The following is a 144,179-nucleotide window of genomic DNA, read 5'->3' on the forward strand; positions in this document are numbered from 1 at the left end:
ACCATCCTGAAAAGATATCTGCACGGCGCAAAAATTGGCAGTGACCCTAAATAATGAATAATATGAGATCATTCGCATGAGTGTTAAAAGGAATCCGTTAGACATCCGTTAGACGATAAGTCAGTCTCATCTGAAAGCCGTAAATTCAATTAAATACCTCGGAATTATAATTAAGAAACCACTTAGGTGGGAAAAACACATACAAAATATTGCAAGGAAGGCGAACCAGTGACTGCGTTTCATTGGCAGAACAGCTAGAGGATGCGACGGATCTACTAAGGAGACTGCCTACACTACTCTTATGCGTCCTCTTTTGGAGTAGTACTGCCCAGTGTGGGATCCTTACTAGATAGGACTGACGGAGTACACCGAAAAAGTTCAAAGAAGGACAGCACGCTTTGTACTTTCAAAAATATGGGAGAGAGTGTCAGGGACATGATGCAGGATTTCCTGTGGACTATTAAAGGTTTTTCTCGTTGCGGCGGGATCATTTCACGAAGTTTCAATCACCAAGTTTCTCCTGCGAAAATATCTTGTTGACGGCGACCTGCATAGCGAGAAATGATGATCATAATAAAATAAGGGAAATCAGAGCTCACACGTAAAGACATAGTTGTTTGTTTTTTCCGCGCGCTGTTCGAAAGTGAAATAAAAGAGAATTATTGTGAAGGTTGTTCGATGAAACCTTTGCCAGGCACTTAAGTTTGATTTGCAGATGTAGATGTAGGCGTAATTTATGATCACCAATTATGATGTTAAGTAAAAGGGAAGGGAAGAAGATTGGGTTTAATGTCCCGTCGACATCGAGTCATTAGTGACGGAGCACAGGTTCGCATTGTGTCAAGGATGCAGAAGGAAATCGGCTGTGCCCTTTCAAAGGAACCATCCCGTTATCTGCTTGCAGCAGTTTAGGGAAATCACGGAAAACCTAAAGCTGGATGGTCTTAGATTAGTTAGGTTTAAGTAGTTCTAGGGTACAGATGACCTCAGAAGTTAAGTCCCATAGTGCTCAGAGCCATTTGAACCATTTTGAACCTCTAACGATTTTAAAAATTCTGATAGAATATTATCTATCATTTCTGACGTACTCGATTTTATGTCTATCAAAACTCTTCTAAATACCGATTCGAATACTGGATCTCCTATATCTTCCCTGTTGACTCCTGTTTCTTCTTCTGTGACGTCATCAGATAAGTCTTCCCCCTCATAGACATCCTCAATGTCCTCTTTCCAGCTATCGGCTCTCTCCTCTGCGTTTAACGGCGGAATTCCAGTTGCAGTCGTAATGGTACCACCCTTGCTTTTTAATTTAACCAAAGGTGGTTTTGTCTTTTCAATATGCTGAGTCAGTCCTTCCGGCAGTCATTTCTTTGCCGATTTCTTCACATTTTTCATGTAGTCATTTCGCCTTAGTACTTCCTGTTTGTTTCGTTCCTAAGTGACTTGTATTTGTGTATTCCTAAATTTCCGTGAACATTATTCTACTTCCTTCTTTCGTTCGTCAAGTGAACTATTTCTTCTGTTACCCATGGTTTCTTCGCATTTACTATCCTTGTACCTACGTTTCTCTCTCCAGCTTCTGTGACTGCCATTTTTAGAGATGGATGTCTTCGAATTATCTCCCGACGTATTTTAGTCGGTGGATCCTCAACAAGTCTTCCTTTAGGTAAGATAATACGTATTTTTGTGAAGCTACCTTGAGTCGCACCTGAGAGATTTCATATTTTCTGGCGAATCTTGACTGTTGACTAAAAGTAGCAAATTATCAGTATATGCAACAACTCCTAACAATTCCTGAGCGCTTTGTAATCTAACGAGTAGTGGTTCTAACTTAACGCGGCAGAATTCGGGATCGCAGACAGAGCCGTAAAGGTATTCTTTCAGAATACAATTAATAACTGATAGTGTGGGAATTGTCAGTGTCACATATTGCTGTCACATATTGCTGTAATCCAATATCCAGCAGTAGCACATTCTTCGACAGCCCGTTTTCCTTAGTCTTTTAAATAGCGAAGGGTATTTTAAGTTGTCAAACGTGTCAGGTAAGTCTATCACTATATCTACTATCATTTTGTGTCTGCAGCTTGTACTAAGTTTTTCGCCTCATTAATTGCATCCTCAGTACATTTACCCTTCTTGCAATCCATATTGAGCGTTCTTTAGCCTAATACTATTATAATCCTGTGGAATTTTAATATATTGATCAGCACTTACCCACTACATTTACTTGGTAAATGAGCCTGTGTGATTTGAGACCTATGGAATTTTATCTTCTCCTCTATCTATAATGTCTTTCGCCATTTTCCAACATTTTGGAAATTGCTCCTGGGTACTGCCTTCATTACTTAATTTTCTCATGTAAGGAACTATATACGGACTTAACGATTCTACTACCTCCGCCTCGTACGCCACCCGGACCAGGTATCCATTTCACTTTCATATCGCAAATGATTTCAGCGACCTTAAAGTCAGTACACGGGCATATGGCGGCTGCATTATCATAAGGCTCTTCCAATTCCTCTCTCAGCTATTATTTTTTTCCGAGTCCTCCTTTCCGTGGTCATCTGAAAGCTGTAAGAAGAACTTGAAGTAGAACCTGAGCGGATTCTCTTCAGTTTCTTGTCATACTGCCTTCAGTCCGAGCTGTGGGTAGAAAAATGAGCGACGTCTTCAGTTTCTTGTCGTACTGCCTTCAGTGTGAACTGTGGGTAGAACAATGGGAGACCTTATTTTCTCAGTTACAATGTTATACGGCGTTCCACAGGGATCTACTGCCAGGTTGTCAAGAACAAATCTCTCCCAGCTACTTTGTCCGACAGACCTTACTTCCGATTTGTACCTCTCTTTTTGTTGCATATATTGCATTCAAAGTTTCCGTTAAATACTCTTTTCATTTGATTTGATTCGTTTGTTGTAACTTTGCTGTTGTTTAGGTTTGGGTGACTTTGTGTATTTCGTACTGCGAGAGAAACCAAATATATCTGCCTGCGAGAATACAACACAAATTTCGTCCTATTTTATAATATTTAAAAAAATTACAAACCGTATAAATCCTGATCTTTACTATTAATCTCTTTAACTAAACAAAGTGTTCCCTGTGCGTTAATGATCTGCGTAATAATGCTGTTCATGAATTGCTCTCTGTGCGTTGATAATTTTCGTAGCAAACTGATCCTGCAACGAAAATATCTTGCGTCGTAATGTAATTGTTTGGAAATGTGGTGCTTGACGCTGAAAATTTCTGACTACAGTTGCTGAGAGCTTAGTGCAATGCTCCAGACAACACGTAGACTATTTTTATACAGATCATTGAGCGACACACTCCTTTAAATAAAAATAACTTGAATCGAGGATGTGGACAACGTTACAAGTGAAACATTCCTCTAACATCCTGTTTTTAAACTATCTGGTATTTTATCACTTGCATAAAATTCATGTTACAACACTCATTAACATGGACAAGGACAACATTGATGTCAAACTCTTACTCTCACACATGTTAGACAAATAATTGAAAAACATAAAAAAATAACTTATGGTGAAAATTACACAATGTTTAATGAAAAATCTAAAGATCCCTGATTCCAAACTTACCGCGACTGCAGTACCACTAAATAAAAAATATTACCTTCATTCCTCTTCATACGATTTTCTAATATGATTACATCTCATTTCATTCTAAAACACTAATCGAATCTTTCTCCTCTGTTTCACAATATTCAAACAGAAATCATTTTACTTAAGCACAGGTGCACTTTACGTCTACATCGTCACGAATCCTCTGCTCGGGGTCTGTCTCACTGTCTCCACTAACGATGGAACTCCTGCGCTCCTCGCTGCCAAACACCAATGACAAAACAAATATATCTTCCAGCGACACAGCAACTCTGACCAAAGACTGCACTCAAATAATCAGCAAATTCAAAATTCTCGCCCAGCGTTTGAGACATCCGAAGTGTGCACAAATTTCAGGAATCCAAATACCAGACTCCCAATAAAACTGTTTCTGGATGTCCAAAATCTCTGTCACACGAAGTTCTTTGACGTATTCTTCTTGCTTCCCGAACATGTCTTCTAAGCTCAGTAAGTTCTGAGCTCCAAGATGTTAGTTGTGCTAATCGACTTCAGTGACACAACCTCTTCTGCTGCTTTCTGAGTCGTATTCGATAACTTGATGGCTTTTTCGTCAACATTGTGTCCCGGCTCCGTTAAGTTTGGGGAAACGTACTCTGTGCGCACATGCTCCCACTTTGCTTTTCTAAAATTTCTTACCATCTTAATGAATGAATTCTGTGTTGTTCCCTGAGCCTCCTTAATGAGGCAGTACTTTATAAAATTATGACAGCTAGCTGTCTCTCTTGAGGTGACTTCACTGTGTCCTACCTACAAGCTAATACGCTGGCAATTGTAATGTTTACACTGGAGCACGCTCCCACCCTGTTTTGGTACGTAGAAGGGTTACCTGCAAGATTATCCACATACAGTTGTAACACAAAGACACTTCTTCCATTTCGTACTACACATATCTCTAAGATTCTTCACATTCGTGAATAACACGACATTCAACATGTTTCCAGAATGCGATTTTCACTCTGCAGTGGAGTGTGTGCAGATATGAAACTTCCTGGCAGATTAAAACTGTTTGATGGACCGAGACTCGAACTCGGGACCTTTGCCAATCGCGGGCAAGTGCTCTACCAACTGAGCTACCCAAGCACGACTCACGCCGCGTCCTCACAGCTTTACTTCTGCCAGTACTTCGCCTCCTATCTTCCAAACTTTACAGAAGCTCTCCTGCGAAACTTGCAGAACTAGCACTCCTGAAAGAAACGATATTGCGGATACATGGCTTGGCCACAGCCTGGGGGATGTTTCCAGAATGAGATTTTCACTCTGCAGCTGTGTGTGCTTTGAAATGAAACTTCCTGGCACATTAAAACTGTGTGCCATGTCTCCGGTGTGCAAGGTTCACAGGAGAGCTTCGGTAAAGTTTGGACGGTAGGAGGCGAGGTACCGGCAGAAGTAAAGCTGTGAGGACGGGTTGTGAGTCGTGCTTGGGTAGCTCAGTTGGTAGGGCACTTGCCCGTGAGAGGCAAAGTTCCCGAGTTCGAGTCTCGGTCTGGCACATAGTTTTAATCTGCCAGGAAGTTGCATATCAGCGCAAACTCTGTTGCAGAGTGAAAATCTCATTCTGGAAACATCCGCCAGGCTGTGGCTAAGCCATGTCTCCGCAATATCCTTTCTTTCAGGAGTGCTAGTTCTGCAAGATTCGCAGAAGAGCTTCTGTAAAGGTTGGAAGCTAGGAAGCGAGGTACTTGCAGAAGTAAAGCTGTGAGGTCAGGGTTTGAGCCTTGCTTGGGTAGCTCAGTTGGTAGAGCACTTGCCCGCGAAAGACAAAGGTCCCGAGTTCGAGTCTCGGTCCGGCACACAGTTTTAATCTGCCAGGAAGTTTTATTTAACATGTCGTCAGTCTTTTTCTTCTATGCCGTATCCATATCCAGCTGCACTTCATCTAAATTCTATGTCAGTATTTCATATCACTTCTGTTGAAGAAAACTTTCTTCTCTTGCATTGCTTTTACCATGTAATGTGATGTTGTTTCCTAGAGAGCAGCAGTTGTACTGTGTTACTCTTTTCATATAGCTGTCACATATTTGTAATGCTGCAGGGAGCGATGTGTCATTGATGTTGCTAAATCGCTTGGTATTTTTATTTTGTTCACAACAACCGGTTTCGACAGAATTTACTGTCATGATTGGGTGTTTGAGTGTTCTTAGTAACATGTATACATTCTTCCTGTGATGTTCTTGGGCTACGAGTGCACTTTCTATTTGTTTTCCTCCATTCCTGGGCACACAATTGGTGCAATGGCTATTTCATATGTTCTTTTTTATGTGGCTGATAAAACAACGTGGCATCTTTTCCTAGGAGTGGAGAGCTCTCTTATTGTATTGGTGGCATGCATACTTATTTACAAGAATGTACAAAGATCCGATGATGAGAGCAAGATTCTGTCGAAATCGATCATTGTCAAATAAAATAAAAATACATAGCGATCTTGGATGCAGAAGATTTCCTGTTACTCTTTTCGTTTTTGTCTGCCTCAAATTCTTCTATGATTGCACTATATTGCTATTCAACACAAAGTTTCCATGATCAGCTGAGAAAAATGTACCACTGATAAAACTCTCTTCTGTTGGAGAACATTTTTTTTCTTTTCATGATGTTCGTTTCAGACAGCATAATTTCAAATGCCTGTTTAAGAGTTTCTCCTATAATCAGTATGCATGCGACGGGATGCATTCGAAAACACCACGCATAAAAACGGGCTGTCCGGTGCTCACACTTCGGGTTCTATTGGTGATAAAAAGATAGGGTCAAGTGTTTTGAATAGCCCTTGGGTTAGGGACCACTTGTATACCCAACAGAAGGATCGTCTTAACGTCACTACCCTACAGTTCATTGTCAACGTATGAATCTTACAATCTTCCTCCTGCTTAGGCAAACGGAGCAAATCGGTTTTTCATTTGATGTGGTGCACGGTGGGCATGATGGGACGTATGGAGGCACCATTAGTTCAAGGGTGGTTCCTCAGATATCCCAAGAAAAGAGTATTTTTACTATATTTTCCCCGTCACCAGTGGACCAAAACCCGGCCCATTATTCCAAGACGGCAATGCATAGTAAATGACTCAGTTTTTAACTATATCAAGATCCCACCTCGAACAACCTCGATACTTATCTTTATCCGTTTCCGAGATATAGAGGTTCAAAATTGCCCTACTCGTAGGCATAAAATACGCACGTAAAATTCGGCGTGAGACAAAAATGTAGTTCATAAAGTGACACAGCACGGAGAAATGTGCAGTGAAGTGTCTCCGTTATCATCTGAGAAGCCCTCGGTGTAGTACAAAAACATATGCAAAATTTTTTTGTAGGTAAAATCTGGTCAGAAGTGTCAAATTAGTTTTGTATTATTTCGATTTCACTTAAGTAAGCTATTTAAATTTTACTGGTCTATAAATTTCTTTTCAGACGAGTTACACGCCCGAATGCAGCAGGGAAAAGAAGGGAACCAACGGAAAAATACTCCTCTCGGAGCATAAAAAAATGCGATTATGTTTCTGTTTCTTTAAATTAAAGAACTGTGGGTGAAGACTGAGGTACCAACTGCCTCATTCTACCTCGCTCAGCACCTATAAAAATTTTCCCACATATTTTGGCATTGGAACATGTTTGCGCTCACGAGTGGACCAAAACCCAGACGAAGACAGTGGCAGTGGGAAAGAAACGGAAAAGTAATAAATACAGGATGGCAGTAGATAGTGGCTGGGTATAGAATGAGCAAAGGAGACAATGGAAGAGCGAGAGAAAGAGAGGGGGACAGTGGAAGTGGAATACAGTTTCAGTGCAGTTTATCTGACAGTAACAGAATATTGCTAGGAGAACAGTGAAGAAAACAGTGCAAGTGCGAGAGGAATAAAGAGAAGGAGAATGTGGAAGTGGGTGAGAGTCAGTGATAATGCCGGACAGAGTCTATGACAATGACAGGAGGGTGACAGTGAGAAGAGACAGCAGCAGTGGGCAGGAAGTAATGAGTAGAGAGAGCGGGAGGGATACAATGAAAGTGAGATGATGGAGTATTAGTAGGACAGACCGAAGGAGACTCTGGCTGTGAGACAGGGGACAATGACAATGATCATGAGTTGGGCTGAACTGGTGAGTGAGAATGGGCAAGTGGGAGTGGATGCGTATGAGAGACCTACAACGATAGACTAGTGGGTGTGAGTGAATTATAGTTAGGGGAGCTTGTGGGAGTTTCAGGTGAGTTGCATGCTAAAAAAGAACGAATGTGTCCGGGTGTCAAAATTTGTGGGAAAATTTTTAAAGGTGGTGAGGGAGAGAGAATAAGGCAGCTGGAACACAGCTTTTCAGTCACAGTCTTTTAACTTAAATAAACAAGAACATATTCGCATTTTTCGATCTCCGATAGGAGCGTTATAGTGTAAGTAAATACGATTGAATTCGTCAACGATTTGTGCTCACATGACGAGACATTGCTCTTCGTACACTTTCGAGTGAAAATGTAATGATTATCTGCTTAAACGCGTGTTAGTCCACCTTTGGAAACAATACAGTAGCGATTCGGCGTAGCATTGAATTTGACAAGTTGAGACTATTTTAGGTAACATTCCATGTTTTTCCAAAAACTCTTCCTGAATACCAAAATATATTTGAGGTGAATTTTGGTAAAGTTGTGGACCAGAATCAATGACAAACAAATAATCTGAAACAGCAGGAGCTCTCTTTATCAAGGTTTCATTATCTTTACCAGATTATATTCGTATATATAAATTTTTAAGATATTAAGGCCATCTTCTTTAGGATGAATTTCAGTTTGGTCATGTTTAGATTTGGCATTTGACTTTACAAATATTGTTGCCATATCAAAGCATACATTCCACATTTTAATAACAACACGTGAAATAATTATTTTAGAATATGATTTAGCTGCATTATCAATTTCATTATTACGAGCTGGCCACAACCCTTGTGGAGTAGCGACTGATATATCCCACTTTGTATAGTTCTCTCCACCACCTGCCAGCCACGTGTAACTATAAGCGTTCATACTCTTCTGTATATACATATGTCTTAAACCCATAGGTCTATATATGGTCAGTTTATTACGACGATTCCTAATTGCGTACCGCGAGCGGTATCTGCGACCATATTTCATTAACGTCCTCCACATTCGTCGGACAAACAATACGCGTCGGCGACGAGGGTGGCAACGGCGAAGTACACGGCGCCTCCTCACCACCCGATGACGACACGGAATTCCCATAAATTACGGCCCGATGGTTTGTGGGCGCGTAGCTGGCAACCGATAGCATCCCTAGATGTGTTCCATCGGGTTCAGATCGGGAGAATTTGGTCGCCAAGAGATCAACACGGGTTGGCCATCACACTCGTATAACGACTGTAGCACGAGTCTGACCTTGTCAGTCCGCGGCTCGTGGTCGTGCGGTAGCGTTCACGCTTCCCGCACCCGGGTTCCCGGGTTCGATTCCCGGCGGGGTCAGGGATTTTCTCTGACTCGTGATCACTGGGTGTTGTGTGATGTCCTTCGGTTAGTTAGGTTTAAGTAGTTCTAAGTTCTAGGGGACTGATGATCATAGATGTTAAGTCCCATAGTGCTCAGAGCCATTTGAACCATTTTTTTGACCTTGTCACATGGACAGTTATCTTTCCGTACGATCCTCTCACCACCGTCGAAGACATCAAGCCGGAAACAAGTGGATGCTCGCAATAATGTTCACACTGACCACATCTGTCATAGCGTGTTCTGTTACTACCACAGATCTCATCAAAGTCCAACACAGTATACACTGACGTGACAAAACTCATGGGGTACCTCCTGATATAGTCTCGGACCTGCTTGTGCCCTGATTGTGCAGAAACTCTTTGTGGTATGGACTCAACAAGTCGTTGGGAGTGCCCTGCTAGAAATACTGAGCCATGCTGCCTCTATTGCAATCCATAATATGGAAAATGTTTCCAGTCCAGGATTTTGTGCACGAACTGACCGCTCTATTATGCCCCACAAATTTTCGATGGGATTCATGGTTGGCGATCTGGGTGGCCAAATAATTCACTCAAATTGTCCGTAATTTTCTTCAAACCAAACGTAAAGAATTTCTATCCAGTGACATGGTGCATCGATTTTTGGGAACATGAACTACGCCAATGGCGGTAATGGTATCTAAGTAGCCGAAAATGACCATTTCCAGTCAATCATTGGTTTTGTTGGACCAGTTCCATGTAAACACCGCCCTCACCATTATGGGACCACCGCCAACTTGTACAGTACCTTGTTATCAACTTGGGTCCAGGTCATCGTGGAGAGCTTGCGCCACACTCGAAGCCTACCATCAGCTCTTACTAACCGAAATCGGGACTCGTCTGAGCAGGCGACGGTTTTCCAATCGTCTAGGGTCCAACCCATATGGTCAGGAGACTAGGAGAGGCGTTGCAAGCGGTGTCGTGCTGTTAGCAAAGGCAAATTTCGGCGCACAGTTCTAACGGATATGTTCTTCGTACGTCCCACATTGATTTATGAGGTTATTTCACGCGCTGTTGCTTGTCCGTTTGTACTGTCCACTCTGCGAAAACGCCGCTGCTCTTCGCCGTTAAGTGAAGGCCGCTGGTGACTGTAATACCTGAAATTTAGTGTTCTCGATACGATCTTGACACTGTGGCTCTCGGAATATTGAATTACCCAACGATTTCCGAAATGGAATGTCCCATACGTCACTCTCCAACCACCATTCCGCGTTCAAAGACCGTTAATTCCCGTCGTGCGGCAGTTACCTCGTCGGACACCTTTCCCTATGCATCACCTGACTAAGCGGCAGCTCTGCCACTGCATTATCTTTTTACACCTTGTGGACGCGATACTACCACGACGTTTATGTGTGCATATCTCTGTACCTTGACTTTTGCTGCCTGGGTGTACTACTGCCTTCTCCAGCAAGCATCCGTGGCGCGGTGAACGTTCTCAGCAGCTGTCCGCTTGGGTGGTGGCGTATTCGGACACGACCATCGACCTGTTGTAGTAACAAAAGTGATTCTATCGACCAGGCGGCTCGTTTCTGTTGATCTCGATGAACCGGTAGCGAGTGAAATCGCAGCTACGTCGTCGGCTCAACATGAGATCACGTATGTGTCTTCTGCTGTGTTCAAAGTTTTCTCTCATTGATGTTCTCCGAAACACTTGTGCCTGCAACAACACTGTATTCTGTCATCATGTTTGCTGGCGATCTGTGCCTATCCCGCATTACAAAGCATGCAAGCCTCCGAATTCCATGATCAGTGACGATGCCTGGACGTACAACATCTGCGTGGTTTCACCGTCCTATATCTCCTTCCCGTAGGTGCTCGTGACATTAGCACCCGAACGAGGCGGAGAGATTTTTGGGGAGCAGAACGGATATCTGATGACAACACATTATATTTCTAAAAGGTTTTTTTCAGTGGGCTGCTTGAATTCGTCCTAGCCGACTGCCTCCTGCAACCCCGCCCTCGCTCCCTTCCCCTTTTGACCACAATCAACTTTGGCTGTTGCAACATTATCATAACTGAAACGTTTTCAAATGTTCTATGGTTACATTCAGACTGTAATTTTTTAAATTGTAGAAACAGTTACATAAAAAATGATTTTATCGTTGCTTTTGTAACACTAATTACCTCGAAATTGGAATACTTATTTTTTTCGGTAAGTACACTGGTTCAGGGGTAACGCCTATGACTAGTAATAATAACGTCCTCGTTCCAGGGTTCGAAACCAGCCACCACTTAACTTTTGATTCATAATCAGCACTGACGGCCGAACACTTTCGGCGTAAGAAGTCAGCCTCATTCTGCCAACGGCCTTGTCAAAGACGGCCGAGTAGTGGACACACGTTCAGGGCACTCTTTTGCCCTTGGAGCGCGAAACTGAACCTATAGGCGGAAGAATCAGCAATAATCAACGGCATGAGGGTGCAGAAGTCAATGGAAATCGCTGCATTAAAGACACGTAATGTGTATCCATAGGACATGCGGCCTGTGACTGAAAAAGTGTCATGATGATTTCTCCATTGGCAAAAAATTCCGGAACAGTCCACCATTCGGATCTCCGGGAGGGGACTGCCAAGGGGAAGGAGCCCATGAGAAATAGATTGAATAACCAACGAAAGGATAACGTTCTACGAGTCGGGGCGTGGAATGTCTGGAGCTTAAACGAGGTAGGGAAGCTAGAAACTTGAAAGGGGAAATGCAAAGGCTCATGCTAGATATAGTAGGAGTCAGTGACGTGAAAATGGAAAGAAGATAAGGAGTACTGGTCAGATTTACATCTACATATATACTCCGCTAGCCACCAATCGGTGTGTGGCGGAGGACACTATTCGCGCCAAAGTCATATTTCTCCCTCTCTCTTCCACTCACGGATCGCGCGAAGGAAAAACGACAGTCTGAACGCTTCAGTACAACCTCTAATTTCCCTTATCTTTGAATGGTGATCATTGCGCGATTTCAAAGTTGGTGGTAATAATATATGCTCTGCATCCTCGGCGAAGTTCAGATTTTGGAATTAAGTTAGCGCGTCGTCTATTTGCAAGTGTCTCCCGCTTCAAACTTTCTGTGAGATTCGTAACGCTCTCGCGATGGCTATATGTACCAGTCAATAATATTGCCGCTCTTCTTTGGACCTTCTCAACCTCTTGAATCAGACCCAACTGGTAAGGATCCCAAACAGACAAATAATACTCTAAGACTGGACTAACGTATTGTAAGCTATTTCCTTTGTTGAAGGACTACATCGCTTGAGGATTCTACCAATAAACCGCAATCTAGATTTCTCCTTACCCGTTACTTGTGTAATCTGATCATTCCATTTGAGATCATTTCAAATAGTCACACCCAGATACTTGACTGATGTTACCGCTTCCAAAGACCATTTATTTTGTACTCATACATCAATGGGGATTTTCACGTTGTTATACGCAGTAGATTACACTTACTAGTATTGAGAGACAACTGCCAGTCACTACACCACGCATTTATTTTCTGCAAATCCTCATTGATTTGTTCACAACATTTGTGTGATACTACTTTCCTGTAGACGACAGCATCATCGGCAAACAGTCTAAGGCCGCTGTCAATACCATCAACCAGATCGTTTATGTAAATCGTAAAAAGCAGAGGACCTACTACGCTGCCCAGAGGCACACCTGAAGTTTCTGTTGAAGATACCCCGTTCAGGACGACATATTGCTCGCTCTCTCTTAGAAAACTTTCTATCCAACCGCATATGTCATTGGATAGACCGTAAGCGCGCACTTTTTGTAGCAAGCGACAGTGCGGAACTGAGTCGAACGCCTTTCGAAAGTCGAGACATATGGCATCAACCTGGGAGCCGGCATCTAGAGCCTGTTGTATATCGCGCACAAAGAGAGCCAGCTGTGTCTCGCATGACCGCTGTCTCCTAAAACCATGCTGGTTTCTGCAGATGAGATTCTCAGAGTCTAGAAAGGTCATTATGTCCGAACACAAAATATGTTCCATGATTCTACAACAAATCGATGTCAGTGAAATTGGCCGGTAATTATGTGCATCCGACTTTCTACCCTTTTTATAGATTGCTGTGACCTGGGCCTTCTTCCAGTCACGTGGAACTTTCTGCCGTTCCAATGATCTGTGATAGATGACGGATAAGAATGGTGCTATATTTGTAGCATAGTCAACATAGCCAACATAAAATGAGTATAGGGCGATATCAACAGCAGCAGAAAGAGGTATAACGGGAGTAGGATTCGTTATGAACAGGAAGCTAGGGCAGAGAGTGTGTTACTGTGAACAGTTCAGTGATAGGGGTGTTCTTATCAGTATCGACAGCAAACCAGCATCGACAACGGTAGTTCAGGTATGGTTCAAATGGCTCTGAGCACTATGAGACTTAACGGCTGAGGTCATCATTCCCCTAAAACGTAGAACTACTTAAACCTAACTAACCCAAGGACATAACACACATCCATGCCCGAGGCAGGATTCGAACCTGCGACCAGAGCGGTCGCGCGGTTCCAGACTGTAGCGACTAGTACCGCTCGGCCACTCCGGCCGGCAATTCAGGTATACATACCGACGTCGCAAGCTGAAGATGAAGACATAGAGAAAGTGTAGGCGGATATTTTAAGGTTGATACAGTACGTGAACGAAGATGAAAATCTAATACTCATTGGGAACTGGAATGCTGTTGTATGGGAGGGAGTGGAAGAAAAGTTTGCAGAAAAATATGGGCTTGGGACAAGGAATGAGAGAAGAGAAAGACCAGTTGAGTTCTGTAATGAATTTCAGCTCGCAATAGCAAATACTCTGTTCGAAAATCACAAGAGGAGGAGATACACTTGGAAAAGGCCAGGTGATACGGAAAGATTTCAGTTAGATTACATCGTGGTCAGGCAGAGATTCCGAAATCAGATACTGGATTACAAGGCGTACCCAGGAGTAGATATAGACACAGATCAGAATGTAGTAGTGATGAAGAGTTGGCTGACGTTTAAGAGACTAGGCAGGAAGAATCAGTACGAAAAGAAGTGGGATATGGAAGTACTAAAGAATGACGAGATATGTTTGAAGCTCTCTAAGGCTATCGATACAGCAATAAGGAATAGCTCACTAGGCAGTACAGCTAAAGAGGAATGGACATCTCTGAAAATGGTACTCTCAGAAATTGGAAAGAAAAACATAGGTACAAAGAAGGTCATTGCGAACAAACCACGGGTAACAGTAGAAAAACATCAGTTGATCGATAAAAGAAGGAAATACATAAATGTGCAGTGAAACTCAAGGATACAGAAACACAAGCCACTGAGGAAGGAAATAAATAGGAAGTGCAGGGAAGCTAAGACGAAATGGCTGCCTGAAGAATGTGAAGAAATCGAAAAAGAAATGATTGTCGGAAGGACTGACTCAGAATTTAGGAAAGTCGAAACACCCTTCGGTTAAATTAAAATCAAGGGTGATAACAGTAAGAGCGCAACGGGAATTCCATTGTTAAATGCAAAGGAGAGAGCGGACAGGTGGAAAGAGTACACTGAAGGCCTCTTCTAGGGTGCATATTTGTCTGATTTAGTGTCGATTTAGAAGAGATAGGGAATCCAGTAACAGAATCAGAAATTAAGAGAACTTTGGAGAACTTAAGATCAAATGAGGCAGAAAGGATAGATAACATTCCATCAGACTTTCTGAAATCATTGGGGGAAGTGGTAACAGAAAGGCTATTGATGATGGTGTGAAGAATGGATGAGTCTGGCGACATACCATCTGACTTTCGGAGAAATAGTGCGAGAATTATCGCACAACTTGCTCAGCAGCTCATTATTTCAAACTGCTGACAAGACCAACATACAGATGAATGGAAGAGAAAATTGAGTATGTGTTAGATGATGATCAGTTTGGCTTTAGGAAAGGCAGAGGCACCAGTGAGGCAATTCTGGCGTTGCCGTTAGTAATGGAAGCAAGACTGAAGAAAAATCAAGACACGTTCATAGGATCCGTCGACCCAGGAAAATCTTTCGACGATGTAAAATGGTGCAAGACGTTCGAAATTATATGGAAAATAGGGGTAAGCTATATGGAGAGACGGGTCATATACAATATGTACAACAGCCAAGAGGTAATAATAAGACTCCACGACCGAGAACGAAGTGCTCGTATGAAAAATGGTGTACGACAGAGATGTAGTCTTTGGCCCAACTGTTCAATCTGTACATCGAAGAAGCAATAATGTAAAAGAAAGAAAGGTTCAAAAGTGGAATGAAATTCAAGTTGAAAGCATATCAATGATACGAATCGCTTATGACATTGCTATCCTGACTGAAAGATAAGACTGTTTGCATGATCTGCTGCATGGAATGAATAGTCTACTGTGTACAGAATGTGCACTGAGGGTAAATCGAAGAAGAAAGTAGTGAGAAGTAGCAGAATTGAGAACAGTGAGAAACTTAACATCAGTATTGATGGCCACGAAGTAGATGAAGTTAAGGAATTCTATTACCTAGGCAGCAAAATGACCAATGACGGACGGAGCAAGGAGAACATCAAAAGCAAACTGTCACTGGCAAAAAGGGCATTCCTGGTCAAGAGAAGTCTACTAGCATCAAACATAGGCCTTAATTTGAGGAAGAAATTTCAGAGAGTGTACGTCTGGAGCACACCATGGTAATGAAATATGGACTATGGGAAAACCGGAAGAGAAGAAATCGAAGTATTTCAGATGTGGTGCTACAGACGAAAGTTGAAAATTAGGTGCACTGGTAAGGTAAGGAATGAGGAGGTTCTGCACAGAATAGGAGAGGAATGGAATATATGGAAAACACTGACAAGGAGAAGGGATAAGATGACAGGATATCAGTTGACACATCAGGGAATAACTTCCATAGTATTTGAGGGAGCTGTAGACGGCAAAAACTGGAGGAAGATAGAGATTGGAAAACACCCAGCAAATAACTGAGGGCGTAGGTTGCAAGTGCGACTCTGAAATGAAGATTAATTCGCGGCGGGTCGCATCGATCAGTCAGAAGACTGATTACTCAAAAAAAATTATTCCTCCGAAAGGAGTATTTAATTTTAATGTTGGTTCGCGTAAGGTTTTTACAATATGCGTAGTTCAGCGATATTTACGTTGGAAGGCACCTAGCGATCGTCATTTTGTACTACGTCTCTGCGCGTGAAGGTGGAATGGAGATATATCATGTTTTCAAGTTTTACTGCAATAAAGATGTTCTTATTTGTAATGAAGACATTACAAATAAGTATTCTTGGAACTGTGAGGCTAACCGTCACAACTCTAACGTATTTGTAAATAAACACCATACACGCAATAACGTATGTTGAACGTCACAGGGGGGTTTATTAGCATCAGTGACAGTATAACCGTATTATCATGGATATATGCAGTCTCGTTTGGAACGTCACATAAATTACAAATCTAGTTGCAATCAATGAGTCAATCAGGATTGAGATCCCAACAGTGTAGCGTGTAGTATTTGTGTGTTCCGTTTTGTTTTATAAATAAATTTGGTTGCCTTAGTTACAAGTTGACTGTGGAAATAATAATTTAAAAATAAATTGTTGATGGTTCAATGAAACTGAAGAATATGAATGAAATGAAAGTCACTTAATTTGAAACTGAATTGAGTAATTTGGGAAGGTCTGATGTGCTGAAGGAATTTTTGCTTGGTTTCAGATAAGTTTGAAATTTAAATAAAAGACTGTAGTAGGAGAAAGATAGATCTCGTAAAAAGAGGTTTGAACCATTTAGTGTTATATTCACGCCACTGTTAAGATTATTCTGCACTTGTGACAGTGAATCTTAAATTAGGCGACTGAACTTTATTTTGTCGGCAAAGAGGCAATATTTTTAGAATTTCATTCGTTTGGTAATGAAGTCACGTTAACATATTGCCAGATAAAGTTGTATTGAAGGAAGAAATAAATGAGTGCTATCTCTGGTAAATAATTACGTGAGACTCGAAAGTAAATATTATTCTTTCTAGTCATTCTAATTACTATACAAATTTTCAGCTACACTACGTCGACGTGGAGTTGGAGAGACGCCGGGGAGATTGGCGAACGAACCCGCAAATAAACACGGCGACTTTCAGAGGACTCAAGGGTAAAGCTTCTGTAAAGTTTGGAAAGTAGGAGACGAGGTGCTGGCGGTAGTAAAGCTGTGAGGACGGGGCGTGAGTCGTGCTTGGGTAGCTCAGTTGGTAGAGCACTTGCCCGCGAAAGGCAAAGGTCCCGAGTTCGAGTCTCGGTCCGGCACACAGTCATAATGTGCCAGGAAGTTTCTTAACAAGAAATCTGCCGCAGCTCTTTACCAACATATTACTACACGACAAAACACACACACAAGGCGAGTTTAGTTTCGATGGGAATTCCAATACACCATTTGAAAACCAAGAGTATATGTTAATCTGACCTGTAAAACCTTGAAATACAATAAATGTAACAATATGAAAGACAAATACCGTCTGAACAGGCCTTAAAGGCCCGGCGGTACCGACCGGCCACCGTGTCATCCTCAGCCCTTAGTTGCTTCCGGATGCGGAGTGGCATGTGGTCAGCACACGGCTCTCGCGGCCGTTGTCAGTTTCCGTGGCCAGTGCCGCTACTGCCCAGTCAAGTAGCTCTGCAATCGGCCTCACAAGGGCTGAGTGCACAGCGCTTGCCAACAGCACCCGGCAAACCCATACGGTGATCCATTCAAGTGTCAGCCAAGCCCGTTACTACTTAACTTCGGTGATCTGACGGGATAAAATAACTGTATAGTTAAACAAAAGTCGATTTACTTTGTGAAGAGAAAGGACGATTTATATGACACACGAACTGTTAATGCGAGGAGAGTCAACACGGGGGCTTGCATTTACTCGTCGATGGTCCCGTGATGGACGACGACGTCCTCGGTGTAGGAGTTGGGCACGCGCAAGTTGTGGATATGCGGGATGCGGCGGTCGAAGGGGAAGGCGGCGGGTCGGCCGTCGGCGAGCGCGACGAACCAATCGCCGGCGATTGGCGCCTGCGGGCCCGCGACCCCGGTGGCGGGCGCGCCCCGGGGCAGCGGGCTGGCGATGACGTAGACTCGCAGCGGCAGGCCGCCGGGAGAGCCGCGCGGCAGCAGCAGACCGTCCGGGAAGTCGAGGCGGAACTGGCTGGCCGGCGAGTAGTCGCCGCGCCCCTGAAGCGCCAGGTGCACCACCTCCTCCAGGCGCGCCATATACAGCGAGCCGTACTCCGCACTCACAAAGTCGCTGGAGCTGCGAGTGATGAAATCCTTCTCGCCAGCAACCACTGAAACGGTATCAAACAACAATTACAGTGGTCAAAATAAATGTTGCTAACTGCAACAAGCCGACCTCAGGGAAGATCAGTTTGGATTGTTGGAACATCGGAGGCAATACTGACACTACGACTTGCGTGAATATCAAGAGCTTTGATGGAAACCCAGTTCTAAGCAAAGAAGGGAAAGCAGAAAGGTGGAAGGAGTATATAGAGGGTCTATACAAGGGTGATGTTCTTGAGGACAATATTATAGAAATGGAAGAGCATCTAGATGAAGATGAAATAGGAGATATGATACTGCGTGAAGTGTTTGACACAGCACTGAGAGACCTAAGTCGAAAGAAGGCCCCAGTAGTAGATAACATTACATTAGAACTACTGACAGCCTTGGGAGAGCTGGGCCTAACAAAACTCTACCATCTGGTGAGTAAGATGTATGAGACTGGCGAAATACCCTCAGACTTCAAGAAGAATATAATAATTCCAATCCCAAAGAAAGCAGGTGCTGTCAGATGTGAAAATTACCGAACTTTCACTTTAATAAGCCGCGGCTGCAAAATACTAACACGAATTCTTTACAGCCGAATGGAAAAACTGGTAGAAGTCGACCTCGGGGAAAACCAGTTTGGATTCCGTAGAAATGTTGGAACACGTGAGGCAATACTGAACCTACGTCATATCTTAGAAAATAGATTAAGGAAAGGCAAACTTACGTTTCTAGCATTTGTAGACTTAGAGAAAGCTTTTGACAAAGTTGACTGGAAACTCTCTTTCAAATTCTGAAGGTGGCAGGGGTAAAATACAGGGAGCGAAAGGCTATTTACAATTCGTACAGAAACCAGATGGAAGTTATAAGAGTCGAGGGGCATGAGAGGGAAACGGTGTTTTGGAAGGGAGTGAGACAGTGTTCTAGTCTCTCCCCGATGTTATTCAATCTGTATATTGAGCAAGCAGTAAATGAAACAAAAGAAAAATTCGGAGTAGGAATTAAAATCCATGGAGAAGAAATAAAAACTTTGAGGTTCGCCGATGACATTGTAATACTGTCAGAGACAGCAAAGGACCTGGAAGAGCAGTTGAACGGAATAGACAGTGCCTTGAAAGGAGGATATAAGATGAACATCAACAAAAGTAAAACGAGGGTAATGGAATGTAGTCGAAATAAGTCGGGCGATGCTGAGGGAATTGGATTAGGGAGTGAGATACTTAGAGTAGAAAAGCGGTTTTGCTATTTGGGGAGAAAAATAAGTGATGATGGTTGAAGTAGAGAGGACATAAAATGTAGACTGGCAATGGCAAGGAAAGCGTTTCTGAAGAAGAGAAATTTGTTAACATCGAGTATAGATTTAAGTGTCAGGAAGTCTATTCTGAAAGTATTTGTATGAAGTGTAGCCATGTATGGAAGTGAAACATGGACGGTAAACAGTTTAGACAAGAAGAGAATGGAAGCTTTCCAAATGTGATGCTACAGAAGAATGCTGAACATTAAATGGGTAGAGCACATGAGGAGGGGAGAAGGGGAGTTTGTGGCACAACTTGACTAGAAGAAGGGATCGGTTGGTAGGACATGTTCTGAGGCATCAAGGGATCACCAATTTAGTATTGGAGGGCAGCGTGGAGGGTAAAAATCATAGAGGGAGACCAAGAGATGAATAAAATAAACAGATTCAGAAGGATGTAGAATGCAGTAGGTACTGGGAGATGAAGAACCTTGCACAGGATAGAGTAGCATGGAGAGCTGCATCAAACCAGTCTCTCGACTGAAGACCACAACAACAGCAACTGCTATATTGTCAATACTGGACATAATAGGATGCAAAGTGATTTTGTTCGAACAGGTACCGTCAGCAGAATCTGTTTCCCATTTTGTTCAAGTACTTAGGAAGCATGATTTCGAAGGACATCAACATTAAGCAGAAAATACTCAGCAGGACACAGAAAGCATCCAATTTTTACAATCAAATAAGAAATCCTCTCTGGGACGATAAAATTCCACTAAAAGCAAAAAGCGACCATGTACCACACCTATTTCGTACCAATCCTAACATATGGTTTAGAAATATGCACTCTACTAAAGAAAAGACCTCCGCAGAATGCAGGCAACAGAAACGAGATTCATTAGAACTATGAACGAAACAAAGGACAAAATCAGGATTGAGGTGAATAGAAAAGTGCCTGGTATTGAGGTTCCTGTTGCCAGTGACATAAAGAAACGAAGACTTCAGTGATACAGGCAAATAATGAGAATTAACAGCGAAAGACCTTCCAAAATGTATTTCATCCTGAACCTCGTATGGAGAAGACCATGGGGAGGACCAAAAAAACGCTGGGTAGAGACTTTAAGATCAGATGTAGAGGAGAAAGGGCACAAATGGGGAGTTGTGCTGGCACAGAAGATGTATGTAGACGGAGAATTCTTATACATTACATCAAAGAAATTGGAGTTGGATAACGATGATGATGAGGTACAGTCAGTACAAAACGAAAATGATGCAAATAAGTACATTTCTGCTTGATAAACACAAAAAATAACGCCTTAGCATGGATCCCACTGCAAACACTACACTTTCTTGTCGCTGTCGCTTTGCAAAACTGGTTATTTATCAAACTATTGGCCTTCTCCCTGATTGGAATATTTTAGAATGCTGTCAGGCGTACTCCTTACCAAATTGTCCCATTCGTCCACAGCGGCCTCCCCTGTAAGGTCTCTGACGGGACACTGCTATTGAAAACCACCCGCTTTTGCATGGCCTAGGCATTCTCAAGGCAGTTGAAATCTTGATAATATGTAAGCCATTCCATCTGAACAATTCGATGCTCCACTAGACTGAGACGATGGGGCACTCATTGTCATCCACCAGAGCTTATACCACTCCAATATGTCCACTAAATGGAGTCCAAACGCGTGCAAGGATGTCGTCCCGATACCACACACAGGCATCCCTACATGTATTGGCACAAGGGGTGACCAACGGCCATACCTGATATCACCACGAAACGTGACTGAGCCACCTCGATAAGAGTGACAGTCAGCGACACAGTTACGCTGTAAATGTTGTCTTCATTTCTTCTTCACATGATTTTGAGTATCGTCAGAGTGGAGATAGGTAAAGGCCTCATCAGAAAAGTGTGTTGTGCCACACTGCTGCATACAAAGAGCACAGCAGTGTTTCGTGCCGATGCTACACAAGCCCCTCTCCAAACTCAATCAGACGGGGAGCCTCGACAACTCTTCTTGCACGTACTCTATGGAATCATAGCATTGTGTTGAGGATTTCTGCTTGCTCTTATACGCAGATATCGGTCCTGCGCACCTGTCGTTTTAATTCCGCAGCCACTTCTATGGCCGCTAGACACTTGTTTCTGATTCTAGAGACATCACTTTGACTAACAGCGACATTCGCTACGACATCCAATTGTCTCATTCCCTGCTCCGTGTGAGTGACTGACGAAGCATATGATTGGAGGCTCTGGTCGTACGTTATTGTTGTCCGAACTATCCTGAAGCAACACAACTCACGTAATGACACACAGCAGAAGTACTGCGACGTTTACAGGTGACAAAATTGCCGTAAACAGCACATACTGCCCCCTTATCTTAGAAACATGGACTGTTTCGGCTAGAATGTAACACATATTTTGATCATTGTATTTCTTCCAAACTGGCACTACCATTTTCAATATATTCCAACTCATTCCAACATGGAGACGTCCCTAGCGGAGCGACTGACTTTCAGAAATTGTCTATACGGCGATGCAGGTTAAGAGCCCATGTAACACACGCTTCATCCATTCATACTGGTGAGTCCCTGTTTGCGTGTAACTGACGAAACGAAAATTCGGAATTTTGTGTGAGACTCAACACTCCTAAAAAGGTTTTATTAAATTCTGTGGTTGCATGGTGTAGCGGATTGGTTGAGAGTCTTCACGAACATGAGGTTCCGGTCTCGAATCTTATCGAGAGAAGTAATACTTTTTTTAATTTTTAAATCTTTATCAAAATGACTTTGATCATCATTTTCATTCAATTAATTGATTTAAATGTAATTTCTTAATTTCATTCCATTGTCACATAATTTTAATCATAATTTCAACTTCTGCATTTGCTCACACTTTTCTTCTTGTCATTCTTTCTGCACTTGATATCTTTGTTCATGTGTTTATAATTAATTTTTTGTATTAATTTCGTTTTCACTTCTTTTGTATTATCATCCTGGTTTTTCGTCCACATTATTCCGTTCATTATATCTAATTCTCATTTTGCTTCAATTTCTTTTTGCTTATAAACCCGTCTTTCATTTAAATTTTCATCTGCTTTATTTTGTCCATAGTGCGCCGGCTGGAGTGGCCGTGCGGTTCTAAGCGCTACAGTCTGGAGCCGAGCGACCGCTACGGTCGCAGGTTCGAATCCTGCCTCGGGAACTGATGTGTGTGATGTCCTTAGGTTAGTTAGGTTCAATTAGTTCTAAGTTCTAGGTGACTGATGACATAAGAAGTTAAGTCGCATAGTGCTCAGAGCCATTTGAACCATTTTTTTGTCCATAGTGCAATAGGTGTTTAGGTTATGTTTTGTAACAATTACAGTGCAAACAAAATGCACATCTGGTAACAAAAGTACATTTTTCATACCATTGCACAAATAGAAATAGATTACTTCGTCTTTCTGTTTTTCAACAGGTAATCGGAATTTTCAAATAATTCACAAAAATTCCGACTGGAAAAAGAGTGATGTAAAGAAAACATGAACCAAACGAAAAAGTTCATACAGTAATTAAAATGATGTGGCAAAGGTTTGGAAATAAAAAATTACATTTAAACCAATTAATTAAACAAAAATTATGAGCGAAGTAATTTCAATAAAGATTTCAAAATAAAAAACACTCTACTCCAGACGTGATTCAAACCCACAACCTCCTGCATGAGAAGCTATTATCGTATCCATTATACCACACAATCAGACTAGGTGGTGCAACTTTTTTAACGCTGCTGATTATCACACAGCGGTGGCCGAGCGGTTCTAGGCGCTTCAGTCTGGAGCCGCTTGATTGCTACGGTCACAAGTTCGAATCCTGCCTCGAGCATTGATGTGTGTGATGTCCTTAGGTTAGTTAGGTTTAAGTAGTTCTAAGTTATAGGGGACTGATAACTTCCGATGTTAAGTCCCATAGTGCTCAGAGCCATTTTGATTATCACACAAAATTCCGATTTTTTTTTTCTTCGTCAGTTACTCGCAAACGAGGGCCCACCAGTGTGAATGGCTGCAGTGTCTGATACCCGGGATCTTAATGTACAACAACGCACAGATAGTTTCAAGAAGGCGATCGCTTCGCTGGGTACGTTTCCTTGTAAGTACTGTAACGGAACTGAAATGATGGTGGGCTGACAGTAATTTGGAGCCCGCGCGTCGGAAACGGGCGCGCTTGTGTGAGACTGCCAGGGAGTGCACCCTGATGCCATCTGTTGGCGAAACTGGGAATTAGCGCTGCCTGTCAGACAACGCACTAAGCTCTCGGAGTCAAATGTATTCTTTTTCTTGGTAATTATAAGTTATTACTGTATAATTTAATGTTGTAAAGCGCTAGTAGTAAATTATTATGACTGGTATGGACTCCAGGGTAGTAAATATAAATATTCTTAAATACTAAATGATTTCGGTAAACGCCCCCACTCTTGGTGATACGAGCGTAGCTAGGGGTAGCTGGAGACACAGGGACTGAACAATGAAATGGCCTGGGGAGTGTTGACGTGATCGGACGTGCGTAACTGTGCTCACGCAAAAGTGATTGTGCAACAGCGAAGAGGCGAATATCGTCGCCGTTTTTGGAGTAAAACGCGACGAATGGTTGTTGAAGCCGCCTCTATGCCACTGGGGCTGATTGTAAGAGTTCCTGTGCCCAGATTTTATGGCGGACGTGCAGTAGCTTATACGAGTGCTACAGCTCGTAGTTCCAGCCGCCATTAAGGGCATGAGGCGTGAAGAGCTGCGTTAGCCACATGCATCTCACCACCAGCACAAACACGTCTACCCAAGGCAAGACTGCTTGCAATTGTTAAGTCGAACTTTGTATACATGTAAAAGGAGAATACCAGTTTTCTTTTATGCAAGTGCAGAGGACAGAATATAGTAATGAGTAAAATTACGACGCATGTTGTTCATTGTAAAGTGTAGTAACCTCAAACATAGTATAGTGAAATCAGACTGAGGCCACCATCGCCTCTTTCATTTACAATTCTTTTGGTTGTAGAATACTTTAGCGTATAAGAATGTTGAAAGGAGCAATGGTCACACCAGAATGAGTCACCTATTTACGGTTACTTAAATTTTTCTGAGCAACCTTTCAAGTAAAGTCACTTAACTAATTCTGTATCAATGGTCCAAAGAGTAATATCCAAAATCATTAAATAAGTTGAAGGATAGAATTTTGTTAACCGAAGTTGCATAACCTGTCTTGGTAGTAATTACCAAGCCAACTCACAGAAATTGAGAGAGTATTTGCTCTGTAGAATCATCTAGAATGATCAGAAATAGTAATATTCAGAATTAAGTTTAAATTCAACTCAAGCCATTTCACTTTGAAACGAGCCCAAAAATTGATTTATTCTTTTGCTCCTTCAGAGCTGGCGACCGTAGTTATAAGTATTTTCAGGAGGATTCGACGGTAAGTCTGCTGCTCTCGTCGTGCTGATAGGATTATCCACTGCTGCTAGCAGTGGTGATTGGATACATAAGCTCACTACCAAGTTAAGTGGGTCAGGTAGGCAGTGTTACCGTGTGAACTGTAGGGCACTGTAGGCCGTGGATCGAACCCATTCAATCATCACAGCTCTTAGGGAAATAGTCCGATTAGGAGTGTACTAATCATTAGGTAAATACTGGCGAGTAACGGTCAAAAATGTATACGCAAGTGAATTTAGCAAGGTCCACATAGCACCTAGTTAATGTGATGCAATGGCGAGGGTAGGAGTGGAGTAAAAGTGAGCTGAGCTTGTGGCAGCTGTGCTGGATTCAAATATTAACTACGTGAATTCACTACTGCCTCTTACCATTGGGACTGAGCTATTTACAGTTAAAATACGTAGCAGTAAGCGCAAAGGCGTGACAGCTACAAGTCCGTATTGGTTTTATACATACGGAATTGGGAAGTGAGTCATTCCGTCAGTGGAGGGGGTTAAAACAACCGAGTCAGTGGAGAACATACCCCATTTACTGATGGAAAGATTCAGCGGTTCGGTCGCAGTACACTATCTGGTAAAAAGTATTCGGACACATATTAGTAGATATTAATATGGTGTGGTGCTCCCTTCGCCTTTATGACGACTTCCTCTGGGGACAGACTCAGTGAGGTGTCTGAATGGAGGAATGCAACATGTTCTTCCTCAGGATCCGATACCAGAAGAAATAGTGATGTTGGAGGCTGGAGAGTGGAGCCAAGTCGACATTCTCATCCCAAAGATGTTCCACTGACTCAAAGACTCTTCTTTATGACAGAGTGCAATGTCATTCTGGTACAAACAGTCGTCGTCTCCGGATTGTCCTTCTATTGTGCACGTTACACGAGACTGTAAAATGTGTTCATATCTTCCTCTACTTATAAATCTTTATTTGTGGGACATCTGCAAATGTTCTGCAACATGTTCATGGTAAACAAATCAGCTACAACTGTAAAATACTTCATTGATCGAAGTCTTGCATGACAGAAGTCGCTGTAATCTAGCACGGTTTCGAAGTCTTAGCCCCATCATCAAGTGTATCTGAAATGTCGCAGCTGTAGCACGTCATATCATGCCCTAACAACTAATAGGCAAACATATACTGTAGATGGACCGTCAAATTGTGACTGCGAAGAACTCCAACTTTCCCAGGAGGGGATTGAAAGTTGGAGTTCTTTGCAGCTACAATATGGGATGTTATTTGACGGTCCACCTTCGGTAGGTTTTTGTTAGTTGTTAGGACATGGACTTGACGTCCTACTAGTGGCAGATTTCAGATACACATGATGATGAGGCTAAGACGCCGAAACCGTGCTAGTGACTTTCATCGAGCAAGACTTTGTCGAGTAAAGTATTTTACAATTGCAGAGATTTGTTTACCACTTCCACATGTAGCATTTTATTGAGCGCATTAAGGCGACCACGTCCTAATCTCAAAACACACCCCCATACCATAACATTACCTCCTCCGTACTTTACTGTTGGAACCATACATGATGGCAGGTCAAGTTCACCATGCATTTGCCAAACTCGGACCCTTCCATCACAATACTGCAGTTTATAGTGCCATTCATCATTCCAGGTCATTCGTTTCCAATCAGGCACTGGCCAGAGCTGTTGCTCAACACAAGTGTAAGTGCTCAGCATTGGAGCAGCTCGACAACTGTACCCCACTCAAAACTCGCTCTGCACAGTCGTTAAGGCAGCTGGACTGCAGGTAGCCATTTAGAACCCACAAGTCATTCCTCTACTTTATTTCATGCGATTTTTTTTTACGACCACCCTTTGCAACACTCGACGGTCCCCGTCGGTCAGTATATCAGGCCTGCGTGGTCTTTGTTTAGCTGAGGTTGTTCCTTTGTGTTTCTACATCAAAATCTCATCACCAACAGTCGAATTGGACAACTTTATAAGGCTGTAATGTGCGTGATGGATTTGTCACTCTTGTGACATCCAGTAACTAGCCCACGTTGGAAGTTACTGAACTATTCTGACCGACCATGTCTGCTGTTACTGCTTCTCCGTTGACAACAAGACAATCTCGCCTCCTTTCACACTCAAAGGCCCACCTCCCGTGACATGTAGTGGTCAATTGCTCCTTACATACGGGTGTCCGGATGCACCATACATGGCGTATACATTGATCCGTTGTGTGGAAACGCAGGTTAGCGTTTTATTTTTATTCAGACGATCCTTTAATATATGTTTGTTTATTACGTCACCACACGCTCGCGCATTATGGCCTTACAGAACAAAAAATTTCTCTATAAAAATCAAGAAGGATTCCGCAAGCATAAATAATGTGAGACTCACCATGCTCTGTTCGTCCATGATATCCAGAGCGCCGTATACAAAATGCATTCCGGTTGATGTGATGTCGTATACCTTAATTTTTGGACAGCCTACGAAATATTTCCGCTTTGTCGTCTAGTGAAGAAAATAGGATCTACTCGATTATCAGACTACATTTGTGATTGGATGCAGGATATCCTTGCAGATAAAATTCAACAAGGCGTTTCTGACTTATCAAATCGACAAATGTAAAAGTAATTTTTGGATAACGCGAAGGGAATATTGTATGACCGCTATAATCCATATTAATGATCTAGTGGATAACGTCGAAGCTTGCGTGAGCCTATTTGTAAACAATGCTGTTCTATAGAGCGGGATTTCCCAAAGTGTGTTCCACGGAATATTGGTGCTCCACAAAAAGTGAATAAGTGCTCCTCGAAAAACTATTAATAATATGCCATTTCGCGACATTTTCACGATACTAACTATTTTTTTCAATGTTATGATTTCTGTGTTGTCAGTTATGATTAAAAATTGAAATAATCATTGAATAAAACATTTTCCACGATTTTTAAAAAAATTATTAACCTTCAAAATAAATAAGGTGTTCCATCGAGATTCTTAGTTTTCCGTCAGGAGAAAAGTTTTGCAACCCATGGTCTAGAGGAAGGCTGCAACACCAGGAAATGGCAGACAAACGCAGGAAGGCCTGCGGAAGAGCAACACTGGTTCATGGACAGACAGTTTACCTTTATCATAGGCATATGTATCACACTAGTTCGACCGATTTTTTAGTCTTGGACCCTTACGAAGCAGAATTAATAGAGAACGACGAAGATCTGCGCGTTTGGTCACCGGATCGTTTCGTATATGAGAGAGGGTTACGGAGATGTTCAACAAACTAGAGTGGCAAACACTACAAAGGTGTTGTGCATCACAGAGACGTTCACTATCTAAATCCTGAGAGAGTATGTTCTGGGAAGAGTCAGACAACATATCATTTTCTCCCACATACGTATTGCGAAACTATCAGAACGAGAAATTTAATGCAAAACAGAGCTTTACCGCAAATTCCATTGAGATGGAAAATTGGAGAGCGGAGAGCGGGTGCGACGGGAAGTTAGATCTGCGAATGTTTATACATGTATTTAAGAAATATACACGGTCCAATCACATTAATGTAACAACCACCTATATTCCACGTCAGTGTGGAATAACCACCGACAGAGATCAGGTGACATGTTCGGAAATTCCCGTTACAAGCTTCTAGAACTTGTAGTGAGAAGTGAGTAGATAATATTTTGAATTGGAGCCCACACCCAAAAAAGTGTTATAACCATTTGAAAATACGTTTGTAATACGACCGCTTTTACAGGTAATTGATTAGGCGTGGCCCAGTAACCCACATTCATTAATAGACGAAGAAATTGCTCATTGATCGTGTTCTTGTGGGCGAGTTCTTTCAACGTGATGTCGAACGGCTTCTTCCACTTCGTGTGTGTGCCAACTCCTTGGAACACCACAATCATGCCTGCTTACGGTGAAGGTAGTCTTTCTCGAAGCCGTTGCATAATTGTGGCGAAAAGCGTATGCAATGGAGTCGGATGTTGACGAGATCAATCTTATGACCAGCTCTTCCATTACCGTGAGCTTCGCCATTCAGGACAGCCTTTTCGGTGTATTCTGTACTCCACCATGTTGTACTAGCACTCACAGACACGTGAATGAGACTCGAACCACGTCAGAGAGATAGAACAGACCTCAAATGGCATCAGCCGATCCCACGTGACCACCCCCACCACAAAACTACCCTTCTGCATGCCTACCTAGCAAATATGTTTTCAAACGGCTGTAGCATGGCAACAGCACGTTCCCGGACTTGGGTTTCTATTCATAATATTAACGACTCACTCCACTCTTCAAGTCCTAGAAGTTTGTAACGGGAATTTCAGTACCCCCTGTATAAAGCTTGCTGGAGGCCAAAATCGGTGCAGTCGTTGTCAGAATGGAAACAGAGCGATTTGTCTCACGTCCTGCAGGGCACGATCGTTTGCTTTCGCGCCATAAATGGAAGCATCTCCAAAGGCTACGTTTGTAAATTGTTTGCTTGTCGTCCTGGTCAAAGTATGCCGAGGCATCTGTGGTGCGCCACGGGCCATAGATGACAGGGTTGAACAGTGGCTGAGGAGACGCGTACGGGCGAACAGAGGTGCAACTGCTGAGCAACTAACTGAGCAGACGAACCACGGGGCTACCAGCGGCGTCTCCTCGACGAGCGCTTAGTCAGCATTGCTGTGAGTGACTCTCCGCAGCAGGGCCTGGTTCATCCACCATGCTAATTGGCGTTCATCGGCGACGAAGGCTGGTATTTGCACGCCAGCACGGCAATTCGACGTCCACTGAACTGTGACAGGTGCTCTTTTCAGATGACTCACTTTTTTAGTTTGGCGAGAGTCCACGTTAGTCACTTCGATGCGCAAGAGAGATTCATGCCGGTTCACAGATTTCAATGTTGCGTTGAGATTATATCTATATATCTCAAAACGATCTTACTTCCTTGTATAGGACTGGTTGATCCCGTATTTAATTCTGGCCAATTAAAAAAGGTTCTTTCACTCACTATGTTGCACGTCCTCAATTTCCTTCGAAGAATTAGATAAGATGGTACGCGTCATAAAACATTCGTAGCCAATTTACTGACGGCACCACTATCATCTACTGAATGCAGCTTTCAGCCGTATATATCGTTCCTTCCGAAGATTTAGCGGAAAACAGACATGGTTCACATTTAAAAATGTTTCTCTTTCGGTAATTAATTTTCATGCATACCACGCCTGTAATTACAGTGCCTGAAAAATCGGTCCAGAATGTTGATCATGAATTACGCTGTGAATCGCTGTCGCATCCGCACGGTTGCGCAATGCCCACTGGGTTTCCGGATGCGGTCTGCAATTCGGAAGCCTCATGATAACGCGATGAATGTATTTCTGTGCATACATCTAACTTGGATACGGACAACAAGAGAAGTGGGGGGAAAACTTTTTTCTGTTTAGTATGTTTCAAATATGGTAACAATTGGTCAACAAATCATTTACTCTTTTTTTTTTCGCAGTTAGTTAAGCCTTAGAGTGGTGTGCTGCATAACGCATAAGTTGCAGGGACAACTGTCAAATTCTGTTTGTGTATATTTAAAAAAAATTAATATCCTAGGATATGGATCAGCCTACTAATCCGTACCTTGAGAAGTTGCCCTTTTTTATCTTCCTGAACTGCAAAACACTGTACAGCCTAGTGCAGATTAAAAAGACTGAAGTTCTTCTTATCTCATTCTATGGTCCGATAGCATTAACCATTGTGCTCAAGAAAATAATTAAAGGGGACTTTTGGATTGTATGTATGTACGTATTAAACAGTGGACCTAGAAACGACGGAAAGGGTTCGTCCCGCCGTAGCCGTCAGTGGTTCACAACCCCAGAACAGGCCACTGCAGTCCACCCATCCCTCCTCCGCCCCACACCGAACCCAGGATTATTGTGCGTTTCGGCCCCCAGTGGAGCCCCCCAGGAACGTCTCATACCAGGTGAGTGTAGCCCCAACTGTTTGCGTGGTACAATAATTATGGTGTACGCGAAGTGGATACGGTGTTTGCGCAGCAATCGCCGACGCATTGTAACTGAGGCGGAATAAAGGGAACCAGTCCACATTCGCCGAGGTAAATGGAAAACCGCCTTAAAAACTGTCCACAGGCTGGCCGGCACACCGGACCTCGATACTAGTCCACCGGGCGAATACGTGCCGGGGGCCGTCACGCCTTCCTGCTCGGGAAACAGCGCATTAGACCACGCGGCTAACCGACTTTTGGTTTACAATGAAAATCTGTCAAATAACCCTCTCATGTCGATAAGATCATTGCACTACGATGGAACAAAGCAAAACTACTACCGAGAGAATATTTTAAGACATTCCGATCACTAAAGGAGGACCGAACGCCACAGAAATTATTTAGCAGTGGTATTAACTGTTATGTGAAGCTAGCCTGCAGACGTGGATCAGATATTTTTCCTTGTTTTCACAGCGTCTTATTGACGAAATCGATGGTCAAGAAGACCTGCAGCTGCCGGTAGTTTACATGTTCATATAATTTGCAGCTTGTATTCCACAGGGCCTACAAGATTTAGGTCTAAGACATGGCCAACCCATTCGGCTACTTTTTGACAGGTCGCTTATGTACAATCTAAGATGAAAGGCTCTAAGATATTTTGGCTCAATACGCCACCGCCGCCCCCGTTTTTGAGAGTACCACTCCTAAAGTTTATGATGCTCAAGCGCCTCACAATTAACGGCATCGATCGGTAATTAAAAACTGGGCACGTTTCTTCATCACAGAACGCATGTTTTCTTACAACTCGAAGAAAGAAACATTTTCGACAGCCTGTTATCTACCCAAAAGGCAAACACTGTCCAACGAAAGCGCCGCTGGCGTAGTGACCAAGGCATATGACTGGAGAGCGGAGAACCTGTGTACAACTTTCAAATACACTCCTGGAAATTGAAATAAGAACACCGTGAATTCATTGTCCCAGGAAGGGGAAACTTTATTGACACATTCCTGGGGTCAGATACATCACATGATCACACTGACAGAACCACAGGCACATAGACACAGGCAACAGAGCATGCACAATGTCGGCACTAGTACAGTGTATATCCACCTCTCGCAGCAATGCAGGCTGTTTTTCTCCCATGGAGACGATCGTAGAGATGCTGGATGTAGTCCTGTGGAACGGCTTGCCATGCCATTTCCACCTGGCGCCTCAGTTGGACCAGCGTTCGTGCTCGACGTGCAGACCGAGTGAGACGACGCTTGATCCAGTCCCAAATATGCTCAATGGGGGACAGATTCGGAGATCTTGCTGGCCAGGGTAGTTGACTTACACCTTCTAGAGCACGTTGGGTGGCACGGGATACATGCGGCCGTGCATTGTCCTGTTGGAACAGCAAGTTCCCTTGCCGGTCTAGGAATGGTAGAACGATGGGTTCGATGACGGTTTGGATGTACCGTGCACTATTCAGTGTCCCCTCGACGATCACCAGTGGTGTACGGCCAGTGTAGGAGATCGCTCCCCACACCATGATGCCGGGTGTTGGCCCTGTGTGCCTCGGTCGTATGCAGTCCTGATTGTGGCGCTCACCTGCACGGCGCCAAACACGCATAAGACCATCATTGGCACCAAGGCAGAAGCGACTCTCATCGCTGAAGACGACACGTCTCCATTCGTCCCTCCATTCATGCCTGTCGCGACACCACTGGAGGCGGGCTGCACGATGTTGGGGCGTGAGCGGAAGACGGCCTAACGGTGTGCGGGACCGTAGCCCAGCTTCATGGAGACGGTTGCGAATGGTCCTCGCCGATACCCCAGGAGCAACAGTGTCCCTAATTTGCTGGGAAGTGGCGGTGCGGTCCCCTACGGCACTGCGTAGGGTCCTACGGTCTTGGCGTGCATCCGTGCGTCGCTGCGGTCCGGTCCCAGGTCGACGGGCACGTGCACCTTCCGCCGACCACTGGCGACAACATCGATGTACTGTGGAGACCTCACGCCCCACGTGTTGAGCAATTCGGCGGTACGTCCACCCGGCCTCCCGCATGCCCACTATACGCCCTCGCTCAAAGTCCGTCAACTGCACATACGGTTCACGTCCACGCTGTCGCGGCATGCTACCAGTGTTAAAGACTGCGATGGAGCTCCGTATGCCACGGCAAACTGGCTGACACTGACGGCGACGGTGCACAAATGCTGCGCAGCTAGCGCCATTCGACGGCCAACACCGCGGTTCCTGGTGTGTCCGCTGTGCCGTGCGTGTGATTATTGCTTGTACAGCCCTCTCGCAGTGTCCGGAGCAAGTATGGTGGGTCTGACACACCGGTGTCAATGTGTTCTTTTTTCCATTTCCAGGAGTGTATATTCTACAGTTTTTAATTTCTTTTTTCCGTTTCGAAGTTCGTAGCAGTAGGAGGATTAATAAGGAAAGTAAATCAGTAAGGGATAATAACAAAATAAGCAAATCAATTTCTCGAACTGTTTTGATTAGTAAAGGATTAAAAATCAAATACTGGCCGCTTTACGATGGCTCGTCCACTCACTCTGTTACATATTCTCAGTTTCCTTCGAATAACTAGATATTTGGTACTTTATATACAAAAATTCGAAGCAGGTTTACTGCCAACAGCAAGAGCATCTAATGAAGACAATCTTTGCGCAACTACATCGTTCCTTCCGAAGATTCGTCGGAAAACAGACTTGTCTTACATTTAAAAATATTTCCCTTTCGGCAATTAATTTTCATGCAAACCACGCATACGGTAATATTACCTGAAAAACCAGTACGGAAAGCTGATCACGAATTATACTACTAATCGTTATGGCACCCGTGCGACTGTGCAACTGCTGCTGGGCTTCCAGAAGCGGACTGCAATTTTTCAGCCTCGAAATAAATTTTTTAACTTCGTGATAAAAGTAAGTATCACATGGATTGTGGTATTACTTCTACCGAGCAAATTAGTGGACCCCCATCATCTATAAACATGATGTCATACATCACGGTATTAGCTTGTACATCTCAGGAATCAAATATCATATAAAACTTATTATCAGAACGTATTATTTTAAAATGGTCTCAAGATATATGGTGTAGAATGAATTCTTCAGTTTCCCGTATTTGAAGCAAGTGACTTAAACATTTTTTAATGAGTTAGTTAAACGACTGATCTCTTCTATATCCCTAGAACCAAATTAAGTTCGTTTCTGATAAGCAGAGTAAACATATAGGCAACAATTTTGCTGCTGCTGCAATGAAACATTGCGCCGTGTACGAACATATATTTTATGTACACTACCAACTGCAGCAAGGATTCGTATTTCTCTCATATGTGATAATGTGTGACGGATGCTCGTCTTTACAGCGGTCTTACTCGAAAATTTTTTCATACAACGAGACGTAAAATTTTAATTCTTTACTAAACAAAGTAACTTGAGAAATTTATTTGCGTCCCTTGTTGTCATTGCCGGCCGAAGTGGCCGTGCTGTTCTAGGCGCTGCAGTCTGGAACTGCGAGACCGCTAAGGTCGCAGGTTCGAATCCTGCCTCGGGCATGGATGTGTGTGATGTCCTTAGGATAGTTAGGTTTAATTAGTTCTAAGTTCTAGGGGACTAATGACCTCAGAAGTTGAGTCCCATAGTGCTCAGAGCCATTTGAACCATTTTGAACCTTGTTGTTATTCCTTATTGACTCACTTACCTTACTAACCTTTGTATTTCTACCAGTGTCAGAGAAGGAAAAAAATACTAATGAAATGGAAAGCCTGTAGAATGCTCTGGGGATCGAACACAAGTTCTTTGCTTCCCAGTCATATGCATTTTTTTTAAACAGTTGCATCTATTGTGCCTCGGTTGTTACGTCAGCTGCGCTTTCGTTGAACAGCTTTCACCTTATGGGTACAAAAGGGGCAGTTGAAAAAGTTTTTTTACTCGATTTCTAGGAGAATAGGAATTTTTGGACCCCATATATGATGATGAAAAATGTTCAGTGTTCAATAATTATCTGTCGATCCCGTCCATTTTGAGTTGATCGTGCATCATTCACTTTATAGGTAGTTTGCTCAAAAACCAAGCCAAAATATCTCAGAGTCTTTCATTTTAGGCTGTACACAAGCGACCTGCCAAATATGAGGCTAATTGGTTGGTTGTGTCTGAGGCCATCCCCAATTGTTCGCATGCATGCTCATATACATTAATAACACTACTGCTTTGTACGTTACCGAGCTCACATTACTGTCAGCATTATATTGTTCGTTCTAAAGAATTAAACAGGCAGAGGTCACGTTTCACTTTGGTGTGATTCTGCAGTGCTAGTGCAGCTAATAAAGAAAATGGGAGATAACGGTCGGCGCGTCAGTACACCTTGGCAAAGTTTAGTCACGTATGACACATGACTTTAAGTTTGCTGACTCCAAGGAAACCAGCGAACATACGCTAAAGCCCTTATCACACGGTGCAACTGTCACCATAAATTTGCTTCACGGTAAGAACGGATCTTGGCTAGCAGGTATCAGCGATGAAAGGCCCGTCCGCCATTGCTGCCACGTGGAGTAAGGTCTATTCCACGTTTTTCGCTGACAAAATACTGTTTCGGGTGCAAATGTTTCTTGTAATAATGTCGAGGTTTTTCAATGTGTAAGAACGACTTTTCTCTATATACGTTTGATGAAACTAGGCTTTATTTAGTCTTCTGCTCTGGTATTGATCGTAGTTAAAGTGCCTTATGAAGTTATGTCCCAAAGGAGCGCCTCTAGCGTAAATTCGCGTTCAGTGGGTTCCTGTTTTGTGGGTTCTGACGTCACATTCCTTTAGGACTCATGACTAGCCAGTGAAAGTGGCATTCCGAGAGTCTTACAGGGGAAACAGAACCACAACTATCATCAGGAAACGTGCCACGCTCCTTGCAGGCCCATCGTCTGGTAGAGGTTGAATGGCCTGGTGCAGGTTTTCCATTTGGATGATACGTTGTTGGGTTCTGTGGACTTAAATTCCGTAGTAGTCAGGGGACTATAGGTCTACCGAGACAGCCTGCAGTGAAGCCAGATTTCTGGTAAACATTCCTCCTCCACCCACCCCTACCCAACCTCAGAATCTACTATGTAGGAATCAACATGGATTCCGGAAACAGCGATCGTGTGAGACCCAACTCGCTCTATTTGTTCATGAGACCCAGAAAATATTAGATACAGGCTCCCAGGTAGATGCTATTTTTCTTGACTTCCGGAAGGCGTTCGATACAGTTCCGCACTGTCGCCTGATAAACAAAGTAAGAGCCTACGGAATATCAGACCAGCTGTGTGGCTGGATTGAAGAGTTTTTAGCAAACAGAACGCAGCATGTTGTTATCAACGGAGAGACGTCTACAGACGTTAAAGTAACCTCTGGCGTGCCACAGGGGAGTGTTATGGGACCATTGCTTTTCACAATATATATAAATGACCTAGTAGATAGTGTCGGAAGTTCCATGCGGCTTTTCGCGGATGATGCTGAAGTATACAGAGAAGTTGCAGCATTAGAAAATTGTAGCGAAATGCAGGAAGATCTGCAGCGGATAGGCACTTGGTGCAGGGAGTGGCAACTGACCCTTAACATAGACAAATGTAATGTATTGAGAATACATAGAAAGAAGGATCCTTTATTGTATGATTATATGATAGCGGAACAAACACTGGTAGCAGTTACTTCTGTAAAATATCTGGGAGTATGCGTGCGGAACGATTTGAAGTGGAATGATCATATAAAATTAATTGTTGGTAAGGCGGGTACCAGGTTGAGATTCATTGGGAGAGTCCTTAGAAAATGTAGTCCATCAACAAAGGGGGTCGCTTACAAAACATTCGTTCGACCTATACTTGAGTATTGCTCATCAGTGTGGGATCCGTACCAGATCGGGTTGACGGAGGAGATAGAGAAGATCCAAAGAAGAGCGGCGCGTTTCGTCACAGAGTTATTTGGTAACAGTGATAGCGTTACGGAGATGTTTAACAAACTCAAGTGGCAGACTCTGCAAGAGAGGCGCTCTGCATCGCGGTGTAGCTTGCTCGCCAGGTTTCGAGAGGGTGCGTTTCTGGATGAGGTATCGAATATATTGCTTCCCCCTACTTATACCTCCCGAGGAGATCACGAATGTAAAATTAGAGAGATTAGAGCGCGCACAGAGGCTTTCAGACAGTCGTTCTTCCCGCGAACCATACGCGACTGGAACAGGAAAGGGAGGTAATGACAGTGGCACGTAAAGTGCCCTCCGCCACACATCGTCGGGTGGCTTGCGGAGTATAAATGTAGATGTAGATGTAGATGTGAACCTGAGGTCTGACACAGGAATTCCCCTTGGCCAGCGGTTGGACAGACTGCATGGTTGCCAGATCACTTGCTTCGTTATAGAATGCAAGATGGCGGACCTAAACCACTTTCCCAGGTGGAAAATCCAAGATGGGCACTTGTCCTATTACGTTCTGACATCAGAATTTAAGATGATACAAGGTGGCGACCTCGGGCCTGACTGTGGAATTAACTGAAGATAAATGTCTACATCTGCATGTACAGTCATACTCTGCAAGTGACCATACTATGCATGCCAGAGAATACTCTGTACCACTACTAGTCATTTCTTTCCTGGTCCCACTTGCAAATAGAGGAAGGCAAAGATGAGAGTCTGTATGGCTGCATATGAGCCCTAAATTCTTGTATATTATCTTACACAAAATGTGTGTTGGCAGCAGAAGACTCGTTCTGCAGTCAGCTTCAGATGCTGGTTCTCTAAATTTTCTCAGTAGTGTTCCTCGAAAAGAACATTGTCTTCCCTCTGGGGTTTCCTGTCTGCATTCCATAAGCATCTCTGTAATACCTCTGTGCTGTTCAAACCTGCCGGTAACAAATCTATAACATTGCCTCTGATTTGCTTCGGTGCCTTCCTTTAATCTGACCTGGTGCGGATTCCAAACCCTAGAACAGTACTCAGGAATAGGTCACTCTAGCGTCCTACATAAGGTCTCCACTTTAGATGTACCATACTTTCCCAGAATTATCCATGACGTCAGCTATTCGTCTTTACTACACAATCCTCACACACTCATTCCATTTCATATAGCTTAGCAGTGTTATGGCCCAACATTGAAATGATGTGATCATGTCAAGCAGGACACTCCTAATGCTGTTTTCTAACCCTATCAAGACAGTACGTATTAATCTATTAGATATTACAGAGAATCACATCAGAAAAACTTTTTTTTTTCAATTTATTGCCTTTAGAGCCGTATCCATTCAGCCTTCTTAATAGTAATGTCAGTTATGACAATGCAAAAGTAATGATAACACAACACCTAGTCCCTGAGCACAGAAAATCTCTAATCCTCTCAGGAATCGAAACCAGTCCCCTTTGCCCAGCAATCCGCCACACTGACCATGCAGCTACCGAGATGAAACCGTAAAGAATTTTGAGCTGCAGCTTTCACCTAAAACAGTTCCACCACTTTATTTAGCACTGCACACTCAATAGGTTCTTAAGGGTACCACACACACAGACGCACACACACATAATGCAACTGGATTGTTAAGTACAAAGAGATTTAGAAAGCCCGATCAACTGTCACATCATAATTGTACGACCAAAAGTGCCACCATCTTGGATGTTTAGAGTACCTAAGAAGCTTTGGCAGCTGTAGTTAACAGTATTCTGTGTTACCTACATACCTACGTACAATGGGCATCACATTTGTTAGGTTGTGATCCTGTCAGAGCAATAGTGATGGTGCGAGTGCGAGATGTAAGACCTGATCATCATAAAGCTGTATTTAACATAGCTGAAGCAAAAATACTCGTCCACCATGCATTAACAAACATTGTAACATACTCCACCTCCACCTGAAATCACGAGTGTGGAAGGCCTGCTATGACAGCTATCATTGTGTTGGTGGAGGTTTTTCTAGCTGGAGATCAAGAAAGAGAAGTGCTCTTGCAAACAATTTTTAGACTAGCTGGGCAGGAATCTGAGATCGCTGTTGAATACTAAAGGAACCCAACCACATTGGCATAATAACGATTAAGAAACAGATATCCTTCGATGAAATCTTTATTAATTTTTGCATATACGTTTACACACAGAAAACAATTCTTTCTCCATTTTTGATTGGTGTAATTTTAATAACATGTGGCTTAATTTTTAAATTTCTAATTTAAATCTAAATCTGGATCGTTTATTTCTATGAATAAAAAGAAAGTATGTTGTCGAATTCTAATGTAAATATAAGTTTTTTGCTGTAAACTTTCTCTTGCATTCCTTTAACAATTATTTCTATTCCTTCTTGCAATTCTTCTGTCCAATAGCATTTGGGAGTTTTAATTTTCCTTTTATTTCCTGCATTGCACTGTTGTTGAAGTATTTCATATCTTCTTAGGTGTACGTTGTTCAGCTCTTCTGTTCCACGCTCTTGTGGAATTCCCGTTAACAACTTCACGTTTACGGTTCAAATGGCTCTGAGCACTATGCGACTTAACTTCAGCGGTCATCAGTCGCCGAGAACTTAGAACTAATTAAACCTACCTAACCTAAGGACATCACACACATCCATGCCCGAGGCAGAATTCGAACCTGCGACCGTAGCGGTCACGCGGTTCCAGACTGAAGCGCCTTTAACCGCACGGCCACATCGGCCGGCCCACTTTTACGGCTTCTGCACATGAATTACCATTAAAATGTAGTTATTCCGTAAGTTTTAAAACCTGCAAATAGCTTTTCTGATGATAGATTCACAACGTCTATCATATTCCACGTAATCACATTTTCCAAACAGATCCAACTGGGAACTGAGGTATAGAAACAGATTTTTCCTGTATCCTTTAACATGCTAAACGTCCTTGAATCCATTACTTTCAGCGTCTACCACAATATATGGTCGGTCACTTCTGGTGCTATTTACAACAAATGCCATTATCTTGTATTTGCCAGTTGTATCCAGATTTTTCTGTATAACGAGTTTAAAGTAATCATTAAGTTTTGTTTTGTAACTTTCGTTTACACTTCTGAAATAGCTTGTCCCTCTTCCAGTAGCAGACTAGATTCTTCCTTTATGAGATTATTTTAGCCAAAAGTTTCAGTTTGCAATTTTTTACTTCAGCGTCTTTTATTTCTAGTTTTCTTTTGTGCACACAAAACATATTAACATTGCTTCAAGTAGCAATTCCTATAATAAGAAGTAGTGCAAGTCTATTTAACAGGTTGGTTCTTTTCCTTAAGACATGTGGAATATCACTTGAGGGGTCCAGTCCTAATTTCACAATACCTATGTCTACTGCTATTGTGGAGAACTATATTCTGGACTGAGAGAAATATATTTCTCCAGATTTTACGCAACACTTACCTATGATACTTATATCGTATTTGTTGGAGCCTGTGTTAACAATTTACTTATAATTTACAGGCAAATAATTAATACTACAGGCAGACAGAACGTAGTTCATAATGTTTCCTTGGACTTGGCTATCTAGATGGTTTATTTGTGCAATAGTCAAATTCTATGCATTCACTGTTGAACACTATGCGTCAACTATTCTGTGCGCTATCACATAGCTTACACAACATAGAAGCAATGCCTTTTCCTTAGTAGTCTCCTTGGATGCAAAAGTTGTGGTTTGATGCTACGTAATCACAAATCTCCATGAAATATCCCAGCAAAATTTGCGTTATATGCAGAACTGTAAGGTAACAGTTGTCTTCACGAAGCTGCTGGAATATCCCAGACAGCTCTTCCAGTGGTACAGCCAGTTTAGCATCAGAACATTGCACCTATATGGTCTAGCCACAGGACTTTTAAATTTCCGAGAAATGGGTCCCTGTGCTTCCTCCTCGATTCTTTCCAGTTCTCGTCTTGCTGCCATGTTATCATTCCAGTCTAAGTTTCGCCTTGATGCTGTGTCTAGGAGTAATGAACTTGAAGAGATAACCATCTAGGTAACAGTTAAATGTAGCATATACTTCCGTTTTTAACATTACAGACTCTCCCTTCTCTAATTCTTCTTGGCAGTCGGTTGAGCACAGGTTTTAAGCACCATAATGCTATCACAAAATGGTTCTGTAGATGGCGTAATCGTATATAAATTTTTCCTGCTAAAGAGCGTCCTATTTTCGACGTAATTCATGCTTCCAGTATCAGTAGTAAGACTTTACAGAGCCTCCGATAACATCCTTAAACCAAAGCATTTGTTAAATTGTCTTATCTTGCTCAAGTATTAAACTGAGGGATGTTCACACTTTGAATTACCCTGAACTGCTGATCAACTGCAGCTATCAAAGTTTATTACGTACTGTAAATATATAAGATGGCGACAACTTCCGATCACATGATCTAACGTCACTTCTGGTTAAAACTCCTAAATATAGAAGGATGCTCCACACAATTAAAATAACCGTTACTTAGTGTGTTTCTAGGCAAAATGTATGGAAAAGCTATATGCTTTTAAAAATATCTCTTTTTGTCGTTTTAACGAAATTTCGCTCACATATGATTTCTATGTCATTCATTTGGCCTAGATGTCAAAAATTTTTCACACGTCTTCGATACATCTATGCAACTGACTATGATTCCATGTCACCTATTCCAATGGCACGTAGGCACAATAGGCAAAATGTGATGCAGTTATTTTGTGAGCTGACTCAGATTTTTTTCTGCATGCTGCACTTTCTTATTTTACGAATCCAAATGTTTAGTCGCCATTTAAGGCTTCTTATACGAGTATACTCTACAACTCCAGGATTGTAGCACTTCCTGTCGTAAACTTTGACATTACATATACAAACACAGCATGTGCCCTATGTGTTTGGTGGTGAAAAAACATGATACTATGTGACAAGGCGAACCACAATCATAAACAGTGTCATAAACACATGGGGCTTTGTAGTGGGTGTTGCTTCCTCATGCATAGATACAGAGTTTTCCCATGTCTTGCTTATGTAGCGTTAATACTAAACACAGTATCTCTGCAAGCCTCTAATAGAGGTGTGGCAATTTTCTCTTAGTTATTAGCGATTTGTCCTCATTCATAGCCTGTTAGATCCTATATAACGGCTTATTAACATCATAGTAACAGTATCAGGTGCAGTGACATCGACAGGACCAAGACAGCACCTAAAATGCAATCAGAAATTACGCCCCATAGAAAAGGTGTCATTAATGTTATTTATTACTATATCAAATCTACCCAATTTGCATACTGTACTTTTACCTTTGACCCCTGTGAGAGATATGCGATTCAGTCAGTATTATTGGTCGGACGTTATTTTTCAAATACTAGTTCTCGAAATTTACCGCACACAGTTTCATGCAAATGATTTTGTCTTTCTTCCATATGATCTCATTTGAGTTTCCCAAACATTTTTGTACAGTTTCGTATGGGGGTGTATCAACTGTTTAGGTACCTAGTAACTCACCTTTGAATTCAGTTTTTATGGCACATGTTGTCATTTAGAAATCAGTGATGCCTACTTCTGTTACCTCGACCAACCTGACAAATTTTCATCTCCAGAGTTCCCGTAGCCTCACTCAACTTAAGCTCTCCATTTCTACTCCGCTTTCCTCTTCATGATCCCATTCCATCCACCTTTCTATCCGAAACTCTCCATAACGTCCCCTAAAATCGTCTTTCAGACAGCCGACAGACTCACCATCATCATCCAGCATAACATCAGCGCCACAACAATTACCATCAAAACCATTACCAAATTGAGATAATCCGTTGTAATAATTTCTACGATTTTTAAAGGCTATAATGGTTGAATATCGTTCAAATGCTGCAGCCATTGCACGTCTCCTGGAGGATTACGAGGTGCATTCAAGTTCTAAGGCTTCTGATGTTTTTTATAATTAACTACTCACCAGAAATCGATGAAACTGGCGTTGCTTCTTGACGTAATCGCCCTGCAGACGTACACATTTTTCACAACGCTGACGCCATGATTCCATGGCAGCGGCGAAGGCTTCTTTAGGAGTCTGTTTTGACCACTGGAAAATCGCTGAGGCAATAGCAGCACAGCTGGTGAATGTGCGGCCACAGAGAGTGCCTTTCATTGTTGGAAAAAGCCAAAAGTCACTAGGAGCCAGGTCAGGTGATTAGGGAGCATGAGGAATCACTTCAAAGTTGTTATCACGAAGAAACTGTTGCATAACGTTAGCTCGATGTGCGGGTGCGTTGTCTTGGTGAAACAGCACACGCGCAGCCCTTCCCGGACGTTTTTGTTGCAGTGCAGGAAGGAATTTGTTCTTCAAAACATTTTCGTAGGATGCACCTGCTACCGTAGTGCCCTTTGGAACGCAATGGGTAAGGATTACGCCCTCGCTGTCCCAGAACATGGACACCATCATTTTTTCAGCACTGGCGGTTACCCGAAATTTTTTTGGTGGCGGTGAATCTGTGTGCTTCCATTGAGCTGACTGGCGCTTTGTTTCTGGATTGAAAAATGGCATCCACGTCTCATCCATTGTCACAACCGACGAAAAGAAAGTCCCATTCGTGCTGTCGTTGCGCGTCAACATTGCTTGGCAACATGCCACACGGGCAGCCATGTGGTCATCCGTCAGCATTTGTGGCACCCACTTGGATGACACTTTTCGCATTTTCAGGTCGTCATGCAGGATTTTGTGCACAGAATCCACAGAAATGCCAACTCTGGAGGCGATCTGTTCCACAGTCATTCGGCGATCCCCCAAAACAATTCTCTCACTTTCTTGATCATGTCGTCAGACCGGCTTGTGCGAGCCCGAGGTTGTTTCGGTTTGTTGTCACACGATGTTCTGCCTTCATTAAACTGTTGCACCCACGAACGCACTTTCGACACATCCATAACCCCATCACCACATGTCTCCTTTAACTGTCGATGAATTTAATTGGTTTCACACCACGCAAATTCAGAAAACGAATGATTGTACGCTGTTCAAGTAAGGAAAACGTCGCCATTTTAAGTATTTAAAACAGTTCTCACTCTCGCCGCTGGCGGTAAAATTCCATCTGCCGTACGGTGCTGCCATGTCTGGGACGTATTGACAATGAACGCGGCCTCATTTTAAAACAATGCGCATGTTTCTATCTCTTTCCAGTCCGGAGAAAAAAAAATCGGAGGCCTTAGAACTTGAATGCACCTCGTAAAGTAATAACAAAGAAAAAGAAGAGCTGTAAGCTGACTGAACTTCTCCTATTTAGGAGCGCTTCCTTCTTCTAAAAAACTATATATTCGAAAGAAAAGTAAGGAGCGATCGGTCGCGAAATGGAAACCACAGTGAAAAGTGAAAAGCGAAACTGTTTTCTTTGCACATTTAGCTACACTTTCCAGGTACTTCTCTACATATAGTCGCTGCTCCGACTTAGACATTTGCCGGAGCGTTATACCAATTTTTCAACACCATCGTCATAGAAGGCAGCAGCCTGTGCTTTCCGATAGTTCCTACGCTGGTCTATAGCGCGTAGCCTGCGCCCAAGTGTTATTTTCGTATCGAGCGTTTCAAGTGAACAGAGATGATGCTTAGGACGAGCCGGTAACGATTGTGTTGTGTGTGATCGAACACTTCCTATCGAAAAGGCTGCAGGAGCGTCTTCACTGCCCCTGCAGAGTGCGGCTGAGAATTACCATGAAGAAGAGAGTGCGTGGCAGTTGTGTTAGGTGGGCTGCATTCGTTAACGCCAAGCTTCTCAGCGGGCCCTCCTACTTCGCGGGAGACATCGTTGTTCTAGACACTGTATCGTTCCCTGGCAAACTCACGCTATTAATGAACAAGAGTTTATTTGTACCATATACGCCGCTCTGAGCAAGTTGTATATACCGTAATTATTGAACAAAAAATATTATTGAATTTTGTGTAAAAGACATTTGTTATTATCGTAATATTTTTTGTAGTAATATTCACTCTGTATTTAGGATAGTAATTTTTCTATATTTGTTATATGATTGTGAAATGTGTCAGGTTCTGCGATAACAGAGATGTGAAATTTAGCCAGAGGAGAATAATATTGTCAAATTACATAGAAATGTTAATAGTCAGCAGTAGTATAAAAGAACCATGTACAGCGTATTCTTTGGTCTTCTCTGTGTAGAGCTGAATGCGAGAGGAAGCTGTGTCGAAGCGATTTATGAATGGGTAGACTTCTTTTGTCTCTGTCTAGATTTAGCCGCCATTAGGGGAGGCGTTACAAATTAATGTGAGTTGAATTATTGTTGGATCTAAATATATCAGAATTTATCAAAAGTGTGTATTATTAATGTAAATTAGCTTGCCCAGGTCATCTATAAAATTTCTTTAAAGAATTTTCAGCATTTTTAGCGGTGTTGCTGGGCTGTGCCGCGACCGATCGATTTGCAGCGGCGGCACATTTAAAAAATTGTTCCGCTAAAGGAAAAATCAACCAAACCCGTAAATCGGGAACAGATAAAAATTAACAGTGAATTAAGAAAATGTTCTTCTTTTACAGTGATCCTGAGACTGATGAATTTTTAAACTAATTATACGTTTGTGCATTCGTAGACGGGTAGTTAATGTTAGTTAACATTGAAATTTAACAATTTTGGTTCTTTCAATTAACTTAAATGTATAGCGAAGTAGGTTTGATCAGTGATAATTAAATGTCGGCTTGGCAATAATTAACCATTTTCTGCTAATAGAGATAATCTTGTGTTCCATAGCTAACGCCGGGATAGAATTCAGTAAATAATTAAAAAAAACCCACTGCATTTAGAAAATGTGTGCCAAGGCCGAATTATGTAAAGGATTTAATTCTCAACTAAATATTCTTAATCAGTTAATATGAGTTCACGTAATTCTTAAATGTACGTAATTCTTTTGAAAATGAAATTTTTTTATTACCACACGTAAATAAGGGAGAGGTTCTACAAGAAAGTTCGCACTTACAGAAGAAAGTTGAAGAGAGGCAAATTAAGTAACTGAAAATAATTATTATTATTCGTCTTTAACGAAAATAACAAAGCGATTTCGTTAAAACACCTTTACTCACTCACAGTGCGCTCACAACTGAAAAGAGCGTCTTGATGCGATCGACGGCCATACTAGAGACACTGCTCAGAACGTCTGTGAAAAGCCTCTGCCCCTGAAAATTTCGTCTACACTTTTGATAATCGACATTTTCATTCAGTTCGCCGAAATACGTCATGCACTTTGGCTAACAATGAGCGCCTCTATTGAACAATTGTTTCCCAAGAAGAGAATCATATAATCGTAATGCATCCGGGAATCTACAATGAAGTATTTTGCATGCGGTTATTTCTTTATTTCTTATTCTCCACAAAGAGTTGTGGACGAAGATCGCAGTAATAAAAAATTGCTAGTCGTAGTGTTCACTTACATTCGTAGACGAAGCGATCGATTTCTACGAAGTACTGCCTAGCCTCATCCAGTGTCATCTCGGTGCCGTATGAGTCATAGCGTGGTCCATAGAAGATACGGAAGATTGTCTTGGTCGGCTTCTCACTGAACACCTTGATGCGGTACGTGAACGGCTTGTGGTTGAGGCGTTGCTTGCGGGCGAAGATCTTGATCTTCTCGATTTCTTCAGTGCTCGATACTTTCAACGAGTTGTCCACCTCAAAATCCAAGCCATCAAAGTACGTCACCAGGCGGTCGACTTCGAGAGACTCGATTTTGAGTCCAGGGAACTCCAGCTGTAATGTAACAGAGTGGATTTTGTCTCAGCTTGCTAATGTACGTAGAATAGAGGAATAAATGGCAAAATATCTGTAAAACTATACACATCTGTATCTAACTGGTAGGTTATCCTTTTTTGCCTGCAAAGAAAAAACGTCATTGAACGGAATTCTCGTTCCATTGTTTCGCTACATAGAAGTACGTACATATTGGCGCTAAGAGTAGGTGGAATTGACGTGTCTGTGGTTTTACTACAACGGTATAATTACTTTTAAGCAGGCCTGCAGAAGTAGTTAACTGCTGATTCTTTTTAACTGTAGACAAATACAAAATTTTTTATTTATATGTGTTCTTTTAATCGGTTTCTTTTTCGATAAGCTTGGACTTTCTGGAAGGGCTTGCTTGGATGTTTGCACTAATAGATGACCAAATTAAAAGGAGCTTCATATTAACTAAAGATGTTTTTATAGAGAACCTTATATATCTGGTTTTCTTTCTCTATCATCAGTTATGGTACTTTTTCCGCACTGGTACTGTAATGTAATAAAATAAAATATGAGCCGTACTTATACAAAAAAGAAACACACATTAATGCAATGGCCCAGCATAAAAAGGAATAACTAATGTAGGAATATTATTAACAGGGTAATACGTTGTTTAATTTAGCCCAAAGTGCATAAGCACTCAGTAAACTAGCTCAGTTCTCAGGGTAGTTACGTAATCGTCGATACATCGTGGTTTCGCCTCGATTCCCCAATATATGATAAGAAGAGTAGCCTCTACAAGTGAAATCCTGTAATGGAACTGGAATCCTGTGACCAGTCCTTTTCTGCCTGGGATTTTATCTCGTTATATAGAGAAAATCTGTAAATAAAATTGTTAAATTATTAGTAGCTGCGTCCGGTCTCATGGGATCTGAAATAAAGTTAATTGTCTTAACTGGCGGCACGTCTCGTAGATGAGCTAAAAGAAAAACGTTAAAGATTTTTCTAAGATGGCGCCTAACAATGAAAAGTATCAGATTTACAATAGATTGACCACATACACAAATTCTTTTGACAAAATAACCAGTATATTTTTCGGGTTTTAAGTACAACTTACATTATCAGCTGGTACAGCAAGATGAGCTTAATATAAGAACGTCCTCTTAGGTCCGAATCCAAGTATATAAGATAAGTGAATGACAAAGGAAAGATAGCTCATGCATAGAAGCGTCCAAGAGTCCATGGAATGATATGTCCATTGCAGTTCTATGTCTTCTTCTTTGGCGTACGTGTCGATTATTTACAAAATTTATCATAATATTTAGTTTACATTTTTTTAAAGCCCAGTCCACCCAGGAGAAACAGCACAGTCGCAATTCCTGCGAAAACAATGATGCCCCATTCCTCTGTGACGGTAAATCTGTGTATTTAATACAATGTGCACAACATTTAGATTTCATATTCTGCGTATGAGACTAAAACAAAAAAACTGCAGTATTCATGTAGACATGGGTGAAATACCGCTGACATTTACAGATCCTAAGACATGCTCTGCTTCGTTTCCATACCCAACTCTTCTGAGCCACCAGGCGGTTCGGTAGCACACGCCCGTAATCAGGAGGCTGGTTACATGTTAATAACACAATATGATGTGTAGTACATACTTCTTTCAAGTGGTAAATTTTTGATTGACAAACCATTTATTCATTTTCTGTTGCACAACAATAACTGCAGAACGACAGTTTCGAATCATAGTGGATTTCTTCGCAAGTTTTTCATCAACTGAATGTTTGTTTTATCAATAACAAAAATACTCTGTAATTACGTCGAACGTAAATCTATGCATTACACCAATCCCCTGAAGGTATCTTGCAAATGCATCCACGTGGGGAGAAAGTGTAGAAAAGTACATCAGCAATATGAAACTAAGATAGCAAGATAGTGTACACATAGGCGCAAAGGAAGAACTATTGTGCTATTTGGAGCCTTGGATCACAGATGACGTTGCTACATTGAAACCAACATCTCTGTTACCTGGAGGGGATATTCAGTCTGCAGGTGTAATGTAGAATTAACATCAACTTTTAAACTTAGTATTTTTAGTAACGGTTTTTTATTAGAATTTTGGAGTGTTCCAAAGCGTTTGGTTGCACCGAAAATTATGTGAGAGGAAGTATTCTTTTAGTACACAGATAAGGTAGTTTCAAATAGACAGTGTCCCATTTATCTTGATCGCCCACAATAAACGTGTAGTTTCATTCCATCTAAAGCAACATTTAGCCGATATCTACTTTAATTTGAGAGAAACTCTATAAGAAACTCAATGATTAAAATTGTTTATTACGAGCTGCTGTTATTAGAGCATTAATAGTCAGGATACTGAAGGCATAATTTCTTTAACAGACTGTGGTATATATATATATATATATATATATATATCAGAAGACGTTGATAGTAAATTTGTGTTAATGTATGATCAGAATCAATGTAGAAAATTTGACCAAACAAGCACAAAAGGACTTCTGTTTGCCTGTAGTAGGGGAGAACAAAGTACTCTACAGAATAAAACTGACCCTTGTCCGTTGAGTTGCCTACATCCAGGCGCCGGGGCAAACGGATCGTATCACTTCGCCCCATCCCTCTCCTAAAGCACATCGTCTTCCTAAATCAACCACTCCCCTCTCCTCTGTTTCTTTACTTCTCCACCTCTAAGCTCCTTGCCTTCATTTCACCTTTTCTAAGCATCATTTTGTAAATACGCCAATCAAGGGGCATATAAGGCAATACGCATATTTAGCCCAATCACAGCTAATATTCTACTGTCCAATGACATTTCTGAACTTCATCTTAATACACACTTCCTGTTTCCAAAGAGGCCAGGCAAAGAGATTCCTACACCGAGCATCGGTTGGCTATAACACAATTCTTATTCACTACTCACCTTGTATGCCACACTATTCAGTGATGTTAGCAGTTGCACAATGCCTGTATGGTGCCAGTACATCCACACCACCGTCAGATTGAGTCCGTTTACCGTACTTTGCGCCCTAAAACGGCGAAACATTATACTGTGAGCTCTTTGAAAGGATACTATTGCGTTGTGTTTGATTCTTTTTTCCGTCATAGCTATTGTGAGCAGTGTGCACCTACAAATATGTGTGAGTTGCGAACAGATGGTATGAAATCCTCTTGTGGGCTTCATTTCGTTTTTTGAGAAAAAAGATTTGAAATTATCATCCCTATAGATAAATTAATAAAGTATTCTAGTTACACTAAATTTTTAAGGCCAAAAGTAAAACACTTCCTTCACTTACAGTATATTACAGTTTTGTGCTGTTAAGCCACTGTATTCGAAGTTCAAAGAGCTGAATTTGGATGAAGGGAGGGGTCAACACGTATTATTGCAATTAATGTTCAAGGAATGGTGGGTACAAAAAAACGAACTATCATCCCATTGCGTATTTATAAGTTTTTCAGTAATAGTTCACTCCACGAAATACTTTTTTAGGAGGGTAAGTTGCTAAAGCGTTATGTTCTACACGAAAATAATATGGTTGACATTATTGACTGGCTAATATAGCTTTTTATTAGTTTCAAGGTTAGGCGTAGTTGAGCTCACACTTCCTTGGCGGTTCAACAACGAACCGCCATCACATACCGTTTATAAAAATTTTCAGTTTTGTTCACTTCATAAAACATAATTTTAAACGAGAAGATTATAGTGCATAACGTTTTACACTAGAAAAATGTAACTGACGTTATTGACTGGGTAACATAACGATACATTAATTTCGATTTTAGGCCTAATTGAGGCTATGTTTCGCTGGAGAAGATTATATGATAAACGTAACTGAACAGCAAGTGTAGGATGTAAACAATTATTAGTACTATTATTACTGCATATCAAGCATTTCCATCACAGGCTTATACCAATACAAGGAGTCCTTCATCCAACTGAACAGGATAAAACTCAACTTGAAAGTCAACAAAAAGTGTAATCATTGTCCTTTGGATACACATTACATTATATAAAGCTAAGTAATGGAAAACAATGCTATGCTAGAAGCAAATAATCTTGCTTTCGTAATGAAATTAGGCAAAAGCATGCAAAATAAACATGAGCCAAACAAAAAACTCTACACTATCAAGACTTGCAGATATCAATTTACCTGAACAGTTCTGCAGTCATATGGCACACACAGCTGCGATTTTTTCAACTACCTCTATCAGGATGTAACAGCAGTGCTGTGCAGTTGCAATGGATAGGTTTTTTTTCTGAAAGTAGTCTTCGTGGTACGGTATCTGACATCTTAATCGTCATACTGCGATTACAGTGGGTCTTTTACGTAATACGAACACAGAAATGGAAATACAATCGTTTTAATTGGTCAGCTTATAAACAAACTTTTGGGTGTCGCAGACGCGAATTGTTTCAGACCACTGCGTCGACTAAGTTACAAACTTTTTTGGGTGTACCCTCCCTCAATGGTCCGATCGATTAATTATTCTTGCCAAGTTCAGGTCCATTACGGTTTGTTGGGGCCTTACGTCACCAGTACGGCTAGCAACGTACTTTGCAAATAATTTCAATGGGACCATTGGCGGAGGGTACACAGAAAACAGATTTGGAATCCAGTAGATGCAGTAGCGCGAAACAGTCGCGTCCACGACGTGCAAGAGGCTTCTATAAAAGATGATCAATGAAAAAGATTGTATTTCCATTCTGTGTTCATAGTATGTAATTGCAAATTTTTTACAGAAGACCCACTGTAATCGCTGTATGGGGATTGGTTCAAATGGTTCAAGTGGCTCTGAGCACTATGGGACTTAACTTCTAAGGTCATCAGTCCCCTAGAACTTAAAACTGCTTAAACCTAACTAATCTACGGATATCACACCCATCCATGCCCGAGGCAGGAATCGAACCTGTGACCGTAGTGGTCGCGGGGTTCCAGACTGTAGCGCCTAGAACCGCTCGGCCACTCCGGCCGGCTATATGGGGATTAAGGTGCCAGATACCGTACCACGCAGACCACTTGTAGCACATAAAAACAAATAAGCCTCGACCCAGAATCGAACCCTCGACTTACTGCATGATAACCCAAAACGCTGTCCACTGCTCCAAGTGCACAGTAATGCCTTTTTCTCTTGACAGAGATAGTTACCGTACATGCGATTACAGTGTTGCCAGATTTTCAGTCTTTAACGTCCGTTTACTACCCGAAATATACGCAGGACGAAATTTTCTGACAGACGTTTTTGGACTGCCAGTATGTGAGGAATCGCGCTGCGAATTCAGAGTACATGATTTGTTCTTCACCCTGTATATACAGTATGTGTTAACTTTTAACTGGCTGACACATCCTAATCCTAAACGGCTAGAAGTAGGCAAAAGTCGAGTGGCATAAACCGATAGCCATTCGATTTGGTTGCGACCAACATTTGCTAGCTGACAGCACTGTGTGAGACAGCCAAAGTTGTCTGCTATGCTACTTTGTTGCACTTTACTTAAGGAATTTGTACTAGACATGTCAACACATACGACGATTTCAGATTCATTTAGAAACAGCATTTGAGCGATTTTTTACTTCCGTGTGTGTCTTCTGCTTTCAATGAAGTATGAAACGCATTTCATGACGTCAACACTGCAGGCATCAGGCATGGTTTGTTGCTCTGTAGAACTTGTCTCCTCACGGATGTCAGAGAGTGGGCAGGTCTTTCTTCCTCCGCTCCTCGCTCTCACCCCCCACCCCACCCCCTTTCTGATGTCTGCCAACTTACAGTTAACACACAGCAGACTAATTTTCCAACAGTCATTTTACTCAAAAACAATGAATCTCACTGATTATAGCTGAGTGAAGTGGAAACGTAACTGCTAGAGAAAGATCCTAAACATAACATTTGCAAGAACAAATTAAAAATGCATGAAAAATAAAACATATTGTAACACAAGAAGAAAAATGCAAAACAATGATATCAATACAGAACTAATCAGGGTACTGATCATAAAAAAAACAAGTAAATAGCTTCATCAGATAAAAGAAAACTCATAAAAACAAACATGAAGATAGCAAAGACGTACTAAGAAAGCAATAGTTACAAAAGCAGACAAAAGTAACACTGTAGTCTTAATGGGTATACAGGTATAGACAAAATACAGAAGATATATTATTTAAAAAATAATGCTGAAGAATTATAACCTGCCCCTTTAGATTCCAAATCAAACTCATTATTAGGTACTGTGTGTGGCAAATATTAAATGCTTCCATTCTTCCAGCTGCAACACGAGACAGAGAAATAATTACTGTAAGCTGTGACATTCTAGCAGAGGGTTCACAATTATCAAACGCTGCTAGTTTGCTGTACAACAAATGCAACAGGAACTCAGACTCACTCTTAAGATTTTGTTGTTGAATTTCGTTGTGGTCGGTTTCTGTTGCATTAGAGAAGGAAGAAGAAAACGGTCGTGAAGCATAGACCTCTTCAGTGAGTTTTGGAGCTATGGCTATAGCTGTATTAAACTTCAGGAAAGAAGTGCCATGACACATTTATAGCGAGACAGGGGTGAGGTGAACACTCTCTTATTTCTGAAGAAGTGGTTGAAACAGAGAGAGAAAGTGGTAAATCGCTTGAGAGGTGAGAGATATGACACGTTGTAGTTATGGACTTGAAATTACCTATTATCTTAAGAAAAATTTGAATTTTTAACTCAAAGTCACATATTACGTAAGGATTTATGTGAAGGAAAATTACAAGGAAAGATCAAGTGAATTTAGGAGGATAATGCTGTGTAAGAAAGTCAATAATCAGAGTTGCCAAAGGTATCTGCAGTGTTGCGAGTTTCAACCACTGAAGAAACAGCCACAATTTCTGTTATGGTCTTCAAACGTCTCACAATCGCGCTGCTATCCGAACCCTGCACCAGCTGCCCGTCAGCTCTTCTGGGCGACCAGATGTTGACCTAATGGTAGGTTTAATCATACCAGCAAAATACACCACTGAGCTCTGCTCCAGTTCTATTTGATAATGTTTCTGAAAGTGTATAATTCTGAGCAAACATTCTAAACAGGTATTGCAAACTGCTCTTTATTTTAGATCATTGCAAGTTTATATATTTCGTGCATAGTTCTGTGAAGGTAAGGATAGCTTAAACATTTGTGTACCACCATAAAGCATCGAAGAGCAGCCAGAATCTCCGCTCTCAGTTGTTTCTTTGAGCTTTTGCATAGATGCGCATCATGTGATGTCAAGCTAGTGCTTCGTAAATGAGATGCAGATTGCAAGCATTTTCCAAAATACTATTATATCGATGCTTAAGACCATGGGGGACAAGCTAACAGTAGAAAGTAATCCATAAACTGTCGAATGTAGTATACGGTTATTCAGCCAGGAACTTTCGAGCTGCCATATTGCATCAGAATATATAAGTCGCCTCATCTTAGTAGGAGCAGATTCTTTTCTTTTTTTGCGAATATTTGTCTTACTATCTGTGTAGATAATAGTCAGTAAATTTTATAACAACGAAAGTAGGATTGCAGTGAACTAATTAGTTAACTAATACTGAACTACAGAACCTGTTGAGCTACTGTCATTTCAGTGGATAATGGGCGGTAATATTATCTGCAGAATTAATTATTACAATAATGACCTTTGTTGCCATTTTATATCATCATATGTCCCTGTTTGACTCTAGTGAGACACATATTTTGTTTATTAGACTGATCGTGTTGACAGGTATTTCCCTTCAAGTGTTATCAGTTGTTGGTTCCATTCTCTGCTTGTTCTTGAGCGAAATGTGAGGTTGTGTTGCAAGACAGGTGTTCATATTCGCATATCAGTGCATAGTGACTACGACCTTGTGGAGCAGGAGGAAATAGGCAGAGCTTAATCACAGTTGTTGCTGATAAGAAACGGCGCCATCACCACGCTTCCCTTATTTCACTTTTTTTAAGTACCTGCATCTGTGTTGCAGAATGGATACCCATTTACACTCGATGCTAATAAGCTATTCCAGTACACTGAGAGCCTCGGCAATTCTGTTCCTGTATAAGGGGGATTTTAAAATAGACTGGGGAGGCAGTTAAAATTTGAATCGAGGAGGTAGGCATGCCATGGTAATCTGTGCGGGTGTGTTAACCGCTGTGCCACGATGCTTTAGTAAGGACCCAGTATGTCAACGCACATTTAGCGTCACGCATTCCGCACATCGCCCAGATATTACCTATACCGATGATGTTAGCTCGCCGTATACTGGCGGCTTTTGGGTCCTTCTTGAGTTCAGGAATGCTTTTCAAGATCAAATATGAGACTCTCACCCTTCCCCCGGATCGGCGAGGGCTTAGCCTTTATCAAGTTCATGACAGAGCGGTCGCCCTATTTGTGAGCACATTAGTCAAACTACGGCACCGCAGTCCGGACAGTCTGCCGAGTTTGTTAACAAAAGAACTAGCACCGCCCTCCCTGTTGCAGCCTGTGCCAATACACCATGTCCCCTCGTCGCTCTTCTACATCGGTGTCTTCTACCTCGAATTGAGTTACGTTCGACTTGCCTTACCAGCGACTCAACTGGCGACGGCAAAGACGATTCATCGGGTCGTGCCACGTGGACGACCCGATAACGTCGTGGAGAGGAAGCAGCCGATCGTCAACTGGCGAGCAGTGAGGAAGACAATCCACCACGTAACACTGGACACTGCCGTCACGGCGATGTGGTAGATCACCGTCAACGGTAAGCAGGTGACCAGATCAAGGCTACATGCGATCCATACTGTGGTGTCACCGCCAGACACCACACTTGCTAGGTGGTAGCCTTTAAACCGGCCCCGGTCCGTTAGTATATGTCGGACCCGCGTGTCGCCACTATCAGTGATTGCAGACCGAGCGCCCCCACCACGGCAGGTCTAGAGAGACTTCCTAGCACTCGCCCCAGTTGTACAACCGACTTTGCTAGCGATGGTTCACTGCCTACATACGCTCTCATTTGCAGAGACGATAGTTTAGCATAGCCTTCAGCTACGTCATTTGCTACGACCTAGCAAGGCGCCATATTCAGTAATTAGAATGAATTCTGAACAGTCAATGTTGTGAATCATGTACCGTTGAGAGCGACGTTCATCACTAATGGATTAAAGTTAAGTATAAAACTAATTACTTCCGCTTTCTGGATTCTAATTCCTTGTCATGTTCCAGACCTCACGTCAGTATAGTCCTTCCCTCCTCACGCCAGCCTGCTTGAGCTAAAACGCGTGCATTTCGGATTCCACTAGTAACACGGTGTTGGCTCTTCTGCCAACACAACACATATATGTAGGCTCATCCACGTGCACGAGCTGTGGCGTTCAAGACAATGATGAACACCGTTTTAGCTGTGGCGAATCTACGGCAGTGTGGCACTTAGTGAGGCAAATGTCAGTGACGCCGAATCATATCAGAATCTGTTCCAGAAATTTTTCGTATTGCTCAAGTAGCTGAAACTTACAACACTGTATTTATTTTCACCTATTCGGTCATTGACTTACTTCTTCGAGTGGCATAGAAAATCCTGCAAAATCCGCTTGATACTTTCTTGTCATTTCGATTAAATATTATGAACAATTCATGCATAAGGTAAGAGAACGAGTTAAATATTTATAGTTTTCACCTGTTAGAAGCTAATTTTACACGTAAAGTTCCAAACAAGCGAGCCTGCACTAGTGGTCTAGGGGTAGGGTCTTTGATTAGTAATCAAAACACCCTGAGTCACAGGCTCAAACTCTGTCACTGCTTAAACTTTGAGTAAAAGTCATCAGCACTGGCGGCACACTCTTGCGTTAGTGTGGAAATTGCCTCTAAAAGGTGGAAGAATCGGCAATGATCAACGGCATTAAATGCAGGAGACATTTAAAAATGTTCAAATGTGTGTGAAATCCTATGGGACTTAACAGCTAAGGTCATCAGTCCCTAAGCTTACACACTACTTAACCTAAATTATCCTAAGGACAAACACACACACAGCCATGCCCGAGGGAGGACTCGAACCTCCACCGGGAGGAGCCAATCGAAACCACTGCATTAAAAACACGTAATATGTATCCACGGGATGTGTGGTATGTAACTGTAAAACTGGCCTGATGATTTCTCCGTTGGCAAAAGGTTCCGGATTAGTTCCCCATTCCGATCTCCGGGAGAAGGCTGCCAAGGGAGAGGTGACCGTGAGGAAAACACGGATAACATTTTACCAGCCAGAGCATGGAATATTAGAGCTTTGAATATACGCAGTATGAAAAATATAAAATCTGAAAAGGAAAATACAAAGGTTTAATCTAGACGTAGTGGGGGTCAGTGAAGTCAAACGGGAAGAAGATAAGAGTTTCTGGTCAGACGAGTATAAGGTAACGTCAACAGCAACAGAAAATGTTATGACAGAAGTGGGACTCGTTACGAATTGGAAAGTAGGACAGAGAGAGCTACTCTGAACACTTCAGCGATATGGCTGTTCTCATCAGATTCGAAAGCAAATCAACGACGACTACGATTGTTCAGGATAAATGTCAATGTCCAAAGCAGAAAATGAAGTGATAGAGAAAGTATATGAGGACACTGAACGAGTAATTCAGTATGTAAAGGGAAATGAAAATCTAATTCTCATCGACGATTGCAACGCGGTCGTAGGGGAAGGAATATAAGAAAGGGTTACGAGAGAGTATGGGCATGGCAATTGGAAAGAGACAGGAGAAAGCCTATTTATGTTCTGCAATAAGTTTCAGATGGTAATAGAGAACACTCTATTCAAGAATCACAAGAGAAGGAGGTGTACCCGAAAAAGGCCGAGAGGCACGGGAAGATTTCAGCTCTTTACATTATGGTCAGAGATTTCGAAATCAGACATTGGATTGTAATCTTTATACGGGTGCAATTATAAACTCAGATCACAATTTAGTAATGATGAAGAGTACGCTGAAGTATAAGCGAATCGTCCTGAAAAATCATCGTGGAAGTAGGACATTTAAAAGTCAGTGTAGAAGCAGCATACTGAACTACTGACGAATAATGAGATGCGTTTCCAGTTCGCTAAGGATTTGGATACTATGATAAGGAATACCAGAGTAGGCAGTTCAGATGAAGAGGACTGGACGCCTCTAAAACGGACAATAAAAAGATGTTGAATAGACAAACTTAGGCACAAGGAAGGTAACTACAAAGAAACGTTAGGTAGCAGAAGAAATACTTAAATTGTTAAGGAATAAAAAAAGGCAGGAATACAGCAATATAAGTTGCGGAGGAATGAAACCAATAGGAAGTGGAAGCAGCCAAAGCGGGGGTTACATGAAAAATGTGAAGATATTGAAAAAGAAATGATTGTCGGAAGCACCGACTAGGCAAATAGATAAGATATGACAACCTTCAGTGAAATTAGAAGGAAGGGTGGTAACATTAAGAATGAATAGTGTCGTGGGAATTTGACTGTTGAATGCAGAAGAGAGAGCGGACCTGCGGAAAGAGTACATTGACTGCCTATTGACATGATAGAAGAAGCAATTGGAGTCGATGTGGAGGACATAGGAGCCAGAATTTAAAAGAGCTAATAAGGCAGAAAGGATAGGCAACATCCCATAGGTATTTCTAAAATCATCGCGGGAAATGGCAACAAAAAGGCTATTCACGTTGATGTGTGGAATGTTTGAGACGGGAGACGTACCATCAGACTTTCGGTAAATGTCATCCACACAGTTCCAGAGATACTAAGAACTGATAAGTGCGAGAAGTACCGCACAGTCAGCTTAGCAACTCTCGCCTCAGAGCTGCTGACAAGACTAATATGCAGAAGAATGGAAAAGAAAATTGAGGTTATGTTAGACGACGATGAGTTTGGCTTTAGGAAACGTAAAGGCACGAGAGAGGCGGTCCTGATGTTGCGCTTGGTAATGAAAGCAAGACTGAAGAAAAATCAAGAGACGCTCACAGGATACGTCGACGTAGAAAAAAATGGCGCAAGATATTCGAAATTCTTAGAAGAATATGATTAAGCTACAGTAAAGGACGGGTAATACTCAAAAGCACGCCCAGCTAGCCGCGCGGTCTAACTCTCTGCTTCCCGAGCGGGAAGGCGTGCCGGTACCCGACACGAATCCTCCCGGCGGATTGATGTCGAGGTCCGGTGTGACGGCCAGCCTGTGGATGGTTTTTAAGGTGGTTTCCCATTTACCTTGGGGAATGAAGGCTAGTTCCCCTTATTACGCCTCAGCACAAACACTGCTGCACAAACACTGTCTCCACGTACGCTTACACCATAATTAGTCTACCACGCAAACATTTGGGGGGTGGGGGGAGGGGGGGGGGCACTGGGTTCCGAACCGCTCACTAACCCTGGGTTCGGTGTGGGGCGGCGGCGGGGTGGGTTGACTGCTGTTTCCTGTTGCGGGGTTTCGAACCATTGGGTGCTACGGCGGAATGAAGCCTCTCCGTCGTTTATAGGTCCCCGGTTTAAATACACAATGCAATATGCAGTATGTACAAAAAGAAGAGGGGACAATAACAATGAGAGACCAAGAACGAAACCTTCGGTTAAAAAGGGTGTGAGATATAGTTGGTTGCAGTCTTTCGCCGCTTCTGTTCAGTCTACACATCGAAGAAGATATGATGGAAACAAAAGAAAGGTTTGAGAGCGAGCTTAATATTCAGTGAGAAAGTATATCACTGATAAAATTCGGTGATGGCATTGGTATCCTCTGTGAAAAAAAATAATCACAGCCTAATGAGTACAGAATATGAATTGAGAGTAAAAGACAAAAGCAATGAGAACAGTGACTAACTTAACATCAAAACTGGTGATCACGAAGTAGACGAAGTTAAGTAATTCAGCTACGTTGGAAGTAAAATAACTCCAAAGCAAAGAGGACATAAAAAACAGACTAGCACAACCAAAGAGGGCACTCCTGGAAACAGAGATATGCTGCTATCAAACATAGGCCTTAATTTGACGAAAAAATTTGAGTATGTTACGTTAGAAGCACAGCATTATGTGGTAGTGAATCATGGACAGTGGGAAAATCAGAACAGAAGAGAAGCGAAGGGTTTGAAATATAGTGCTGCAGAAGAGTACTGGAAATGAGATGCACTCATAAGATGATGAATGAGAAGGTTCTTTGCGGAATGGTAAGAAGAAGGGCAGGATGATAGGTCACATGTTAGGAGGGTAAAAACGGTAAAAGCTGTAGGGGAAGATTGAGAGTGGGAGCATGATGATGTAGGTTGCAATAACTACTCTGAGAAACTCTGAGATGAAATGGTTAACGCAGGAGAGGAATTAGTGGCGAGCTGCATCAAACCAACCAGAAGACTGTTGGCTAAAATCCAAACCAAGCGAGCTATTTGCCTCTCTTTCTCTCTCTAACTTAGCCACCGATAAGGAAACGAGACAATTTTCACCTCACCACCGTCTCATTCATATGACATTCTCTGTCGCTATTGTTGGTGTGGGAATAATGGAAGCATTAGAAATTCACCACAGAATACAGCTAGTTACAATAAGTTTTATTTGGAATGTAATGATATGAGTAGTCAATAGTTCTGTATTATTATTTTTATAAAATGTGTCTTTATTTTTATTTGTAAATTTCTGTATATCTATGAGCATTACAGTTTTCCTATTGTCTGCTTTTGTAGCTGTTGCTCATTTTTCTGTAGTTTTTTTCTTTGTTGAGTTAATTGTTAGTGCGTCTTTGCTATCTTCTTGTTTGTTTCTACGAGTTTTCTTGCTTTCGTTGAAGCCATTTACTTGTTTTCTTATCAGTTCCCTGATTAGTCCTATATTTGTATCAGTGTGCTTGCTTTTTTCCTTGTTATGCTATAATATGTTCTGTTTCGGACAGTAATCTGCGCATTTGTTAATTTTCCTTTCTAAATGTTATATTTAAGATCTTTCTCTAAAATTTTAAGTTCCCATTCCACTCAACTGTATATCAGTGAGAGTATTTATTTTTAAGTAAAATGTTTTGGAAACCTTGGCTATGTGTGTGTGTTTTCTCCTGCAGTTCTTTTCTCATCGCCATATTTAATATCTTTTATGTGTTTTCTGCTTTTCTGTTAGCATTTTCTTAGCTGTCCGTTTTGCTTTATCTGTCTTGTGTCATAGACCTGTAGGATTGGTCAGGTAAGTTGGTATCTGAAAGTGCTCATTCTATAGATATTTGTTTAGTGCAAATTTATTTTGCGTAGTTTTGCGTAATTTCATTATTTATCCGGCATTCTGTGTCCCTAACAGAGCTTAGATTTCTATTTTAGAATCATTCCTTAACTTTGTATAAATGTAAATTGGAATTAAGCTATAATGTTTACACTGTACGTTGAATTTTAAGTTGTTTTTGGTTCTGCAGAGTTAGGTAATGAGCTTCGTGTATGTGTTGTAGGTCCCCGATAGAAACGCTTGAGATGCAGTAATAATACTGTTAGTTTTTGCAGTCACCTTAGCTCATCATACCATCAACTAAGTGTAAAATCGAAACAAGTCAAAAATTATATTAGCCAGTTAGTAACGTCAGCTAGATTTTTATGTTGCAGAACACTATGCGTTATGATCTTGTACCGTAAAATGGTGTTTGATGACGTTGTTTCACTATCGCAAATCTACACAGTCTCACTCAGGTGATCATAGTTCATTTTTGTACCACAAGCGGAAAATAGCCTGAGCTAGGTCTTAATTGAACACTCGAAGTGCAGACTGTAAGAAAATAGCAGTGTTACTTCATGCACTATAGAAATGTAAAAAAGTGTTTCCTTTCCAGCTTAGAAAGAAGCTCTTTGAGTTACTAATACTCCCCATGCTTAAACTATAGTGATACTACTCTACAAGGATTTTGTACAGCTTTGCTCTCCACTTATCGACAGAGTTCTTTAATTAATTTCTGCTCTTTCCAAACAGCCACTATCAATGTCATTTCAATTTTCACCTTTCTCTACCTCTTCCGATCCTGACAATACTGAACATGGGTTCAAATGTGCTAAGCCAATGTGTCTCAGTCTTAATTCCCCTTACCATTGTTATTTCTATTAGTGTCGTCTGTTGTTATTATTATTATTACTATTATTATTAATACTGTTGTTAATGCTGTTATTATTCTTTCGAATGTTTTTCTAACATCGTTGGTATCTGTTGTTCCTGCTCAGGTGTAACAGAGGCTTTTAAGGCCTTAAGTTAGTCAGGCTAAATAAGAAATAAATAAATAAACAAAACAGATAAATAACATCGGAACTAATATAAAGCTATTCGCCAGTCAGCAACATCAATTATATTAGTCTAGAGTAGAACATTACATAGTAATTCCCTGATGCACATATGTGCTACCCGCAGTTTCCTTTTTGTGACCACGTGGGACTTAAAATGATTATAGTAAATGTGCTTCTAGAGTGTTTTCTGATATTTTCAAACACTTAACATGTCCCTCAGAGATGCTATCAATTGTTCAGGTAATTATCTTCTTACCTATTCTTATCTAAGCTCCCAACTCGTCTACAGAGTTAAGACTATAGCGTCACAGGCAAATACATGGGTTGATGGCTTAGAACTCTAAAGCAGTGCTGTTAATAAATAAGCGTACGAGTGGGTGGAGATCTCTTCTGATTAGCACGCTGCAAGGTGATCCGCATGTGCTCAATAACGTTCACATCTGGCCAACGGAATTATTTAAACTCAGAAGAGTGTTTCTGGAGCCACTCTGTGTCAATTCTGGATGTATGGGGTATCACACTGTCCTGCTGGAATTGCTTAAGTCCGTCGGAATGCACAATGGACATGAATCGGACAGGATGCTTACGTACACGTCACCTATCAGGGATCCCATGTCACTCCTACTGCACAATCCCCATATCATTACAAGGACTCCACCAGCTTGAACAATCCTGGCTAACATACAGGGTCCGTGGATTCTTGAAGTTGTCTCCATATCTATCCGCTCGATACAATTTGAAACGACACTCGTCCGACCAGGCAATATGTTTCCAGTCATCAACAGTCCAATGACGGTGTTGTCGGACCCAGGCGAGGCGTAAAGCTTCGTGTCGTGCAGTCATCAGGGGTACACCAGTGGGCCTTCAGCTACGAATGCCCAGATCGATGATGTTTCGTTGAATGGTTCGCACTCCGGCACTATTCAATGGCCCAGCATTGAAATTTGCAGCAATTTGCGGAAGGGTTGCACTTCCGTCACGATGAACGAGTCTCTCCAGTCGTTGATCCCGTTCTTACAGGATCTTTTTCCGACCGATCCCGTTCTTACAGGATCTTTTTCCGGCCGCAGCGATGCAGGAGATTTGATGTTTTACCCGATTCCCGATATTCACGGTACACTCGTGAAATGGTCGTACGGGGAAATCCCCACTTCATCGCTAGCTCGGAGATGCTGTTTCCCATGGTTCGTGCGCCGAATATAACACCACATACAAACTCAAATCTTGATAAGCTGGTACTGTAGCAGCAGCAATCGATCTAACAACTGCTCCAGACACTTGTTGTCTTATATGGGTATTGCTGACCGCAGCGCCGTATTTTGCCTGTTTACATATCTCTGTATGTGAATACGCATGCTTGTAACAGTTACTTTGGCGCTTCAGTGCATATACTTACTGTTCATTACGGTGCAATTAGCACACACGTCCTTTTATAATAATAACTGTGCACGCTGTTTAATATCTCAACAGTTTAATAACCTTTCATCACCAGCACACTTTAAACACTTCTGCAATGAAGCAAACAGAACCGATGTAGTTTTCTCCATTGTGCCAGAATTACTTTCTAACATTCGTCACACTTAGATCAACGTTTATCTCAAAATAAATCAAAACACACAAAAAAGACTATTCGAAGTACCGTACATACCATTGTTCCCCCCCCCCCCCCCCCCCCGTTTTCGCTCCGAAACTTATCTGGTACGCAGAGAAGAAACATCGCTCTCGTAATTAATGTGTACCATACAGCAAAATGCACCGAGCGAGGTGGCGCAGTGGTTAGCACACTGGACTCGCATTCGGGAGGACGACGGTTCAATCCCGCGTCTGGCCATCCTGATTTAGGTTTTCCGTGATTTCCCTAGATCACTCTAGGCAAATGGCGGGATGGTTCCTTTCAAAGGGCACGGCCGACTTCCTTCCCCATCCTTTCCTAATCCGAGCTTGAGCTCCGTCTCTAATGACCTCGTTGTCGACGGGACGTTAAACACCAATATCCTCCTCCTCTCTATCACAGCATAATGCAGTAGTACCAAGTGGGCACCTGGAGATATCAGTGAGGTGCCAAAATGCGTCATTCCGAACTAATGTTGGCAAAGTATGGGGCGGAAGAACAAAACATATGCAGGTGTTTTTTAATTTCGTAAACAAATGTTCAAATGTGCGTGAAGTCCTAAGGGACAAACTGCTGAGGTCATCGGTCCCTAGACTTACACACTATTTAAACTAACTTATGCTAAGAACAACACACACACCCATGCCCGAGGGAGGACTCGAACCTCCGGCGCGAGGGGCCGCGCAATCCGTGACATTGCGCCTCAAACCGCGCAGCCACTGCGCGTGGCTTTCGTAAACAGACCTCAAACAATTCTGTTGCACTTTGAGCAAAATTATGCTGCACAAACATGCTCAATTTTGAGAAATAATCGCTGTACTGTGGATATTAACTCATTTGTTATGGCAGTGCATTTTGCAGTCTACAAAATGACAAATTTGGATCTTATTACTTTCGTGAATAACGCAACGAGCGAATAAGGTACTATGGAAAAAGACTTACTTCCTTCCTCGTGTAGGGTTCAAGATAGTTCTGGTACTGCTCAAAGATATTCAAGATTCGCTTCACGATCTGGAAGAACACTGGATCTCGCAGCATGGTCTCATATTTTCCCAACAAGCTGGCGGCGAGCTGCAGCAGAAAACAGGTAGGATTATTTGCTGCATGTTGTTACGAACTGAACGTACGTTAGACCACGGCTCACCCACTGACTCCGTATCGCTGCGTAGGGTCGTACCTGCCAATGAGCGGCAGGAGGTCCTTGTACAAGGCGCCGTAATACCTGGGGTGGATGGAGTCCGCGTTGGCCTGTATCAGCTTCCCCAGAACGTTGGTTGCTTCACTTTGCTTGTACCTCTTCCGACCGCCCGTTGCCTGCACATAATATGTCAGCTGGAGCCAGAGATAGAGCAACTTAATACAGTTCCACTCCTTAATTTATTTTTATTTTATTTTATTTATTTTTTTTTTTAATCGTGCAAAGTATATATGTACCTTGAACATATGTCGTTGCTAAATTCTTATCTACACTCTATTTCACTAAACTGTATTATTCACGATATAGTTTACAGGCTGATAATGTAAAAAGTCCATATAGAAATATTTTACTTAAATGAATACTCATAATTTACCCTCCCAAAAAAAAATCTCACTTTTTCCCAAAACCGTGTACTTCTACAAAAGTTCAAAACTGTCGTATTTCAGGTTCTTAGAGTCTTAAAATGAATACCTTTCAAATTTCTGCTGTTACGGTTCTGCACCCACGATTTTTCATTAAAAAACATTATGACTTTCTTATAAAAACGGTAGATTATTAGTTTGGTTCCAAAAAATTCTTGACAGGCTATAGAAATCCTCGTACACAATAAAACTTTCACATCATAAAATAGTATCGTTTTATCTTTATTGGTTGTATAGCTTAAAGTTGATCAACTTCATTGTCCAATTTTTTTATTTTTGCCATCTTTTTTGTTAGTTTTGTTCTGCATTTTAACGTTTTGCACACAACTCTACAAACAGGTGACATGCCACAGTCTTTCAGTGTCCGTCAGTCAAAACATGTAGACCCATTCCGGTATCCAGCCTGTGCTAATATTATAGTTATGTTACTAGTTAGTCTGTAGGCAGTGTTCAGTATGTCCAGTTCCATGTTAGTAGTGCAGCCAAGTTACGGTATTTGCCATGTGTGTAGCTTACCTACCTGCGTTGCTATATCGATATTAACAAAATTACAAGCATCGCATATTCAGTAAAAATAAATGAAGATCAACTTAAAAGTCAACTCTACAGTGTTCTGGCGAATTATTATTACTATTATTATTATTATTAATTATTCAACTCACCTGATAAGGGAAGAAAGATGGTGGAGACACAAATCTATGAGAGTAAAGTGACGTTAGAAACAGGTTAGTAAAGTTGCAAGCTGTTGCAGAAATATGAACAATAAAAACAAGTTTGTATACTTACAGATATGACATAACCTGTATCTACCATTTCGGATAGCCTGTACTCAGAATAGCGGATCCTTTGCAGAGCAAAAGCATCAGCATCCTGCCGGTTTTGATCTTTGGGACGTAAATGGAGTTCGACGCCATTCAGTAGCTTGAGCTGAGGATTGTAACCAGTCTGCAAAGCAAATTAATCCATCGTAAAACTAAGTGCTCATTCTCGCGTGAATCAGTTTCTCGCTGAAAGCTATAAACTACACACGAGTATGAAATACACACTGGCAACAACGTTCAATATTATGTGCTGCACTTCTGAAACTTCCATGTCGGTGATCATGCTCATGAACTTTACTCATACTTTTACCTGTATTTCTATTTTCTCTAAGTTCTTACGTTCTTCATAAATTTAATATACCTCCCTTGAGATTTAGCAGTTTTCTTCCTTCAGTTGCGTTCATCTCTTCAGTCTTCTTCAAAATTTGCATTATTCCAAATAATTTTAGAGCTTTAATAACATGCAAGGAGTTTCGTTTTAAATATGACATATCTTATCCTTCAGTACAATATATTTTTTCTTTCGTTGTGAGTTACATTGTTTCCTTCATGGTATGTACAGGGTAATTTAGTTTAAGTTACACTTTCAAACCGCTGTAGAAATAACGCCACTGGTCAGAATGACGTCAAATTGCAACGGAATGTTATCGGAGAAGGGGAAAACGTATGGCGGAAGAAAAATAAAAAGTTAAAAATGTAGCAATTGATTGCGCTATAAGCATCATATTTTAATAGTGGTCGACTACAAATGACAAATGAATCATACAACAATGCCTTAGGTGTCCGTTTGACGTTAATCAAACTGTACTACTCAGTATGTATGGGTGTACAGGTGTGATACTGTAAGTCACGTAAGTCCATCCACCACGGCAAGGTCATATCACTCCAGATGGGAAAAATCGGTTTTTTAATTGTCCTGAGGCCAACAAGCATCAATCAAAATCAAATCGGATTATTAATATCGGTGTGACAGGCTCTAAACATGTTCAATATGCTATCCAGCGTTTTCTGAAACAAGTTGAAATCGAGAAACAGTATGTTCCACAACTGATCGAAGTGTTCCTGGGGGTCACGTTCAGAATGTGTTGCGCAATGAGTGCCGTCAATGCAGCTAAGTTTACAATCGGAACACTGAACACAACCATCTTCCAGATAGTCCCACAGCCAGAAGCCAAACGGATTAAGATAAGGTGATCGGGACTGCCAGCTTGTAGGAAAATGGCGGATCATAATTCTAGCATTTCCAAAATGGCGCTACAGCAGCTGCTTAATTTGATATGCAATGAACGGAGGTGCGCCATCTTGCATAAAAATGATCCCATCCACACATCCACGCTCTTGGTGAGCTGGAATGACGTGATTGCGCAAAAGACACTCATAACGCTTACCAGTGACTTACAGGTAACAAGACCGGAAGAACCTGTCTCTTCGGAAAAAAATATGACCCTATGATAAATGATGGCGTAACCCCGAATCACACAGTGACCTTTTCAGAATGAAGTGGTGCTGGTTGATATGCATGTGGATTTTCTGTTGCTCAAATTCGACAATTCAGTGTATTGACATATCCTGTCAGATAGAAGTGGGATTCGTCTGTCCACAACATCTTCCAAGGCCAATCATTGTCCACTTCCACAAGAGCAAGAAATTCTAAAGCAAAGGTCTCTCTCGCTGGCATGTCAACAGAAAGCAAACTCGTGCACATGGGTAATTTTGAATGGATAGCAAAGAAGGTTGTTTCATAGCATTTTACGCACCGTGCTCACGGTAATGTCCGATGTTCGGGCAATTCTCCGTGAACTATACGATTGTACACCACTACTCGTCTCTTCCTGCATTGCTGTGGTCCCTGCTTCCACTGACATCGAATCAATTCTTTCCTCCCTCCATCAGGTTGCACACCAAAAGAACCTGTCTTTCCGAATTTCCGAATCTTTTTCTCCAGATCCACGGCAGTCATCGGACCAATGCCTTTTTTTAAACCCTTCAGTGTCCGGAACTTCCGCAGAGCGACGTGTGCACAGTCATCATTCTTGTAATACACCCTTGCAAGCAGACGTGATCCTGCATTGACATAGTCATGGATAACGTCGCAGACGCGAAAGGAGGAAAAGCCGTGTACCCGGCGTGTTTATATACACTTAAATGGGTCGTGCGCCTGACAGGTGTTTTCTTTTACATATTCTGACACATACAACACCATGTGTTGATCAATTTTCACTTCTTTTTCTTCTGCCATGTCTGTACGTTTCTCCCACCTTCGATAATGTTGTTGTTCTTGTCGTCTTCAGTCCTGAGGCTGGTTTGATCCAGCTCTCCATGCTACTCTATCCTGTGCAAGCTTCTTCATCTCCCAGTACTTACTGCAACCTACATCCTTCTGAATCTGCTTAGTGTATTCATCTCTTGGTCTCCATCTACGATTTTTACCCTCCACGCTGCCCTCCAATGCTAAATTTGTGATCCCTCGATGCCTCAGAACACGTGCTACCAACCGGTCCCTTCTTCTTGTCAAGCTGTGCCACAAACTCCTCTTCTCCCAATCCTATTCAATACCTCCTCATTAGTTACGTGATCTACCCATCTAATCTTCAGCATTCTTCTGTAGCACCACATTTCAAAATCTTCTATTCTCTTCTTGTCCAAACTACACTCCTGGAAATGGAAAAAAGAACACATTGACACCGGTGTGTCAGACCCACCATACTTGCTCCGGACACTGCGAGAGGGCTGTACAAGCAATGATCACACGCACGGCACAGCGGACACACCAGGAACCGCGGTGTTGGCCGTCGAATGGCGCTAGCTGCTCAGCATTTGTGCACCGCCGCCGTCAGTGTCAGCCAGTTTGCCGTGGCATACGGAGCTCCATCGCAGTCTTTAACACTGGTAGCATGCCGCGACAGCGTGGACGTGAACCGTATATGCAGTTGACGGACTTTGAGCGAGGGCGTATAGTGGGCATGCGGGAGGCCGGGTGGACGTACCGCCGAATTGCTCAACACGTGGGGCGTGAGGTCTCCACAGTACATCGATGCTGTCGCCAGTGGTCGGCGGAAGGTGCACGTGCCCGTCGACCTGGGACCGGACCGCAGCGACGCACGGATGCACGCCAAGACCGTAGGATCCTACGCAGTGCCGTAGGGGACCGCACCGCCACTTCCCAGCAAATTAGGGACACTGTTGCTCCTGGGGTATCGGCGAGGACCATTCGCAACCGTCTCCATGAAGCTGGGCTACGGTCCCGCACACCTTTAGGCCGTCTTCCGCTCACGCCCCAACATCGTGCAGACCGCCTCCAGTGGTGTCGCGACAGGCGTGAATGGAGGGACGAATGGAGACGTGTCGTCTTCAGCGATGAGAGTCGCTTCTGCCTTGGTGCCAATGATGGTCGTATGCGTTGAGAGGCACCCACATGCCTAGCTCATACTGTGGCATCAAGCAGTCAGGCCTGCAAGATGAGTGGTCTGCCAAGCGAGTGGATTCATTCTTAGTTATCGAGTAATATTAGCTCTAGTGCTCTCACTTAAGTTACAAGTTATCCTCCTATATGATTACTACGCAACGGAAACGCATATCTGACTATCAGTGATTTACAGAACTCTGACTGTACACTACGCACTGGCAGTACCACATTTTCTTTTTGTCTTTTATTTGACGGCTTTTATTAACACGTGGCCATCCCACTGAATATGAATGGCGCACACATTATAAATTCGGGACATTATGACAACATACAATTTGAAGGAATAGTTTACCAATCTCTTTCTTTTCACTAACTGATTTATTCTGATAAATTCCCTAACCTAAACACACAAATTCTATAACCTACAAGAATAACATATGAGAAATTCCGCCCAGTGGGCATGGCTTTACATTAGTGAATCTCTATATTATGGTCTCGTAATTTATTTAACGCTACAGTGCACTTTCTGGATAGGATGGTGGATCTTTTATTATACCTCACACTTCGACTCTCACAATCATCATCACGAAACTTTCCTCCAGACCGAGCGGTACAGAAGGAACAAGCATAACCCACTAATCTTTTGAAACTACTTCGCTACACACCCATGGAAACCACACATACCCAAATTACATGACATACACTACACAACAATATGAAATACTACACAGAGAATGGTTACAACATTATCACTTTCAGCTTTCCCACTTCAATTAATATTGATCCCAGTTTCACACGACACTGCCCCACTTTGTAATTCTACTTTCCTACTGTGAACTCTGGAGATAAATGCACGTCTTCCTGTGCAATGCAAGCCATGTGGCGTTGCTGGATAGACGGCCGACTCACCTTACTTCTCTCTCAGAGTTTGAATCTAGCGTCACACGCAATGTAGTATTAATGTATTCATCACACACGCGAACTGATGCCATGGACGAGTACTTCTCTTTATCCTTTGTCTCATACACAGATTGAGACTCACACAGTACTCACCACGTGGAAGTACTCGTCTCTAATTTCAAGTCCTGCACACGCCATTTCTTAAATATTTCAACTTATGGTACACACGCTATTTCTTAAATATTTCAACTTATTGTACACACGCTAGTAATTCAGCTTAGCTTAAGCACACGGAAGTATTTCAACTTATTGCTACACGTGGTTTCTTTGTGACCGTTGGTCACTTCCGAAGATTACTACAATCCCATTAATATTACCTGCCTGACATTTAATTCTCCCCACAAAAGTTCCTGAAATAGAGAAATTATTATTTCAAACTACTCTTAAATCTTCCACATGCATACCATGCCTCCATTCTTTCGTCATTACGTAGCACAACTAAAACAGGTATTAACAGCACAGGATCCAGCGGCAGAGTGCCTAAAACATGGCCGTTCTCGAGGTCCTCTCCACCTCTGCTGAAGTGGGGGAGCACCTTACTACCTTATTGGTCAGTCACATTTCAGGCGCTCAAAGCTCTGGCAAATTTCATGTCTTTGGTCCCACCAAAGGTGGCCAAAGGATCGACTCAAAGATGATCATCTATTCACATTCACTATCTGTGGTTAGCAGACGACCATACATTCATTCATTTCAAAAGATCTCACCAAACTGGATGTAGGGATTTATTTTGTGGGAGTGCACATATGATAAATTAAATAAATAAATTGTCATTCTTTCCCACACTGGTATCCGGCTTCGCTGTATTAATTGAAACTGAGTTATTGTACAAAAAAAATGTTGTTCTGACAAAAATACTGAAGTATGTTGTACCTATATTCAATGTCGGGCGGTACTGTACCCTTTCAGCGTGTTTGGCGCCGTGCAGGTAAGCGCCACAATCAGGACTGCATACGACCGAGGCACACAGGGCCAACACCCGGCATCATGGTGTGGGGAGCGATCTCCTACACTGGCCGTACACCACTGGTGATCGTCGAGGGGACACTGAATAGTGCACGGTACATCCAAACCGTCATCGAACCCATCGTTCTACCATTCCTAGACCGGCAAGGGAACTTGCTGTTCCAACAGGACAATGCACGTCCGCATGTATCCCGCGTGCCACCCAACGTGCTCTAGAAGGTGTAAGTCAACTACCCTGGCCAGCAAGATCTCCGGATCTGTCCCCCATTGAGCATGTTTGGGACTGGATGAAGCGTCGTCTCACGCGGTCTGCACGTCCAGCACGAACGCTGGTCCAACTGAGGCGCCAGGTGGAAATGGCATGGCAAGCCGTTCCACAGGTCTACATCCAGCATCTCTACGATCGTCTCCATGGGAGAATAGCAGCCTGCATTGCTGCGAAAGGTGGATATACACTGTACTAGTGCCGACATTGTGCATGCTCTGTTGCCTGTGTCTATGTGCCTGTGGTTCTGTCAGTGTGATCATGTGATGTATCTGACCCCAGGAATGTGTCAATAAAGTTTCCCCTTCCTGGGACAATGAATTCACGGTTTTCTTATTTCAATTTCCAGGAGTGTATTTATCATCCAAGTTTCACTTCCATACATGGCTACACTCCATACAAATACTTTCAGAAACGACGTCCTGATACTTAAATCTATACTCGATGTCTACAAATTACTCTTCTTCAGAAATGCTTTCCTTGCCATTGCCAGTCTACGTTTTATATCCTCTCTACTTCGACCATCATCACTTATATTGCTCCCCAAATAGCAAAACTCCTTTACTACTTTAAGTGTCTCATTTCCTAATCTAATTCCCTCAGCATCACCCGACTTAATTCGACTACATTCCATTATCCTCGTTTTCCTTTTGTTGATGTTCATCTTATATCCTCCTTTCAAGACACTGTCTATCCGGTTCAACTGCTCTTCCAGATCCTTTGCTGTCTCTGACAGAATTACAATATCAGCGGCGAACCTCAACATTTTTATTTCTTCTCCATGGACTTAAATACCTACTCCGAATTTTTCTTTTGTTTCCTTTAATGCTTGCTCAATATACAGATTGAATAACATCGGGGACAGGCTACAACCCTGTCTCACTCCCTTCCCAACCGCTGCTTCCCTTTCATGCCCCTCGACTCTTATAACTGCCATATGGTTTCTGTACAAATTGTAAATAGCCTTTCGCTCCCTGTATTTTACCCCTGCCACCTTTAGAATTTGAAAGAGAGTATTCCAGTCAACATTGTCAAAAGCTTTCTCTAAGTCCACAAATGCTAGAAATGTAGGTTTGCCTTTCCTTAATCTATTTTCAAAGATAAGTATTGCCTCACGTGTTCCAACATTTCTGCGGGATCCAAACTGATCTTTCCAGAGGTCGGCTTCTACTAGTTTTTCCATTCGTCTGTAAATAATTGGCGTTAGTATTTTGCAGCTGTGACTTATTAAACTGATAGTTCGGTAATTATCACATCTGTCAACACCTGCTTTCTTTGGGATTGGAATTATTATATTCTTCTTGAAGTCTGAGGGTATTTCGCCTGTCTCATACATCTTGGTCACCAGATGGTAGAGTTTTGTCAGGACTGGCTCTCCCAAGGCCGTCAGTAATTCCAATGGAATGTTGTCTACTCCCGGGGCCTTGTTTCGACTCAGGTATTTCAGTGCTCTGTCATACTCTTCACGCAATATCGTATCTCCTATTTCATCTTCATCTACATCCTCTTCCATTTCCATAATATTGTCCTCAAGTACATCGCCCTTGTATTGACCCTCTATATACTCCTTCCACCTTTCTGCTTTCCCTTCTTTGCTTAGAACTGGGTTTCCATCTGAGCTCTTGATATTCATACAAGTGGCTCTCTTTTCTCCAAAGATGTCTTTAATTTTCCTGTATACAGTATCTGTCTTAACCCCCAGTGAGATAAGCCTCTACATCCTTACATTTGTCCTCTAGCCATCCCTGCTTAGCCATTTTGCACTTCCTGTCGATCTCATTTTTGGGATGTTTGTATTCTCTTTTGACTGCTTCATTTACTGCATTTTTATATTTTCTCCTTTCATCAATTAAATTCAATATTTCTTCTGTTACCCAAGGATTTCTACTAGCCCTTGGCTTTTTACCTACCTGATCCTCTGCTGCCTTCACTGCCTTCAGAGCTACCTATTCTTCTTCTACTGTATTTCTTTCACCCATTCCTGTCAATTGTTCCCTTATGCTCTTCCTGAAACTCTGTACAACCTCTGGTTTAGTCAGTTCATACAGGTCCCATCTCCTTAAATTCCCACCTTTTTGCATTTTCTTTAGTTTTAATCTACAGTTCATAACCAATAGATTGTGGTCAGAGTCCACATCTTCCCCTGGAAATGTCTTACAATTTAAAACCTGGTCCCTAAATCTCTGTCTTACCATTATATAATCTATCTGATACATTCTGGTATCTCCAGGATTCTTCCATGTATACAACCTTCTTTTACGGCTCTTGAACCAAGTGTTAGCTATTATTAAGTTATGCTCTGTGCAGAATTCTACCAGACGGCTTCCTCTTTCATTTCTTACCCCCAATCCATATTCACCCACTATGTTTCCTTCTCTCCCTTTTCCTATTGTCGAATCCAAGTCACCCATGACTATTAAATTTTCGTCTCCCTTCACTACCTGAATAATTTCTTTTATCTCATCATACATTTCATCAATTTCTTCATCATCTGCAGAGCTAGTTGGCATATAAACTTGCACTACTGTAGTAGGAATGGGCTTCGTGTCTATCTTGACCACAATAATGCGTTCACTATGCTGTTGGTAGTAGCTTACCCGTACTCCTATTTTTTATTCATTATTAAACCTACTCCTGCATTACCCCTATTTGATTTTGTATTTATAACCCATATTCAACTGAGCAAAAGTCCTGTTCCTTCTGCCACCGAACTTCACTAATTCCCACTATATCTAACTTCAACCTATCCATTTCCCTTTTTAAATTTTCTAACCTACCTGCCCGATTAAGGGATCTGACATTTCACGCTCCGACCCGTAGAACGCCAGTTTTCTTTCTCCTGATAACGACGTCCTCTCGAGTAGTCCCCGCCCGGAGATCCGAATGGGGGACTATTTTACCTCCAGAATATTTTACCCAAGAGGAAGCCATCATCATATAACCATACAGTAAAGCTGCATGCCCTCGGTAAAAATTACGGCTGTAGTTTCCCCTTACTTTCAGCCGTTCGCAGTACCAGCACAGCAAGGCCGTTTTGGTTAGTGTTGCAAGGCCAGATCAGTCAATCATCCAGACTATTGCCCCTGCAACTACTGAAAAGGCTGCTGCCCCTCTTCAGGAACCACACGTTTGTCTGGCCCCTCAACAGATACCCCTCCGTTGTGGTTGCACTTACGGTACGGCCATCTGTATCGCTGAGGCACGCAAGCCTCCCCACCAATGGCAAGGTCCCTGGTTCATGGAGGTGGCCTTTTCCATTGCAATTTGACGTCATTCTAACCAGTGGTGTTGTTTCTGTACCGTTCTGAAAGTTTAACTTTAATCATAATCATCCTGCATTTCTCTAATTACTTCTACTTATTTTTAATCATTTCTACAAACTTTTGATTGTAGTAGGTCGTCTTTATATAGCTGGATCCTTATAATCTCCATATGCGTATTTCATATAACAGACTTCATATGGTTCATGTTTTTATATTTCATCATATATGATGATTTAGAATTTACTTAACATGTATCAGTTAGCTGTGGTAAACTATCAAAACTGATGTAAACGGTAAAGGACATTTTTATTTTGCATTGACAATTTTAAAAATTAACTTTTTCTCCTCATGTTGTAGTCCTATTATGGCAGGTTTATTTACTAATGGATCTGGAGTGTGTTTCAATTTTTCTTTTGATTTAAAATGCACATAACACAAATCACAGAATAATTTTGGTTCCTTATATTTTGTAATTAGTATAGATAATACTCCAGACAGATCTTCACTTCAGAAACAGTGAGCATTATCGCAGTAGTGATGTTTAGCTACATTCTTAAAGCGTAAGAGATTTTTACGTTTAACTTTTATTTCTAAGTTTTAGCAGGTAAACATTATACTTTTCATGTAAAAAACTTACTTTTATTGATATATCCATCCTTCTCTCAGTTTCCAAAATATCAATTTTAATAGGGTATTCTAATGTATTTATCTCTTTGTCAATACCTAGTGCAACTTTATTATATTTTGTAATGTTATCTACATAATTATTTGCAGGAAATAACACTGATTCCACAGCACACAGAAATCCTTTTGCTTTCTATTTTTTACTTTTATACAAGTCTTATTTTTAATAAATCCGGTAATATAAAATGCCATATTATCGATGAGCTGTACCTGTTAATCGAAAACTGTGAAAAAAATTGTGAACCTAATGCTCTGTCTGAAGTCTACCTGAACATATACCTTGAAATTCTGTTAATATTGAGCCAGCCGAAGTGGCCGTGCAGTTAAAGGCGCTGCAGTCTGGAACCGCAAGACTGCTACGGTCGCAGGTTCGAATCCTGCCTCGGGCATGGATGTTTGTGATGTCCTTAGGTTAGTTAGGTTTAACTAGTTCTAAGTTCTAGGGGACTAATGACCTCAGCAGTTGAGTCCCATAGTGCTCAGAGCCATTTGAACCATTTCTGTTAATATTGTTCACATTTCCTTTTTACAACTGTCATAACGCTTTTAGTTTTCTCTTTCGTTAGTAATGGTATGATAATGTATATTACAGTTGAAATCTCGTTTCGCAGGACAGAGCGGAGCAGGTTGTAGAAAGGGACCAAGGTCAATTACTCTTAGTTATACAAGAACACAGACACAACTTTATTGCTCGAACCAAATGCACAGTTTCCTCTTTAAAACAACAAAGATTAATTCACGGCTGAGGGCCCAAGTAACTTCTCCAGACTAAGTTTAAATGATTGCTTTTAGAACACCAGGATTTAGAGTAACGGCTGAAGGCCTTACTTAAGTAAAATTACAATGTCTTCTCGGCTAAAGGCCGAAATAATATTTCAGATCATCTAAGGAAATTCTTTAAAGCCCAAGCATTTACAAATTCCGGCTAAAGGCCATATTAAGAAAAACTCAAGTTAATTTTTCGGCTGAAAGCACAATTAAAAAAATTTTCTTGTTGGCTCAAGGCCCAAACAATTACTCAACCATAATTGAAGACAACCTTCAGATAAACATTTACAGAACACAGGTGAAGGCCATTTTAAGAATTCAAGATAGTTAAAGAGAAACCTTACAGACAAGGATTTATATAATAAAGCCACAGATTCTGAAAGAAACCGGCTGAAGGCATAAATACAGAGCAACAAGAATTTTGAATGAAACACGACTGAAAGCCTGATCTTAAAGTTGCTATAAAATTCGGCTGAAGGCCATATACTAAACATAAAACAGACAGTATTAATATACGGCTGAAGGCCTGGCACAGTACCTGCGACCAAATAAAATGACTGTCACAAACAACAAACAGTGGTGCTCAGAAGTGTTCTACGGGTTGTCAGACAATACGCCGTGCCGAACAGTATCGCCGCAAAACTACGCTAACGACCAGGGCAGGTAACCGGAACGTTAACGGCCACAAGACAGAAGATACCGCTGGTGCACTTCACTAATAAATTACAATCATTTCAAAGGTTAAACATCATACAGGGAGACAGCTACAAAATTTTGCCAGCTGCAACACACCACTACGTTGCTGCTTGCAGGGACAGCCCACAGTGCAGCAACCAGCAATCAACGAAGAGTTGTCACAACGGTTGGGCTTTCGTGACAGGTATTCACTGATTAGTCAACTCCAGTATGCAGGAGCAGAGGACGACGAGCTTAGCAGTTCTCGCAGCTAGTGCCACACAACTCCGACTGCGCGTGCACGCCGCCAGCAGCCCCAGCCTGATCACACTGTGGGGCGGCGGTTAACTTGTGATAATTAAAAATTGCTGTGTAAATGTTTGCAATACAAATGTTTGAATGTTGAATCAGTTTCAGGCTTTTAGAATGTTGTTAATGCTGTCTTTCGCCGTTCTCAACACTGGCTCTCTATTTACTTTTTAGCACCCAGAAAGTGATTTAACAAAACGTGAAGCCTGTAATTAGAGTTCCTAGTGCCCACTTCATCTGAGAACACCATTATAGCTGCAGCTTATAGCTCTGAGGAATTAGGAGATTGTCCGGGATTTCTAATCAAACACGATTTTCCAAAATAGTTGAGCATATTCTGAAATTCACTGATAAAAACACAAGTATCCCTACAACCTAACTAACAGAGCAGTTCAGAGTCTAATGCGCTGATGCAACTATAAATGTCCGAATTAAATGTTAAATAGAATGCTCGCCAAGATTTGATGAGAATATTTCATCAAACGCCACGCTAAATAACTGGTAGAATGTCTGTCCCGCGCCGGCATGTGAAAATACGACAATACGCAAACTGAAGGTAGATAACGAAAATCATCCCAGATTAACCCTTCACTTGAAATGATTTCATGGTTCCGCGTATCTGTAGTAACTTAATACGGCACCCGAGGCTGTTTGTAGCCGTGATACCGAAGCGACGCGACTCCCGACACAGCTGACGTGCTATTCAGCGTCTGGAGAGAACTGGGGCCTTCCTTCCTCGCGCAGCGCTCTTATATATATAGCCGCGGTGCGGACGGCTAAGGGAACGCCTGCTCAAATCGGCTCTCCCGACTAGCTGCTGGGCTAGTAACGCACCACTTCAAGTTACATAATAATTTATAGCTTCTTTTGCTGATGGCCGATGAAGCTCTTAATTTAAACGTGCATTCAGCACGCAGGTAAGTATTGATAATAAAATTTTGACGTGGCTAAGTTAAATATTTTGGGCGAGAGAATTAATTAAATTACACTGCACGCCGTAGATGAGCTCTGAACTGGCCCTTTTTAGATCCGCTATCGCTATAATTTTATAGGTATTCAAAAGAAACTTTTCACATCTTCACAGTCATAGCGGACCTCCAACCTATTTAAATCTAAACATCCTAGCCTTATTTATTAGCCTACTTAATCTATCTTGCTTCCTTCAGTTTTGAGACGAAAACCAGAAAATCATGAATTTCCACTAAAGTCTCGATTTGTGAAATCCAAAGTACTGTTTTTATTAAATCATTATGAAAGATGAATCTGAATATAAATTTTGAAGTCTCTAGCTCTTTTCGGTTGCGCCAATGATTTTTTTAGAAAAACGTCCAAATTTCGAAAATGGCTGAAGTTATCGAGCTGATATTTAACACACATTAATTTAGTATTATTCCTGACATGCTAGAAAAGTTTTAGGTCATTTGCTTGATTTTTAAGGTATTGCGCAACATTTATGACGTCAGAGCTAGTTACAGCAGACTGGCTGGCACACAATGGAAACTGATGTGAATATACTACAGCGTGAGTAGGCTGCTTCCCTACAACACGCCGTAGAGACTTCCTCGGTGCTCTGCCGCAACCAACGAACTGCCACACACTCCATGATACGGAAAGATAACTGCCACACCAAAGAAGCTACAGCAGTACTAGTATCGGTAAACGCTGCTGCTGCCACTGACGGAGGCAAGTGAGCAACTCATTCAGATAGTAACTGAAGGAGGAATAAGACGCCACGGAATGGTGACAAAATGCCCAAAAGAAAAAAAAAGGCATTAACGCGATCCGACCACGGCTCAGTAGTGAATACCTAGCATTCGATTATTATTCGGTAACCAAAAGTTAGAATATTGGTATACATTAAGTCTCAATAAACTGTAAATCTAAATAACTATACATTCTACAAAAATAAACACTGTCCGAACAGGCGTTGAATTCCCAATAGTACCGACCGGCCGACATGTCATCATCGGCCCGTAGGTGTCACCGAATGCAGATACGGAGGGACATATGGTCAGCACATCTCTCTCCCAGCTTCTCTCTCCCAGCTTCTCAATCAAGTAACTCCTCAAGTGGTCTCACAAGGGCTGAGTGCACCCCAGCTGCCAACACACCCGGCAGACCCAGAGAATGACTCATCCAAGTGCTACCCAATACCAACAGTGCTTAATTTGGGTTACATTGTCTCTTTGCAGTTTATAGCTATACTTGTATTTTCTGTTGCTATTTCAGCAAATGCTCTAAGCGAAATGAGGTTCATAAGAGAAAAATTACCCATCATCATTTTCTCCAAAATATATAGAAGACAAAATTAAATTTTCAGTAAATTCTCACCTTGAAATATTGCTTACAAGATCTCTGTTTCTTATAGAAATTTCAAACAAATCCTTCTACTTTTCTTTAAATCTCAGTCAAACTCATAATTTTATTGTGTATTAGTTTATTCTTCTTTCATTTCTATACCCTTCATTAACACACATATTGCATTTATGTGTTTATCTCTTGTTCATCTAGATTTCATGAATGGTGAAGGCAGTGTTATTTATAATATCTTTACAACACTCATGTTCTTTAATAATATTGTTTTTTAGCAGGAAATTCTGGTGATCGAAACTGGTAGCAAGCAAATATATTGTAAGACAGCACAATGTGTATTAAGCATTTATCCAAGCAGAATCGATACTGTTGACAGTTGCTTCAAAAAAATTTTAATAAAACGTTAACATTGTGCAGTAAACAAGTTGATTCGGTAGACAAATGAAGACTGCTAAATGATCGAAAATGTGCCTCACTGATGATTTCTTGGCATTTATTCCTGGTGAATGGGTATGGTAAGAAGGGAGACAAATGTTGAAACATAACTCTGCAATAATAAAATTTGCCGACTACGTTGCGACACATATATATCCCCCTAAGTCATGTTTCCGCCAACTATCTCAGCTGAACACTCTCGCATCTGTAACTGTACCATGAACCAGTTGTGAAAATTGCCATTCTAAACTGAACGGTTCTTTATTCTGACATCCTTCTGTGGAGTTTCAGCATGAGGTGCAAGCAGACACATGCGTGAAAATTAGGAGTGTGAACTGTGCCAAGCGACCAAAAAAACCTGTTGAGAACGAAGTATTTTTACTGGAGCAAATGGGAGACTTGAGGAAATAAGTCACTGAAAATTTAGGTTTTGTTAAAAGATTTGGCTTCAGGTTTTTGCCCCAAGAACTGGAGAAGAAGAAACTGGACGACTTATCTTTGACGATTTCATATTTGTCAATGATGTGTTTGTCGACTGATGTTTTAGTTGTAATTTCTGTGGTGAATATGGGAGACACTGAGCCAACTTCCTCGTGGTGTTTGCCGAGTAACGTTAACTGTCTATCTAATCCTCTGTCCACAGCTCACGTGTGCTCAGTTTACCTTTGTCCACAGTTCAAAACCGAGCGAGGTGGCGCAGTGGTTAGCACACTGGACTCGCATTCGGGAGGACGACGGTTCAATCCCGTCTCCGGCCATCCTGATTTAGGTTTTCCGTGATTTCCCTAAATCGCTTCAGGCAAATGCCGGGATGGCTCCTTTGAAAGGGCACGGCCGATTTCCTTCCCCATCCTTTCCTCACCCGAGCTTGCGATCCGTCTCTAATGACCTCGTTGTCGACGGGACGTTAAACACTAATATCCTCCTCCTCCACAGTTCAAAAAAATGATTAAAATGGCTCTGAGCACTATCGGTCTTAACATCTGTCATCAGTCCCCTAGAACTTAGAACTACTTAAACCTAACTAACCTAAGGACATCACACACATCCATGCCCGAGGTCTGTCGGTTCCAGACTGAAGCGCCTAGAACCGCTCGGCCATTTCGGCCGGCTTGTCCACAAAAAAAATGGTTCAAATGGCTCTGAGCACTATGCGACTTAACTTCTGAGGTCATCAGTCGCCTAGAACTTAGAACTAATTAAACCTAACTAACCTAAGGACATCACACACATCCATGTCCGACGCAGGATTCGAACCTGCGACCGTAGCGGCCACGCGGTTCCAGACTGAAGCACCTAGAACCGCACGGCCACACCGGCCGGCTGCTTGTCCACAGTTCACAAACTTAAGAGAGGGCTGTTCGCAGTCCACAAGTTGCGGACTTAACTAACGCAGTATCGGATAGGAAAGCGTGACCAGTTATACCGTACATCACCATTTTCTATAGAATAGTGGCCAAACTGAGATACTTTCCTGGAGGTCTGGTACCAGGAGGGGATCTTGCGCGCCATGCCCAGTCCACTGCATGTTCACTGTCGGCCCCAGTGTGTTTTCCTCCCGAAGTAAATTTTATTGTGACTAGTCACAAAAGTGTTGCATCCTTGATTAAAATGCTTCGTTAGAGATATAGCAACGGTTATGTGTTGTCTGTGAAGCGTTATTTGCTTTTCTGCCTTCTGTCAACTTAAGGCACATCTGTTCGATGGTTTCACCATCCGGACCTTTGCACTAGACACACTCAGTAGACCTACACTGCATATAAGGAGGCCTTGACCTGAACATTCCATAGTCGCTAGAGCTGGGCTAGTGGCAGACCGATGGCAGCTGTGTGTGAAACGATAACAGTCGTCTGCTTCGCCCTCTGACTCGTGAATGGAGCACGAAAGAAAATTTAACCCAGTGAAAAACATTGTGTCATTGCAGTCCTGTCTGGCTAACATTGTGATTTCCGTTATAATGATTATAGCTCTCCTGCCAGAATGATAAAAAGTTTTAAATGTTAGATTATGAATGGTTTTGCGGGGATTAAGCGCACAAGTTACTGTAACCGAAGGGTCTGACATTGTTTACTCCCAGTGTGTTTAAGAAGTGTTTCTATGTACACATATACAGACACACTAAGTTATGCTCTTTTCTGATTGTGGTTTTGATGCTGGCAATAATTACTGTAAGTGCGTGGAGTACTTAATGTAATGTTGAACCCTGTTGTGGCTACAGCTTTGTTCAAGCTGGCAATAATGAAAATAGTTATACTTTACATCATCACCTTTTGTGGATTTATAAACTGTTATTCAGTACACTGATTGTACGTTTTTATGTTTTTAATGTGTATCGTTTATCTGTTCCCATGTATTAGGAGAGCTTTTCAGATGATTTAGTTGCCAAGTATGGGCAGTCTAACCCCCTAAAAAATTATGAAATTGCATCATCTTACCAAACAGTGCGCATATGAAGATTGCCTTGACTGAGGCTAGCTGCCTATTGCAAATTAGGTGCATTAAAGAAAGTTTTATAAATTCTTGTAGTGGTTGTAGAGCACATGACTATAATCCTTATGTACTTGTGTTAAGCCTTACAGCAATAAACATGTACAAATTTTTTTGTTTTCTATATAAAGCAACAGGGACCTTGAGTTCATTAAAATATTTTTTTTGGGGGGTGGGGGGGGGGCGAGGGGCTATGTGGGTCGTTACTGGCAGTTTTCACTCCCAGCCCCTCGCTCTCTACATTTCCAGTGAGTTGGAATCTTTGTTTGGCCGACAGTGGATCACAATAATGCTCTGCTAGCAGTGGAAATTTACACAAGTTTATTGCTGTCAAGTTTAACAGAAGTACACAAGCAATAGAATTAACCACTCCAGAGGCAGTAAAATAGTGAATAAAACGTGCATTAATGCTCCCCAGCTGCCCTCCGTTACTGGCAATCTTTATCTGCAAACAGCTTGGCAAGTTCATGCAATTTTATAGTTTTCTCATGCCATTAAACTGCCCATATATGGCAACTAGATCATTTGAAAAATTGTCACAAAATATGCAAACAGGTGAAACAAACACAGTAAAAAACTACAAAAACGTACAATCAAAATTCTGAATAACTGTATGTAAATCCATGAAAGCTGATAATATTAAATAGAAGAACTACTAGAATCCAGCTTAAAAAATTATAGTCGTAAAAGGATCTAGTTTTAGATTAAGTTCCATAAAACAGGAACTTAGAGTAATTAATTCCAAACGTAAGAAATACTATCACAACAGAACATAACATTGTGCACATATATATGTACACAGAAAGACATCTGAAACACGCTGGCAGTCAACAATGACAGACCCTTAGGTTACAATAACTGGTGCACATAAGCCCGACAAAGCCAGTAATAATTCAGTACATAATTTTTTTCTGAGATTCTAGCAGGGGATCTATATCCACTACAATCGAAAACACAGCTGTAGCCAGACACGACTGGGATGACACAATGTTTCCCATCAGATAAAGTTTTTCTGGTACCGCGTGCCGCGGAATTTGAATCCGCGACAGACATCATGGACGTCGAAGACCCATTGAGGTCTCAGCACCATCGCGCCATAAGCTGTGGCGGCGCGCGCCTCCTGGCCCGCTTTTAGTGTGAGGGCGCCACAGGGGAACACGTGGTTCCAGCGGCCAATAGCGGCGCCCCCGATAGCGTACTTAAGCGCCGGCCTCTCGCTCAGCCAGTCAGTCTAATCTCGCTTACGTCGGTTTACACCTCGCTTTGCGCTAGACTGCTTACTCCCTCGTTCGTGTAAGAGTGGCCGTGTTTGTTTCCTTGTGACTTTGTTGTTCAGTCTGGTTGTATCTGTTGTGTCCTTAGTTGGTCTTGCCCCAGGCTGCCTCCGTTGCTCAACCCCTCAACCACTTGTGTCGCAAAGTGGTACCTTTTGTTTGGACTCCTGCCTGTGACCAGGCTTTTCTCCGTTTAAAGGCAATGCTGAAGTCCGCCCCTTGCCTTATTCCCTTCTCTTCGGACCGCCCCTTAGTTGTGGCAGCTGATGTGTCGGCATATGGCATTGGGGCCGTCCTCGCGCACCGGAATGCTGATGGCTCCGAACAGCCCATCGCTTATGCCTCTAAGACGTTGACTGCAGCACAACGGAACTCTCCCAGATTGAATAGGACGCCCTGGCGATCGTGTTCGCCTTCCAAAAATTTCACACCTATCTCTTTGGGGCAATGTTCACCCTCCTGACGGACCATAAACCCTTGGTTACACTTTTCGGACCCCACTCCCACCTTCCCGAGTGGACGGCTCAACGTCTCCAGCACTGGGCATTGTTTTTACGTAATTACGCTCATACCATCCAGTATAAGCCCACCGCCCACCATACTAATGCGGACGCTTTGTCACATCTCCCAGCAGGCCCCGATCCTGCCTTTGACCAACAGGAGGTCCTCTGCTTTCACATTGATTCCGCCCGCCAGGATGTGCTGGACGTTCACCTTACGGCTGCTGACGTTGCTGCGGTTACCCACCGCGACCCTGGCTTGCGGCAGGTTCTCAACTACATGGTCCACGAGTGGCCGTCCTATGTTACATGTGGGATGCAGTACAATTTCAGCCCCTGGCGCCACCTGTCCCACAGGCTCTCCGTGGTCGATGATGTCCTTCTGTTGGCCACGGAGGCAGATGCCCACCGGGTGGTCATCCCTCCGGCATTGCGGCTTTGGGTCCTCGGTTTGTTACACCGCAGGCACAGGGGTATGTCCCGTATGAAAGTTTCGGCTCGCCGGCATGTGTATTGGCTCGGCATCGATGGTGATATTGAGTGCCTGGTCCGTGGGTATACGGTCTGTGCGCGTCACCAGGCAAGTCCCCCTCAGTCTTTTGCACCCTGGCCTGTGCCTCGCCGGCCCTGGGATCGCACCCACATCAATTTTGCGGGCCCGTTTTTGGGATCCATGTGACTACTCATCGTTGATGCCTACTCCAAATAGCCATATGTTGTCCGAATGGCATCCACCACCACGGAGGCTACACTCACGGCCCTGGTCCAGGTTCTAGCCAATGAGGGCCTGCCTCACACGATGGTCTCCGATAATAGTACCCAATTCACAGCATCCTCCTTTCACTTCTGTCAGGCCAACGGTATCAAGCATATCTGTAGCCCCCCTTTCCACCCTTCGTCCAATGGCGTTGAGGAGAGGGTTGTCCGCACTTTTAAACACCAGTTGACTAAGGCGGTCGACACATCTTCAACCACGTCGGTCCTCACCGTTTTTGAGTACCTATCGCACTACGCCAATTGACGGACGCAGTCCGGCAGAGCTCCTTCATGGGCGACAGCCGTGGACCCTGCTCCAATTCCTGATGCCGTCCTCCTCCCGCCCCACTCCCAGCCCTCGCAGCGGTATGCCCCTGGCACGGCCGTGTGGGCTCGCGAGTCAAGGCGGGTGGGACACCCGCCACGGTCGTCGCGGCCCATGGGCGGCATGTGACGTCGGTGCATACCTCGAAAGGGTTGGGGCGCCGTCATCATAGTCAGCTCCGCCCTCGTGCTGCCTCGGGACTCGGGCCGCCGCCTCTTCCCCTACCTCCTTCAGGTGCGGACGTGGTCCTCGAGTCACCATCCCGGCCCTTGGTTGCCGTCTCCCCACGGGCCTGCCTCCGGCCATCTTCGCCTCCAGGTGGCTCGGCGGCTCCCTCCCCCGCCCTGGACTCTGGATAGGCTTTCATTAATACCTCGGGCGTCCCACCCCCACCCCACCCCACCCCCACCCCCCACCCCCCACCCCCCGCCACTAGCGGGGCTGATACGCCCAGTTCCTCTTTCCACTGCCGTCCACCTCAGCACCGTCCAGGGCTTTTCCGCCTCTAAGCGCAAGTTTCAGGGGGGAGGGATCTGCTACTGCGCGCCGTGGAATTTGAATCCGCGCTAGACGTCATAGACGTCGAAGACCCACAGAGGTCTCTGCACCATCGCGCCGTAAGCTGTGGCGGCGCGCACCTCCTGGCCCGCTTTAGTGTGAGGGCGCCACAGGGGAACACGTGGTCCCAGCGGCCAATAGCGGCGCCCCCGATAGCATACTTAAGCGCCGGCCTCTCGCTCAGCCAGTCAGTCTGATCTCGCTCACGTCGGTTTACATCTCGCTTTGCGCTAGACTGCTTACTCCCTGGTGCGTGTACGAGTGGACGTGTTTGTTTCCTTGTGACTTTGTTGTTCGGTCTGGTTGTATCCGTTGCGTCCTTCGTTGGTCGTGTCCGTCCTCTCCCATGTGTTGTTGTTCGCGGGCCTCTCCGCGGGTCCCGCCGCGTTGTGATTGCTACCCCGCAACCGTCCTGGTCGCAGTTACAACAGTTTTCTTCAGTACTCCATTCCTTGTGCAGTGAACGACGTAGAAAAAGCCCACCCGGCTAGCCACGCTGCCTAACGCACTGCTTCCAGAGTGGGGAGGCATGCCGGTCCCCGGCACGAATGCGCCCAGCGGATTAGTGTCGACGACCGGTGCGCTGGCCTCCTTTGGATGGTTTTTAAGGTGGTTTTCCATCTGCCTCGGCGAATGCGGGCTGGTTCCCTTATTCCGCCTGTCAGCGATTGCTGCACAAACACTGTCTTCACGTTCGGGTACACCATGATTACTCTACCACGCAAACATTTAAGGTACACTCGTCTGGTAAGAGACGTTACCAAGAAGGGGGGAGGGGGGGGGGGACTGGGAGCCGAGCCGAACTGCACAATATGGGGCAGGCAGGTGGACTGCTATGGCCTGTTGGGGGGTTGTGAAGCACTGAGGGCTATGGTGGAACGAATCCTGTCCGTCGTTTCTAGGTCCTCGGTTCCATACACAGTACACAATACAATCTATGTCACTCGTCCAACCCTTCAGACCACAGCACATTTAGGTTCAGGCAGTCTCATATTTAGTATAGACCTACTTAGGGCATTTCCTCCAAAGGGCAAGTAGGCGAAGGCATTAAACAGGTGTGCCCGAACGAACTTCCAGCATGCTGGAGTAGGTGTGGGTCAGCGATTTCTTTTAATCAGTACAAAGAAAAACCAGTCCGAAGATGCAAATTTTACTTTTTCTTTTATTCATTCGATGAATAGTTTCTGGCCGAGACCTAGTTTCAAATCATCGTGAAATAGTAAAAAATGGTATTTCCGACGATATAGAAACCATGTCAAAAATGTGCAGGTAACTAATCTGGGTGCGCTATAGCTGTTGGTTGCACAGTTTTAACATGGTTTCCACATCATCGAAAATACAATTTTTAATCATGTTACGATGATTTGAAAATGGGTGTCGGCCAGAAAGTAGTCATGGAATGAATTAAAAAAGTAAAATTTGTATCGTTGGACTGGTTTTTCTTTGTATTGAAGTGTGTCTGAAGTTGGCATATATAAGACAAGGAAATAATGCTTCACATATAACACAGAGAAAAACATTGGTATCTCTCTATCGAAGCACATGAACCACACTTGCTAATCACAGAACAAAAATATAAACATTATTACATATCCACTGAAGTAGTTGAATCACGATTGGTAACATTTTGCAGCTGGATAGACTTAAAGCCACTAAACGAGGAACACGCACTGACTGAGACCGCGACTGTGTACACAAGTTGCGCATGCTGCACAATCTGACATGACGTAATAGCACTTGTGGCGAGGTTACAATGTGCAAAGACACAGAACGTAGACTTCTGTCATTAGTGGGGTCCACCAGTCAAGAAACAGCTCACTCGCGTTGCAGGAAACGGCTGTTGCAGGTAACTATCGCAGAACCACAGTGTTAACGACCTGGGAAAAGCTCTCAGACGTAGGCAGGACAGGTACACTATGTGATCATGAGTATCCGAACACACGTCTGAAAATGACTTACAAATTCGTGGCGCCCTCCATCGGTAATGCTGGAATTCAATGTGGTGTTGGCCCACCCTTAGTCTTGATGGCAGCTTCCACTCTCGCAGGCATACATTCCGTCAGGTGCTGGAAGGTTTCTTGGGGAATGGCAGCCCATTCTTCACGGAGTGCTGCACTGATGAGAGGTATCGATGTCGGTCGGTGAGGCCAGGAATGAAGTCGGCGTTCCAAAACATCCCAAAGGTGTTTTTGTAGGATTCAGGTCAGGACTCTGTGCAGGCCATTCCGTTACAGGGATGTCATTGTCGTGTAACCACTTCGCCAAACGCCGTGCATTATGAACACGTGCTCGATCGTGTTCAAAGATGCAATCGCCATCCCCGACTTGCTCTTCAGCAGTGGGAAGCAAGAAGGCGGTTAAAACATCAGTATAGGCCTGTGCTGTGATAATACCACGCAAAACAAGGGATGCAAGACCCCTCCATGAAAAGCACGACCACACCTTAATACCACCGCCTCCGAATTTTACTGTTGGCACTATGGACGCTGGCAGATGACGTTCACCGGGCATTCGCCATACCCACACCCTGCCATCGGATCGCCACATAGTGTAGCGTGATTCTTCACTCCACACAATGTTTTTCCACTGTTCAATCGTCCAATGTTTACGCTCCTTACACGAAGCTGGGTGTCGTTTGACATTTACCGGCGTGGTGTGTGGCTTATGAGCAGCCGCTCGACCATGAAATCCAAGTTTTTTCACATCCCACCTAACAGTCATAGTACTTGCAGTGGATCCTGAAGCAGTTTGGGATTGCTGTGTGATGGTCTGGATAGACGTCTGCCTATTACACATTACGACCCTCTTCAACAGTCGGCGGCCTCTGTCAACCAACGAACAAGTTCATCCTATACGCTTTTGTGCTGTACGTGTCCCTTCACGTTCCCACATCACTATCACACTGGAAACAGTGGACCTAGGGATGTTTAGGAGTGTGGAAATCTCACGTACAGACGTATGGCACAAGTGACGCCCTATCACCTGACCACTTCCGAAGTCCATGAGTCCCGCGGAAGCGCCCCATTCTGCTCTCTCACGATGTCTAATGACTACTGAGGTCGCTGATATAGAGTACCTGTCAGAAGAATGCACCTAATATGAAAAACGTTTGTTTTTGGGGGTGACCGGATACTTTTGATCACCTAGTGTATGTATTATAATCTCTCGCTGCAGTCTAGATTCCAGTCCGTAATGTAACGTTAAGCGTATGAAGGCGTGCTAATCGGCCGCCTAAAATTGGCACAAGCCAAGGTGAATTCGTTTCCAAAGCTGTGCGGCCCCAGGGCCGAGGGTGCGTCCAGGTAGGCGAGCAGCTGCGGCGCTCCAAGCGACTCAGATGCAACAGCAAACAGCTGAATGCGGGTAAATCCCAGTACAGCGGACATAGCGATGGACGATCGAGTAGGAGAACAGACAATGTTTCAAGAAATGGCAGAGTGTCAGACAATCTTAAAGAGAGCTAAGTTACAGCTATCCGAACTTTTACAGTAAATCACAGGTGAATATATCTGCGATCTCAGAAATATTAGGCACATCCAATGACAGAACAATATTTCAATATCTTTAAAACTTTCGAAGTTAATATTTCACAGCAAATAAACATTATCACATTGACCCTCTGAATTAACAGCTTTTAAATGCTTCGTGTGATTCCAGCACGTGATATCTCAGATGATAGCATTACACTATAGCTGTCAACCCTGAAATCCTCTCATCTGTATCTATTTTATATATTGACTATGACGTCATCCATAATTTTTTTGTTATGCAAATGTTTATCAGAACATCGCATTCTCCACATTTACACAGCTAGTAAACAGAGCATTAATACTTCACATATTGTTATACTTGCGTAGTTATTCAGTGAAAGTTTACCATTTTGTCAGTAACTTTAATTAAATGTTGATTGCAAGTGCTATGAAAAAACTGTGGTAATTTAAAAGTGGTCACTCGCACGTGTTAGTGGACATCACAGTTCAAAAGAGAACCATAAGATACTTATGTCAGGACGGGATAAATAATTGTTTAAATAATATTTAACCACAATTTTTTGTCATTTAAAGTCAGCACACTTGCACAAAACCACTATCTTATTTATTTATGAACAATACTTTCAATGTAATTACTATGTATGATATGAGTGCGAGTGAATATTTGTAGCATTTCTTTATTTAAATGTTGCCGTAATAGTTTAGTCCAGCGAGAGGTAGAGAGGAGTCAAATCATGTCTGTAGCACATAAAAACGATATATTTTTGGTAAGGATGGCCTTCAGCCAATGGAAAAGCAGACAGTAGGCGAACACTACTACATTTCAAGGGCAGAGCTCAGTGGAGCTACTCTGGACTTGGATGGTCGTTCTGAAAGAATGCCGACCTTCCTGTTGTATCATGTGATTTTTTATGGAGTGAATGATAAATTCTGTGTGGTGATCAGCCACTACTATGTTTTAATTTTTCAAAGGACTTTATATTACGAGAGTTCTGAATGTCCTCCAGAGTGGACTCCATTGCCGCTTGATTTACGGAACTCATGATAGACACAGTATGAGTTAGGTTCTATTCTTTGCATCGCACGTGTTAATCTGTGAATGGTCATGTTGAACTCTGAACTGTTTTGAGCTGATGAATATTTAGTGTATTGTGATCACGAAATGGATTTAGTATTCGCATATCTTCGACGACTATTTAGTTTGGGGAATTTTGCTATCATTCTCGTAAAGCTCTCAATGTTGCTTCATTGCTTTAGAAGAGTATTTCTGTCTGTATTAACCTTTTCGTTTATTTGCGATAACCTCACTCGAATTACCGTTAATCAATATAATTCTCTCTCCTCTACGTCAGTTACAAATGTTAGAATAGAACCCTTCTTATTAATTATGCATTGGTGTTTTATTTTATATTTATGTGTATTTTATTAATTCGCAATTCTAGCCAATGACGATTAGACTGCAGGGTCACTGCTACAGTGTTATTATTTGCAGTTGGCTGGCTTCAGGACACGAAGGCAGACGTTCACAGATCCACCCTGTGACTGGATAGAGTGTTTTTTCTTTCAGCCCCATGCACAGACCAAGTACCTAAAGTGCGAGTAACCGCAGGTAAACACGCAGTCGATTTGCTCGTATCGGGGGTTGTGTAGAAGAGCAATTATTCAGCAGTAACAGTTAGTTACCTTTGCAGTCACCGTCAATTGATGGTGAGCATTGACCGTAGCAGCCACTCTTTGGCAAAACATCAGAAAAATCGTTAAACAAAAGCTTACCGAAATCTCGAGACGAAAGCAAAGAGGCAAAACAGTAAGTGTCCACGAAACTCTGAAAAATTTTGTACTCCGCAAATATCCCTGAATAACCACCGAATTTTTGACAATTGAGTTCAAGTTCATCCTGTATACAGCTAACGTCGCAAGCACCGCAATGGGTACGTGTATACGTGATAATAATACCCGGTCAGATGAATATCGTTTGGCATGAACAGCAGCAGAAAAATTTTGAGCCGTACACGGCTTATGATCATCCAATTAACTGAAACTTCCTGGCAGATTAAAACTGTGCGCCCGACCGAGACTCGAACTCGGGACCTTTGCCTTTACAGAAGCTCTCCTGCGAACCAGGAGAGCTTCTGTAAATTTTTGGAAGGTAGGAGACGAGATACTGGCAGAAGTAAAGCTGTGAGTACCGGGCGTGAGTCGTGCTTCGGTAGCTCAGTTGGTAGAGCACTTTCCCGCGAAAGGCAAAGGTCCCGAGTTCGAGTCTCGGTCGGGCACACAGTTTTAATCTGCCAGGAAGTTTCATATCAGCGCACACTCTGCTGCAGAGTGAAAATTTCATTCTGATCCCATTAATTGTTTGTCACCTTCTATTACTGTAGTGCTGCCTCGTTTTCTTATTCCATTTACTGGCATCACTAACTTCCTGTCTTACTTGCCCGTGAGCGGCAGCAGCAGCAGCGCGTATTGATAAGAGCACTGTCGTACCATCTCTGGAGCAACAGATGGTATTCCCGCGTCGTCGTGTGTCGGGTTGTCGGTGAGTGGAAGACGCACCAGGAGTGCAGTCGCGACGGAGCAGCAGTCGTGGACGGACCAGCAGTCCAGTCGGTCGGTTGGCGTGGAGCAGCAAGCAAGCCCCCGTTGCGCGGAATCGGGCTGGAACCGCTGGCGGCGTGCAATCGCGATTGGAGTGGGGGTGCTGCTTGCGAGTGCTACAAAGTTCGTCGCCCACCAATCTTGGGAGTTGAATCCTCACTTAACTTACTATCGAGCCTCAACTGTTTACATTTCTTCGTTTGGTCCTGGTTGTCGCTCTTGGGACATTCCCGCCAGCAACAAGGTGTGTGTATTTAAGTTGGCTAAGATTCCAGCCGTCTTCCTGTGAAATTTAACTTCATTTATTCCCTGATATCGAAGTTCATCAGCGGTATCTTCTGCCTTGTGGCCGTTGACGTTTCCGGTTACCTGCCCTGGTCGTTGACGTAATTTTAGGCAGTGTATTTTCCTCGTCGTGTTCTTGCTGTCCAGCATTGCGTGTAGTTCGACAGCTGAGGTGTGGTTGGTCGTTGTGGGCGCCAATATTCTGTGTGTCGTGTATTGAAATCATGTGGTCGTTTTGCTGGTTGCATGGAGCATAACTTATTTCATTGATTGGTCAGCCTGTCAGTTGGGTTGCCTCCAGATTAAGAAGTCGTTGGACAGGCTGCCTGTCTCACCTAAACGGGCGTTAGTGTTACAATCCCAGGCCAACCCTTGGAAAGTTCCAAGTGCCGTTCCTTATGTGTTATATAGTTATTTGGTTGATGTGTGGCTTTCAGCTGAGTATCAATATCTCTTAAATTAATGTTCTTGTCTTGCCCTTAAGGCGTGAGATTGTTATATTTTTAAATGGGGCCTTCAGCCGAATTTTACTGGAGAGGTTTTAAGATAAGGCCTTCTGCTTTTAGACTGAAACTCTTTCTAGGCCTTAAGCCGTTGAACATATTCGTTGGTGAGCTGCCTTCAGCCGAGTTTTAATATCTCTTAATTTAATCTTCTTCTCTTTGCCATAAGGCATAAAATTATTATGATTCTGAATGGGGCCTTCAGCCCAATTTGTACGAAATGTTTTAAGATAAGGCCTTCTGCTTTTTGATTGAAACTCCTCCTATTGCTTAATATGCAGCCTCCAGCCTAGTTCCATTAAAATTAAATTTCTAAGGCCTTCAGCCTTGAAGATTTAGAAAATATTTTTGCGTGAAACCTCCAGGAGAACCTTGTATTTCAATTTTGTTTCAGCCTTGTGTCTTGGATTTTGAATGTGGCCTTCAGCCGATCTCAAGTTAATCAAAGGAGGTCAATTAAAGTTTTGAGTGTTTTGCATCCTTGTTGTAACATTGTGTGTTGATAAATAAAGTTTGTGTGTTGAGTGTAACTCACAGGAACTCATTTTGGCCCCTTTCCACAACCTAATCCGCTCTGTCCTGCTAGCCCAGGTATTTCAATTTTGAAACTGGAGTAGAATTCGTTATGCATAGAAAGGCTGAGGAGATGGTGAGTTACTCTGAACAGTGTGGTGATAGTATTCTCATCAGATTCGACAACAAACCAACACCAACAGCATCAGTTCGGGAATACACGCTGACATCACAAGCAGAAGATGGATAAAGAGAGAGAAAACATGAAGACATTTAATGCTTAATCAGTGCGTAAATAGATAAAAACATGTAGTAACCATTGTGGACTGCAACGCTGCCATAGGGCAAAGGATAGAAGGCTGTTCCAGGAGAATACATGCTCTATAGTGGAAATGAGAGAGGAGAAAAACTCCTTAAGTTCTGCATATAAATTTCTGCTAATAATAGCAAATACCAACGTTCAAGTGTCACGAGGGGAGTCGATATACTTGGAAAGCTCTTGGTGACACGGTAAGTTCCCAGTTGGACTGTACTGTGCTGAGGCAGAAATTCTGAAATCCCACATCAGATTGTAAGGCGTGCCCAAGTAAAGGTACAGATTCAGATCAAAATTTCGTACTGATGAAGACTAGGCTAAAGTTTAATACATTGTTCAACAACAATAAGAATAGGCGTGTTCTTAGAAAATAACTCTGGAGACATTATACAATAGCGGATGGGTTACATCAGGGTGAGTGACGCATTCCTAAATCAGATACTGAATTGTAAGGAGTACCCAGGTACGGGTACAAATACAAATTAGCATCACAAAAGGGGGTGGTGAAAGGTAGGCTCAAGTGAAAAAGACTCGTCAAGAAGAATCATTGTATAAAGAAGTGGGATACTAAAGTACTGAGCAATGGTAATGTGCATTGAAATTTTTTCGAGGTTGTAGATTTTGCATTAGGCAGTTCAGTAGAACAGGAATGGTCAATTACAGAAACTGCACAGAAAAATATAGATACAAGGAGGTAGCTGCGAAGAAACATATTTCAGCTGATCGACGAAAGAATGAAGTTATTACATTTTCACGATAAGTCAGGACTATTTTAATATAGATCACTCAGGAATGAGATCAAAAGGAAGTTCCGGGACGGTAAAGAGAAATAGTTGCAGCAAATTGAAAAGTAAGTTATCGTCAGGAGGAGAGTTTCTACATTTAGAACAGTCCAAACAGACTTCGGTGAAATTAAAAGCTATAACGTACACATTAAGAATCCAAAAGGTTTCAACTGTTAAACGCAAAGAAGAGGGCGGATAAATGGATAGAGCAAACTGAAGACATCTTCTGGGAAGAGGACCTGTGTGTTTTCTTGATAGAAGAAATAAGAGCCTGTTAGAAAGAAATATGGAATCTAGTATTGGAGTAATAGTTTGATAGAGCTTTGAAAGACTTGTGCGGAGATATGGCAGAAGAAATAAATAAGATTCCGTCGGAATTTCTAAAATCATTAGGTAAGATAACGGTCCTACGACTATTCAAGTTTGTGTGTACACGCTCTGAGACTGGAGATGAACAATCAGTATTTCGGAAGAATATCATCTTCGCAGTTCCTAAGAGATCAAGTACCGATCCGAGGAATGTACAGCACACTCATCTAAACAGCTCATGCATCGACGTTGCTGACAAAAAAGGAAAAGATGATCAGTTTTAGTTTAGGAAAGGTAAAGGCACCATAGAGACTGACTTTGCGTTTAATACTGGAAGCAAGAATCAAGACACCATCATACGACTTGTCGATTAGGAAAAAGCGTTTGGCAATGCAAGGTGTTTGAAATTCTCAGACAAACAGATATATACTAAAGGGAAATGCTAGTAATGTCAAATATGTACAGGAAGCGAGAGAGAATAATAAGAATGCGAGACCAAGGGCTAAGTGTTTGCTTTGAAAAGGATGTAAGACAGGGAAGCAAACTTTATCCCCAAATGTTCAATCTGTACGTCGAAGAAAGCTGAGGATTTAGAACGAAAATCAAGGTGGAAGAACATCAATGATACGATTCACTTCTGGGACTGAAATCCTCAGTAAAAGTGAGGAAGGATTACAAATCTGTTGATCAGAGTGAACAGTTTTATGACCACACATTATGGATGGAGAATAAATGAAAGGTAAACGGAAGTGCTGACGAATAGAGGAAATGGGGTTAGCGATAAGCATCACATGAAAAATGATGACCACGAAGTAGATAAATTGAAGGAAATTCTGCTACTTTGAGAGCGAAACGAAATATCTCAGACAAAGCAAGGAGGACATAAAAAGTAGCATAACCAAGCCGAAGAGGTCATGTTTGGAAAAAAACACTAGTAACAAATTTGTGAAAATAAGTGCGGTGCACAGCACTGCGTAGTTGCGAATCGGACTGCTGTAAAAGCGGAACAGGAGAGAATAGAAGCATTTGAGATGTGGTGTTACAGAGGATTGTTGAAAATAAGGTGAATGACGAGGTTCGCCACAGAATCGGCGAAGAAAAGAACATACGTAAAACATTGCTAGAAGAAGGGACACAGGATGATAAGATATGTATGTGTTAAGGCATCAGGAAAAGCTTCCATGGGACTTGAGGTAACCAAATAGTAGGAAACAGAATACATCTAACAAATAACTGAGGTCTTTCAGTGCAAGTGCTACTCTAAGGTGAAGAGGTTGGCACAGGAGAGGAATTGATGGCGCGCGTTATCAAACCATTCAGGAGACTGATGAACTTCACCATTCCCACACACCACAAAAAAGAAAAAGTACACTACTGGCCATTAAAATTGCTACACCGCTACACCAAGAAGAAATGAAGATGATAAACGGGTATTCATAGGACAAATATATTATACTAGAACTGACATGTCATTACATTTTCACGCAATTTGGGTGCATAAATCCAGAAAAATCAGTACCCAGAACAACCACCTATGGCCATAATAACGGCCATGATACGCCTGGGCATTGAGTTAAACAGAGCTTGGATGGCGTGTAGAGGTACAGCTGCCCATGCAGCTTCAACACGATACCACAGTTCATCAAGGGTAGTGACTGGCGTATTGTGACGAGCCAATTGCTCGGCCACCATTGATCAGACGTTTTCAATTGGTGAGAGATCTGGAGAATGTGCTGGCCAGAGCAGCAGTCGACCGTTTTCTGTATCCAGAACGGCTTGTACAGGACCTGCAACATGCGGTCGTGCATTATCCTGCTCAAATGTAGGGTTTCGCAGGGATCGAATGAAGGGTAGAGCCATGGGTCGTAACACATCTTGAATGTAACGTCCACTGTTCAAAGTGACCGAGACGTGTAACCAATGGCACCCCATACCATCAAGCCGAGTGATACGCCAGTATGGCGATGACAAATACATGTGTCCAATGTGCGTTCACCGCGATGTCACCAAACACGTATGCGACCGTCATGATGCTGTAAACAGAACCCGCATTCATCCGAAAAAATGACGTTTTGCCATACGTACACCCAGGTTCGTCGTTGACTACACCATCACAGGTGCCCCTGTCTGTGATGCAGCATCAAGGTAACCGCAACCATGGTCTCCGATCCGATAGTCCATGCTGCTGCAAACGACGTCGAATTGTTCGTGCAGATGGTTGTTGTCTAGCAAACGTCCCCATCTGTTGACTCAGGGATCGAGACGTGGCTGCACGATCCGTTACAGCCATGCGGATAAGATGCCTGTCATCTCGACTGCTAGTGATACTTGGCCATTGGGATCCAGCACGGCGTTCTGTATTACCCTCCTGAACCCACCGATTCCATATTCTGCTAACAGTCATTGGATCTCGACCAACGCGAGCAGCAATGTCGCGATACGATAAACCGCAATCGCAATAGGCTACAATCCGACCTTTATGAAAGTCGGAAGAGTGATGGTACGCATTTCTCCTCCTTACGCGAGGCATCACAACAACGTGTCACCAGGCAACGCCGGTCAACTGCTGTTTGTGTATGAGAAATCGGTTGGAAAATTTCCTGATGTCAGCACGTTGTAATTGTCGCCACCGTCGCCAACCTTGTGTGAATGCTCTGAAAAGCTGATCATTTGCATATCATAGCATCTTATTCCTGTCGGTTAAATTTCGCATCTGTAGTGCGTCATCTTCGTGGTGTAGCAATTTTAATGGCCAGTAGTGTACTTTTTCACACTGGTAATATAATATAGCGCAATCTCAGTATGTTACGACTAGAATGTAAAAAGTTGCTAAGCCATTCCAGGATCTTTTACACGTTGATATTCTTTTCCACGGCAGTAAAAAAAAGTACGATGAAGAAGCGAGAGTATAGGCATAGAACTGACGAACAGAAATAAGTGAGCAGTGATGAATTTCTCAAGTAGGAGGCAGGAGAAAATAGTGAAGAGGATAAGGCTCTGCTCAAGGTTAGAATCTGACGTTCGTCCGTTGAGAAATCTTACCGGTACGCCTTTTTCGTAGCTGAGGGGAGCTACATCTGGCAATCCGTGGGACAACCTTTCTAGGAAGTACCGAGCTTACAGTTTCCTCAGTGCCACCGCGGACATCACCGTTGGCCAAGGTGTAGTTGTTGGCGCTGAGGAAGTACGGATAGCGGTAATTCGAATCTGCGAAATACTCGTTCAGCCAAACATCCTCCGTGAAGTAGGACAGCTTGTCCTCTGGTGTATGGACGGTCCCGTACTGTGTGTGGTTGCTCAGGATGTAATATTGGCCTACGCCAAGAGGCCTGAGACCTGTAAAACAAGCATCATGTCAGTCGTCTCCCATTCTTGGTGGACGGAATGCTGCTGTCAGAGAAAAAAGAAGCATTCTCTAAACATTTGTGTGTTTCCAGTTGTGTAATTAACTAACCAACTTTAATATACTTGAAATGATAAAAACCGTTCATCAGCAACTTTTGGTGATTGAAATATGATGTAGTTCAAATGGAACCACGGCTCAATACAGGGTTTCTTCAGTGACCCAGTCTTGTGCTTAAATACCTCGAGATTAAAAAGCAACCCGTAGAATTACTAATACTCCCCATGCTTTTTTATAGCGATTCTGTTCTTCAAGGACCTTCGAATGAGAATTCACACTAGCTGGAACTTATTTGAGTAGTTATGTGCGATACATTTGTAATGTCTAGTATTTCGACCACATCCCAACTGTCGACGAACAGTTATCATGACTGCTAGCCGAGGAGTGCAGAGATTATCACACACTGTGTTTGATTTATTATTTTCACTGTCATTGCATTCCTCGTTTGTCATCTTCAACTCTTACACATATATCTGAACAGCATAGCACAAATAGTCGTTCTCAACAAATTAAAAGTGTCTCTGTACCACTATACAACACAGTGACCTGCTCAAAATCATTGTTTGTATTACGAATGATCTTCCTCAAAATGTTAGAGAAATCAAACTTCGGAAGATAGTTAATGATTCACCTCCTAGCACAATAGCTATCTATTCCACAAACTTGTCTACAGCTGAGTGACACATTCTCCACCACCGTTTCCCCTCCCTCTTGTAATACAATTCTCTACCGAAAGCTGTAGACACTAATTTATTCATTTTTCTCGGCTGTTGAGCTCCGTAATAAATACAGTAACCAGCCACTTTGATATGTATTTTTATTTAAGCTAATATGCGTCTCAGGTTTTCATTCATCTTCAGTTAACTTAATACATATTTGAGTCCTTAGAGTTAGTTCATAGGTAAAACATTGACAGAAGATTGTATACTGCAGCAGCTATGTGCAAAATAAGAATTTTGTTTAGCAATCACACTTTGCGAGTTGTATAATTACGATGTATTCCTGTTTACGTTTACTCACTTCCTACTCTGCTTGCTGTTATTCCGATTTTCGCGTTTGTGGCTGGGGAAAAAAGATGTTTTTTTTACTTCTATGTTATTGTATAACAGTCCAGTATCAGCCATTTTGCCTACTGACGTCTTTGTTTACATCTGAAAAATACATCTATGGTCAAAGATGACATTTTATTTACAGGTTCTGCTATGGTCAGTTTTATTTTACTTATAGGTTCAGTATGGCTAAAATGAACTTAAATTGCCTAGCGTAGATGTGTCGAATTCTTTATGTAGTTATTAAATAAGTGGGTTAGTGACTGATTAATATATTATAAAAATATATTATAAAAATATGTTTATATTATAAAAATATAAACAAAAGTACATTTTATATAGAAGAGTTAATATTACATTTTTTCTCACAGTTTGAATGTCATTTACATGTATAAACAATGAAGACAGAATAACAGATTTACATAATGTAGGATTATGTTTCTTCATGGCTGTATTTAGTGTGTGGGTGTATGAAGAAAATATAGAAATTCCTTAGAAAAGTTTTGTTTGGTAACTCTGTTTGGTAACATTTGTTCCTCAGAAAAGGTTTGCTACTTTATATGACAGTTTTTCTAAAAAAAATGGCATGCTCACATATTTTTCTGTTAACTGTGATGTGGTGTTATTTAGAGTTGGTTTGTTTTGTGATAGGTTTGTGGAATTTTTTTGGTATTCAGCTCATCTATTAGTTTTGGCCAGTAGTCATTATTTTAAGCAATTTCTGTAATTGTGTTTAGTTCAACAGTTTGGTGATCAGCTTCTAATGGGATTTTTTTCTCTGGATGAAGCTGTGTTTCAAGTATCTGGGTGACATCAGGTTTTATTGATTGTGACTTCTGTGTACCTTGTTTACCTGTATACTTGAAATTTATGTCTATTGTTGAAGATACTTATGGAGAGAGCCCAGATATGTAAATCTGAATATGTCATGTTCAACAATAATTAAGATGATGTTCTGATACATTTTATTTATATAATGACTTTATGTAATTAATCCTTTGCAACACAGGTATAAGCGCAACCCAAGATTCACACACAGTCTTGCAATATTATTAGTTCTCAAAGCGCCCAGCTTACAAAATCAGTAAGAAATTGAACTAGATCCTCAGCAAAACATTCAAATTTGAAGAGAAATACACAGTATAGAATAGCTGTGAACTATTAGTTCTATAAAGACCATTCAGGTTCACGAGACAGCTAATTTCGCATGATTTGACATGTGCCCAAAGTTACCTGTCAACAAAGCAATATAAGTAGTTATAAATTATTTTATTATGCACAAAAATTTGTCTTTAACAGAAATATATTTTTTCATAGGTTGGTCAACAATAGTACTGTCACTTTTAATAAAAATATGCCAGCAAAAAGATAGTCTAGCTGTGAGCATATGCCTTGCCTGTTTACTTGTTGTTATTGACATCATCGATGTAGAATGTTAATTCCTTAAAGAAAATCCCAGATAATTAACAAAATACTATACTGTAAAAGATATACTGACTTTATTTGATGGTGCAACAGAAGAAATTGAGGACCTCGCAAAATTCATCAGAAGTCAACTTCACTGTTGAACACCAAACAGCTAAAGGTTTAAATTTCCTGGATTTCTCCAATAGTAGCTCCAACAATAGACATAAATTTCATATGCAGGAAACCAACACACACCGATGCCACAACCGTATAACCTCATGCAGCCCATGTAAGCACTAAATAGCTCTATATTAAGCAATGCTCAATAGAATGAAAAGAATTATATTGCAAGCAAATGACCAAACTGATGAACTAAACACGACTAAAGAAATTGCTTACAATGATGGCTACAGTCAGAAACTAATAGTTGAGCTAAACAGTGAAATGAATTCCACATAACAAGTCCTAAAGACAAATCAATAGTAAATAACACCACATCACAGCTAGCAGAAAAATATATGAGCATGCCATTTCTTTAGGAAAACTGTCCTATGAAGTAGCCAACCTTTTCTGAGGAACAAATATTAGAATCAGTTTTACACAAAGAATAAAATTAAGGACCAAGCCACCCATAATATTAAAAATAATAGCAAGCCATACAATCGATATGTACTATACAAAATTAACTTGCAGTCACGTTCAGAGAGGTACATTAGACAAGCAGAAAGAAATTTCAGCATAAGATTATGAGAACACATTTATGTACTTTATTTTAAAATGTAAGCAAATTCACATGGAGCTGAATATTAACATCAAGTGCCAGACATAACTCATAACTTACAAGTACTCCACCAGGCCAATAAAAGAGGAAGAATGAATTCACTTGAAGAATCAACATTTATTCTCATAAATTAGCATCCCCAAGTGAAGTCCTAAATTTCCTAACAGTCTCCAAACAACATTTTTCTAAGGAATTTCTATAATTTTTTCATACTGGCACACACTAAACAAAGTCATAATGAAACATAATCTATTTTAAGCCTATCCTGTGGATAAAATAGTTCTACAATGTGTAAATCCGTTATTCTGTCTTTATTTTTTTTTACCTGTAACTGACATTCAGATTGTGAGAAAAAACGTAATATTAATTCTTCTATATAAAATCATACAGTAGAGATGTATGATTAAATGATGATGGCGTCCTCTTGGGTAAAATATTCCGGAGGTAAAATAGTCCCCCATTCGGATCTCCGGGCGGGGACTACTCAGGAGGACGTCGTTATCAGGAGAAAGAAAACTGGCGTTCTACGGATCGGAGCTTGGAACGTCAGATCCCTTAATCGGGCAGGTAGGTTAGAAAATTTAAAAAGGTAAATGGATAGGTTAAAGTTAGATATAGTGGGAATTAGTGAAGTTCGGTGGCAGGAGGAACAAGACTTTTGGTCAGGTGATTACAGGGTTATAAATACAAAATCAAATAGGGGTAATGCAGGAGTAGGTTTAATAATGAATAAAAAAATAGGAGTGCGGGTTAGCTACTACAAACAGCATAGTGAACGCATTATTGTGGCCAAGATAGACACAAAGCCCATGCCTACTACAGTAGTACAAGTTTATATGCCAACTACCTCTGCAGATGATGAAGAAATAGATGAAATGTATGACGAGATAAAAGAAATTATTCAGGTAGTGAAGGGAGATGAAAATTTAATAGTCATGGGTGACTGGAATTCGTCAGTAGGAAAAGGGAGAGAAGGAAACATAGTAGGTGAATATGGATTGGGGGGAAGGAATGAAAGAGGAAGCCGCCTTGTAGAATTTTGCACAGAGCATAACTTAATCATAGCCAACACTTGGTTCAAGAATCATAAAAGAAGGTTGTATACCTGGAAGAATCCTGGAGATACTAAAAGGTATCAGATAGATTATATAATGGTAAGACAGAGATTTAGGAACCAGGTTTTAAATTGTAAGACATTTCCAGGGGCAGATGTGGATTCTGACCACAATCTATTGGTTATGAACTGCAGATTGAAACTGAAGAAACTGCAAAAAGGTGGGAATTTAAGGAGATGGGACCTGGATAAACTGAAAGAACCAGAGGTTGTAGAGAGTTTCAGGGAGAGCATAAGGAAACAATTGACAGGAATGGGGGAAAGAAATACAGTAGAAGAAGAATGGGTAGCTCTGAGGGATGAAGTAGTGAAGGCAGCAGAGGATCAAGTAGGTAAAAAGACGAGGGCTAATAGAAATCCTTGGGTATCAGAAGAAATATTGAATTTAATTGATGAAAGGAGAAAATATAAAAATGCAGTAAATGAAGCAGGCAAAAAGGAATACAAACGTCTCAAAAACGAGATCGACAGGAAGTGCAAAATGGCTAAGCAGGGATGGCTAGAGGACAAATGTAAGGATGTAGAGGCATATCTCACTAGGGGTAAGATAGATACTGCCTACAGGAAAATTAAAGAGACCTTTGGAGAGAAGAGAAGCACTTGTATGAATATCAAGAGCTCAGATGGCAACCCAGTTCTAAGCAAAGAAGGGAAGGCAGAAAGGTGGAAGGAGTATATAGAGGGTTTATACAAGGGCGATGTACTTGAGGACAATATTATGGAAATGGAAGAGGATGTAGATGAAGACGAAATGGGAGATAAGATACTGCGTGAAGAGTTTGACAGAGCTCTGAAAGACCTGAGTCGAAACAAGGCCCCGGGAATAGACAACATTCCATTTGAACTACTGATGGCCTCGGGAGAGCCAGTCATGACAAAACTCTACCATCTGGTGAGCCCTATGTATGAAACTGGCGAAATACCCTCTGACTTCAAGAAGAATATAATAATTCCAATCCCAAAGAAAGCAGGTGTTGACAGATGTGAAAATTACCGAACTATCAGTTTAATAAGTCACAGCTGCAAAATACTAACGCGAATTCTTTACAGACGAATGGAAAAACTGGTAGAAGCCGACCTCGGGGAAGATCAGTTTGGATTCCGTAGAAATGTTGGAACACGTGAGGCAATACTGACCTTACGACTTATCTTAGAAGAAAGATTAAGAAAAGGCAAACCTACGTTTCTAGCATTTGTAGACTTAGAGAAAGCTTTTGACAATGTTAACTGGAATACTCTCTTTCAAATTCTGAAGGTGGCAGGGGTGAAATACAGGGAGCGAAAGGCTATTTACAGTTTGTACAGAAACCAGATGGCAGTTATAAGAGTCGAGGGACATGAAAGGGAAGCAGTGGTTGGGAAAGGAGTAAGACAGGGTTGTAGCCTCTCCCCGATGTTATTCAATCTGTATATTGAGCAAGCAGTAAAGGAGACAAAAGAAAAATTCGGAGTAGGTATTAAAATTCATGGAGAAGAAATAAAAACTTTGAGGTTCGCCGATGACATTGTAATTCTGTCAGAGACAGCAAAGGACTTGGAAGAGCAGTTGAACGGAATGGACAGTGTCTTGAAAGGAGGATATAAGATGAACATCAACAAAAGCAAAACGAGGATAATGGAATGTAGTCAAATTAAGTCGGGTGATGCTGAGGGAATTAGATTAGGAAATGAGACACTTAAAGCAGTAAAGGAGTTTTGCTATTTAGGGAGTAAAATAACCGATGATGGTCGAAGTAGAGAGGATATAAAATGTAGACTGGCAATGGCAAGGAAAGCGTTTCTCAAGAAGAGGAATTTGTTAACATCGAGTATAGATTTAAGTGTCAGGAAGTCGTTTCTGAAAGTATTTGTATGGAGTGTAGCCATGTATGGAAGTGAAACATGGACGATAACTAGTTTGGACAAGAAGAGAATAGAAGCTTTCGAAATGTGGTGCTACAGAAGAATGCTGAAGATAAGGTGGGTAGATCACATAACTAATGAGGAGGTATTGAATAGGATTTGGGAGAAGAGAAGTTTGTGGCACAACTTGACTAGAAGAAGGGATCGGTTGGTAGGACATGTTTTGAGGCATCAAGGGATCACAAATTTAGCATTGGAGGGCAGTGTGGAGGGTAAAAATCGTAGAGGGAGACCAAGAGATGAATACACTAAGCAGATTCAGAAGGATGTAGGTTGCAGTAGATACTGGGAGATGAAGAAGCTTGCACAGGATAGAGTAGCATGGAGAGCTGCATCAAACCAGTCTCAGGACTGAAGACCACAACAACAACTATATAAAATGAACTATATTATTTATATTTTATAATATTGGATATTAAACAGTCACTAACGCACTTATTTAATAAATACATAGTTTCGACACATCTGTGTGAAGCAATTTAAGTTCACTTTAGTCCTACTGAAAAATAAAAATTTGACCATAGCAGAATCTGTAAGCAAAATGTATTCTTTGACCATAGATGTATTTTCAGATGCAAACAAAGATGTCAGACAAAATGGCGGCTACTGGATGTTATTGTATAAGATGGAAGTAAAAAAAATCTTTTTTCCCCAGCCACAAATGCGAAAATCGGAATAACAGCAAGCAGAGTAGAAAGTAAGTACTCATAAACAGCAATACATCGTAATTGTACAACTCGCGAAGTGTGATAACTAAACAAAATTCTTATTTTGCACGTAGCAGCTGCAGCATACAATACGCTGTCAATGTTTTACCTATACACTGACTCTGAACAGTCACAAGTTCACTTCTTTAATAACTACGTAGAGTACTCAGCACATTCATGCTAAACACTTTCAGATCATTTCAATGGTACTGAACCTGTATGCAAAATATAACTTTGACCATAACATAACCTACTAGCAAAATATAATCTTCGATCATAGATGTATTCTCGATGTAAACAAAGATGTCAGTTGGCAAAATGGTGGATATTTGGGTGTTCTGCGTAAAATTGAAGTAAAAAATGTTTGTACAGCATCCATAAACGCAAAAGTCGGAATAACAGCAAGCAGAATAAAAAGTAAGTACATCTAAACAGCAATATATCGTAAATACACTCCTGGAAATGGAAAAAAGAACACATTGACACCGGTGTGTCAGACCCACCATACTTGCTCCGGACACTGCGAAAGGGCTGTACAAGCAATGATCACACGCACGGCACAGCGGACACACCAGGAACCGCGGTGTTGGCCGTCGAATGGCGCTAGCTGCGCAGCATTTGTGCACCGCCGCCGTCAGTGTCAGCCAGTTTGCCGTGGCATACGGAGCTCCATCGCAGTCTTTAACACTGGTAGCATGCCGCGACAGCGTGGACGTGAACCGTATGTGCAGTTGACGGACTTTGAGCGAGGGCGTATAGTGGGCATGCGGGAGGCCGGGTGGACGTACCGCCGAATTGCTCAACACGTGGGGCGTGAGGTCTCCACAGTACATCGATGTTGTCGCCAGTGGTCGGCGGAAGGTGCACGTGCCCGTCGACCTGGGACCGGACCGCAGCGACGCACGGATGCACGCCAAGACCGTAGGATCCTACGCAGTGCCGTAGGGGACCGCACCGCCACTTCCCAGCAAATTAGGGACACTGTTGCTCCTGGGGTATCGGCGAGGACCATTCGCAACCGTCTCCATGAAGCTGGGCTACGGTCCCGCACACCGTTAGGCCGTCTTCCGCTCACGCCCCAACATCGTGCAGCCCGCCTCCAGTGGTGTCGCGACAGGCGTGAATGGAGGGACGAATGGAGACGTGTCGTCTTCAGCGATGAGAGTCGCTTCTGCCTTGGTGCCAATGATGGTCGTATGCGTGTTTGGCGCCGTGCAGGTGAGCGCCACAATCAGGACTGCATACGACCGAGGCACACAGGGCCAACACCCGGCATCATAGTGTGGGGAGCGATCTCCTACACTGGCCGTACACCACTGGTGATCGTCGAGGGGACACTGAATAGTGCACGGTACATCCAAACCGTCATCGAACCCATCGTTCTACCATTCCTAGACCGGCAAGGGAACTTGCTGTTCCAACAGGACAATGCACGTCCGCATGTATCCCGTGCCACCCAACGTGCTCTAGAAGGTGTAAGTCAACTACCCTGGCCAGCAAGATCTCCGGATCTGTCCCCCATTGAGCATGTTTGGGACTGGATGAAGCGTCGTCTCACGCGGTCTGCTCGTCCAGCACGAACGCTGGTCCAACTGAGGCGCCAGGTGGAAATGGTATGGCAAGCCGTTCCACAGGACTACATCCAGCATCTCTACGATCGTCTCCATGGGAGAATAGCAGCCTGCATTGCTGCGAAAGTTGGATATACACTGTACTAGTGCCGACATTGTGCATGCTCTGTTGCCTGTGTCTATGTGCCTGTGGTTCTGTCAGTGTGATCATGTGATGTATCTGACCCCAGGAATGTGTCAATAAAGTTTCCCCTTCCTGGGACAATGAATTCACGGTGTTCTTATTTCAATTTCCAGGAGTGTATATCCTCGCGAATTGTAGCAGCAGCTAAACAGAAATGCTATTTTGCACAGGGCAGCTGCAGCATGCGGTTTGTTGTCGGTGCTGTAAACACGTATCGATTGAAGGTTCAAATATGCATTACGCTAACTGAAGACAGGCGAAGCCAAAAATGCACATTAGCTTAAACAGAAATATATTATAAAGCGGCTGATTTCTGTGTTCATTAAAACAACTATTTGAAACACCCTGCTAAACCTGCAGATCAGGGCAGGTAGTTGGAAATGTGGAAAGGGGCCAAAATGAGTGGCTGCCAGTTACACTCGTACACATATAACTTTATTTATTTCACCAAACATTACAGTACAAATTCTTGAACTTAGTTATCTACTGAATACGCCACACTATCTTATGCCTTAAGGGCACAACCACTTTAATTTTTAAAAAACGCCTAAAAGCCATTAACTCAAAATTCAGACGCGAAAAAGAATATTTAGAAGGCAAAAGGCCTCACGCTAATTAAGTTCTATTATTTGGCTGAAGGCCCAAAAATCTAACACTTTAAAAGCAACAACCTTGATTTAAAGACGGCTGAAGGCCGATGATTCAAGGCTCAAGGTAAAATTAAATTGAAAAAACAACGCAGGTCTTATCTTCAAGTAGCCTGAAGCTAAATTTAATTTAAAAACGGCTGAAGCCCCCTTGACTTAAAACTCAAGGTAAAATAAAGTTAAACAACAAAGTTTTATCTTAAATTAGGCTGAAGGCCAAACAGTCTAACACTTGAAAAGCAAGGAACTTTAATATTAAAGTGGCTGACGGCCCATGACTTAAAACACCACTAAAAACAATTCAACTTCAATTCAAGACCATCGGCTGTGAGCCATACAAATACACACAACAGAAAATAAGAAAAGGCAGTGCAGCTAACGGCACTCAGAAGTTTCGGGGGTCGGCCAGCACTTGAAATACTAACGTTCACTTAGGTGAGACAGGCAGTCGGCATAACCGTTCTCGATCCGATGACAACATAGCCAACAGACAGCCAACGGATCCACCGACAAGGTAACTTGCGCTCCACTCGACCAGCACATAACCGGGAGTTCAATGCAAACATAAAAGGCATGGACGCCCACAACCAAGCATACATTAAGCTGTCGAACTACACATCGTGCTGGACAGTGGCAACCCGGTGAGGAAAGGACACTGCCTAAATTTACGTCAAAGGCCAGGACAGGCAACCGGAACGTTAACGACCACAAGGCAAAAAATTCCTCTAGAGCGCTTCAATTGCAAATAACCAAATACAGTTGAACTCCACCGGATGGTGGCTAAACCTTCGCCAATTCGAACACACACGTTGTTGCTTGTGGGAATGTCCCAACAGCCAACAACGAGAACCAAACGGCACAATGTGAACAGTCTTTAATTGCTGGTAAATTAAAGCCAAATTCCTTTCGTGTCCAGGGTCGGTGAGCCACGGACCTCGTAGCAACGGGAACAGCCCCACACCCACACAGTCTGACACTGCGTAGAGACTACTAGTGGGCCCGGTCAAACTACGCCCCGCGGAGATTTCCTCGCTGCTACACCAACCGACCGACCCCTCCACAGCACAGCTGGAAACTATCAGTACCAGACCAAAGATAGTACAAGGTGCGAATATCGATACACACCACTGCTGCCTCTCAGGGAGAGAGCGAACAACAGCATAATCGCAATAACCGCGGGCAACCAAACACAGAATAGGAACCAAGGTTTAAACCACGTCATACATGAGCCCAATACGGCTCACTATTGACACTGTCACTTTCAGTCCTCTTCTCTTTCTTTATTTCTTCTGTTTCTGGTGATACGAAACGGTGATCATGATTACTACCATCGCTACTACTAGTACTACTACAATCATTATTATTTTTATTAGTCAACGTTACTGTGTTGGTTGTTCTGGTACTACGATCTCATATGTACATCATTGAACTATCCTATGCCAGCATGTGACGTCTGCAGTACATTGAAAAATTAATCTCTCAGCAGGTATCGCCAAAAACAAGTGCAAAAAAGTATAGATACATAGGTGGTGACCCTTTGCTCAAACAATATTTTGACAGACAATTGGCATTCGCGCAATGAAAGGCAAAAGTCATGTATCATACGGTTAGTTTACGACATGGTTTCTGTAACTTACTCTTTTTAAGAATTCTGTGAAGAAATCCACTATTAGACTTCACATACCAACCACTGGTCTTCTCGATATCTGTCATATGCAATTTTATCTCTAGTGCTAACAGGTTATTGCTGTGATGGTACATTCGTGTACAGTAAGAATACCAAAAATGCAAACACGGAGGTCTTCGGTTACTTGTTAGGCAGGTGTGGCATGAGTCTTGACTCCATACGTAAAATTGGAGTTATTACTTTGGCAGTTAGCTCTTCATCATCGACATTCACTTTCTCTCCATAACAACCCTTCCCACGAATATGAGTGTGGAGCGTAAAAATCGCAAAATATACAAAAGGTATAGCAGTGTATTACAGAAGATGACAGCGACATTTTTAGTAATTTTCTGACCAAAAGAGTCCAGTTCATGAATGAGATTTTCACTCTGCAGCAGAGTGTGCGCTGATATGAAACTTCTTGGCAGATTAAAATTGTGTGTCGGACCGAGACTCGAACACGGGACCTTCGCCTTTCGCGGGTAGAGCACTTGCCCGCGAAAGACAAAGGTCCCGAGTTCGAGTCTCGGTCCGACATGCAGTTTTAATCTGCCAGGAAGTTTCAGTGTAGTTCATGTTTCTTTATTTCACTGTTGTACAGTTAAATAGATAAATATACTTGTTCTAAACTGTTTTGAACTTTAAATTTCAAAATACATTATTTGTAAAGTTGAGATTCGCACTAGTCTACATTCCTTCGGTGGAATGACTCCTTTAAACTTCACAAATAAGTGGGGACCAAGCGTCAAGCCTTTCAAACATACTTTAATATCTGTCACCACTAGATAACGAAGTAATAAATAATTTATCACCTCCTCGCATCTTGAGGTCGTAGACCTGTTGTATGACGTCGAAGGTGATGAAGAGCTCAGGACGTATCTCGAAGAGGGGCGGCAAGAGCAAGTCCTTCGTGTCTTGGCGCATCTTCACGGATATGAAAAATGAGATAATAAACTGGGCTTTGTTTACTGTCTTACGAAGATAAACAGCCGTCTGTAAACCGAAAAGCTATATTAGAAAAAGGTTATAGAAATAATTGATAAGAAATGAGTGTACAGGGTGTCGACAAAAATATGGAAAAACAGCGAGAAATGCGTGCTTGAACGTAAATGCTGATGCTAGATAAGCTTGCAAGTTGCACTGTGGAGTTCGACCACGAACAGCACCTGTGCAGTGTCCTCTGTATGTTGCAAGTGTCAGCCATGGTCACAACTGTGGTGTCACCGCCAGACACCACACTTGCTAGGTGGTAGCCTTTAAATCGGCCGCGGTCCGTTAGTATACGTCGGACCCGCGTGTCACCACTATCAGTGATTGCAGACCGAGCGCCGCCACACGGCAGGTCTAGTCTAGAGAGACTCCCTAGCACTCGCCCCAGTTGTACAGCCGACTTTGCTAGTGATGGGTCACTGTCTACATACGCTCTCATTTACAGAGACGACAGTTTAGCATAGCTTTCAGCTACGTCATTTGCTACGACCTATCAAGGCGCCATATTCAGTAATTAGAATGAATTCTGAACAGACAATATTGTGAATCATGTACCGTCACGAGCGACGTTCATCATTAATGGATTAAAGTTAAGTGTCAAACTAATTACGTCCGCTTTCTGGATTCTAATTCCTTGTCATGTTCCAGACCTCACGTCAGTATAGTCCTTCCCTCCTCACGCCAGCCTGCGTGAGCTAAAACGCGTGCATTTCGGCTTCCACTACTAACACGGTGTTGGCTCTTCTGCCAACACAACAACAACAGTGTTGTTTGTAGCTGTGAGATGTCGGAGTTTAAGCAAATTTTTGGTGCTCGTATGATGGTGCTTTTGTAACCAAGGCAGCTGGTGTTTGGTGTTTCGAGAGGCATTCTATTTAAGGTTTATACCGCATACAGGGAAAGCGGAAAAACTTCATCCGCTAAGTCACAACGCGGACAAAAGTTTGTGTTGAATGACTTTGATTGACGGTTATTGAAGAGGGTTGTGACGTAAAATAAGAGGTCGACAACTCTCAGTACCAAAACAACACGAAGGGAGCTCCATAAACAGAGAATTATATGGTGTACTTGAATTCTAAACCCACTCATGATTGACGTAAATGTTTGTAACAGGGAAACGTGATGCCGAAACTATAAAAATTGGACTTGGTGCGATGGAAGAAAGCCATTTTGTAGGAAGAAGTGAAACACGGACGGGGTTCGGTGATGATTTGTGCAGTAATACCGTGGTATTCCACAGGATCCGTGGTTCCTCTGCAAGGTCCATTTCACGGTAGAAAGGTTCTTCCCCAATGGTGATTCTGTTTTCGAAGAAGGCAGAATCTCTGTTCACACAGCTCGCATCGTCCAGGACTGGTTTTATGAGCTCAAGGATAAAATGTCGTATATCACCTTACCACCATAGTCAGCAGATCTCTGTATTATTGAGCCTTTGCGGTTAACATTGGAGAGAGGGTGCGTGCTCGCTACCCACCTCCATCATCTGAAATTTTACGGGAATAATGGTATAAGATTCTCTAGACACCCATACAGAACGTGTATTTATCCATTAAGTGACAAGTAGAAGCGGTTTTGAATGCAATCGGTTTTCTTACACCGCATCGGTCATTTCAATGAGTTGCGCTTCGCGTAGTTCCATATTTTTGCCCACCCAGTATAGCATGGTGAACATTAGTCAACACTTAAAATACTCTGGGGTACGTACAGCACAAGGCATGAATGTAATCAAAGTCCCACTATCACAACGGCATTACATCCACAAAATGAGAAAATTATCACCATACCAAGGCAAAAATCTAAACGTAAAAAAAAGACAACAGTAAAGATAAGTTGCTAAAATACTGTACACACACACACGCACACACACACACACATACACACACACACACACGCACACGCACACACACACCAGTAATCCCACAACATTGAGAAGAAGGGAGAGAGGGGAGAGACCGAGAGAGTGTGGATGGAGGTAAGAGGCAAGAGTAGGAGAAAAAAAGAGGGAGCAGAAAAAGAGAAAGATAAAAAAACATGAACGTAGGACACAGACAGATGAAGGGAAATCGCAATGAGTGCCGATACGCAATATCTGGCATACGGCTATTCAGTTAGGTGACAGTTGTGGTGTGACACATACCTTTTAGAACGTGTCATAGTCCTTGGAGTGGTACAGCAGGTCCAAGAAAAGCTTTATTTGGTCCACGTGGCTGTCTTCCAACACGGAGGTGGGCTCATCAAAGGCGAGAAATTCACCACTACGCTCCCTCTGCACGAAGCCTTCGACCAGTTCTGGTACCTGTAATAGATATGTGGGCTGTATCTGATGACCAAATACCTACTGGCTGTGTTTGCAAGTGCCAGGAGACAAATTACATTAGGCAATGGATACAGTGTCAAGAATAAATGAATTCTGTAGCAGTGACTAGTTTTTAAGGCTGCAGTATACGCATTTCTATATAAGTTTCGCCTTGGTACCATGGTTTGGTCCAATGAGCGATGCGGCCATGTCAAGGCAAACCATGGTATATATTTAATTATTTGTTTTTATTTAATTATTTATTTAATCTTATCTGGTTAGGTCCATCATGTGCTTTCTTATGCCGGAGAAGGGTAGCACACGTACAGTACATTTTTTACGCCATAGTTATCTAAGAAATAGCCATTTTAATATCACAAATAATATTAAAATTATTTTAGTGTCTACAGTGACAGTCTGAGTAAGTAATATTGGCTATGATATTAATGGTAATAACAGTAGTAATACTTATTATTATAGTAACAACAATGACAGTCCCACACGTAAAAAGAATTTACGGGCGTACAGAAACTGGTGTTTTCTGATATAGCGAGTTCTGGGGAAAGAAAATTTAAGGAGACTGCACGAACTAAGAATGCTGGGAAATGAGGAGGATCTCGTTGGAAAGAATGTACAAGCGTAACGAGTGCTTACAGGGACAATGCCAATCATCATTGTGCCTCAGTAACTACCTCATTAATTGTCCTCTAGGAGATGTTATTCTGTTCTGTGATACAATGCGGGAGGTTACTCCAGACTCGGGTTCCTGCTACAGAGAAGGACTTTGAGAAAGTGAAAGAAAGCGATAATGATGGAGCGGGACAGAAAGGATTTTGCTCTCATGGGTACAGGTGCTTCTACCATGTTCTTCAGATAAGAATGCTATATCAAGGAGATATACATCAGAGAGTGTGCGTTGATAAGACGGCAGGGAAGACAGAGGCTATGGAAATTTCTGCGCTTGTCTGCACGCAACCGGGATAAGGGTGCATATGACAGTTTAATCTGAGCAAAAAGTCGAACATCGCCGCGCGGAGTGGCCGCGAGGTTAGAGGCGCCATGTCACGGACTGCGCGGCCCCTCTCGCCGGAGGTTCAAGTCCTTCCTCGGGCATGGGTGTATGCGTTGCTCTTGGCATAAATTAGTTTAAATTACTTTAAGTAGCGTGTAAGTCTAGGCACCGATGACCTCAGCAATTTGGTCCTTGTAAATAACACACATTTGAACATTTCAGCAGTCGAACATCACCGATATAACGAACACAGTCCTTCATAACCAGTTCCAGGTGTAGTGAGCTTTCCCTACAAAGGCCTTGCACAATAAGATCGTTGTAATCAACAATTCTGTAATTGTGTAACTGTATGTATAAGTATCTTTTCGGGTCAAGAGGGAAGAGCTTTCTGTAACTTCGTAGGGCATGAAGAAACGCTGATACCTTTTTGCACGTTCCAGTTACGTGCTTAGTCCGATTTAGATTTTCATGTATTATTAATCTTAGAGTCTTTTCTGAAGACAAGAAGTTGACATTAGTACTATTTATGGTTAATGAAGGTAGAGATTTCTGATAGTTTGGGTTAATGAGCCTAGAGTGAAGTCCAGTACCACTTGGGTTTGGATGGGTTGGGCTTTAACCCTACATCCTGCGCCCATTTTGATAGAGCACACAGGTGGATATTGAGCTTTCTTCAGGTTTATTGGTTTTGCACTTACGTACAGCTGGAGGTCATCAGCGTACATGTATTTGCAGTGGGACAAAACTTTGTGACACGCCATCGACATTCAATGAAAAGAGTATAGTACCTAATACTGAATCCTGGGGGACGCCTGTGACCTTATGGTGCCGAACATGACGCACTGCTTGAGAGACGTTAGATATGAACGAAACAGCTGCCCTGTACTTGGCGAGAAATTTAGGCACCTAATTTTGGCCAGAAAACTGTCGAAGTGTATGCCTGGAAAGCTTCAGAAAACTCATTTGTGTTACTCTGGTAGGTTGTTTGTGGTTAGGTAGTTTGTTAGCTTGTAGTGGACTATATATTCTGAGGTCTGGACAGTGCACGAAGAATTCAGATGCTGTGCATCTTACTCCTTTGGTAGTGACTTAACTAGTCCCTGTTTCCAGGTCTCAGAGAAAACACTGATAGCAAGCAGCTTCTAAATGTCGTGGTTCTAGCAGTAATGGCCATGCCAGAGTTTGAGTGTTGGTTTTGTTATCAGCTCTCGATCACTCCAGCCGTGGTTCATTTGACTCATTCTGACTCAGACTGACACTGAAGTGACGGTGTAACTACACACATCATAGAGTGTGCTGTACAGCACTGATTTACGTAGTACCTGTGTAGCCATTTCCATCTATTGTACACCGATGATGGATAACAAATGCTGATAAGAGCCATACAGGCTCCCATTCATTTTGCTTCCTTCGCCCATGTTGACAGATGCAGAGTTTCAGCATCTAAACCGCTTGATAATGGCATAAAGCCAAAGTTGCAATACGTATATGTCCTGTACATAACATATCATTGCAAAAATTGGTATATTGTATATATTACTGTAAATCAATATGTGCAGCCAATAGTGAAAATATTGTCGGAAAATGCAACGAGATTGCCGGCCGGAGTGGCCGAGCGGTTCTAGGCGCTACAGTCCGGATATTGCAGGTCCTGTACAGGCCTTTCTGGATACAGAAAATGTTCGACTGCTGCCCTGGCCAGCACATTCTCCAAATCTCTCACCAACTGAAAACGTCTGGTCAATGGTGGAGGAGCAACTGGCTCGTCACAATACGCCAGTCACTACTCTTGAACTGTGGTATCGTGTTGAACCTGCATGGGCAGTTGTACCTGTACACGCCATCCAAGCTCTGTTCGACTCAATGCCCAGGCGTATCAAGGCCGTTATTACGGCCAGAGGTGGTTGTTCTGGGTACACACAAATTGCGTGAAAATGTAATCACATGTCAGTCTAGTATAATGTATTTGTCCAATGAATACCCGTTTATCATCTGCATTTCTTCTTGGTGTAGCAATTTTAATGGCCAGTAGTGTAGAATGGCATCATTAAAATGACAAACGTAAATATCGACTCTGTAACTTTATTATTATAGTAAATTTAAATTATCAGTATTTTCAGTTGAGCATCAGATCATCATTTCATATACACAAACCACATTGAACGATGACAACATCACACTTCATTGAATCATTAGGTAATAGAATATTTGTTGTAAAGTTTAGTGCATAATTAGTTATCTATCAGAAAGAACACTGGTGCAAGGCTACTGACCGTGCCATTCAAAGTTAAGAAGGAAATTGTACTGGTTTTATGTAAAAGAATTTAACGTTTATTATGTAATGGATGTTCAAAAATGGCTCTGAGCACTATGGGACTTAACTGCAGTGGTTATCAGTCCCCTCGAACTTAGAACTACTTAAACCTAATTAACCTAAGAACATCACACACATCAATGCCCGAGGCAGGATTCGAACCTGCGACCGTAGCAGTCACGCGGTTCCGGACTGTAGCGTGTAATGGATGTTATTGTTACTTTATTTAGAACGTGAAAGTGGTCAAGCTTTGATTATATAAATATGTTGAAATGTAAAATAATGTAGAATAAGCTGTAGCCAATCAGATGGACGGCTTCAGGAAAGGAAATTGCCCTAGTCAGTTGAGCGACGATGTTCGACACGCGAAGGACGCGGCCGGAGACGGGCAGAGAGACAGATCTGGTCTAAACATCAAAGGGTACAGTGTTGGTGGAGACACGAAAGCGGACGGCCGGTCTTTAGATAGCTAGGAAGTGAAACAACTTAGAAATTTCGCGTTGTGTGGTACCGCGGGACTTAGTCTCTGAGTAGTGAGCAGCCGCGCGCCTGGTGTGAACTCTAAACATTTCGCATAGTTAACGAGGTGAAATATTGCACTTGCAATTCGCGTTGGGATTGTGAATGATCGAACTGTGTCAAATGGATATGCGCTCGACTGTAACAGTAACTCTGCTTCAGATGTGGCAGCGGTTGAATTTTCGCCATCATTTCTCCCATATTGTCATGAAATTTAAATGAGAAGATCTATTATTGCTATAGACAATTTCAAGAAAAGACAAGTGCCAGACATCATCACACAGTCAGCTTAACAGCTCATGCATCCAAGTTGCTGACAAGAACAACATACAGACGAATGGAGAAGAAAATTGAGGATGTGTAAGATGACGATCAGTTGGGCTTTAGTAAAGGTAAAGGCACCAGAGTAACAGTTCTGACATTGCAGTTGATAATGGAAGCAAGACTAAAGAAAAATCGAGACACGTTCATAGGATTTGTCAATATGGAAAAAGCGTTGGAAAACGTAAAATGGTGCAAGACATTCGAAATTTTGAGACAAATATGGTAAGCTATAGGGAGAGACAGGTAATATACAATACGTACAAGAACCAAGAAGGAATAATAAGATTTGACGACCAAGTAAGAAATGCTCGGATTAGAAAGAATGTAAGACAAGGATACAGTCTTTCGCCCTATTGTTCAATCTGTACATCGAAGAAGCAATGATGGAAATAATAGAAAGTTTCAGGAATGGAATTAAAATTCAAAGTGAAAGGGGTATTAATGACACGTTTCGCTGATGACATTGCTATCGTGAGTGAATGTGAAGAAGAATTACATGATCTGCTGAATCAAACGAACCATCTAATGTGTACAGAATAAGGACTGAGAATAAATCGAAGAAAGACGAATGTAATGAAAAGTAGCAGAAACTTAACATCAGGGTTAATGGTGACGAAGTAGAAGAGGTTAAGGAATTCTGCTACCTAGGCAGCAAAATAACCAATGACGGATGGAGCAAGGAGGACATCAAAAGCAGATTAGCACTTGCAAAAAGGGCACTCCTGGGCAACAGAAGTCTACTAGCATCTAACAAAGGCTTTAATTTGAGGAAAAAATTTCTGAGAAGATACGTTTGGAACACAGCATTGTATGGTAGTGAAACATGGACTGTTGGAAAACCGGAGCAGAAGAGAATCGAAATATTTGAGATGTGAAGCTATAGACGAACGTTGAAAATTTCGTGGGCTGATAAGGTAAGGAATGAGGAGGGTCTGCGCAGAATCGGATTGCAAGGGAGTATATGGAAAACACTGACAAGGAGAAGGGACGGTATGATAGGACTTCAGTTAAGAAATCAGGGACTGACTTCCATGGTACTAGAGGGAGCTGTAGAGGGCAAAAACTGTACAGGAAGACTGAGATTGGAATACATCCAGCATATAATTGAGGACGTAGGTTGCAAGTGCTACCCTGAGATGAAAAGGTTGGCATAGGAGAGAAATTCGTGGCGGGCCGCATCAAACCACTCAGAAGACTGATGACTCAAAAGAAAAAATTAAATGACAACTCCTTTCATTATGGTTGCGTGTTAATTTACTTTAAAATGAGTTGTGTAAGTGTCTACGCAGAGGATGAATAACTGAAAGGGTCGAGTAACACATGTTGATTATTAGCATAAATGGTCTTTTTAGATGTGATACGACATGAAGCTGCCAGCAGAAACGTGAAATCAAACAGAAAAAGAAACAAATTTTGTTCTTTAGTTACAGACATAGCAATTAAGATTTTTACGTCACCCGTAGAAAATGGACGTCACTACATTAAAACAACTCTCTGTTTTACGTAGGGAAAAATGGCGCTCAGTCAAGCGCAGGTAGCCTTCTTCAGCTGTACGAAAGGGTGCGGTATCATTAATAAAGTGAAGAAATAAAGCGAAACGATAACGAGCAATAGTCGCTGTCCCACGATAACTGAATCGGATGTGGTAGTATGACAGTTTTAGGAAACAAACCTCAAAGGTGAAGCAAACGTCAGGACTTCCGTTATTCGACGATGTAAACAAAACGCGGAAGAGTGAACGATATGAACCACGGAAGTCTGCTGACAGAGGAGCTGTAAAGAATAAAAGACTTACCATTCATACATCAGGCTTATAGTGCAATCTTACAAAGAAAAGACAAATTCGAGACACAAACATTGTAAATGCAATAAAGTCACTGTATACCTTCATCGTTGCACGAACGACTAGAACATAATCTATGGTGACAGGCAAGGACTGTCCTGCTAGCGGCGTCATTTTACAACATGATGAAGGCATGAGAAGATAGACATAAGACAACCTCTTCAACTCGTGACGTATGACAGTGCTGTATTGAGCTGAGCAGTTTGTCGTATGACGATCCAAAGACGAAGTTCAAAATGACGTTTATAAATTCAGTCGCGTAGCCAACATATTTAATAAGAAAATGTGTACAGAAAAAAGTAAAGAAATGGTCTATCAAGATGAAAATCCAATATATTAGAAATTATTATTTGTCCTCAGAGTCTTTGCGGCCGCACGTCCGAATAAAATCTAATCGGTTTGGCTCTAAATGGTTCAAATGGCTCTGAGCACTATGGGACTTAACATCTATGGTCATCAGTCCCCTAGAACTTAGAACTACTTAAACCTAACTAACCTAAGGACATCACACAACACCCAGTCATCACGAGGCAGAGAAAATCCCTGACCCCGCCGGGAATCGAACCCGGGAACCCGGGCGCGGGAAGCGAGAACGCTACCGCACGACCACGAGCTGCGGACTCTTATCGGTTTCAGGCCGTGTCAGTTCGAATAAAATTCTCAAGCTTTCGACGACCATCTCCGTCACCGTCGTCAGGAGTAAAATCCACTGAATGCCCGAAGTATTATCTTTTTTTTTTTCCTTTATTGGCATTTCATGACCCCCTCACCACATGTCGGAGGGGGAGTGAGGGTGGCGGGGGAAAGGGGGGGGGGTTCGCAGCGGCACACACAACCCAGCCTTTATCCGGTAGATACGATTCACTAACATAGATGCTAAACGCTAAATAAGGAGACATATTTACAAAGAATTTAAATATTTTTAAAGAGGTTACTGAACACATACATTTGGGGGTCTCTCGTTTAGGCATGGCAGCGGCGACAGCCAGTATGACCAGGAGTGCTACGGTGGTGGCCCCCATATCCTCTGGAGGGCTTCAGGCCTGGTCCACGCGCGCATGCAGCGGATGTTGTTCTTATAGACGTCACTGCCGATATCTGCAGTCGCAGAGTCACGGACGTGTCAGCTGCCGGGACCCCAGGCGCATCCAGATCGAGGCCGCTCCGTTCAAGGCCGCGTGCCGGTCGATCGGACCAAATCTGTCGGTCTCCTATGCTGTCATAGCTACACTTCTCACTGTATAAGCCATTGTTCACTCACTCAAAAGATAAAAGATTTCGTAACGGCCAACACGCAATATTTTCTTGGTTATCAAAAAGGTTTTGCATCACCCCAGTTCCCATAACTACTGAAGATAGACGTTGACTATTGAGCCGTGGCTGGCTCATGCTACGCTCTGGATTAAACCTTCGTTGCGATTCTGTGTTTAGTCTCCAGCGGTTATCGCGATAATGCTGTTATCCTCTCCTTCCGCGGGTGGCAGCAGCGGTGTACATCGATATTCGCACCTTGGACTATCTTTGACCTATCGCTTATACACTCCTGGAAATTGAAATAAGAACACCGTGAATTCATTGTCCCAGGAAGGGAAACTTTATTGACACATTCCTGGGGTCAGATACATCACATGATCACACTGACAGAACCACAGGCACATAGACACAGGCAACAGAGCATGCACAATGTCGGCACTAGTACAGTGTATATCCACCTTTCGCAGCAATGCAGGCTGCTATTCTCCCATGGAGACGATCGTAGAGATGCTGGATGTAGTCCTGTGGAACGGCTTGCCATGCCATTTCCACCTGGCGCCTCAGTCCCAAACATGCTCAATGGGGGACAGATCCGGAGATCTTGCTGGCCAGGGTAGTTGACTTACACCTTCTAGAGCACGTTGGGTGGCACGGGATACATGCGGACGTGCATTGTCCTGTTGGAACAGCAAGTTCCCTTGCCGGTCTAGGAATGGTAGAACGATGGGTTCGATGACGGTTTGGATGTACCGTGCACTATTCAGTGTCCCCTCGACGATCACCAGTGGTGTACGGCCAGTGTAGGAGATCGCTCCCCACACCATGATGCCGGGTGTTGGCCCTGTGTGCCTCGGTCGTATGCAGTCCTGATTGTGGCGCTCACCTGCACGGCGCCAAACACGCATACGACCATCATTGGCACCAAGGCAGAAGCGACTCTCATCGCTGAAGACGACACGTCTCCATTCGTCCCTCCATTCACGCCTGTCGCGACACCACTGGAGGCGGGCTGCACGATGTTGGGGCGTGAGCGGAAGACGGCCTAACGGTGTGCGGGACCGTAGCCCAGCTTCATGGAGACGGTTGCGAATGGTCCTCGCCGATACCCCAGGAGCAACAGTGTCCCTAATTTGCTGGGAAGTGGCGGTGCGGTCCCCTACGGCACTGCGTAGGATCCTACGGTCTTGGCGTGCATCCGTGCGTCGCTGCGGTCCGGTCCCAGGTCGACGGGCACGTGCACCTTCCGCCGACCACTGGCGACAACATCGATGTACTGTGGAGACCTCACGCCCCACGTGTTGAGCAATTCGGCGGTACGTCCACCCGGCCTCCCGCATGCCCACTATACGCCCTCGCTCAAAGTCCGTCAACTGCACATACGGTTCACGTCCACGCTGTCGCGGCATGCTACCTGTGTTAAAGACTGCGATGGAGCTCCGTATGCCACGGCAAACTGGCTGACACTGACGGCGGCGGTGCACAAATGCTGCGCAGCTAGCGCCATTCGACGGCCAACACCGCGGTTCCTGGTGTGTCCGCTGTGCCGTGCTTGTGATCATTGCTTGTACAGCCCTCTCGCAGTGTCCGTAGCAAGTATGGTGGGTCTGACACACCGGTGTCAATGTGTTCTTTTTTCCATTTCCAGGAGTGTAGTTTCCAGCTGGGCAGTGTGCGATCAGTCGCTCGGCTGGCGTGGAGCTGCGAGGGATTCTCCACGGGACGTAGTTTGGCTGGGGCCGCTGGCGGTCTCTACGCAGTGGCAGACTGTGTGGGGCTGTTCCCATTGCTACGAGGTCCGTGGCTCGCCGACCCTGGACACGAAATTTGAGTTTTCATTTAATCTACCAGCAAGTCAAGACTGTTCACATTGTGTCGTTTGGAGTTCGTTGTCGGCTGTTGGGTTATTCCCGCGAGCAACAACGTCGTTTTCAAGTTGGAATATTCTAGCCACCGTCCGATGGAGTTTCAATGTATTTGGTTATTTGAATTGAAGTTGACCAGCGGAATCTTCTGCTTTGTGGCCGTTAACGTTCCGGTTACCTGCCCTGGCCGTTGGCGTAAACTTCAGGCAGTGTAGTTTCCTCATCGTGTTGTTGCTGTTCAGCACGGTTTGTAGTTTGACAGCTCCATGTATGATTGGTTGTGGGCGCCAATATCTTCTACGTTGTTCCGCTGAACTCCTTGTTGTTCCCTGTTCGGGTGAAGAGGAAGTTATCTTGTCGGTGGGTCCGTTGACTTTCGGTCGGTTGGGTTGTCGTCGGATCGTGAATGGTTGACCCGACTGCTTGTCTCACCTAAGCGAGCGTTAGTGTCTGAATTCTAGGCCGACCCTCGAACATCTGAGCGCCCTTGGGTGTACTGCCCTTTTTTTATTTGTTCTTGTTATTTGTACTTGTATGTCTTCTAGCCGGTTGTTTTGCCTTAGGGCGTAAGATTCTTTAGGCCTTCAGCCAAATAATGTTCTTTAGCCTTAAGTGCTGGGCTTTCAGCCGATTTTGAATTCAAATTGTTCACCCTGAAAATCTCAGATTCTTTGGACCTTCAACCTAAATAAAGAACTGTTCTAAGATAAGGCTTGCCATTTAAATTTCTAATTATACTCGCGTTTTAAGTTATTGGGCTTCAGCCATTTTTAAATTAAAGTGCCTTTCAGCCGGTAATTAAGTCCCAAAGATTAAAGCTGTGTGTCTAAAAAAAATTTTGCGGTCTTGTAATGTTTCATCAAATAATAAAGTTGTATGTTCGAGTGTAACTGCCTACTCCTTATTTTGACCCCTTTCCACAATTTAAACTACCTATCCTGTCCTGCGAGTTAAGCTGGGTGCTTCTACTGTGAACCTGTGGGTATTGGTGGTCTAGCGGTTCTGGCGCTGCAGTCCGGAACCGCGGGACTGCTACGGTCGCAGGTTCGAATCCTGCCTCGGGCATGGGTGTGTGTGATGTCCTTAGGTTAGTTAGGTTTAAGTAGTTCTAAGTTCTAGGGGACTTATGACCTAAGATGTTGAGTCCCATAGTGCTCAGAGCCATTTGAACCATTTTTTTTGTGGGTATTGTACCACAAACAAAGTCCCTTTGACTGATCAGAGATGCCAGTAAACCCGCCCAAATATGTAAACCACCATGCATGAGCAGCACCTATTAGACGGAGGAGGTCCGACAGCCGATCAGTTCCAGTCATTCCACCAAGAAGGAGGTACACGCTTAGTGTTGTCTGTAGTTCAACCATGCCTAGACGGTCAATACCGCGGTTCGATCGCGACTGCATTGTTACTTTTAACCAAGAAGGGCTCTCAGCAAGGGAAGTGTCCGGCCGCAACCTCACTTCCGACGTCCATGGCGAGGTCCATATTTGCAAACACGACACTTTGCATCGCGGAACAGATGGGTCCAACAACATGCTGAATGGACCGCTCAGGATTGGCATCACGTTCTCTTCACCGATGAGTGTCGCATATGACTTCAACCAGACAATCATAGGAAACGTGTTTGGAGGCGACCCGGTCAGGCTAAACGCCTTCGACACACTATCCAGTGAGTGCAGTGAGGTGGAGGTTGCCTGCTATTTTGGGGTGACATTATGTGGGGCCGACGTACGCCGCTCTGTGGTCGTGGAAGGCGCTGTAGTGGCTGTACGATACGTGAATGCCATCCTCCGACCGATAGAGTAACCATATCGGCAGCATATTGGCGAGGCATTCCTCTTCATGGACGACAATTCGCGCGCCTATCGTCCACATCTTGTGAATGACTTCCTTCAGTATAACGACATCGCTTAACTAGAGGGCCAGCATGTTCTCCAGACATGAACCATATCGAACATGCCTGGGCTTTTTATGGACGAACTGACCCACCAACTACTCTGAAGGATATACGGCGAATCGCCGTTGAGGAGTGGGACAATCTGGACCAACAGTGCCATAATGAACTTGTGGATAATATGCCACGACGAATACAGGCTTGCATCAATGCAAGAGGACGTGTTACTGAGTATCAGAGGTACTGGTGTGTGCAGCAATCTGGACCACCACTTCTGTAGGTCTCGCTGTATTGTGGTACAACATGCAATGTGTGGATTTCATAGAAAATAAAAAGGGTAGAAATTATGTTTATGTTGATTTCAACTCCGACTTTCAGTACAGGTTCCGCAGCTCTCGGAACTGAGGTGATGCAAAACGTTTTTTGAAATTAGCATCAAACCAAAAAATAAGAAGAACGAATCTGTTCGACCGTGATGGGGGAAAACAGATGGGGCTATGGATGGCCCACTAAATGGCACTGTCATTGGCAAAATTGATTGGAATTGCATTTTTAAAAATAGGTACCTGCATTTTTATTAATATTCGTATAGTAGGTAAATAAACATGAATGTTTGATTAGGAACATTTCTTTCGCTCTCTAATGGATGGCACTGTAATACCCCAACACTTATAAAATGGCTCATCCATTTAGATGAACAGTTGGTAACAATACAAAAAGTCGTTACGTTTGGACTTTACTTCTGTTGTTCGAGCGTGATACATTTACTCTTGTGAGCTTATCATAAATTATGGGAACGCGTGCTGTTACTGCGTGAGCAACCGTAATAACATCATTAATGTAATAAATGATCAAAATGATATCCTTCATCTTCAATGCATTTGGCAATACGCGTAACGAAATTCCTCTCAAGAGCGAGATGATCGCCTTCAGTAATTGTCGCTCATCCATTGACAATGCACTGACGCATGTTTTCAGGCGTCGTCGGTGGATCTCGATAACAAATATTTTTCAATTTTCCCCAAAGAAAGAAGTCCGGAGATGAAAGGTCTGGTGAACGTGTCATGGTATGGTGCTTCTACGACCAATCCACCTATCATTAATTATTCCACTTAATACCATATCAGGTGCTCGCGTGCTATGCACCGGACATCCATCATGTTGAAAGTACATCGCCATTCTGTCATGAAGTGAAACATCTTATAGTAGAATCGGTAAAACATTAATTAAGAAATCGGCATACATTGCACCATTTAGATTGCCATCGATAAAATAAGGGCCAATTATACTTCCTCCCATAATGCCTCACCATACATTAGCCCGCCAAGGTCGCTGATGTTCCACTTGCCGCAGTCATCGTAGATTTTTCGTTGCCCAGTAGTGAGTATTATGCCAGTTTACGTTACCTCTGTTTGTGATAACCATTCGCCACTAAATAGAACTCTTGAAAATAAACCTTTTATCGTCTCGTAACGTATTTTGCGCTCAGTGGCAAAAATTTACACGACGTTCAAAATCATCGCCATGCAATCGCTGGTGAATAGAAAGACGGTGAAATTTAAGATTTTGTATAACTCTCAAAACCGACGATTTTGAAATTCCCGACCAATTTGTCTGCTACTGATGTGCAGATTAGCCTCAACTGCAGCTGAAACACTTATTCGGGCATCTTCATTTGTTGCAGTTCTTGGTTTCGTCTTCTTCTTTGGCTGAACACTTCCGGTTTCTTTAAATACATTAACATTCCGACAAATGTTCCGGATAACGATCAATATACATAGTACAAGCTTTTTGGGCATTTTGATCACAATAGCCATAAATAAACACCATTTCTACCTTTTCAGCGACTGTTAAATGTCCCAATTTAACAAGATTATGTTTTCCACGTAATTATTATAACTCGACAAGCGAATTATCGTGCATAATTTAAGTAATAAATTGTACACAGTGTTATAGCGTGCATTGCTACATTTATGAGAATATTATAGCGCCATCCATGACAAAGCGAAACAAATGTACCAAATCAAACATTCCTATTTATTTACATGCTATACGAGTATGTAACAAAAATGGGGGTATCTATTTAAAAATGCAGTTTCTATCAATTTGACCTATGGTATCACCAAGTAGTGGTTTTTCCTTTGATGCTAATTTCGTGAAATATTTGGCCCGGCCACTATATATATTCACACCGTGAATTCATTGTCCCAGGAAGGGGAAACTTTATTGACACATTCCTGGGGTCAGATACATCACATGATCACACTGACAGAACCACAGGCACATAGACACAGGCAACAGAGCATGCACAATGTCGGCACTAGTACAGTGTATATCCACCTTTCGCAGCAATGCAGGCTGCTATTCTCCCATGGAGACGATCGTAGAGATGCTGGATGTAGTCCTGTGGAACGGCTTGCCATGTCATTTCCACCTGGCGCCTCAGTTGGACCAGCGTTCGTGCTGGACGTGCAGACCGCGTGAGACGACGCTTCATCCAGTCCCAAACATGCTCAATGGGGGACAGATCCGGAGATCTTGCTGGCCAGGGTAGTTGACTTACACCTTCTAGAGCACGTTGGGTGGCACGGGATACATGCGGACGTGCATTGTCCTGTTGGAACAGCAAGTTCCCTTGCCGGTCTAGGAATGGTAGAACGATGGGTTCGATGACGGTTTGGATGTACCGTGCACTATTCAGTGTCCCCTCGACGATCACCAGTGGTGTACGGCCAGTGTAGGAGATCGCTCCCCACACCATGATGCCGGGTGTTGGCCCTGTGTGCCTCGGTCGTATGCAGTCCTGATTGTGGCGCTCACCTGCACGGCGCCAAACACGCATACGACCATCATTGGCACAAAGGCAGAAACGACTCTCATCGCTGAAGACGACACGTCTCCATTCGTCCCTCCATTCACGCCTGTCGCGACACCACTGGAGGCGGGCTGCACGATGTTGGGGCGTGAGCGGAAGACGGCCGAACGGTGTGCGGGACCGTAGCCCAGCTTCATGGAGACGGTTGCGAATGGTCCTCGCCGATACCCCAGGAGCAACAGTGTCCCTAATTTGCTGGGAAGTGGCGGTGCGGTCCCCTACGGCACTGCGTAGGATCCTACGGTCTTGGCGTGCATCCGTGCGTCGCTGCGGTCCGGTCCCAGGTCGACGGGCACGTGCACCTTCCGCCGACCACTGGCGACAACATCGATGTACTGTGGAGACCTCACGCCCCACGTGTTGAGCAATTCGGCGGTACGTCCACCCGGCCTCCCGCATGCCCACTATACGCCCTCGCTCAAAGTCCGTCAACTGCACATACGGTTCACGTCCACGCTGTCGCGGCATGCTACCAGTGTTAAAGACTGCGATGGAGCTCCGTATGCCACGGCAAACTGGCCGACACTGACGGCGGCGGTGCACAAATGCTGCGCAGCTAGCGCCATTCGACGGCCAACACCGCGGTTCCTGGTGTGTCCGCTGTGCCGTGCGTGTGATCATTGCTTGTACAGCCCTCTCGCAGTGTCCGGAGCAAGTATGGAGGGTCTGACACACCGGTGTCAATGTGTTCTTTTTTCCATTTCCAGGAGTATATATATATATATATATATATATATATATATATATATATATATATATATATATACCCCGCCATAGAAACTGGTACAGTTATGCGTATTCAAATACAGAGATAAGTAAACAGGCAGAGTATGGCACTGTAGTCGGCAACGCCTGTATAAGACAAGTGTCTGGCGCAGTTGTTAGACCGGTTACTGCTACCACAATGGCACCTTATCGCGATTTCAGTGGGTTTGAACTTGGTGCTGTAGACAGCACACGAGCGACGGGACACAGGGGAGGTAGCGATGAAGTGGCGATTTTCCGGTACGACCATTTCGCGAGTGTATCGTGAATATCAGGAATCCGGTAAAACATCGAATCTCCGACATCGCTGCGGCCGCAAAAAGATCCTGCAAGAACGGAACCAACGACGGCTGAAGGGAATCGTTCAACGTGACAGAAGTGCTACCCTTCCGCCATCAAGAAGTGTCAACGTGAGAACCATTCAACGAAACATCATCGATATGGGGTTTTGGAGCCGAAGGCCAACTCGTGTACCCTTGATGACTGCACAACCACAAAGCTTTACGTCTCGCCTGGGCCCGTCGACACCGACATTCGACTGTTGATGACTGGAAACCTGTTGCCTGGTCAGACAACTCTGGTTTCAAATTGTATCGAGCGCATGGATGTGAACGTGTATGGATACAACCTCATGAATCCATCGATCCTGCATGTCAGCAGTGGAGTGTTCAAGTAGGTGGAGGCTCTGTAACGATTTGGGGCGTGTGCAGTTGCAGTGGTGGGACCTCTGATAAGTCTAGATACGACTCTGACACGTACGTAAACATGCTGTCTGATCACCTACATCCATTCATACCCATTGTGCATCCCGACGGACTTGGGCAATTCCAGCAAGACATTGCGACACCCTGTGGTGTCACCGCCATACACCACACTTACTAGGTAGTAGCTTTTAAATCGGCCGCGGTCCGCTAGTATACCACGGACCCGCGTGTCGCACTGTCAGTGATGGCAGACCGAGCGCCGCCACACGGCAGGTGTATAGACGTACTAGCACTCGCCCCAGTTGTACAGACGATTTTGCTAGCGATGCTACCCTGACAAATACGCTCTCATTTGCCGAGACGATAGTTAGCATAGCCTTCAGCTACGTCAGTTGCTACGACCTAGCAAGGCGCCATTACCAGTTGATATCGAGATATTAAAAGCATGTATATTCAAGAGCGATGTTCTACAATTATGGATTAAAGTTTTCTACCAGTTACTCTTGTTTTGCTAGTCTTATTTCTCTGACCTGTTCCAGACCTCACGCCAGCCTGCGTGAGCTTAATCGCGTGCCTTTCGGCTTCCTCCAAACTCCGTGAATTGGCTCCTGCCAATTCACAACACACCCCACACGTCCAGAATTGCTACAGAGTGGATCCAGAAACAGTCTTCTGTGTTTAAACACTCCGCTGGCCACCAGACTACCGCAACATGAACATTATTGAGCAGATCTGGGATGCCTTGCAACGTGCTTTTCAGGCAAAATCTCCTCTCCCACCCCGCCTCGTACTCTCACGGATTTATGGGCAGCCCTACAGAATTCATGGTGTCAGTTCTCTCCAGCACTACTTCTGACATTACTCCAGTGCACGCCACATCGTGCTGCGGTACTCCTGTGTGCTCGTACGCGATATTAGGCGGGTGTACCAGTTTCTTTGGCTCTTCAGTATACATACTAAGGTAATTTGGAAAGTAAGTTCCGTTTGGTAACGAAAAAGAAACAGATCAGAGATAAAGAAAGCAATTTATTTCACAAAAATCTATAACACTTACACTACCTTTCAACATAGCCCACATAATCGTCCGGGAATTTCTGAACGAACAGTGAGCTTGCAAACAAGCCTAGAAAATCGTGTCTCCTATCAAATGTGAGGGAATGGTGAGAGATTTCGCTTGATGTCGTGCAAACCACATAAAGTAACTGTCATCCGGTTCCTTCTTCAAGACGATTCTCCGTCGCACTCTGCAGTGGCAGCGACGACGCTTCTGTAGCGTTTTCGACTACAAAAGTGCGATCACAGTACAGCCCGTAACTGGCTGCCCCTGAGTTTCATTTCTGCTCACATGAACCACTAGCTTTGAAGACAACATTTTGGTAAAGTCTACGAGCTGTAGACTCGCACAGAGTATTGGCGGAAAACACAGGTGACTGGCGTCTATGATGAGAGTATCGGAAAGTTGGCACAACGCTACGACAAATGTCTCAGTTGGAGCGGCGACTATGTAGAGAAGTAGCTGTAAGGTCTAGCTAACTGTTGCAAATAACTCCACAGCTCTGCCTTGGATCATTTGTTATTTTTTAACACATTAATTTAATGTACATTGCCTGACAAAAAGGAACTGAAGCACACAGGAGACATTATCCTCGTACACGTATGCACCATCGGGAGGCATGAAAATAAGTGGAGCTGCAACAGAGTACATTAGTATTATTCGTGTTCAGCGTTCGTATCAGCTCCAGGCGGGGGCTTAAGGGGCGTGAACAACCCAACCTCAAATATTGGGTGAACACTGTGAAAGGCATGGAGATGTCGAGTACTCGTGCGAGACAGTATTATCAGCACCTTACTGAGCTTGATGGGCTCTCATTGAGGGTCTCCATTCGACTAGTTGATCGATCTGTGCAGTATCGAGATCGGTGACGCATTCGGATGTTGTAGTGACCCGATGTTGGACTACATGGCGACGTGTGGGTAGCCATATTGGTGTTCAGATTCCGGTCGACCACGTCTGACTACTGCACCACTTCACATCTGCGCCTGCCACGCGAGAACCCGTAATAGACTCCCTGCAACATTCTGTGTTAAACCGCACCATTGTTCAGACGTAAGCGGCAACCAGTCTAGGGCATTACCGTCCCAAGCGTGAAACTGTCAGTGACACCACAACACCTGCGTTTGGAAGGCTACTGTGACTGCTAAGTATAAACTGCTGATGAATGGCATCGCCTTATGTTCAGTGATGGACTGCGGTTCTGCACAGCCTCAGATTTCCTTTGTTGGTGAGTATGGTGGTGACCTGGTCAGAGAAACTATTCTTCTGATGACCTGAAAGAGGCACAGCACTGTTATTTCTGTCGCCATGGTGTGACATAGTGTATGATTCCAGATTATGGCTGGTACGGATTGAGGGAACTCTGACGCCGTGACAGTAAGTCACAGACATCCAGCCCCCTCATGTGTTACTTATCGTGGGGCAGTATCCTAGTGCGGTTTTTCGACATCCTAGTGTTATTTTTCAGCAAGATAGTGCTCGACCGTACAAGACACGTGTCTCCATGGACTGAGCAAAAATAAACGCTACATATATATGTTTAAAAAAGGCAAATAAAATTCGCTTGGCGTATTCCTTAGAGGCAGTCTCCCCTTGTTGCAAACTACATTGACGAGCCAAAACATGACTACTGGCCACCGCGATGTTGGATGCAGTCTGGTAGCGTTGCGCGCACCTGACGCGGCAACAAGAGTACGTAAGCGGAGCAGACACTGACGTGGGATCGCCCTAGCGAAGATGTGGACTCCAAATGGGGAAATCCACTGACATAAGAGACTTTGACAAAGGCGGACCGAATATTTCGTAAAGGGCGAAGCCGGCCGAATGTTCAGTGCTACTGTCGTGAGCATCTACGGAAAGAAGTAGGACGACAGTGAAACTACAAATAGGCGCTAAATGGCTGGACTTCCACAACTCTTCACAGAACGTGGGGTTCGGGGGCGTGTCTGCTCTGTTAAGTAGGGATGGTGATCTGTGGCATCTCTGCCGAAAGTGCACAAACTGGTGCAAGTGCAAATGTTTTGGAGCACACCGTTCTTGATACATCGTTGAACATGGAGCTCCGCAGCAGACCACCCCTTCGGGTCCACATATCGACCCGACGACGTCGTCAGTTACGATTGCAATGGGCACGAGACCATCGGGACTCGACTGTCGACCAAGGAAATGCGTCGGCTCTTCGAGTGAATCACATTTTTCTCACACTAGGTCGCTGATCGTCTCCACGAACACCGTCACCGAGGTGAACCCCGGCTGGAAACGTGATGCTCGCCACGGACGCAGGCTGGTGGGAGCATACTATGCTGTAGGAGACATTCTCCCGCGTTTGCATGGGACCTGCGGTAATAATCGAAGACACGCTGCCAGCTGAGAGCCACATCATGCTTGATGCCTTTCCCGACGGCGAGGTCATCTTTCAGCAGTATAGTTGTCCGCCGGCCGGAGTGGCCGAGCGGTTAAAGGCGCTACAGTCTGGAACCGCACGACCGCTACGGTCGCAGGTTCGAATCCTGCCTCGGGCATGGATGTGTGTGATGTCCTTAGGTTAGTTAGGTTTAAGTAGTTCTAAGTTCTAGGTGACTGATGACCACAGTAGTTGAGTCCCATAGTGCTCAGAGCTATTTGAACCATTTTTTATAGTTGTCCGTGTCTCGGAGCCAGATCCGTGCTACAGTGGTCTGAAGAGCAGTATAGTGAACCCATGTTGATGTCTCGGCGACCAAATTCGGCTGATGTAAACCATATGGTCGCTAGCTGACGCCATCACCGCGTATGCAGATCAGGGCCCCTTATTTACGCGAATTACAGGACCTGTGGGTAGACATCAAATGCCACATACCTCCACAAACCTACCAACAAACTGTCGGATCCCTGATACACAGAATGAGTGATGTATTTCGTTTCAAAGATGGACGAACAAACTATTAACCACATGGTCATTATGTTTTGACTCATCGGTGTAAATATGTAAGCATAGACCAGATGTGGTTTAAACTGCTTAATTCACAGAAATATTATCTGTGCTAACTGAGAGATATATACCAGACAAATTAATAAGAGATCTTACTTATCCCCGTGGTACACAAAACAGATCATAACACTGTTGCAGAAGCAACGAAAAAACTATGCAAAATTTAAAAGAATGCAAAATCTCCAAGATTGCTGATGTTTTACTGAAGTACGAAATTTAGCGGGGGCTTGAATTCGAAATGCTTTTAATATTTTCGAAAACCAAGCACTGTCTCGAAATCGGACAGAAAATCCCAAGAGATTCGAGTTGTATGTAAAGTACACCAGTCGCAAGACACAAGAAGTACCGTAACTGCGCGAAAGCCATGGTAACGTCACCAATGACACTGCCACTAAAGCGGAGTTACCAAACACAGTTTTCCAAAATTCCTTCACCAAAGAAGGTGAAGTAAATGTTCCAGAATTCGAATCTCGTGAAACACAACTAGCTCTTTATACTCATGAAGTAATAAATGTTATCGACAGGGCATCTCAAATTGATTGTATATGTTTAGATTTCCAGAAAGCTTTTGACACTATTATTCAAAAGCGACTTCTAATCATATTGAGTGCCTACGAAGCACATTTGGGAGAATGAATCAATGAGTGTGTTTCAGAAAGACACAGTTCGTAGTAATTCTCTGAAAGCCATCGAATAAAACAGCAGTAATATCTGACTCTCCCCAAGAAGCATTGTAGGCCCTATGCAGCTCCTGAACCTTGTAAACGAGTTAGGAGACAATCTGACCAGCGCTCTTATATTGTTTGCAAATGATGCTGTCATTTTCCGTATGATAAAGTCATCGGAAGATCAAAAGCAAATAAAAATTATTTAAACAAGATATCTGTATGGAGCGAAATGTGGCAATTGACTCCAAATAATAATAAAAAACTGTTAAAACGTGTTCAAAGTTACCTGTTTCGTATTTTCTATACCTCATTCCAAAGCTGCTCCAGAATGCATTTTCAGCCTGATGAGAAACGCTTGGCGAGCTGATAGAAGCTGAATTAATGGCGAAGATGATTTAGTCATTTACGTGCCTGCAGATTCGTCGTTTTCTAGCGAGGTAAGAATGGAAGATCCTATTAAGGAGGTTGAAAAGCGAGCAGAAATATTACAACTTAAGGTTGTGTGTTTCGCCAAGGTTTTGTAAAAAATTCTGATTTTTTCAGTAAAAACCTGGCAACCATGGTACGTAAAGAGAACGAGTTAATCAACAGAAACACAGTGTTTGATCTCAGCAAAGGCTGTGAACCAGCGTTTCCAGCGATGAGGTATCGGCAGCCCCAGAGAAATGCAGAGATCCCGCAGACGAGCTTCAAGGCAGGATAAACAAGCCGGTAACCAACTTCTTCTTCTAGTATGTACGTTGCTGTGTTTTCCAAGACACGCAGTGCGTAGTCCGTGGATCGTTTCTTCAGCAGGGGCCACTGGAAGAGAGTCTTTCCAGCAGTGACGTTGAGGGCCCCCTTTAGCTCCTGGCATCAGCGTGTAAGTTTGCTCACCATTAAAATTCTCCGCTGTGATTCCCGTTTCACGTTACACTCGCATCGTGAAGATGTGCGTAGACGTTTTATGGACTGGACCGTGGACGGAACTTCGTGTTCGAATCGGTCAATCAGCAGTCTACGAGTCCCCGCTCGTCTGCTGTCGCAGCCAGTCACCCACTCCCTCACTAACACAGATTTGGTTCTGAATGCACCGCAATTTAAATCCTGTGGTCCAGAGTGAGAGGGAGATGGAACAGAGGATTAGGGGCGTTGCGGGTGTGAGGGGGGAGGGGTCTGGGGACAAGCGGGAGTTCTACACCCTGGCGGCCAAACGTCTGCACACCAGGCAGAAATCTCCATTGCTCACGCCCGGGTTCCCGGGTTCGATTCCCGGCGGGGTCAGGGATTTTCTCTGCCTCGTGATGACTGGGTGTTGTGTGCTGTCCTTAGGTTAGTTAGGTTTAAGTAGTTCTAAGTTCTAGGGGACTGATGACCATAGATGTTAAGTCCCATAGTGCTCAGAGCCATTGGAACCATTTGAATCTCCATTGCACCGCCATTAGAAGTTTCAAGAAAATTATCAAGCACTGGAGATGGACATACAGGAAAAGATAAGGATAGCTAAGTTTCCACCCAATGTCGTCAAGTTCGAGAGAGACTACATGGAGCTGATTAGGTTTCTCAAACTGCTCACAGGTATTTAAATCTTCTCCGTTCGGCTCGTGTGGAAGGATCGTTGGTGTAATAAACTGTGTGTGGTGCCCCGACTGCCTCATCAAGCACGACGGGGAGTTCCAACGGTCACTACATGAAGAGACTGTCCAAGGATTACTGCTTCGTGCTCCCAAAAAGCCACTGATGTCATAACTTCGGCTCCTGTGGAAGGGTAGTTGTCCTAATAACAGATGTGTGGTACCACGACGGCCTCAACACACAGGACGGGGATTTTCATTAGTCTCTACCTAAAGAGGCTGTCAAGTGTATCTGGTCTGCGCTCTCAAAACGCCGCTGATGTAACTTCGGTAAACATATCCACGTCGCTCTGTCATCACCAAACGCAACTTCCATCACCACTATCGTGGGAATTTGCCACGGACGTAACACATTTCTTGCAGCGTACTATATAGCCCGACAAGTACATAGCGTGGAATTCGCGTCTCACTTACTATCGAGGAAGAGACAGCTTCAAACAACATATAGTCTTCACCCATTTGTTATGAGCCACCACCCATTCTCGCAACAGTTACCCAAAAGAACTGTCTTCCGAGAGTAGAGACCGACAAGACACCCAGTCATCGAGCGCTTGGTCAATGCAATAATGCTTAGATGAAAGTCGTACTCGATTAGGACAGCCTGAAAGATGAGGCAAATCGTCTGGCAAAGCACTAAATGGACGACAGATAGATATAGAACTCCATGGAGGCCTCCCTTTGGTGCGAAGAGAAGATGGCACTAATCTACCTCGGGCAAGGGATCATCAGTGAGCCGGCTGCGAAAACCAATTCTTTGGTCAATATTTTCCCGACGAATTAGTTCCAGTACCAGACCTAGTGGATCAAACCCATCGTCATGGTTCCATAGTTCCTGGCAAGAGGCCCCAACGACGGGGAGCAGTTGGTACATATCAAAGCAGAAGAGGTGGCACACTATCTACGAAACAGGAACCCTTGACCTACTTATCACCTTCCTCATCTGCCAGCCACCACCAGTGGCCAACTAGCGAGGCTGTCGCTCTGGTAGGTTCGCTGAGCAGTGTAAAAGAGCTGAAACTGGGCCTATCCGCAGAAGGGAAAAGTTCACACCATACCAGCGAACTACCAGTCCATCATCCTCCTAGCGGTGTCCAAGAAAACCTTCGAGAGACTTCAGCTGCATAGCCCGTTCCCAGACGAGCAGCTTGTCTAATTATGGAGACACACAACATCACGTCAGCTGGTGCACCTAGTGAAGGAGGTCCTTATCAAAAGAAGAGAGAACTTTGAGGCCATACTCCTCAACGGACAGAGAGCCTTGTATTCAGTGTGGCATGAAAGGCTTCTCCATGGGCGTCACCGCCGAGGGGGACAGTCCAGTGGGGACATGTCCTCCCCATTGAACCCTCCTCCCCCCCCCCCCTCCACGGCGCAATATCTTTGGAAAGGAATTTCGGTTTCTTTGAGTGTTAGTCGACAAAAATTGCACTTTGCAAGAGCATATCCAAGCTTAACTAATTTCATATACTGAAACCTCTCAATGGTTTGAAGGATTTACTAACGTGCCAGTAAATCAAAACTGTTTACATCACTTATTAAAAAGACAATAGTCTAACAAAGTTTTAAACATGGCTGCTTGGTTCAATGACTTTCTAAATTAAAATTGAAACGAATGAGCCCTCGGTCACAATAATTTTTAGTTTTATTGACCAGGTTTCAACACTTCTAAGAGCGCCTTCATCAGAATTAAAACAATTAAAATGGTCTATGACATAGTTACAAGACATTTTTTATATAAAAAGTGCAAGCACTGACTAACAATAAAAGACAGAGGCAGTATTTACATGTCACATATAAAATAATTAACAGGCCAGAAGTGTTTTAGTCACAAAATATATAAAAAGGAGTGGGTGAAAGCGAGCCACTATGGGCTGCTCGTGCCTGTACAGCCACAGGTTGCAACCTGAAGGCACTCTTAGAGGTATTAAAACCCGGTCAATAACACTAAATATAATTGTGACCGAGGGCTCATTTGTTTCAAATTTACAATAACCTAAGTATCAATGAATTTTTTGCACGAATCTGCGTGTTCTTGCAATACGTTTGCAGTAGGGGTGGGCAGGAGGCAGGACGCTAAAAGCCGAACGCCACGGGACAGTCACTTACTAGCCGGTGTTATTGCAACATGACATTTATAGTTAATGCAAGTGATAAGAGAAATTGCTATGAAGAGAGTTCAAGACAATCAATATTGCCTTTTTTTAAAGGGCAAATTAACGATGATACGAATATATTTATTACAAAATAAATTGCAGCTTACTCAATTTTACCACTAAAATTTAGTAGAACACCTAGTTTATAGGACGCTATCAACTGTTTTTAAACTTACTTAAAATAGCAGATATCCTGTTTTATATATATATATATATATATATATATATGTATATATATATAATTTTCCCTTGATTCTTCCCTAGAAAAAGGTTTACAATGAACTAGCAATTTACGCATCACGTCATCTCCTGCGTTACTCATTAAAAGAAAGTCAAGCGATTTGAATTTTTGGAGGGTATTCTTATGAAGTAATAGGGTTCCAGCGTTTTCCATGTTTTAAAACCATAGGTCTGTACTTCTGTACTTTAAAATACGAAATACATTGTTTTTTCGGACAAATTATTTCATTTTCTTAAACTGGTTTTAATACTCAAACTAATATAGTACAGATCTTTTGCTGTTACTGTTTCATGCAACCGAATAAGCTGAAATTTTGCGTGAACGAAGCTGTTATATATGGAAAGAACTTAGGACTTACACCGTTTCTAAATATTTCACCATTCCATGTAATAGCTGACTCAACGATTTGCATTGTCATTAACAACATATAAGATCCTGATCTATTGTTTCCGTAGAGAACAATGGATAAAAGTACATTCGAGACACAAAAGCCGTAAATATTGCACTCAAGTTCGATCACAAGTTTTCGTAGTTTTATGTTTCTGGTTTTAAATATATTTTTAATGCTCGAAAAATAAACTAAATAAAATCATGTATGTAATAGGCTATTCGCTTACATTTTAAATAAACATGAAGCAGAAAAACTATTCAATTTACAATAGTTTTTACAGTTGTTTAGGTCATAATAGATAGCAGTCATACACACACTGTCAATAAATTTTGATTTCTACACTCGGTACTCACAAAGTTTTCTATACTCGGCACTCACAAAGTACGTTTTAATCCAGCCTTAAATTTTAACGCTTAAGGAATTTCAAGTGACTGAAACATCCTGAATGCTTCAAAAAGTGGTTTTAGGTCCTAATTTTTTCGACTTTTTCCAAGGCGTACTGGTGAAAACTGTTTCGCTCCCGTCGAATATTCATATCAAGGGAGTGCCTGAAAACATGAACGCTCCATCATACGTTGAGGGACCAACGTTCTTCGTTAGCGGCGAGGGAACGTCTACATACCGCAGTATCCTCTCCAGCGTACTGCAAGAGTCTGTTGTGGTCTCGTTGTTGTGTACATTGTACAATGTGAACCAGCCGAGGGTATCCCCGAGTTACGTTGACCCTTTACACCGACGACACGGCGCTATGCTTGGAACGCCATCAATCCCCAGCCCCGTCCCCTGTTAGCCTGGGACAACCTCACGCTGTGGGCAACGCTTGGCCTCAATGGAGTGAACACACAAGTCATCATGATTGCCCGTGTCGTGAGGAGACCAAGCTACAATCGTGTGGTCATAACTGTGGATTATTTGATTGCACTTGGAGAAAACTCATTGCAACTAAAACACATGAAATAGTAGTTCACTTTATCACAGAAATTATACAAAGATTTACCTAACTCGATATAAAGCTTTGCCACTGAAAGTGATTGATAATTTACAACTGTCATTGATTATTAAAACATCACCTGATGCACTAATTTAACAAACTGTTCTCTTGAAGAATAATATAGGAAATTTACAAGAGTACATTTCAGTCTGAACTTGAGTAACTCTTCAGTTGTACTCGCAAGGAGAGGTCCCCAGCGGTGCGATTTTTTCGAAACTGTCTTTACGGTGATGTAGGCTACGATCCCCAGTATCACACACTGCAGCCATTCAAGCTGGTGTGACCTCGTTTGTGAGTACCTGGCGGAAAAAAATTCGGAATTTTGTTTGACACTCAATAGTGTTAAAAAAATGTATGTAATGCAGTTTGTTTGCATGGTATAATGGATAGGATAATAATTTCATTTGCGGGACGTTGTGGGTTCGAATATTGTCAGGTTTCTTTTTCTAAATCTTTATTTAAATGACTTCGATCATTATTTTTATTCAATTAATGGCTTTAAATATAATTTTTTTATTTCTATTCCTCTGTGACATCATTTTAATCAGTGTTTGAACATTTTCATTTTGTTCTTTATATCACTCTTATCCAGTCAGAATTTTTGTGAGTATGAGTTTAACTGCATTTAACTATTATAATTTTCAGTTATTTGAAAACTCCGATCTGTCAGTTAAAAACAAATACGAAATAGTCTACATTTGTACAATTGTTTGAAAAATGTATTTTTGTTACCAGACGAGCAATTTTTTTTGCACAGTAATCTTCATACAAACATTTAAAAAATACCTATCGCATTATGGACAAAATAACGCATATCAAAATTTAAGTGAAAAAAGGGTTTATAAGTAAAACGAAGTTCAAACAAAATAAGAAATCGGTGTAATGAACGCAATAATGTGGACGAAAAAACAGGGTGATAAAACACTGAAATTCAAACAAAATGAAAAAAAGATACAATTAACGCAATAATATGGACGAAAAAACAGGGTGATAAAACGTTGCTGTTGTGGTCTTCAAACCAGAGACTGGTTTAATACAGCTCTCCATGCAAGCTGCTTCATCGCCCAGTACCTACTGCAACCTACATCCTTCAGAATCTGTTTAGTGTATTCATCTCTTGGTCTCCCTCTACGATTTTAACCCTCGACGCTGCCCTCCAGTACTAAACTGGTGATCCCTTGATGCCTCAGAATATGCCCTACCAACCGATCGCTTCTTCTAGTCAAGTTGTGCCACAAACTTCTCTTCTCTCCAATTCTATTCAGTTCCTCCTCATAACTTATGTGATCTAACCATCTAATCTTTAGCATTCTTCTGTAGCACCACATTTGGAAAGCTTCTATTCTCTTCTTGTCTAAACTAGTTATCGTTTACGTTTCACTTCCATACATGGCTACACTCCATACAAATACTTTCAGAAACGACTTCCTGACACTTAAATCTATAATCGATGTTAACAAATTTCTCTTCTTCAGAAACGCTTTCCTTGCCATTGCCAGTCTACATTTTATATCCTCTCTACTTCGACCATCATCAGTTATTTTCCTCCCCAAATAACAAAACTCATTTACTACTTTAAGCGTCTCATTTCCTAATCTAATATCCTCAGCATCACCTGACTTAATTCGACTACATTCCATTATCCTCGTTTTGCTTTTGTTGATGTTCATCTTATATCCTGCTTTCAAGACACTGTCCATTCCGTTCAGCTGCTCTCCCAGGTCCTTTGCTGTCTCTGATAGAATTACAATGTCATCGGCGAACCTCAAAGTTTTTATTTCTTCTCCATGGATTTTAATTCCTACAACGAAGTTTTTTTTGTTTCATTTACTGCTTGCTCAATATACAAATTGAATAACATCGGGGATAGGCTACAACCCTGTCTGACTCCCTTCCCAACCATTGCTTCCCTTTCATGCCACTCGACTCTTATAACTGTCATCTGGCTTCTGTACAAATTGTAAATAGCCTTTCGCTCCCTGTATTTTACCCCTGTCACCTTCAGAATTTGAAAGAGAGTATTCCAGTCAACATTGTCAAAAGCTTTCTCTAAATCTACAAAGGCTAGAAGCGTAGGTTTGCCTTTCCTTAATCTATTTTCTAAGATAAGTCGTAGGGTCAGTATTGCCTCACGTGTTCCAATATTTCTACGGAATCCAAACTGATCTTCGACAAGGTCGGTGATAAAATAAAAGAAATGAACTGGTACTTAATACATAAAATTACTTAAAAACACATATAGAAAGATTTCTGTTGAGGAAAGAATGATAGGAAGAAAAATGGGAGCAAGTGAAGAAGTTGATATTATGGTTAAAATGATGTGACAAAAGAAGAGAAATAAAAAAATTACATATAAACGAATTAATTGAATAAAAATAATTATCGAAATCATTTGGGTAAAGATTTTAAAGATTGAATCTTTTGTGCACGAGATTTGAAGTCACAGCCTTCTGCATGGGAAGCTGTCATCCTATCCGTTACACCACGCAGCCAGGCCATTTATCACAACTTTTTAACGATACTGAGTGTCACACAAAATTTCGAATTTTGTTTATCAGTTACTCGCTATCAGGGCCCACCACGATGAATGGCTGCAGTTTGTGATAGCTGGAATTTTAACCTACATCACCATATTGAAAGTTCGAAAAGTCGGTCGCACGGCTGGGAACGTCTCCTTGTCAGTGATAATGACTGCTTCATCTGAGGTCACGAATTGCGGCACTATACTGAACTCTGTGCGAGCGCACTGCTGTGTTGAGAGAGACAGTGCGTGTCTTTATTAGCGATGTCTTGCGAATTGCAGCAAGACATCGCTAACGCCTGTGGTGCTGATGTGCATTGCCGAGTGTGGAGTGGTACCGTAATCTTTGGGTGATGTCACAAGCAGGTAACTAGTCTTTGCAGATCTTGATGCCATTTAATGTCCTTCGATGGATGGTTGCTGGTGCCAAACAAGGGCAGCACAGCCAGATACCTGTGCATCTCCATCGATACACGACTTACATGGTCTCTTGGGAAACATAAAGCTGACCTGGAAAATTAACAAAATCTTCTCGGGCTTCCAGCCATATCATATGGTTAAAATCTCACGAGCTTTCGACTAGGTTCTCCTCCGCCGTTATCAAATGGTAATGACTGCCACATCTTTGTGGTCTCACCGTTACATAGCCGCTCCAGGTACCGCAGGTTATTTTGTGAGACACGCAGGAAAAACACCTCGGAAGAAGAGAACAAGAAACTTGCGTTTTTGCCTTTGTGCGGCACAGTGTCGGAAAATATTATCTGGCTTCTGAAGGGACACAACATTTCATCGGCGTTCAGGCCCCCAGCAAAAATACGGCAGCTCATGAGGCCTGTGAAGATCTATCTAGTGCTTTCAACGCCTAGGTGTACAAGATAGCACGCCAGTGTGGATGCTACTACGTCAGAAAAACCGGCACTTTGGAAGCCAATACATAATCAGCCCCCCAAATTCACGTAACCGACAAACACTTGTATGTTATTAACAATGAAATTCACCAACAGCCGTGTAGTTGAGGTGTTATTTTATTTTATTTTATTTTTATTTTTACTATCACTTTCAACATTCCATTATGACATCTTCAGGTGGCATCTTCAGGCCTCATATGCATGTTTCAAAAATAAACAACATTGGTGTACTGGACCATATGTTCCTAGATGTCGTGTATTCTAAACCGTATCCCAAGTGCTTCTTTCGAAGACTTGACGGAATAATGGAATGCCGAATCTGGTAGTAAAAATAAAAATAAAATAACATCTCAACCTCACAGCTGTTAGCGAATTTCATTGTTAAACACCTGGCCAGCCGCTGTCTCATGTCCACAATGGATCAACAGAGAACGCTTGTAGGAGCTGTTATCACAGTCGCCACTTAGTCTCTTTCGTTACCAATGGTAGAGAACCTTACGTAAAACATTGAAGTTGTTCTCCAATGGCATGCGCACCAAACAACTTTACAAACAAGAGGGTGTTGGTGTGAAGGAACCGTTTGGAGGGAGTGACGTCACGTACGTGGGTGGAACTGCCGGCAGTGCTGCGCTGCACCAGACCCACGACTCCTGCCGATAGTTCATTCCTGCCTCTAACGTGCCACGTGTTGCAGTGTGATGAGCCCTCGTCGAGGCTATCCCACGTTCGACACCGTCAGATGACGGCGACAGCTGCAATCACCTGCGCGTATAAGCTGTCGTACATAATTTCGGCCCTACCCATCTACCTCAACTTTACTGACAGCGAACCGCGAAAAACGTCCAGAAACCTTCGTCTGATGGCAGACGTGAAAAAAAGAGTCTCATCCCTTTGTGAAAATTGCGTCAAAACGCGGTGCGCTGGACAGATGCACAAAGTTGCATCGCGAGAAGAGTTGTGAAACAAGCTATATCGATTACTGAATGCAATCCCAACGAACTGGACTTATATTCGCGGTCGTTCTACACTACGGTGCACACCAAAGTGCTGACCCTTCCAGATGCAGACCTCCAGTTCAAATGGTTCAAATGGCTCTGAGCACTATGGGACTCAACTGCTGTGGTCATAAGTCCCCTAGAACTTAGAACTACTTAAAACTAACTAAGGACATGACACACACCCATGCCCGAGGCAGGATTCGAACCTGCGACCGTAGCGGTTGTGCGGTTCCAGACTGTAGCGCCTTTAACCGCTCGGCCACTCTGGCCGGCAGACCTCCAGTTCCCGTTATCTAACTACTTAATATTAACTCTTTTAGATCAAGCAAGATTCTCTGATTTTGAAGATAAAATATGGATTTTGTGGGAGACTCCAATGAATCGACAAGCTTTTATTTCATTCTGAAAACTCAGACATGTTGTGTTCTTGATTCCGTAGACTAGTTTGATGCACCTCCTCCTCCTAGCCAAACGTGCAAGCCACTTCACCTTCTTACAGTAATCCCAACAACCTGTGCCTCCTTTTAGTACAGTTCTGTCACAAAACTTTTTTATGCTCATGTCGATGGCGTACCCCTTCAGCAGTTATCTACTCTGCACAATTACATTTTAAAAGTTTCTTTTCACTTCCTCTTTGTGCTGTTTGTTGTCCGTGTTTCACTTCCATACATAACTATGCTCGGGGCAAACATTTTCAGAAAAGATTTGATAGCACTTAAATTTACGAGGGCTATTCAGAAAGTAGGGCACATTTTGGCACTAAAAAAGTAGGTACAAGAAATACATTTTATTATATACATCTGAAAGAGCGACTCACATACTAGCTTTCCACATAGTCACCAAACACAATGAGTTGCGGTGGACAAGCTCTGAAAGACCTTCGCCGTAAAATTCTGCCACCAGTGAGTCACGCCCTCCTGGAGTTCCGCGTCGGCATCAAAGTGCTGCGTTGCAAGCCAATTCTTCATCTTGGGAAACAAGTGGAAGTCGCTTGGTGCAAGATCGGGGCTGTATGGCGGAGGAGGCAAAATTTTCCATTTCAATGAATTAAGGAGTTCTTCAGTGCGGTTTGCCGTTTGAGGTCAGGCATTGTCGTGCAAAAACAAAATTTTGTACGTCAGCTTTCCTCGGCGTTTGCTTTGAACTGCTCTTCTAAGGCTGTGCAAAGTTTGACAGTACGCGGTCAGAATTTATGATTGATCCACGTTCGAGAAAATCAATAAGAAGCACACCTTGCCTATCCGAAAACACTGTCGCCATCAACTTCCTTGCTTACAAGGTTTGCAAACATTTTCTTGGTTTTGGGGGGGGACCTTGTGTGCCCCCACTCCATGAACTGTAATTTTGTCTCGCAATTTACGTGTTTCACCCAAGTCTCGTCACCAGTTACGATTCGATCCAGTGATGAATCGCCATGTTTGTCGTAGGCCTCCAGAAATGTCAACCTATGCCCCCATTCGCTGTTCATTATGGTGTTCTGTAAGCATTCTGGGCACCCATCGTGCACAAAATTAGTGGTAGCCTAGCTTCAAACAACAAAGTTCGCGAAACTTGTGGTGAAGAAAGCGAAAGCTCCGTTATTGTGAAGTGACGGTTTTCACGAATCGTTTCATCAACTTTAGCGACAAGATCATCAGTCACACTGCTCGGACGTCCACTCTTCTCTTCATCCTGAACGTTGGTTCGGCCATTTTTAAATCGAATGCACCATTTTCGGACGGAACATTCACTCATTACGTTGTTTCCGTACACTTCGCACAGTTCACGATAAATTTCTATAGGTTTGAGGTTTTTTCCCAACAAAAACCGTATCACAGACCGCACATCACAACTGGGGAGATTTTCGATTGCAGCGCACATTTCAAATTCGAATATCCAAAAAACCAGACGCGCAGAGACGTTCCCGCTGTCATGGATGGATGCGGACTGAGCTGCCGAGCACGCACAGACCAAAATATACGCGATCAGCACG

At 42.8% G+C, this 144,179-nt stretch overlaps 1 pseudogene; it reads right to left on the reverse strand.

Moving 5' to 3' along the window:
* Positions 1-17,924: 17,924 nt before the first annotated feature.
* LOC126151816 (hexamerin-like) lies at positions 17,925-119,423 on the reverse strand (annotated as a pseudogene).
* Between the last annotated feature and the right edge of the window lie 24,756 nt (positions 119,424-144,179).

Source organism: Schistocerca cancellata, chromosome 2 (genome assembly GCF_023864275.1).
Source record: "Schistocerca cancellata isolate TAMUIC-IGC-003103 chromosome 2, iqSchCanc2.1, whole genome shotgun sequence".
NCBI classification, from domain to species: Eukaryota; Metazoa; Arthropoda; class Insecta; order Orthoptera; family Acrididae; genus Schistocerca; species Schistocerca cancellata.